The 113188-nt window shown below is 43.6% G+C and overlaps 2 protein-coding genes across 4 annotated transcripts; both read left to right on the forward strand.

Annotated features, from left to right (window-relative positions):
• The first annotated feature begins 44007 nt into the window (after positions 1-44007).
• Positions 44008-82511, forward strand: AGR3 (anterior gradient 3, protein disulphide isomerase family member). 3 transcript variants are annotated; one of them, XM_083578948.1, is made up of 8 exons: positions 44008-44162; positions 73705-73840; positions 74616-74679; positions 76280-76332; positions 77268-77344; positions 77454-77517; positions 79012-79095; positions 80939-82511. In XM_083578948.1, exons 2-8 carry the CDS (start codon positions 73738-73740, stop codon positions 80986-80988), a joined length of 495 nt encoding a protein of 164 aa, XP_083435074.1. In that variant the 5' UTR covers positions 44008-44162; positions 73705-73737; the 3' UTR covers positions 80989-82511. The 3 variants fall into 3 exon arrangements, with proteins under 3 accessions (XP_083435074.1, XP_083435075.1, XP_083435076.1); XM_083578949.1 differs by lacking the exon at positions 44008-44162 and adding an exon at positions 71528-71626; XM_083578950.1 differs by lacking the exons at positions 44008-44162; positions 73705-73840; positions 74616-74679; positions 76280-76332 and adding an exon at positions 76743-76976.
• Positions 82512-99952: 17441 nt separating this feature from the next.
• Positions 99953-110682, forward strand: AGR2 (anterior gradient 2, protein disulphide isomerase family member). Its single transcript, XM_083578940.1, has 8 exons — positions 99953-100024; positions 103455-103598; positions 105223-105286; positions 105487-105539; positions 106576-106649; positions 107444-107507; positions 109528-109611; positions 110371-110682. The coding sequence occupies exons 2-8, from the start codon at positions 103463-103465 to the stop codon at positions 110418-110420; spliced, it is 525 nt and encodes a 174-aa protein (XP_083435066.1). The 5' UTR covers positions 99953-100024; positions 103455-103462; the 3' UTR covers positions 110421-110682.
• The last annotated feature ends 2506 nt before the right edge of the window (positions 110683-113188 follow it).

A 113188-nucleotide genomic window follows, 5' to 3' on the forward strand; every position in this document is an offset into this window, starting at 1 on the left:
CTGGGAATCCCAGTTGTGCAGGGTGGCCCAGGAGGAGGAAAACCTAAACCTGTGCAATTTCCAGTATCATTTAAGAAGCACTTTCAGAAGTTGTGCTAAATGCACAGACATGTGGGTTGAGGCTGGGGGGCTGGGAGGAACAGGGGCGTTGTTGCCTGGGCTGGTCCCATTACCACGTCCACACATTGGCTTCTTGCATGGAGGGTTTCTTTGAACACCTCAGCTGTAGCAAATTATTACCACAATATATAAAATGACACCCTAAATTATGACATCCCTAATAAAGAAACCCATCATCCGTCAGTGTCTGAAACTGTATGACTTGCCCACCAGCCGTTAGCAGTTTTCACAGGGAGTTTCATAGCTTATGGAGCCCCTTCTTGCAAAAGCATTCCATAGATTCATTCCTTGGAGACAAAAAGGATAATGACTCGCAAAGTGTCATTTCAAACTCGGCTTTATTTATTCTTGTTGTCAATTACATGAGTGGAAATAATCTGTCGTGCCGACAATGATTTTTTCGAGATGTGTCATGTGTTTATGGTTTAAATATGTTGAACGTCACATGAAAGTTGACAAAGTTATGGCTCAAGGGGGGAGCACTGTCAAACGTCCTCCGATTCAGAGGCGGCTGTTGTCATCAAACTGATTGTTTCTGTTTGATTCCAGCGTGTGGGGCCCTGAGTTTTCATATCATGACTTTTGAGAGACAAGGAGCTGTTTCCGAGAAATGAATCTGGTTGCAGGCAACAGCGCATATGCGCTCACAGCTGCCTCACCTAGAAGAAACTAAACCCAGTAGAGTTCTCTGAGAGAGACAAAGCCGTGCAGACCAATCCCTTCCTCAAGGCAGGATCTGCAATGCAGGATGCAGCAATGAGACTCCATTCATACAATAAACAGTGGAAGTTGAAAGTGCTTTGCAGGTGTGGATCCAAAATGGTGCAAGGACCCCTGTTATGTACTGAGTTGAATAGGATCCAAACTGCTGCATTCTGAATCCTATTGTTCTAGGACCAATCAGACTGCTGCAGTTTGGATCCTATTCAACTCAGTACATAACACCCCTCCCCTCTAAGTTCCAGTCCTGCCCGGGAGGTCGCATTCATAGTCCTCGAGGTACGCCGGTGGCCTACGTGTGCGTTGCGGCCTGGGGTGTTCCCTGGTCCGGGGTTCAGGTTCTGGCTCATGTTCCAAGGATGCTGGCTGTGATGGGCCTGTCTGGTCTGGTGCAACCGGCTCGCTCAGTCGTGGTTCTGGTTCCGGTGTCCTTTTGGCTTCACGGGTCCTCTCTGCATTTACTGATTCTGCCTCTCCTGCTGGCCCCTCCTGCTCTATGGGCCTCACTGCCCCTCTGTTCCCTTGGGACTCCTCTGACCTTTCCTCCTCCTGGTTTTCTCCTGGGAATCGTCGCCGTATCTGGTCGCAGTGGCGGCGCCAGCATTGCCCCCCATCCGTTAGCACCTCGTACGACACGGGACCAGTGACCCTGGTGACTGTGGCGGGTACCCATGCTGGGCCTGCCCCAAAATTCTTTGCGTACACTGGGTCCTGGGCCTCGAAGGTCCGGGGGTTCCTGCCTTCCCCCACCACTACCTCATCCTGAGCTCTATCGGGGTGAAGGCGGTCCAATCTGATTGCAAGGCGCCGACCCATTAGTAGTTCAGCGGGGCTCCGGCCCGTCGTTGAGCTGGGGGTGCTGTGTTGTGCTAGGAGGAATGTGGCAAGGCGGTACTCCCAATCCCCTTGCGTCATGCGGCGAAGGGTGTCCTTGGTGGTCCGCACCATGCGTTCTGCTTGGCCATTGGTGGCAGGGTGGAATGGCGCCGAACGGATGTGGCGGATGGCGTTCTGCGCTGTGAAGGTTTGGAATTCTCCTGACGTAAATGCAGTCCCGTTGTCTGAGACGAGAGTGTCAGGGAGCCCGTGGGTTGCAAACAGCCTGCGTAGTACCCGGATGGCTGCGGACGTAGAAGTGGACGGTACCAGTGCGACTTCCAGCCATTTGGTGTAGGAGTCCACCACTATGAAGAATGTTTTCCCCTGAAAGGGGCCAGCGAAGTCCACATGCAGGCGTGACCATGGTGCTCGGGCGGACTCCCAGGACTGGACTGGGGCCCTTGGGGGATCTGGGCGGGATTCTTGGCAGGCCTGGCAGTGTTTGACCCAGGCCTCTATCTCTCCGTCGATCCCCGGCCACCACACATAACTCCTGGCAAGGGCCTTCATTCTTACTACCCCTGGGTGTGTCTCGTGTAGGGCTGTGAGGACCCTTTTGCGGAGGGGCTGGGGAACAACGACCCTGCTTCCCCATAACAGGCACCCCTTGTGGGCTGACAGTTCATGTTTGCGGGTTGTGTAGCCGGCGAATTCTGGCCCGGGGCTGCTGCTGGGCCATCCCCTCCACACCCAGTCCAGGACGCGGGAGATGACCCTATCTTTCTTGGAATGGTGTGCAACTTCTTGTGCCTGAATGGGGCGGTCGGGAAGCAGCTCCAGGCTCATAACCTCTTGTGCAGGTGCTGGGTCGGGGCCTGTTTCCGGTAGTGGTAGCCTGCTGAGGGCGTCCGCATGGCCCATCGCCTTCCCAGGGCGGTGAATCAGTGCATACTGGTAGCTGGCAAGGAAAATTGACCACCTGAGGACACGAGGAGACAGCACTTGGGGGGTCTGCTTTTCGGAGGCAAACAAGCCAAGCAAGGGCTTGTGGTCAGTCACCACGGTGAAGGGCCGCCCGTACAAGAAATCATGGAATTTTTTTACTCCCTTCACGATTGCCAGACCCTCCTTGTCGATTTGCGAGTAGTTCCGCTCGGTTGCGTTGAGTGTCTGGGAAAAGTATGCCACCGGTACCTCTCTTCCATCCGGGAGTTGGTGTCCCAGGACAGCGCCAATGCCATAGGGTGAGGCGTCGCATGCTAGCACCACCGGCAGCCTCTCGTCGAAGTGTGCCAAGACCGAGTTTGAGACAAGCAAGTCCTTGACTGCCTGGAATGCGGCCTCCTGGCGCTGGCCCCACACCCAAGGGGCCCGCTTGTCCAGGAGTCTGTGTAGGGGCTCCGCTACCGCCGCCTTGTGGGGAAGGAAGGAATGGTAAAAGTTCAATAGTCCCAAGAAGGCCTGAAGTTCATTCTTGTTCTTGGGCGCTGGGGCATCACAAATGGCCCGTACCTTGTCCCCAGTCGGGTGGACCCCTTCTGCGTCCACCATAAATCCCAGAAAGTCCACCTGAGGCACTCCTAGTAGACATTTTTCCCGCTTCACCTTGAGACCCGCCGTCTGGAAACGGTGCAGAACGGTGCGGAGGCGGTCCTCAAACTCCTCTGGTGTGGGCCCGGCAATCAACACATCATCGAAGAAGGGGGTGACGCCAGGAATCCCTTTAAGGAGAGAGTCCATTAGATTCTGGAATATGCCTGGTGCCACGCTGACACCGAATTGCAGCCGCTTTACCCTGAACGCTCCTCTGTGCGTCACAATCGTCTGTGCCTCTGCTGTGGCCTCATCTACTGGCAGTTGTTGATATGCTTGGGCCAAGTCCAGCTTGCCAAAAATTTTTGACCCAGCCAGGGTGGCAAGGACATGGCTGACCACTGGCACTGGGTATGCATGGGCCGTGAGGGCCTTGTTTATGGTACATTTGTAGTCTGCGCAGATGCGGACCGAACCATTAGGCTTGACGGGTGTGACGATTGGGGTTTCCCAGGGGGCATTAGGCACCGGCTCCAGCACGCCTTGCTCCACGAGTCGGTCCAATTCCTCGTCTATACGGGGTTTCAGGGCGAACGGGACCCGGCGGGCCTTGAGCCTGACCGGTCGTACTGCGGGGTCAAGCTGTAGAGCAATGGGGGGGCCCGTATACTGTCCCAATTTCCCATCGAAAACCCCCGGAAATTCCTTGCATATGGCGTCCACGTCCACTTGTAAGCTCGTGTGGTTCACCCCAGTGACAGCTAGCCCCAGTGGTCCAAACCATGCCAATCCCAGTAAGCTAATGTAGGGGCCCTTGACCACAAGCAAGTCCAGTTGCCGCATCCGCCCTCGGTATTGCACCCTGAAGGTCCCCACCCCCATTGTGGGGACCTTACGTTTCTGGAAGTCCCGGAGGGTGAATGGGGCCGGCCTGAGCTTGGGACCCCCAGTAGGACACAGTTTCCTTAAGGTCCTTGCCGAGATTATGGATAGAGTTGAACCCGTGTCAAGCTCCATGCGGCATGGGGCCCCCTCTATCTGTACCTCTACATAAATTTTCTCTACGTTGGGGTGGGGCAACTGGTATACCTGGAAGTCCGTGAGCTCCGTCGAGTTGCCTTGGTGCGTTGGGCCCCGGGACCTGGGGCTCTTGGATTGGTCATCTGATGCCTGGCGTCGGGTGGGCCGAGCCCGACACACCCGGGCGATGTGTCCCAATTTTCTGCACTGCCTGCACTCTGCGTTGCGGAAACGGCAGGTCCTCCTCTCGTGACTTTCTCCACAGCTTGCGCAGTTCCCTCCTTCTCGTCGAGGCAGCTGTGGTATGTGGGCTGCTTGAGTGCGCTGCTGTACTCGGTGCACCTCCTCCCTGTTGGATCCTGAGTCGTCGGTGAGGTCTTCATGGTGGACCCTCGGTTGGGACGGCTGGCTCGGCCGTGCCTCTTGCGTCGACCTCTCGGCAGCTTCCGTTGCCAGGGCCTCCTCCAGAGCGACCTGGAACGTTAGGTCCTTCTTAGCGTAGAGGCGTCGTTGCAGCTTCTCATCCTTCAGGCCACCGACGAGGCGGTCCCGAAGCATGTTCTCCAGCTCTGAGAAGTTGCAGAACCGGGCGGCTTGGCGGAGAGAGGTCACAAACCCAGTTATGGTTTCCCCAGGGGCTTGCCGCTTTGCGTAGAAGGCATTTCGACGAGCCACCACTGAGGGCTGTGGCGAAAAGTGCCCCTTCAGCTGTTCCATTATTGTTTTGTATGGAACAGTAGCAACGTCTTCAGGCGCAAGGAGAGCCCGGGCGATTTCAAATGTCTCCTCTCCGCAGACGCTGAAGAATATTGCCCTCTTCTTGGCGTCTTCTTCATCGGTGACCCCTTTGGCTTCTAGGAGGAAGGTGAAACGGGAGGCGTACGCTTCCCAGTCTCCAGATGCTGGGTTGAACGGCGAGAAGCTGCTGTCGGTTGCCATTCTGAGTTCCTTGTGTCCCGGAGCTGAAGCCTGGATACACGGTGCGAGGCAGCGGTGCGGCAGGTGGCGGTGCTGCGGTGCTGTGTGTGGCAGTCAGCTCAGCGGGATCCCATCCTCGTCGCCAGTGAAATATACTCAGAGTCGCAAGGTGATTTCATGCTCTTTATTCAGCTCATAGTGGTGAGGAGGAATGAATGAAAGTCCCCTCAAGGTATCTGCTTTATATACATTATTTACACAATGGGCTGCACATGATTGGCTAATTCCGGAATTCTACTGTAAGCCAATCAGGTTGTGGATTCACTTCTATCTGGAGCATGATTGGGTGGTTCCTGCCAACCAATCATATTGCTGCATTGTTCTAGGACCAATCTGACTGCTGCATTCTGAATCCTATTGTTCTAGGACCAATCAGACTGCTGCAGTTTGGATCCTATTCAACTCAGTACATAACAACCCCAGACCCTCTAAGTGCCTCTGTTTTCCAGAAACAGTCCTGAATTTACAGAAGCTGTTCAGGTTTCTGATTTGATCCCAGAATGTCCCACTTTTCCTTAGGACGTCCCTATTTTCTTCAGAGAAATGCTGGAGTGTAAGGAGTTATGCAACGCCCGAGACAAGTAGATAAGTAACTCTACAACCTTTAGAAGACATCTGAAGGCAGCCCTGGATAGCAAAGTTTTTTAATGTTTGATTTTTTTTAAATATGTCGGAAGACACACGGAGTGGTTAGGACAACCCTGTCAGATGGACAGATTATTAATAAGAATAAGAATATTGACATCCCTATTTTCATCAGAGAAATGTTGGAGGGTATGCAACAGCAGCGGTAGGCAACATCCCGCCCCGAACCTTCCTATGGAGGTAATCTGTCAGAGGTTGGAAGCCAGTACTGGGTGGCGACAAAGCCCATAAAGGTAAAGGGACCCCTGACCATTAGGTCCAGTCGCAGACGACTCTGGGGTTGCGGCGCTCATCTCGGTTTATTGACCGAGGGAGCTGGCTTACAGCTTCCAGGTCATGTGGCCAGCATGACTAAGCCACTTCTGGTGAACCAGAGCACCGCACGGAAAAGTCGTTTATCTTTCCACTGGAGCGGTACCCATTTATTTACTTGCACTTTGATGTGCTTTCGAACTGCTAGGTTGGCAAGAGCAGGGACCAAGCAACGGGAGCTCACCCCGTCGAGGGGATTCGAACCGCCAACCTTCTGATCGGCAAGTTCTAGGCTCTATGGTTTAACCCACAGCACCACCTGCATCCCTGACAGAGCCCATAGTGTTCTGAATTAACTGCCCTGCTTCAGTTTTCACCATGGCCACAGATTAGCAACAGTATCCAGCTAAACAGATCTGTTAGCACCAGGATTTCCACTTGTGCCATGTAAATTCCCTTCACTCTCTTCTCCCTGTGCATTTGCTATGCCCTCACCAAAGTTGCTCCAGAAGGTTGGGAGGAAACTTCAGAACAAATTTAGGAGGGCATGGAAGGTGCAAGGGGAGAGGAGGAGGGGAAGTTCTTTTGTACAGCCCAACAGTCTTGCCCTATTGGATCTTTTTAGCTGGATACCACTCTCAGATTCTGAATCCTGTGCAGGTCTTCTCAGACATAAGTCCCACTGTATTTGATGGGATTGCTGTCAAACAAGTATACAGATTTCATTTTTCTAGTTGCAACTGATGAATCCAGGTACTGGTCTGGAAAGCAAGTGACAGCAATTCCTTTTTTTACTTATGTGGGACATGCGCGTGCACACACAAAAATATGCACACCTATACCCATGGAAGAAGCTACAAGTTTGTTCTTAGACTGCAGAGGAGCATATTTTCCACAAGTCCCACAACTAGGCAAAAAGAGGGGAAATCATCAAAGAAACCATGGTTAAGAAAGGGTGCTGGGTTCACCTGCAATGTTAAGCCGTAGTTAAAATAGACCCAAGGTTCATAAGCTAAAAACAAACCATGACCTTAATGTCACTGTGACCTGGTTCACATGTGACATTAAGTCAAACTATGGCTTAGCACAAATGCACAGGTGATGTGGAAATCTGGAGAGCAGAAAGTAAGGAAACTGAAACTGAGAGAAACCTAAATTTGCCCATTGCTATTCACCACTCATGTGCCCTTTTTGATGTAAAAGTCAGAATTCCTGGCTTGCTTTATGCGTGAACAGAATGGACACATGTATAAACAAACAATCGTGACTTCCTTAAACTTAGGCCCTTTAGTTGCTCCATATACTGTACCTAGTTTGCCCTCTGTTTGACTGAACAAGTCCTGCTGCTGATACATTAGGAATAATCCTAGTGAAACCGACACTTTTGCAAAGTGTTTGCTTTTTTTTCATATTTAGTCTCCTGTGGTTTTTAGCAAACTGGCCAACTTCAGTAGCAGTTGACTCAGAGGATTATCGCTGCTGTAAACCATTTTCCATGGAGATTTATAATATTTTAATTATGTTTAATACAGGGATTTCTAACACAGCTGGAGCAGGATTGCAAGCACACCACGAATCAGTATGAGCTGGCAGCTAAGATGTGACTTTCAGCCAGGGAGATTTTTATCAACGGTCCAGTCCCTTCCTCATTAAGAAGGATCATATTATAAATACCTCCTATATTTACATGCACATGCCATTTTAAGCACAGATGATTCACATTTTATAACATCCAGGAGCCAGCATAACATGTGCTACTGTGGACTTTTTAGAAAAAATATTTGCACTGCCTCTTAAAAATGCAACAAGAAAAGAATGGTGATGCATATTTTCCAGCGGACTGCATGCGTAGAATGTGAGCTAATTTGAATGAGCCACCTACAGAAGTCTAGATGCCCTAATCGGAGTCACGCTGTCACCTCTTCTCCTGGGGGCTGACAGATCTGCTAACCTGCAGAGCTACAACAGCTGGCATTTGATACACAAGGTACTGGTACCTGGATACTTTCCAGTCAGAATAATTCAGCATCACTTGAATCATAAAGCTGTCCTATGATGGAAGCAGAAGACATCATTCAATCTGGGGATGATCCAGCCTCAGTTGAGCATTTGATTTCCCCAGAGGAAGGCAGCCCCTATGTATTATAGGGGTGGAATCCCACTCCTGTTGTCTGTCTCCCCTCTGAGTGCTGAAAGGAAAAACCGCTCTCTGCTGCAAGACCCATTTGCACCTGGCCTAGGGGGCGGGGCCCAGACTCACCTTGAACAGCTAAAAGCCTCCTGGGAGGCCGGAGGAACATTGCTGGAACAACTCATGGGTTGGGGCAACTGGCTAAAATGTTTTAAACGGTTCTAATTTTGGTTCCTCTGTTTCCTTTTTGGTTGGGTTGGTATTGGTTAAATGGTTAGTTGGGGTTGGCAGTTATTTTAATTTGGGTATAACTGGAAACTGTTATTATTATTGACTGTTTGTTGCTTATATAGGGTATTTTGTTTTTTAATGTTTGATGTTTTGTTGTGTTTTTATATATGTTGTAAGCTACCCAGAGTGGCTGGGGAAACCCAGCCAGATGGGCGGGATATAAATTATATTATTATTATTATTATTATTATTATTATTATTATTATTATTATTAAAGCCAGCATGGCTTAAAAGCTGCTGGTTCTCAAGGTTATGATTTTAAAAACAAACAAACAAGAGGATACTTTTTTCACATGACTACTTCCATCACAATACTTGAATTTTCCTTTCTTTCTTTTTCTATCCACCAAACTATGTGAAACTGTGATACCTCGACACTTATGACTGCTTTGCTAAAATGTGTATTCCGCTCTTAAGTAATCAGATATGGATCAATACCATTGGGATATTTACTAATTATTCTCCTTAGACCTCCTGTCAACTTGGATCATATGGCAGACCATGGGGGGTGGGGTGGGAATCATTTGATATTCATTGTTTGGTCCCTTTTAAAAAGAAGGAAGCTAAAGAATCTAAGTTCCAAGCCATTTGAAAAAGATTTCACACAAGGAGTTATAGCTTGTTCTCACTTTCCTGCTTGTGATAGTTCCAGTCTTAGCTCCTGTGCCATATCCTTGACTACAGCTTTGTTTATGTTGGTTTACTTCTTTTATAGATGTTACACCTGCTCATACATCTCTTTTTAAGCACTGCTTTGTTCCAGAGACAGTGTCTGGCATATTGTTGCCCTGGAGCAAGAATGGGATATCTGTGACCCTCCACCTGTTGTTGAACTCCAGCAACCATCAGCCCCAGCAAGTATAGCCAGTGGTCAGGGATAATGGGAGCTGTAGTCCAGTAACTCTTGGAGGGCACCAGGTTCCCTAGTCCTGTCCTGCTTGGATCATTCCCTCCATACCTCTCAGTAACTTTTAGGGATGTAAGAAGACTTTTGCACAGTCCACGATTTCCACTGCTTTGTGTGGGAAATTGCAGACAAACGTAATGATGCATGAAAGCTAGTTGGTGCATGAAGGAGTTAAAACCAGAGAGTTCTGTTCCTAGACTCAGCTAGGTCACATTCCCTTTTATCTGGGAGAAAATGATGTCAATTGTGGGACAGGCAAAGGCTGGGCTTGGCTGAAAGGAGTTTTGGTGATTTCTGCAAAGCCCCTTGGAAGTGCTTCTCAAGGGCCGACTATCAGCTGTTTGTCAGCTCTTGCGAGATGCTTTTGTCAGCTCTTGTGAAATGCTGCACACATTTTTTTTATTTCATTGTCATGTCGGGCAATTGGCAGGTGGACAGCCACACCCCCTTGGCTCATGGATGTGGGTCAGATCCATTTCCCCACCTCTGTTTTATATTATGGTAGAAGATCTAAACAGCAGATTCTTGTCTGTTCTCCTCTTCCAGTTATAGAATTCCTTTCCTGGACGCCTACATATAGTATTCTCCAAAGAAGACAAACTGCACAATAGCTGTGCTCGTTCACTAGGTGGCGGTGGGGACGGAGGGGTGGGAAAACCATGCAGGGGTCGTAAAACAAAGATCAAAAGATGTTAAGCTTTATTGTTTGATCTTTTGAGGTCTGTGCCAAAGACTACAAGCTCTAAAAGCTGTTCAATTGCCTCTTTTTGGAGGTTATCTCCAATTTATCTATTCTTTCCATGTTATTGGATCTTTGAGAATTCAGAATTAATGAATTCAATAGCCAAAACCCAGCTTTGGAGCCCACTCTTAATGCAAACATTTAGGCAAACATTGGATATGGCAGGTTGAATGCTGCGGGTAAAATTCAACCAAGAATGTCTCATATTTCACAACTCCCAGTGGATCATGTTCTATTTTGGAGAGAGGAAATACGCGAGCCTATATAAAACACGTACAGAGAAGCCGTTTATGAACAAACACAAAGGCTTCAGTTCAAGGTTGAATTGCAAGTTAGACTTTTTGTTTCGCATGCTTGCATGGAAGGCCTTTCTGTATGGGGAAACTTATGGAAATTGCTCATAGGCTGCAAACTGTGATAAGCAGGTATGTGTGCTTTGATTCATGCACTTGCCTCTTAGCAAAGCAGCCACAGGGAGCCACTAGCTCTCCCATCCATCTCTGTCCTTACCTCCTCTTTAGGCACCCAGAAAGCTGTTGTCCCCATTATGCTTTCCTTCTTCTGGCATAAAATGACAAGATGTAACATGGCTGTGAGCACCAGCAGCACCTTATCTGAATGGCAGGATGAGGAAAGCAATAGGATGAGTGATTTCAAGGCAGAGTTGCCTGTACAGTGGTACCTCGGGTTACATACGCTTCAGGTTACATATGCTTCAGGTTACAGACTCCGCCAACCCAGAAATAGTGCTTCAGGTTAAGAACTTTGCTTCAGGATGAGAACAGAAATTGTGCTCCGGCTGCATGGCGGCAGCAGGAGGCCCCATTAGCTAAAGTGGTGCTTCAGGTTAAGAACAGTTTCAGGTTAAGTATGGACCTCCGGAACGAATTAAGTACTTAATCCGAGGTACCACTGTAGTTGCTTTGAGGACTGGCAACTATTACAGGTATTGAAAGGCTTCATTATGCACAATGCCTCAAATACGTGGATCAGGGCACATGCCAGGAAAATAACTCCAGCTGCAGCGTACACCTACAAAATGGAAATAGAAATATCCTTACACATATATTTCCAAACTTTAGAAATCTCAGTCAGATAAGCATCCCAACTAGAAGATCAATGCCCATAAAAATAACTGATTAATGGGACGTTTTTTGCTCCTGTTAATGGAGGCTGGATGTATTTACTTCACGGTGACCACAGACGTGGAAAAACCAATGGCCAAACACATAACAAGTATGCCGTGTAATTGTAAATCCCAGCCAAATGCTGTGATGATAAAGTTGGGTATGGTTGCGATTAATTTCAAAGACAGAAACAGGAGAAGACTTGTCCAAGATGATACAAAGGAGGATAATTAAATGTTAAGGGAAGCAGAGAACAATTTAGGTGATTTCCCCCTCAGATAAAATACTTTGACTGAAAAAAAAGTTTTTGGGGGGCATGTTATTGCAGTCTCATCATTTTCATCATGTAAAACTAGAATGAGAACACTTGTTACAGGAAACAATTCCTGATGACCTAGAAGCAACCAAACATACAATCGAAATTACGAGATCTAAGAACAAATGTCCTTTTCATTCCTGCTGCAAAAAATGTGTCGAATTAAAAATATTTCTGTTTTCATCCTGCTGTTAGGCTGGCAGCCCTGAATTCACTGGTTGAAATTATATTTTTACCTGTTTTCTAATGCTTTTTTATTTATTTTAAGGAAGCTATTATTGGGTCCCTCACCCCACCCTGGGCTTCTTCGGGGAGAAGGCAGAGATATAAACTGAATCAACAACAACAACAAAAAGTAATGCTTTACGTGCAATCATGTACATATCTAGTGATAAATGTTTCATTTATGTATTTATTTATTCAACTTCTAAGTCACCCTTCATTAATTAAGATCCCAGGGCAGTTTACATACAACAGATGAAGTCAGTGGGACTTTCACCCAGGTAAGCATTGATAGGACTGCAGCTTAAATCTGATGGACTTTATTAACAGACAACTGTAGTCATTTTGTGGGATCCATACATAGTCATACCTAGAGCAGACACATTTGGAATCAGTGAAAGTCAAGCTAGTTATGACTATCTTTGAAGGTTTGGCATCATTATAAGGAAGATTGTTAGACACCTTTGATTAACTTTTAGATAGACAAGTGGGGTGTAAATGCCTTTATTGCATTGTAAATCTCTTTCAGATACCTCATCAGAAGTGATCAATAAATGAAATAAATAATTGTGCAAAAATCTACCGGTATTTACAAAAAATAGATGCCAAAAATGTTGTAAAGCGCATGAGAATGATTGGATTTCAAACAGAACAGAATTTATCTGCTCAGAAAAATAGAATTATGTGTGAGCAGAATTTATCTGCAAATTCTACCATCCCTCACTTATAGCTAGACTGGCTGGGACTGATAGGAACAGCTGTACAATGTCTGGAGGAGTGCAAGTTACCCATCCCTGATCTAAGGGAAACTCCCTACATCAGCTTCATTTTACATTCCCTCTTGATGCTGTCCGAAATTTATTTATTTATTTACCAAAATTTATATTTCACTTGCAGGTAGGAAAACCTCAAAGCTGTTTACAAGAATCCAAAATGCAATGTTAAAATTCTCAATGAAGAAACAGTTAAAAACAGGTACTTAAAAGCATTCAAAAGATGATAAAAATGAACAGATAAAAAAACACACATGCATCTTCTGCGTGTCTGGATAGGCTTGCATAAACAAAATTGTTTTAAGCAGGAGCTGCTAGGTGCGAACACACCTACCTGATGTCACTAGGCAGGAAGTTCCAAAATGTAGGTGCTGCCACACTAAAAAAAGAAGATTTCTTACAAGTACTATGTGGCACCTTTAACAGTGCAGCTCATAGTGGTTAATTGGGCATATTTGAGGGGAAGTGATCCCACAAGTAAACTGATCCCAGGCTGTTTGGGGCTTTAAAATGGATTAGTTTTAATTTGTGCATGGTACTTAATGTTTTAGGAATGATTATGATCTTTGGTGTGTTACCTCTACCACTGAAAAAATAGCTCCAGTATGACTGGTCCAGATTCTAGAGCAGGATTTATGTCCAAGAATACTACACAGATCAGACAGTGGCTTCAGCTTCATATTCTAGATTTGTGTTATGGAAAAGACAAACCCTTGTATGTCACCGTTGACAAGAGAGAGGCTGACATGGTTGACTTTATGAAAATGCGGTTTCTTTTTAAACAGACCTTCCATGGTTGCCCCATCCCAATAGTTCTGGGGTAGTTTTGGCAATGTTTGATTTATGTTTTGGCTAGAATGTCTGTGTTTTCAATGCTGGATTTTATGGTTTCATTGTTACCAATAGCAGTCATTTTCCATGGTTAAGAATACGACCATGGCTGTGGTCTTTTGCACAAATTGTTAGAATTCCTGCTCCATGATTGCAGTAATGGGATTTTTGTCTATCACATGACAGTATATGTTTTGATTCCACAGAGTGGGAAGTGACGAAGACAGGATGTTTGTGTTACTGTGTTCCGTGAAGTGGGACTATTGTCCTTTGTTCTTTTCCTCTTTGCTGTCTGATGCTAGAGAGAGAGGGAGCCATGTTGTAGTGCTCTGTGTGTGTTTATATGTAAATAAAGTAGATTAGCCAAAATGCTGAGTTGCTGAGGTCTGTTACGCTTGATGCGCAAACTCTGCAGGTCCCTAAGTGCGTCAGTGCCGGTTGGCATTGGTCGCTGTGATGTTCAGGCTGAAGAAAGCTTTTGAAGCTCCCAAATGATTGACCAGGAGGGAGAGAACATGCCAGTCGGGCATGTGTCTCTACCAGGGTCCTACTCGAGTGTGGGATTTGCTCCTGACACAAATACCTAGGCAGTGGTGCCAACTCTAGGGGACCAAAGGGACTTCACCTCCCCTCAAAATTTGTTTTAATGGGGCCAGGTCCCCTGAATCTTCAGACGACCCTGCATATGTTGTGCACACAAGATGTCATGTGCACAATGCATGACGCAGGTCCAGTGGGCAGTTCCTCCAGAGTTCTTGGCCTCCTGCATCATGTGCAGGTTGTGTGTGCAACATTACACATGCATGACGAGCCACAGGCCCTCCAATCTTCGGGGCAACCCAGTGCCTCTGTCCTTAGGAGTAAGGAGAACCTGCTGGATCAGGCCATTGGTTCATCTATTACAGCATTCTGTTCTCACAGTGGCCAAGCAAGCAGGACCTGAGCAGACCACTATGCCCTCCTGCAGTTTCCAGCAACTGGTGTTCAAAAGCACCACTGCCTCTGATTATGGAGGCACAATGTACCCATCTTAGCAAGTAGCCATTGATAGCTTAAAGACAGTGATACATCCTTCCAAGTAAACATGTGCATGGGACTGGCCTATAAACATTTCATCCACATGCCAGGGTAATTCAGCAAGATTGCACAAGTAATCTTAGAGGATGTGGGGGGAGGGGGAATTCTAATGCAATTGCGCAAAGGTAACAGCAAATCAGTTGTGACCCATTCCAGGAGTGTGTTTGAGAGAGCTTTTTCTTCTCCAGCTTACAATGACAGGCTTTTGTTGGCTTCTAGTAAGCAAACATTTCATTCGGGATGCATTAAGTCATCTGTGGGTAAAGGCTGCATTGTTATGCCACCCATTTCATGTTTGAACAGTTAAGCTTGAATCCTGGGCCCAGTTTGCTTAGGTAACCATGACTCGAGGAAGAACAGAAATCTCTGGCCCTGGTGTTTAGCTGCTGTCTGTCATGGCACTGCCTCCCTGCTCCTGCTGACTCATGCCGTGTATGTTCAACAAACACTTAGAAACATCTGGCAAGATGGCAAAATGCAGGCAAGGCAGGTTGTGTTTGTTTTGGACTTGAATGGGGTAGATTTCACAGTCCACCCACTCACGTCCTGCCTGCCATCTTGCCAGCTTTTCATTTCAATGCAGAACCCCACGGTAGAACATTCAAAACTGATTTGACTATGAAGGTAATTTTGATCTGTTTTAGTGTTTTAACTTTGGCATGTTTTAAAGTATGGCTGTAATTTTTCTTGATTTTCTTGTTTCATCTCTTTGTTAACTGCTTTCAATGTGCTTTTTTATTATTACGATCAAGTGGTGCATACATTTTATTAAGTAAATAAAAAGGAATGCATCACCTTCTCCCATTGCTGGTAGCCAGCAGTAAGCTCCCAGCTAGGACATCATGGAGTGGGTCCAAAGGCCCAGCAACTCTGCTGATGAAGAAGGGTGCTGAAGAAATTTAATAAATAATAGTAATACAATCCTGTAAGTTAACCCCATCAGATATAGTTCAGAGGTTGTAACACATGTGCCCACAGATGCCTTTCTTAGCACCCAAAGAATCTTCTCTTCCCCACCATCTACCCACTGAAATTAGGGTCAAAGGAAGCACGCTATTGTAGCAAGCAGACTAGGTTGCAATATGGGCTTGGTTGTTGTGGTTGTGGTTGTGTGTGTGTGTGTGTGTGTGTGTGTGTGTGTACATGAACTCAAGGGCCCAAAAAGATTTGCAATCCCTGTTCTAGGGGAACAGTGAACAAGTTTTTACCCTCTTCTATGTGGCAAGTATCTGCTGTCTTCTATTGTGTTCTTCAAAACCTATAAGTGAAAATCTTTTTTCAGTCAACTCTGTGCTACTTTCCCCCCTTCCACAGGGCATTCAGATGCCCTACTTTAAACTTGCAAAATGAGCCTGTTTCTATAAAGTCTGCTCAGAACAGGCTTCAGAAGCCTTGCAGCACTAAATGCAGGAAATCCCAAGGATAGAGTCACATGACTTTTCTGAACAAAATAGAAAAGTGACGTGGCCTTGTCTTAAGAAGAAAGGAACAAGAACGGTACCATTCTGTTCAGGGCCTGGGGTGAGGGAGATGACAGAATCGGATTGAAACCAGAGTAGCTATTGGAATTGAAGCCAACACAATTAAGAACAATTAGGAGAGAAAAGTGGATTTAAAAGAAAATGATCACATGGATATAATTTGACAATACCATTCAACTAGTAAACAAGGGAATAGCTTAATGAAAAGAGGAAATTGCAAGAGTGGTGAATTTTAAAATGTGAAAGGGCCATACAAGACATGAACACAATTTAATAGCATTTTTTAAAAATGCAAATAGCAGATGAAGGGAGATCCAGAGAACAACCTGGGGACGACCAGGGCAGCAGAAGTGGTAAGGGGGAGGTGGCAAAGTTGAGTGGCAAAGCTTAAATCTTTCTCTCTTTGCCATGATTCCAACAGAAAAAGCTTTTCATACTATTTGCATCAAAACCCTAATTAAACATAAGGTCAAGGGCGGGGGCGAAAGGAGACACATGCCTCCTTCTCGCCCCCAGCATGTTTAATCGGGGTTTAACCTAATTAAACATGTGGCTGGTGGGGAGAAAAGGAGATGCACATACCAATGCGTCTCCTTCTTCTCCGCTCCGCACCAGGCCACCAACCTTTTTGACCTCTCCTGATCACTCTGGGTTGACCCAATCCAACCTGGGGATAACTGGGGTTGCCTCTGTTTGATCCAGCTGAATTAGATCCAGCCAGATTGACCTGAATTGGCCTGATTTGCTTTAGGATCCAGGATTCAGCTTGATCCGATGCACAGCCCTAGTATACAAGGGACATGCAGTGGTATAGTATACAGTAATGTGTGTTAGTTCACTTATTTCAACATTTAGTAATTTACCTTTGCTGCTTTCCACACACCCACACCTTCTGCTGAATTTGTGCTCCAGTGCCCTGTGCTGATCACACAGCTAGAACCAAAAAGACAATCAAACTTGACGGAGGGATTTGCCAAACAATCTGTCTGACTTTATGAAGCACAATATAATTGCGGTCATTGTCCGTTTCCCCATATTTTTGGCTGTTCTGTCACTAATTAAGGTCAGATTTAGGTTAATTTTGCTGCATGCTTTGACTCCCTGGGTCTTTCTATCTCTTTCTACCTCTGTTCATTCTATCAAGCAATAGGTGTTTCTAGGGGTAGGTAGATTTCAGGCTTAATTTGTTGGTGGCGCGTTGGGACGTGGGTGGCGCTGTGAGTAAAAGCCTCAGTGCCTAGGACTTGCCGATCGAAAGGTCGGCGGTTCGAATCCCCGCGGCGGGGTGCGCTCCCGTTGCTTGGTCCCAGCGCCTGCCAACCTAGCAGTTCGAAAGCACCCCCGGGTGCAAATAGATAAATAGGGACCGCTTACTAGCAGGAAGGTAAACGGCATTTCCGTGTGCTGCGCTGGCTCGCCAGATGCAGCTTTGTCACGCTGGCCACGTGACCCGGAAGTGTCTCCGGACAGCGCTGGCCCCTGGCCTCTTAAGTGAGATGGGCGCACAACCCTAGAGTCGGACACGACTGGCCCGTACGCGCAGGGGTACTTTACCTTTACCTTATTAATATACAGTTCTTTTTCTAAAAACATGTTTAGGGGTGCTCTCATTTTCCTACTCATATTGAAGTACTGCCCCTCAATGAGGCCAAACTTAGATTCACAAAATGTTTAGGGGTATGCATACCCGTAGAAAAAAAGCACTGGTAATAAATCACAGCATCCATTCAGGTTTCTTTTTTAGTAGATCGAAAAACCCATTTCTCTACATTTCATTGAGGTTTGGTTTTGTTGTTTTACCCCACCTCATTTATTCTTTAAAATGTATGTCTTTTCATGCCGTGACATTCTTATGTTTGCAATCACTTTTGAGTTATTCCGTTTTTAATATGATGCATTACGTAATTGCTAATTTATATGGAGATGGAATTTCCCATTAGTTTCATTTCTGCTCTCTCTGTTTGTTGGATTCACAATGTTTGCTAGCGGATATAAAGTTCCAGCATCACTTACAAAGGATTACACAAGGCTATTGTATTGCAATGCAATTTTCGGCAAGACTCCACATGCTGTCTTGCCAAGTGTGTGCCTTTGTAATAAAATAGATACATTTGTGACTTTCTGGAAGTGTTTCATACATGCATCTTAAGATGAGATGCTTAACATTGTCCTTCTTCACTTTTCAGATCCACACACAAAAAGAACTGAATAGGCACTAGGTTACCAGAAAATTAAGGCTCAAATATTCAGGCAACTTACTCTGGACCAGATCTGTTTATTTTTAAAGTCCTAAAACGCAAGTAAGGTACATTGTTGACTGCAGCCAGTTTAACAATTATCCCCATTAAATGGTAACTTGCAGACTTGGTTATCCTTGGGACAGGGATTTAGGAGATCTGTTTCAGCTCCATGGAAGCCAGTTGGTAGTTTGAGTTCATTCATTAGCAATCATCTTTAGTTCTTGTTGCAGTCTATCTCACATGAAATGTAAAGTGTTGAGGAAACCATCTTTACTAATAATACATAGCACATAGAAAATTAGCCCATTTTGGAGCCACAATCTGTAGATAAGACAAGTGGTATATCCCTTATTTCCTGTGCAAAATGATATAAGCATCTACTCAGAAGTAAGCCCCACTGAGTTCAACAAGACTTACTCTCAAGGGAGGAAATATTCCAATGTTACTCATAATTCCAACTCCACACACCTGAGAGTATTGGTCCATCACTACCTCTGATATGTATAATGACATCGTCCGAATCTAGCAACAACTATTCACATTTATAGCTACAAGAGATCACCAATATTTCTTCACAGGTGGGTGGGTGGCGGTGGGTGGGAGGGAAATCAAAGAATGTTTAAGTAGTTACTATGAACATTCAAGAAGGGAGCAAAAAAGCTTGTGCTAGGCAAGGTCACGAAATATTTAGAACAGTTCCATTGTTTCTAAAGCATTTCTGGCAAGGAAGAGATATGAATGATTCCTTTTTATATATAAAACACACACACACAACTTCCCTCTCCAGGCAACTTTTGAGTCAGCACTCAGCAATCATGAAACAAATAATTCAAAACTGACATCAGAGGCAGCTTCAGAGCTTAATGTCAGCAGATGACAGTGAAAGGAAAGGCAGACATCAGAGATGGTTCTCATCAAACGAGTTTTTGGATCTATCTTGGGTTGTTTAAATATAGGCCTGCTGAATTAGTCATCTTGCTCTTTGACTTATCTTTTATTCTACTATGGGAAGAATTTATTCTCCTTGATATTTTCCTGTTTTGATTTTAACAGCAGTTTTGGGGTGACAGGAACAAGGTGCCATCATCCTGACAGCAGCAAAGTCTTTCCTGTCTGGAACATTAAGAAGTTTCAAAACCAGTCAACTGACTCGCACCTAGAAAGTGCTACTTGAAAGTCTACAGGGCCTAGGTGAGACTTGTGTGGTTTAACCAACAGATTTGCATCCCAAGTTCCTTTAGCACTCTGCGCATTGGCACCGCCAGTGGCCATGAGCTAGATGACCCATACCTTCTGCACCAAACAGATCAGCGGTGACATCACAGCAGGCCAGCCATTCATTGCCAGATGACTCACAGCTTGTGGCCTCTGAAGTGCTAATTTTTACCCTGCACCATTCTGAATCACCAAGGCATGCACTAAAAATGTCAAAGGGAGAGGGAGGAAGAGAGACAGAGAGAGAGGAGAGAGATAGAGGCAGGGAGATGAACTATGGTGTGCAGTTTTCTTTCAAAAGCACAATTTTAAATCTGACATTGTAATATGTGAAACTTTTAATGGGCCAGAGATAAATGACTAGATAAAAGGTAATGCCTTACAAAAACATTATTTCATTTTAAAAAACCCCCGATATCCCTGCCAAAATTCACTGCAGCTAGTTTTTCCACAATATGTCAAAAAGTATCAGACAATCAGGCGTCGGTATGATTAATATCACCCCTCTTTCTTTTTCTCCTCCAATTGACCTCTGGGAGCTCTGGCCTGCGATGAATAAGCTTGCCATTCCAGCATGTTAACGGAAATGTTTGTAAACATATGACATCCTTTTCTCCATTAGCTTGTCTCCAGTCAGAAATCTTGACCTATTATATCAGAATGATTAGTGTGAGTAATCGCTGAATACTGCTCTCCTGTTTCGATTTAACCCCTCTGCAAACCTAAGTGGGGAAACAAAATTAGCGCTGGGTTGCAGATGGGAGCTAAGAACTTAAGTGATATTTTTGCGCATCAAAACTTTGGAGGAATCGCTCAAGATCAATCCACTATGGCAGCTGAGCTCTGGATTGGATCTAGATGTCACAAGGAAAATAAGAAGGAGTCCCTTCTTAAGGGAAATGAAGAGCAAAAGGTAAATCTGCTCGGTAGAATATGTGAGTAGGTAGAAAGGGATACTGAACTGTTCTCCTTCCCAATGATTTGTCCCTGAAACTATTTCCTGGTCATTTAAAATGTTTTTTTGTTGTATTTCTCCCTATCCAGATTCTTAAACTAGAAGTAAAAATCAGCTGGGGTTGGTGAAGCAGATCAAACAGCCGCTGCAGGTGGGACTAAGTACTGTTCTCTTCCATAACCCTTCTCCCCGTAAACTAACTAATGTGGGGCTGGGATCATGCGTTTGGGAAGATAAAGTCTAGTTCTACGTCCGGACTGAGATAACATTGCACAGTCGTACCTCGGTTCCCAAACGCCTTGGAAGTCGAACGTTCTGGCTCCCAAACGATCAAAAACTGGGAGCGTGTGTTCCGGTTTTTGAACGTTCTTTTGGAAGCTGAACCAAGGGGGCTTCCATGGCTTCTGATTGGCTGCAGCCAATCAGAAGCCATGCTTTGGAAGTCGAACGTTTCTGAAGTTGAACGGACTCCCGGAATGGATTCTGTTTGACTTCCAAGATATGACAATATAACAAACCCAATGTTGATCAATTTTGGTGGGAAATGTTTGTTATTGTTAGGGTTCACTTATGATGAACTATTCCAGGCATAGGCAAAATCGGCCCTCCAGATGTTTTGGGACTACAACTCCCATCATCCCTAGCTAACAGGACCGGTGGTCAGGGATGATGGGAACTGTAGTCCCAAAACATCTGGAGGGCCGAGTTTGCCTATGCCTGAACTATTCTATGCTCCATTGGAAGCTTCAGTTATTCTTCCATTGTCATTGGCCTCAAATTCCCATCATCCCTTGCAAACATAAGCAGAAAGAGGCTGCAATCAGGGCAATCCACAGTTCCTCAGTGGGAGAGAGTTTCTGTTCTTTCCCCATATCTGTTGTTGGTCCTCTTTGCCTCTCTTCACCCCCAAATGGTGTAGATTCCTTACATGTGTTCCAAGGGTAGGCACACAAAGGGCTGGTATTTTGCATAGGCACAAAGTCAACATGTGCAAAAAATCTCTCACAGAGCTACAGCTTTCAGGGTGGTTTAACAGTCAATCCCTCTTCTTGGGGAACTCTGGAAACTGCTACTCTGTGAGGGAATAGGGATCTCCTAAAAGGTTCACAGAACCTTTAACAAACTACAGCACCCAGGATTCTTTGGGAGCAGCCATGACTGTTAAAGTGTCAGGAAAGTCCTCTAAATGCATGACATAGATATGACGCTAATGACAAAATCTGAGAAGGCCCCAAGCAACTCAGAATGTATTCCGTTCTCTCATGTTAACATTGCTGCCAGAATCTGGCTCCTAACTCAATTAAATGCAGTTATCATTAGCCTCATTATCTTACCCAATGTTAAATGTTCCACATGTTTGGTTCAAAAGAAGGTGATATAATAGGAGCAGACAACGATGGGCAAGTTCTCTTTTGCCTCAGGAGGAACTAAAAGTATTTTTCTCTCTCTTTTTCCCCCATTCTTATTTCTGTCCTTACGTGGTGTTATTTCACTTCCTTTGTGGTTGCATTGCAATAGATCTATGACGGCAATCCTTGGTAAGGGATACGTACAATTCAGCTTCAGATTTATCAGTAAAAAGGGAAGAGCAAAATCACATTTACCAGAAAAACAATTTAGAAGGCTTCATGAAACTTCCTCCTTTTGCTTTCTCTCATTCTCCCCCTTTTAAAGGGTCTAATTAGGGTGAATAATAGTTCCTTGTCTTGTATTTCAGCTGGGAAGATTAAATTAGTTGCCCCGAAGGCAATATGTTCTATTCCAAATTGGGGGGGCAGCAAAAAAATTGAATGGAACCATCTCGCTCCTAATCCTTCCTTCACCAGAAGTCAAAAATCTGTGTTTTATAGTTTCTTCCCACAGAGACAAAAATAAATGCCAATTTGAAGTGGAGAACATAAGCAAAGTATCAGCCTCCCCAAAAATTATGCCTTAAATCTTTCTTTTTTTAAAAAAAAATAGTTATAGCTGAGTAAATCAAGAAGAATGCATTTCAAACTCTCTCCCAAAGCTAAGTAGGGGCCAGTGGCTTGAACAAAAGAACATATTGTCATGAAAAAGCCTCACCACCAAGTTCTTTTTCCTCACAAACTTATTAGAGATGAAAGAATGTTAAAGGGCATCTATAGTTCAAGCCACAGAACAGTTGGAGCCACTCCTAGTAGCCTTGACCATTTCATTCATTTATTTAACATTGATATCTCGCCTTCCTATAAAAAAATATACATCCAAGGTGGCTAAGGAATATATATTTTTTACATCAAATATATCAAATTAATCATTTAAAAGAAATAAAAAATTATTAAAGCAAGGTCACAAAGTAGTCTAAGAGCAGCTGCCGAAGCAATCTGAAAGTCATCACACATCATGCCTGTCAGGGAACTGCCATCAGCTCAGAGGTGAGAGGTGGAAGGGCAGTTGGATTACAGGGAGCCTCCAAAGATCGTGAGAAGCAGCACTTCCTGCACGGAGGAGGGAAGCCCCGCCTCTAGTGGAGAAGAGATGCAGGGCTCGGAGGATGCAAGAGAGAGCCAGAGCACCGTGCATGAGCAAAGCGGGGGGGGGGAGGCAGGTCCCCCTTTGCCCACGCCCTCTCTGCGCAGTCGGTTTATGCGCAGAGAGGGGAGGCGTCGGATGGGGGTCAAGAGACTACTCTGCTGGGGAAAGTTTAAGGACCGCCCACTCTCAGATTCTGCTAGTGACTGAGCAAGACATGGAATCGAGACGTTCTGCACTGTAAATGTTTTTGCATCGATAATAAAGCCTTTTGAAAAGACCAGCGGGGGTCTTGCCTGTTCGCTCTTGAGCAACCATGCCGGTAGACATAGCAATGCCAATCAGAGGTAAAGGTAAAGGTAAAGGTAAAGGTAAAGGTAAAGGTAAAGGTAAAGGACCTGTTTGTCAGCATGACTAAACTGCTTCTGGTGCAATGGGACACCCTGATGAAAACCAGAGCGCATGGAAATGCCGTTTACCTTCCCGTCGCAGCAGTATCTATTTATTTACTTGCACTGGCATGTTTTCAAACTGCTAGGTTGGCAGGAGCTGGGACAGAGCAATGGGAGCTCACCCCATTGTGGGGATTCAAACCGCCTACCTTCTGATCGGCAAGCCCAAGAGGCGCAGTGGTTTAGACCACAGCGCCACCCACATCAGAACATATTAATGGCACCAGTTCCAGTTCAATGGGAGGGATGCATAGGATCCCCTTATCCTGTAATAAGCTGGGTCTAGGTCAGGGTAGGAAGCCGAATCTGACTGACAAGCAATATGCTTATCTGCCACTATGGGGCCGAGTTCGGCAGGGTTTGATGCTCTTCACCCCTTGCTTTCATTGTAAGACTATCCACATCCACTGCAATCCCTCCACAGATTAGCATGTACAATTTATATTTGTTGTGTGCTGACAAGAGCTGGCAGTAGCAACTAGAGACTGGAGGAGGGGGCAGGGGGCAATTTGATTCAATTCACATTTAACTGAGAACCTGCTGAATTTGCATTATTTGAAAGGATAAGCAAACAGCCACCAAATTCGCCCTCCTCCAGATGTTGCCATGCAGTCCTCCAATGAATGTATTAATGAAAGTAATGTACAAAAGGGCATTACATGAGGGGGTGAAATTGCTTGCAAAAGAAGTCAAAGCTGCGTCCAAAAATCCTTCTGTTAGTAGAAAGTCTTACTAAACTGCTTACGAATTTTCAGGAGAGATGTTTTTATTTTAAGTTTCAAATCACTGCAGAAATGTGGAGAACTGCACTGAAGATTGGAAGTATGAGAAATTGATAGAAACTGAAATGGAAAGATTCAGAGTAGCAAGTGATTCAAGTCATGCACCTTTTCTACAGAGACCTCATAAATATTGTGTTGTGCTCTCCCTGGCCTGTTCAGTTGCATCGCCCTTGATCTTCTTTGCATTTGTCCCCATTTGAATTCAATCCACATGACCCTGGGTGACTCAGTTCTCAAATAGAAGCTACAGACTCAAGCTATTTTCTTTCTTTTCTTTTTTAAAGTGGCCAACATTTTAACTTTGTTAATGTTTGGTGTTCTCACTTTGGGGTTCAAACTTCCAATGGCTGCTTGCATGAGTGTAAATTTCAGCCAACAGATTCACCTAATTTCTTTTGACACCACAGGGATGTCGGTAGGTTTGCAAGCTCTTTATGTAGAAACCGAATGGACAATGGTCTAAACAACCTAAACAAACACATCTGCAAAGTGAACGTTTTGCAATTATTCCTCTTTTTTTCTTAAAAAGAAAAATTGTGAAATGTGTTTGATGTGTTCATGTTACAAAGACCAGACTGCAAACTTTTGCCATCCTCTTTGTAAAAAAAAGAGAAAAGAATGTAAACTGACCTTTTCTATTGCATTTGTGAAAGCCAGGAGCTTTTACAAAAACAATTAGAAATGCTAAGATGATTTAATGATTTTTATTTGCACTTTTAAAAGAAAATGTGTAGGAGTTGGTGCCCTTTTCCATTATTTTGCAAAGAAGGAGAAAGCTAAGTATCTACAAGGAAATATGTTCCAATAGGTTAATTTAGCTAAAAGAAATATTTGCTGTTTATTTGCAGGCAGTGTTATTGGCCTTGTTGAGCTGTAACATACATGTTGTTGTTGTTGTTGTTTAGTCGTTTAGTCGTGTCCGACTCTTCGTGACCCCATGGACCAGAGCACGCCAGGCACTTCTGTCTTCCACTGCCTCCCGCAGTCTGCTCAAACTCATGCTGGTAGCCTCAAGAACACTATCCAACCATCTCGTCCTCGGTCGTCCCCTTCTCCTTGTGCCCTCCATCTTTCCCAACATCAGGTCTTTTCCAGGGAGTCTTTTCTTCTCATGAGGTGGCCAAAGTATTGGAGCCTCAGCTTCACGATCAGTCCTTCCAGTGAGCACTCAGGGCTGATTTCCTTAAGAATGGAGAGGTTTGATCTTCTTGCAGTCCATGGGACTCTCAAGAGTCTCCTCCAGCACCATAATTCAAGAGCATCAATTCTTCGGCGATCAGCCTTCTTTATGGTCCAGCTTTCACTTCCATACATCACTACTGGGAAAACCATAGCTTTTACTATACGGACCTTTGTTGGCAAGGTGATGTCTCTACTTTTTAAGATGCTGTCTAAACTTAGACAGCAAACTTAGACAGCAACATACATAAGTTCCTAAAATACTACTTTTTAAACATCCCACTTTTACCTTCCATTAAGTGCTTATATGTAAATGTAATCTTACTCGTTAATGAAAACAGCAACAAGCAAGGCCAAGTCACTAGTCAAATCTACACCACACATTTAAAACACATGGCTTCCCCCCAAGAATATTGGGAACTGTAGATTACCCCCTCACAGAGCTACAGTTCCCAGCACCCTTAACAAAATACAGTTCTAAGGATGTTTTGTGGGAAGCTATATGTGTTAAGTATATGGAATGGATGTGACCGTACATAATTTTACTAATCAGAACACAACATTTTACAAAATGCTATTTTCATAATCTAAACCAATGTAGAGACACTGAAGGTCAGAGCAAACCTAAGTAGGGCCAGGAAGAGTAGCGTCTCAGACCTTGCCAGATTATGCAGGTCAAAGTTAAGGCAGAGAAAGATCAACTAGCACAGGAGGCCATCAAAGACCAGATTCCTTTTAAGTTCCTAGTAATGGTACCAGGCTTGACTTCCTTGGATAGCTCCAGTATCTCCAGGCAATTTGTTTCATACACACTCATAAAGGAGTGATATAGATGTTTCACTCAGTGCCTTTGATCTGTTTCCAGAATCACCTGTGGTTTCAGTTTTCACCAGATGGAGGGAATATGGGTACACACCAGGTGTGAGGAAACTTTGGCTCAGAGGTTGCTGAACTTATCTGGAAAAAATCTCCTCTTGTATGTAAATCTCCTTGAGACTGGTTTAGAAAGTGTTTAATAATAATAAAAAAGTAATAGTCAGGGATTTATATCAGTGGGAACTCGCCAGAACTCAGTTCCGGCACCTCTCGGGTGGACGCCATTTTCATTCTAAGAGAACGAAGGAGGTGTTCATGGTGAGTTCCGGCACCACTTTTTCTAGAAAAATAGCACTGGTAATAATAGTAATAACAACTCCCGTTAGCCCCAGCAAACACCTGCAATGGCCAGGGATGATAGGACTGTAGTTCAGCAACATCTGGAGGGGCGAAGGTTCCCCACACCTGGTATACATAAAAGTTCAGGGCATTTGTCATTGAACACTTATCCCCATTGTCAACATGGAGTTTTTGTGGGTGTGCTGAGATCTGACTCCTCCCATACTCCATTCTCTGCTTTCACTTTTGGACTGCCTATTGGACCACTGTATTTTGCCTGTTGTGCTATGAGGAAGCTCATACCCCTCAACTGTTCCAATTTGAGCGGGACATTCAGGAATGACAGAAGCCATCCCAGCTTCTGATTGGATCCTAGGATGTCCCATTTTGGTTCCTGCGAGAGTGTAGCCCCCAAAGACACCCATTTTTTGGGGGGACATGATCTCGCAAGAGTCACCCAGCTCCTGCAAGAGCACAACTCCAAAAGAAGAGTGTCCCAATTTTCCTCTGCGACAGTTTGGAAGCTTCCTATATGAAAAGGCTTTGCTCTATAGTTATATCTGATTCCTGTGGGAATGTGTCATGTTCTATTTCACAGTAGAAACAATGACCCTTAAGGAATGCTCGTTTCCCTTGGAAAATGTAATATGCTAAAATGCTAAACAAATAAAATGTTGCCGTTTTAGCCAGCACAACTAAATATCTCAGTTTTAGCAACACTTTTGATATGGCCTGTAACATGAAACAAAGCAGTCCACAACAAAACAATAGGATTCAGATGGTAGAATTTCATCCAAGAATGCAGTTGTACATACAATAACTAAACGATACTTGAGATTCTACTCCTAAGTAACTATGCATGAAACTTTCTTTGTAGGCTGCAGAAAGGCAGACAAGATTTTTAATTCAGGAAAGTCCCAGTCACATTAATGCACTTCCTTTTTTTTTCCAGATCAAGAGTTTAAAGGATTCTCAGTGCTGACGTGTGTTGCCATCAGCCATGATGTTGCAGCAAAGGTTCAGGTCCCCACTCAGCAGAGGGGCCTCCAATTGCCAGGGCATCAAAAAATTTCAAGCAAGTGAGGTTGAAAAAGTAAATAAAGCAGGGCCAGCCCTGTCATTAGGCACATTGAGGTGGGTGTTTTAGACAATTGATTGTTGTATTTTTACTGTCAGGGGGCAGGAAGATATGTTTGTGGGATCTACTACCTCTGGTTGGCCTTGTCTTGCATGTGGGGTTGGGGTGGGGAAGGGGTTGCTAATTTATTTCCATTTCAGGCACCAAAATGTCTTGGGCCAGCCCTGAAGGGGGCCCTGTGGGGCCACTAAATCCAGAGACTAAAATTATTTAACGGCACCAACTCAGGCCACTTCTGTGTTGTACATTTAGAGTGCTCTTTTACCATTTTAACTGTCATGGCTTCCCTCAGAAAAATCCTGGGAATTGTCGTTTTATGGATGCTGAGAGTTGTTAGGAGACCCCACTATTCCCCTATAGAGCTACAATACCCAGGGAGATTTAATAGTCAATGCTTCTCCCCAGGGAACTCTGAGAATGGTAGCTCTGTGAGGTGGCGCTGTGGTCTAAACCACAGAGCCTAGGCTTGCTAATCAGAAGGTTGGAGGTTCGAATCCCTGCGACGGGGTGAGCTCCCGTTGCTTGGTCCCTGCTCCTGCCAACCTAGCAGTTCAAAAGCATGTCAAAGTGCAAGTAGATAAATAGGTACCGCTCCAGCAGGAAGGTAAACAACATTTCCGTGCGCAGCTCTGGTTTGCCAGAAGTGGCTTTATCATGCTGGCCACATGACCCTGAAGCTGTACACTGGCTCCCTCGGCCAATAAAGCGAGATGAGCGCCGCAACCTCAGAGTCGTCCACGACTGGACCTAACAGTCAGAGGTCCCTCTACCTTTTTTAAAAAAACCTTAAGAAACTACAGCTCCCATGATTCTTTGGGGGAAGCTACGGCTGCTAAAGTGGTATAATACTGCTTTAAATGCATAGAGCAGACATGGCCTGATACTGAATGGATTCTACCTAGATGCTGACATTTCTAAGGAGACGCCAGTGTCTGGGCTTTCCCTTAGAAATGGGATAGTTTGAAAGTGTAAAGCAAGGTCTGTGTTTCAGTCCATGCCAGACAGTGACATTTACTAAAAGAAAAGGAGACATGTTTGACCGTGATGCACCTTCATTAGAACAAATGTCTATAAACCTCAGTAGCCAGACTGCAATGAAATGCTCTCATTAGCGCATACTACAGCCTATCATTAAATTGCTTTAATCCTTTCTTACAGCAAAGCAACTAACACCACTTACGTTTAAGGTCTTCTGCTCTCGTGATACATCAGAGGGTAATTTGCGTGCAGTAAATAAACCAGATGGAAATGCTAATTCCAATTACATATTTCCCTGTCAGATACCGAGTTGGCTGCATATTTTTCTAACATAGACAGCTAAAGGAGGATTTGATTGTCTAATATGCAAGATTCTGAAAACTTCAGACTCTCTATTAGGAGCAGCCGGCTATACGGTTAAAAGGATAGGTAATAAACATAAGCAAGCAATAGTTATGCTAATTAATGAAATGGGTGGCTTTTAGAGCTCTGCCTACTTCTTCATTTCCTCTTCCCCACTGTTGACCAGCACCAGCGTTATATTATGGATCAGGAATGCCTGGCTTTTAATTCAGCACAGTGAGTAATACTGGCAAGCTCATCTTGACAAATCCCTACAGCAAAAGGGCAAAATGGATCCCAGAGGAAAAATGTCAGCATGGGAAACATCTCTTAGGCCCATGAGTCAATGTGACAGGGTCACAGGAGCAAGGCCACAATAAAGCAGGAAAGCCAGAAACTGCTTTAGGCTGTAATCCTATACCCTCTTACCTGGGAGTAAGCCCTACTGGACTCAGTAGGATTTACTTCTGATTACAACCAAATAGGATTGCATAGTGGGGGCAGGGGACAGCTAGAGAGGGAGAGTCCGTGATCAAAGAATGAAGCAAAAAGAGGATGCTAGGCAGTCCAAAGAGAGGATGCTACCTGAGATGCTGCACAAAGGAAGGAGGAGTTTAGAGGAGCAATGTAATTTATTTTGTATAAAGCTAGTAAGCCGAGTCCCATGGAAAAGAGAACTAAATCTCCAAGGGGGTTTAAAAGTGGGTGGGAGCTAAGGCGGACAATTATGCACTGCCGAAAAAAGATGATACCATGAAAAGAATAATACTGATTTCCATATGTTAGTATATATGCATCGCTGCCAATTTTTTTGGGGGGATGCTGCAGTTTAAACAGAAATATAATCAAACTCACCATCATGGGGAACAAGAGCATGAATGCTTGCTTAGTCTGCTGTCCAGGTGCTAATCTGTTCACGATCACAGTTTGCTCTCCTTTATAGGATTCTTTATTCATAAACTAGACTTGGAGCAGCAAAAGTTTGAAAGGAAGTACCCACCCTTAGAGTAGGCATTGGGACCCGGTGGACTTCCTGATGTTGGACTCCAACATGGCCCCAGTGGTCTGGGATGAAGGGAACAGTAATCCAGCACATCTGGACAGCCATAGGTTCCTCACCCCTGCCTTAGATGCAAAGGGGGGAGCCACGGCCCATTGCTTAAGATGCTAATGATGAATAAAAAAAGGGACTGAGATTGCAATCCTAAACATTTTCACTCAATAGAAGTCCTGTTGTACTCATTGAGGTCTTGCTCGTTGGGCCCTTGGGTGCCTGATCACCCACAAAATTCCCCATGAAGGGGCTGGGCACCCACAAATTTTAGTGCCAGGGCCATGCACGCTGCATGGCACCCACAGCCCTGGGTACCCACGGTTGTGGGGCCAAGTTGGCACTCCTGCTCCCTATAGTGTGTTTTAAGATTGCGTGTTAAGTTTTCAGCAACGTTAAGTTTCTGTCTTCAGAAAAGGAGGCCCTTGTGATGATGAGGGGATTACCGTATTTTTCGCTCTATAGGACGCACTTTTTCCCCTTCAAAAATGAAGGGGAAATGTGTGTGCGTCCTATGGAGCGAAGACGCCATAGCCCCGCGACCCTCCCCTGGCTGGAGAGGTAACGCGCGGCTATGGCAAGAGCCTCTATAGCCGCGCGTCACCTCTCCAGCCAGGAGAGCGCGCGTGGGGCTAAAGCAGCCCCCCGCGACCCTCTCCCGGCTGGAGAGGCGACGCGCTGCTATGGCAGGAGCCTCCATAGCCGCGCACCACCTCTCCAGCCAGGAGCGTGCGCGTGGGGCTAAAGAAGCCCGGCTTACTCTCTCCCAGCTGGAGAAGAGACGCGTGACTATGGCAGCAGCCTCTCCGCTGTGCCTTTCCGCTGCTCCCTGACCTGCTCTTTGGGGCTGGTGGTGGGTTTCCCCCGCCAGCCCCAAAGAGCAGGTTGAAAGGAACCTGAAGCCTGGAGAGCGAGAGGGGTCAGTGCGCACCGACCCCTCTCGCTCTCCAGGCTTCCAATGTAGCCGCCTGAACGCACCTTAAACGGAACCTTGTTTTAGAGCGGGAAAACAAGAGGGGGAAAATTCTCCCACTCTCTGTGCAGCGCCTCCTGCCGCTTCGCTGAAGGGGCGCTGTGCAGAGAGCGGAATATTTTTTTTCACTTGTTCTCCCCCCTCTAAAACAAGGTGCGTCCTATTGTCCGGTGCGTCCTATGGTGCGAAAAATACGGTAATAGCAGTCGAGAAAAAGGAAGAGGAAAAGTCGCAGCTGAGGATAATGGAGCATATCAAATAATGTTTTTCCCCCTGCCTGAATGAGCACTGGGGTCTGAGGAAATAAACCCAAGGCATCTTGAAGAAGTTAGTGCATCAAAGAATTGCCCGTCTAACGGTTGTATACTGCCCTAGCAGATGAACAGAGGCCTATCTATAAGAAGAAAAGTAATTAAGGGACTTGCAGGCCTTCTCCTTCTCCACACTCCCCCCCCCTTTTTGGATGGCATTCCAGCAGATAAGAATAAAACGACTTTTTAAGTTACCCTAATGGGAAATGGAGCATTTACTAGCTACTATTGTCGTTATATAAAGATCAAATCATGCTAGAACAATTCAGTTTCCTTTGACAGAGCAACTGGTTGGGAACACGCAATGTGGGTTGAGGTGATGCTATCAGTTCATGCCTTGCCAGAATTTAGAGGTCTCTTAGCAAGACTAGAGCTACCCAAGGACCAATCCAGCTTTATTTCAGCCTAGCATAGACTCCAGACAGTCTGGAGCCCAGGCCCAAATGAATTTGTGAGAAGCAAAAACAAAGGAAAACCCGGGTTGCTTGAAGACTTTGTGGGTGATTCTAGGGCTTGTGATACAATTGATAAAGGAGGTCATTGATGTCTGGTTGATTCCATAGACACCCAGGAAACAAGAGGCATTTAGTAGGACTGCATGAAGGCAATAATGGATAAATCCTTCATTTATGTGAAGTGGATGAATGACCCAGGAGCTGCAGCGGGTTTTAATAATTGACACCTGTAGAACATCCGGTCTAATCTGTTTGCAGAAGGAGCAGCTTGCCCAGTGGGGTGGGGTCACAGCAGTAGCCCCATGCAATAGTGGCTGGTAGGGTAGAAGTCACAGAGACCAACAGTAGGTGGAGCCAGAGCCAATAACAGGCAGAGTCATCATACATGCGGGCTGACTGTGGACAGATTGAGGTTGGTGGGGCAGTGAAACCATTTACCCTAACAGACCAGCTCAGCTCCCAATAGCTTCCTGGCAGTGGCATTGCTGCTGCTGCTTACCTAGAGGGGGAGTAGCAAGGTACAGTTTTTTCCCCCTAAAAAAATAAATATGTTTAGGGGTACAGGGGTACTCTCATTTTGACTTAAGAAAATCACCATTTTATAGTTCAAATTGGGAAAAACAAATACAATAAAAAATGGACAGGACAGAGAAGACTTATTCCAAAAGGTGGCTTTAATTTTTTTTTTTTTAAAAAGGAATCCCAGAGGGGAAAAAACAAATCAGACCAAAATTTGTGGTTCTGCCAAAAAAAAAAAATGAAAAGAAAAAATGAAAAGAAAAAAAGGAATGAACTGATTATCAAGGACCAATTTGTTTTTTATTTATTTTATTTTATTTATTTATTCATTTATTTATTTTTTATAAAAATATCCAGAAAAGAAGGGGAATTTAGATCCTTCCACAAAAGCCTTCCTGTATCCAAAAATAAATGGTAAAACAGAGGGGGATGACAACCAGACATTGACAGATACTTCAACGAGAGGGAGGTTCTCGCTTAGCTATGGCACTGCTACTGGTCTGCTGTTCTGAATAGCTTATTTCTTCTCCTCTCTGCCAAAAACTAAAGAAAAGAAAAAAAGACTATTGGAAGACCATAGCCCTAAATCACATTACTTTTGGGAGCAGAATACGGGTGTTCACTTAAACACAATGTACGATTATTTTATGTTGCTAAAGGCATGAGCACATTTCTTGGGAAATGAAAGTACTCTGAGGCAGAGATGCAGTGCAGGTGGTCCACTATTCCTCAGCCAGGTTGGCAACCTCAAAAACAAAAAACGGTTGTAAAGGAAGTGTTTCGCAAGAACCAGTCTAGAAGCTTCAAAGGTTTGGCAGTCATAGTGATGTTTTACATGCTCCCAGGAAACTGCAACCTTCTAACAGACTGCTAAACGTTGCACAATGAAGCAAAGCAAATAATGAAAACTATTTGTAAATAATTAGTTTCTAGTAAGTTTAATCAACGGAATTATAGTTATTTACTTATAAATATATATATTTTAAGTGTATCCCACCTTTCTTTTAAAAAACAGTCTAAGGTGGCTCACAACATGTAGGAAAAGCAATGGGTGAAGTCTAATTAGAATACAATTGCACTCACAGGAGGATTTTGATCCAGTGGACACTTCCACCTATGGAAGAGTGGGGGGGGGGGTGATTCTTGGTGTTTTGTCCTCCCCCCTGCAATCCCCCTTCATGGCGACTTCCACCTGGTTCTAGAGGGTCCATCAATTCTCTGGGCCAGTTTCAAAGACTACTGGGGGCTGCATGTGGTAGACAAAAATCACCCTAATCTTCCATTAATTGAGGGAACTTTTGGATCAAAAAACCACAAACCTTCTCTAAGCACCACATGGATTGCACTCAACAGTACAAATCAAGTTAAATTAATGCTTTAACAAAACCAATTAGAACAGCAAAAAGCGAATGGTGAGGTAATGCCTAGACTATGGTCCACAAGGAAATCTCTATGAGCATTAAGGAAAAGATTGTTTATGTGACTGAGTTGTTTTCATGGTCGCTGTTTGAAAGCCCAGACAAGAATGTTCAGTCCAAACCACTCACTTTGTTTCTGTGGATTTGTGGACCTTCAAACAATAACCCAGCAAGAACTGCCAGACTCAACTGTCAAACAAAAACTCAAAAATCTGGACCATTTGTCTCTTCAAGCCTCGTACAGCAATATTTGGACTACTGCAATATTGGAGGAAAATACCCACAGTATACGCCTATTGCAAGGGAAGAAGAAACCACAAACATTCAGTGCCACATGGTGGAACTTTATTTAATGTGCCAATACATCAGATGTGCAGAAATGCATGTCAGTTACGGGCAAGAGACTTGGGATTGCATTAAGATTTCTCTCCTACCCTATACGTGGACCTTGTCCTTCTTACTTCTCCTCTTTTTTTCTTTTCCCTGAAATGTCTATGTTGTGATCTGACCATGGCAACTTCCACCTGGTTCCTAAAGATCCACCAACTCTCCAATACAATTTTTAGGGACCACTGTGTTGGGAAGGTCTTGAGGTTTGTTTGGGTTTTGTTTTTGTATATGCTGTTCTTTTTTGTTCGTATGTTCTTATATATTTAAAAGCATAATAAAAAATATTTTTTGGAAAAGTCCAGCAGAGCAGCGATAAGTAAACAAAATAACCAGCAACAACATACATGGAGCAGCAAGCAACAGTTGATCTATATGTCTTTTTAAAAGACCTATCTTCTTGTCAAGGCTTTCCCTGACTCATGAGATCAGATTCTGTTTTTATTTGTATGAATTCCCTGAGTTCCTGTTTTTAATATGCTTTTATAGAACCATTTTACTGGTTGTATGTTGTATTTTTCTAATAATGTTTCTTTTTATGTTGTATACCACTTGGAGACTTTTTAAATATTATGTGGCTTTTAAATAAATAAGTACCACTCAGCATTACAGTCATGCTCAGTCTTGCAGCTTACTCAAAGAATGTTCTTCAGCATTCGGTGAAAGGCCAACGGAGTAGAGGGGCATAAGCCTCTCTCATTGGGTGGTTCCAGGGACCAGGTGCAACTGTCTGTAGTTGTGACAGACAAACAGGATGGATGGAACATGTAAGACTGCCTCCACAGATGACCTAGCAAGTAGATAGGTTCCTACTGGGAAAGGTTGTCCTCAAGATAAAAAAAAGGCAAAGGTAAAGGACCCCTGGACGGTTAAGTCCAGTCAAAGGTGACTATGGGGTTGTGGTGCTCATCTCACCTTCAGGCCAAGGGAGCCAGTGTTTGTCCACAGACAGCTTTCATGTGGCCAGCATCACTTAACTGCTTCTGGCGCAATGGAACACTGTGACAGAAACCAGAGAGCACTGAAATGCCGTTTACCTTCCCTCCACAGTGGTACCTATTTATCTTGTGCTGGCGTGCTTTCGAACTGCGAGGTAGGCAGTAGCTGGGACAGAGCAACAGGAGCTCACTCCGTCGCAGAGATTTGAACCGCCAACCTTCCGATTGGCAACCCCAAGAGGTTCAGTGGTTTAGACCACAGTGCCACCCGTGTACCTCAAGATAACCTGGTTCCAACCAGGTAGACTTTAAAAGTCATAATCAGTCATTGGAATTAGTCCTGGAAACAAATAATCAATGGGCTATAGGTAACCCATGTAGAGAGTGTTACAGGATATTATTAAACAAACATTTATATATTATATGTTGATTTGTGTGGTGATTATCTTAATCAGTGACTCTGATGAAGAAGCACAGTTATCAGTTTTGTGGATAATACAAAACTGGGAGAGATTTCCAACATTTTTGAGGATATAGCCTAAAAATTGTCTTCGTGATCCGGACAGCTAGGCAAATGTCCACAGTTTTGTATTAACCACACCTAATCTAGTGTTCCCCTTCATGGATCATTGCCTTGCCGTGGCGAAGGGGCTTGAATAACTCAGAGAAGCTATGAGCTATGCCGTGCAGGGCCACCCAAGATGGACAGGTCATCGTGGAGAGTTTTGACCAAACGTGATCCACCTGGAGCAGGAACCGGCAAGCCACTCCAGTATCCCTGCCAAGAAAACCCCATGGACAAAGGCAACAGGCATATAAAAGTTATGATGCTGGAAGATGAGCCCCTCAGGTCGGAAGGCATCCAACATGCTACTGAGGAAGAGTGGAGGACAAATACAAGTAGATTCAGAGCTGATGAAGCAGCTGGGCCAAAGCCGAAAGGACGCTCAGTTGCGGATATGCCTGGAAGCGAAAGGAAAGTCCAATGCTGTAAAGAAAAATATTGCATAGGAACCTGGAATGTAAGAACCATGAACCTTGGCAAGTTGGATGTGGTCAAAAATGAGATGGCAAGAATAAATATTGACATCCTGGGCATCAGTGAACTAAAATGGACCAGAATGGGCGAATTCAGTTCTGATGACCATCATATCTACTACTGTGGGCAAGAATTCCGTAAAAGAAATGGAGTGGCCCTCATAGTCAACAAAAGAGTGGCGAAAGCTGTACTGGGATGCAGTCTCAAAAATGATAGAATGATCTCGATACAAATCCAAGGCAGACCTTTTAACATCACAGTAATCCAAGTTTATGCACCAACCACTGGTTCTGAAGAAACTGAAATTGACCCGTTCTATGAAGACTTATAACACCTTATAGAAATGACACCAAAGAAGGATGTTCTTCTCATTATAGGAGATTGGAATGCTAAAGTAGGGAGTCAAGAGATAAAAGGAACAACTGGCAAGTTTGGCCTTGGAGTTCAAAACGAAGCAGGGCAAAGGCTAATAGAGTTCTGCCAAGAGAACAAGCTGGTCATCACAAACACTCTTTTCCAACAACACAAGAGACGACTCTACACATGGACATCACCAGATGGGCAGCATTGAAATCAGATTGATTATATTCTCTGCAGCCAAAGATGGAGAAGCTCTATACAGTCAGCAAAAACAAGACCTGGAGCGGACTGTGGCTCAGATCATCAGCTTCTTATAGCAAAATTCAAGCTTAAACTGAAGAAAGTAGGAAAAACCACTGGGCCGGTAAGATACAATCTAAGTCAAATCCCTTATGAATACACAGTGGAAGTGAGGAACAGGTTTACGGATTTAGATTTGGTGGACAGAGTGTCTGAAGAACTATGGATGGAGGCTCATAACATTATACAGGAGGCAGCAACTAAAACCATCCCAATGAAAAGGAAATGCAAGAAAGCAAAGTGGCTGTCCAACAAGGCCTTACAAATAGCGGGGAAGAGAAGGCAAGCAAAATGCGAGGGAGATAGTGAAAGATACAGGAAATTGAATGCAGATTTCCAAAAAATAGCAAGGAGAGACAAGAAGGTCTTCTTAAACGAGCAATGCAAAGAAATATAGGAAAACAATAGAATGGGAAAAACCAGAGATCTGTTCAAGAAAATTGGAGATATTAAAGGAACATTTCGTACAAAGATTACCATAATAAAAGGCAAAAGTGGAAAGGACCTAACAGAAGCAGAAGACATCAAGAAGAGGTGGCAAGAATACACAGAGGAATTATACCAGAAAGATATGGATGTCTCGTACACCCCAGGTAGTGTGGTTGCTGACCTTGAGCCAGACATCCTGGAGAGTGAAGTCAAATGGGCCTTAGAAAGCACTGCTAACAACAAGGCCAGTGGAAGTGATGATATTCCAGCTGAACTAATTAAAATTTTAAACGATGATGCTGTTAAGGTGCTACACTCAATATGCCAGCAAATTTGGAAAACTCAGCAGTGGCCAGAGGATTGGAGAAGATCAGTCTACACCCCAATCCCAAAGAAGGGCAGTGCCAAAGAATGCTCCAACTACCGCACAATTGCACTCATTTCACACGCTAGCAAGGTTATGCTTAAAATTCTACAAGGCAGGCTTAAGCAGTATGTGGACCGAGAACTCCCAGAAGTGCAAGCTGGATTTCGAAGGGGCAGAGGAACCAGAGACCAAATTGCAAACATGTGCTGGATTATGGAGAAAGCTAGAGAGTTCCAGAAAGACATCTACTTCTGCTTCATTGACTATGCAAAAGCCTTTGACTGTGTTGACCATGGCAAACTATGGCAAGTTCTTAAAGAAATGGGAGTGCCTGATCACCTCATCTGTCTCCTGAGAAATCTCTGTGTGGGACAAGAAGCTACAGTTAGAACTGGATATGGAACAACTGATTGGTTCAAAATTGGGAAAGGAGTACAGCAAGGCTGTATATTGTCTCCCTGCTTATTTAACTTATATGCAGAATTCATCATGAGAAAGGCTGGGCTGGATGAATACCAAGCTGGAATTAAGATTGCCAGAAGAAATACCAACAACCTCAGATATGCAGATGACACAACCTTGATGGCAGAAAGTGAGGAGGAATTAAAGAACCTTTTAATGAGGGTGAAAGAGGAGAGCGCAAAATATGGTCTGAAGCTCAACATCAAAAAAACTAAGATCATGGCCACTGGTCCCATCACTTCCTGGCAAATAGAAGGGGAAGAAATGGAGGTAGTGAGAGATTTTACTTTCTTGGGCTCCATGATCACTGCAAATGGTGACAGCAGTCACGAAATTAAAAGACGCCTGCTCCTTGGGAGAAAGGTGATGGCAAACCTAGACAGCATCTTAAAAAGCAGAGACATCACCTTGCCAACAAAGGTCCGTATAGTGAAAGCCATGGTTTTCCCAGTAGTGATGTATGGAAGTGAGAGCTGGACCATAAAGAAGGCTGATCGCCGAAGAATTGATGCTTTTGAATTATGGTGCTGGAGGAGACTCTTGAGAGTCCCATGGACTGCAAGAAGATCAAACCTCTCCATTCTGAAGGAAATCAGCCCTGAGTGCTCACTGGAAGGTCAGATCATGAAGCTGAGGCTCCAATACTTTGGCCACCTCATGAGAAGAGAAGACTCCCTGGAAAAGACCCTGATGTTGGGAAAGATGGAGGGCACAAGGAGAAGGGGACGACAGAGGACGAGATGGTGGGACAGTGTTCTCGAAGCTACCAGCATGAGTTTGACCAAACTGCGGGAGGCAGTGGAAGACAGGAGTGCCTGGTGTGCTCTGGTCCATGGGGTCACGAAGAGTCGGACACGACTAAACGACTAAACAACAAATCTAGTGTTTCACCTAGATTATCTGCATTACAAATAAAAATATATAAATAACAAGTAGAACTGAAATGGAACTTTTCCTGCCCTGCTTCTTTGGATGGTAGCTGTTGGAACATGCCATCTTGGATGGTTTCAAGAAAAGAATTGATCAAGCATCTGCCAGAGTGCCTATGCATTCCTGATGGCAACACCTTTGATAGGAATGCCAGTTTGGAATACGTGCTGGACCTGAATGTGCTCCATGTTCTCAGTATTCCTTTTCAGAGTTACGGTTCTTGTTCATATCTCTGTCACCGGCTCTTTGTAATAAACAACAGCTTAGTTTACAGAAAATGCTTCATAAAACATGCTTTTCTACAGAAACCTATTCATGTTAATCCACCACAAAAAAGCATTTGATATATAACGCTGAACCACTTGGGAGATTAGACCATCATCAGATCATCCCATATATTATATAAAAATCTGCAGTGCATTTTCTAGCTAATTAACAAGGCAAGTCTTCAGTGCTGAAATCACATCTTCCTTTAATAAGCATAGTGAGCACACTTTTTATAAAATAAGATACATAGGTTTTAGGTTGTTCTTAGGTTCTGAAGCCAAATCCGAGAAGCCTTAGGAAAGACTTGATTTTTTTTGTGAGTAAATGCCAAGTATTTTTGGCTTAGTTTGGGAATTTAACAGCTGAATCATCATAATTCAGCAAGGGGTTATGATGATATTATCAAGCTTGCATAGAAAATGATAGCCTAATTTATTAAAGAGGTCTTCATTTAAATGTAAATTAAAAGCAGTTTAATATGCTTTGTTATGTGTATTTTGTAGTTCCAAATGCATATGCACCCTTTTATTCTAATTTAGTGAAGAATGTAAAACATTTTTGAGCATGTCTGGCTAGGATTTATCAAACTGACTTCTAAAAATGTATTCCTGTACTATGTAATTGTAATTCAATTGTTGATTGAAGAAATCAAATCACCTGATGTTTCGTTTGCCCCTCACTACCTGTATAGCATAACCTGCACATCTTATTCTCATTCCTTTCCTTTATGGAAATTTAATTTGTGTGTGTGTGTAGTTTTGCTAACGTTGCTCTGTAAACAATGTGCATATTGATGGTGATATAATATAAGTAGCACAAGGGCAAAGTGACAAAGCACATTACTTTAATATAGTGACTGAAATGATCAAATAAAAATTCGCTGCAGCTGAGTCCAGCGTAGTTTCTCTCTTAGGCAGTTCTCTGGCAAGCCGTCCACTGAGGATATGCAGCTGTGGTCCTTCCATTGCTCAGGGACAGAAGAGTAACCCTTTCCCTGCCTGTTGTCAAAAGTGGACATTTTGCACAGCATTACAATGACTCAGTAGGAAAACCACATTGCGCAGGCTGGGAGATGCTAAAAGCCCCAGTTATGTTCAGAAGGGCAGTAAATACCAGACTTGCTTAAAACGCCATAAATTTGCCATACATGCAAATGAGTCTCTATGGGCATCTCTACCAGTGCTGTTAATCTGATTGTGTTTTGTGATGCTGCGAAAGTGGGTATCATTTAGAAAAAGCAAGAGCCAACTTGGCAACAGAAACCCTGGAATTAATAATAATAATAATTTGTTATTTATACTTCATCCATCTGGCTGGGTTTGGAGGCTTCCAACAAAATATTAAAAATACAATAAAACATCAGGCATTAAAAACTTCCCTAAACAGGGCTGCCTTCAGATGTCTTCTAAAAGTCAGATAGTTGTTTATTTCCTTGACATCTGATAGGAGGGCGTTCCACAGGGCGGGCGCCACTACCGAGAAGGCCCTCTGCCTGGTTCCTTGTAACTCTTCTTGCAGTGAGGGAACCACCAGAAGGCCCTCGGAGCTAGACCTCAGTGTCCAGGCTGAAAGACATGATCCACACAAACTGATGTGGAATTATGGAGAACTAGAATTAAGATTTGAAAAATACAAAGCTGAGAGAACCAAAACTGACAGGTCCATCCATTCCTAGTCCTGTGTGACATCACATAAAGGGCAGGTAAAGACATGGCTGTAGAAAGATAGATTGAACTGCCTCTTCCTTCCTCAACTGGTTAAGGTGATGAACTCTGTGCAAGCCAAAATCAGTAGTGTGATTTTTTTAATATTTGCAATGAAGAACTGGTCTTAACACTTTTATTGCAGGGCTCTGAATATCAGTGCTACATAGTTTTAGCAGTGCCAGTTTGTTAACTTCCATGGATTCCATTCCTTGTTCAAAACAGGATCTAGCAAGATAACCCATCTGGGCAATGTAAATATTTTGCAAAGTTTATTGCACTGTGTAACAGGGGCAGTTGACTCAAAGTTACATCACATCCTTAGTGCTGGTTTAAAAGCCTATTGTCTTATAGGCTTAAACCTCTCAATAGATGAATAGATAGAGGTGTGCCTCAGATTTGCATTGAAATGTGAATTCTTACAGAGACTTTTCTGCTGTTTGTTAACATAAGCAAGTAAGACAACAGAAATACATTAAAAGAGTTTTCGAACGGAAAGACAATGCTTTGGGAACTCCAGAACCTATACCAGGAAAAGCTCTCCACAATTAGCATTTGTGAGAAGGGGTGATGGAGGAAAATGTTTATGTTCCTTCAAATAAGTATGTGTTTTCATTCAGCAATCCATAGCTTTTTCACAGCAACTCATGAATGCCAACAAATTCAGAGAACATGGAGCTCATGCAAAACGAGCAGAGAATTCCTGACAGGAACAGGCCAAAGGGCAGATTTTACAGGAGGGAATTGCAATGGCCGTATTAACAGTAATGGTGGTTTAACAGCTCGAGATGTCTTAGGTAACTCAGAAAATGGCTGTAACCCAACAACTTCTGGCTGACCTGGTATAGCCCATTCACTAACAGCAGCCATAAAGAATGTTAGACTCTCTTTTCAGATTCTAATTTCAGTCATGCACATGGAACCCTATTCCACTAAAGTCAGCAAAGAATCCCCAGAGCTACACAACAATAAAATGAAATGGAATTAGGCATATCTCTGGTTTGGCATCTTCTGTCTGCTTGAATTGCCAAATAGTTTGTAAGTAGAACTACTGCCAAGGAAAACATGGACACGTGCATCAACAGTAAATGAAATCTAAGCATCATCCATCATTCTGCAAGCCAAATCCTAGTGGCTCCCAAAAGTGAACAGATCTGTTGTTTCCACTGGATATGATAAAGCATAGATGCTGCCTTTCGGAGCATCATGACCGATGGCTGAATCTGAGAGTGATGTCTGGGGAATGAAAACACACTATAAATGCCTTTATTTTTGTTTGAAGGAGATTGGAGGGAAGCAACTGTGCTTGTGGGGCAAGGTTTACGTTCTTTGAATAGTTGAAACAATACCAACAAACGAGAAAATGGTATCTACAGGGATATGGTTCTGAGCAGGATTGCCAAGAATGATCCCAATACTCAAATGCAGACACATAGACAGTGCACAATTTTTCAGAGAATCATGTTCCTCAAGACCATGAGCTGTAAGAATCACCTGCATCCTTTTTGTTTGAATCGGTTAACAGGAGACCATTCCTGCATAGTCACTCAGTAAGCTGGTCATCTGAATTGTCTTGCCAATTGATGTGGAGAATATTCCCTTGTTCTCTGTGGCAGGATTTTTCCTTACTATACAGATAAACAACTTACCAAACCTCTTGGCCAGCAGTTGTGTTGGTAGAGCATTCCTGGCTGATACATTTCCAATGCTACTTATAGAACTTTAAAAAAACCAAAAAACACCATTTCCCCCCAAGTTGGACATTAGGAAAACTATACATTTTGAATCTGATCCTTCCATAATGAAGTCAATTTCTACTAAGTCCCACTGAATTCATTCAGGCCTGCTCTCAAGGAAATATGCATAGAATTTCAGATTTAGGTTGCAAACCTACACCCATTTATTTGGGAGTAAACCCTATGGAACTCAAAAGTAAGCGTGTATAGGAGTGCACTGCCATGCTATAACTCCTATAGCCATTTGTTTGAAAGGAGGCATGGTTGAAGCCTTCAGGACTCCCAACTGGATGCATATAGGATCGAGCTGCTGAAAAATACCATTAGATGTAAAAAGAATGTGAAGTAGAACTTTATTCACTTAATTCGATAGTGCTTTGTTCTTCCCCTGTAACGTCTAGGGTTCAGGACCTGTTTCAACCAGTTTGTTAGATTTGGCATTATGGTTTTGTCCTTGTTTCCCCAAAGTTGTGCAGTGCAGATCTTGGCAGAGCTGAAGAGAAAATAAGGAAGATCTAATGTGGTGACGTGTTGGGTTAGGACCTGGGACATCAGGTTTCAAATCCCTGCTCAGCCATGAAACTCACTAGGTGACCTTGGGTAAGTCACAAGCTTTACTTACCTCACAGGGTTGCTGCGAGAGGAAAATGGGGAGGAAGAGAACCACACACACCAGCTTGAGCTCCTTGAAGGAAAGGTGGGATATAAATGCAATAAAGAGATACTAAATGAAACCATACAGCAATTTAACAATTAAATCTACTTTCTAGCCGAAATGTAGGCCTCACACTTCAGTTACCAGCTATGAGAAAATGCTCAACCCAAATGTGGGTTTCATTTGAAAATGGTCTCTGTCAACCCGTTATTTCACTCCTTTTTGTTATTAAAACAAAAACAAACAAAAAAAGAGCAGGGTAGTGGTTTCACAGTGCTCCTAATATTTACAATACAGATGCAATTGTCTTTATTAGCTATTGAGTTTTCCTTAACAAATTAACATCTGAAAGATAGCATAATTCCCTTCAGAGGGTCTGTTGTGGGGAAAACAACCCCCTACAAACGGCTGAATTCCTCACACTCACTGCAGTCATAATCGTTTGATGTAAGGTACAGATTGCCTTTGTGTTTCCCTAAATGGAATTAATGTCTGGAGGATTCAGTAGTGCCTCATTAACAGGCAAAATGACTGAGCGCAAATGACTTCCAGCTAATGACTTTGGTAATATTAACAGTGTGCCAGGGAAATATATACCCTAAATGGCTGAGCTATTCCTTTTGGCTTCAGCTTCATATCTGAAAGGCTAATACTGTGTGAGCGAGCATAATTGCAGAGCATTTTCTTATTATCTCTGCCTAAATCTCTGTGTGGGCTAAACAGAGAGGCAAAATTCTAATGCTATTTCCTGTCCCTGGAGAAAGAAGCTGTAAATATACTGTGGAGATTTTTTTTTACAAAGGAGACATTATATGTTTAAGCATGGTAACTGGCCTGCAGCATGAAGCTACCGCTTTCCTATAGAGCAGGGGTGGAGAACATTTTTGTCAGGGGCCACATTCCCTCAGAAGTCATCCGTCAGGGGCCACATGCCAACAGGCAATGGTGAGTAGAGCCAAATATTTGTTTCTTTGTTTCATAAGATTTATCTGTCACTTGTTTGCAGCATACAAAGATGTTCTCAATTAGTCTGATTAAAGACCACCCTTCTTCAATTTTCATCATGGGTATCACAGATTCACAGTTCAATACAGGTCTACTCAGAAGTAACTCCCACTGGGTTTGATGGTGTTACTCTCAAATAAGTAGGCAGAGGAGTTTAATTTTATTTTTTAGTCCAACAGACCAATACAGATCCTGGTCAGGAAAGCAAGTGAAAGTAATTCCTCTCTGACTTCATTGTGTTAGATACATACACATGGCAGTATTTTACTAAGTTGTTTTCAGACAGGTGGGCGTGGATGGGTGAACTTCTTTTCCCCAAGTCATACAACCAGAGAAAAAGTTTTTTAAACTTATTTATTCTTATCAACTATTTTTTTAGTAAAGGGGCTTCCCTGCAGATAAGCCAGAAACTCAAAAGCAAGCCTGACATGGTCCATAAAGACATTATTCTAAATATAAATTAATGTCGTGGTTTTGTCAATTAAGTGGAAAACAAGGCCTCATAATGTTTTCATTCTTCATAACTTCCTAAATTCTGCACCCCAACAATGTACATTTTAAATAGAAATCACAGAGGGGTCAGTGTCTACGCATTTCTTAATCCCCAGAAATTTAAAGACTACCCTTGCCCCCATCTTTCTGAAATTCAGTAGGCACCATCCCTATAGAAGAGACAACAATGCCTGCAAATTTTATCTAATTATACCAAAATGGTTATACACTCCCTCCACCCCTGGCCATTTCTCCATGTAAGTCAATGGGGAAATTTTGGAAACCTCTGATTTTCCAAAGCAAGGTTCTGATTCAGCCCTGAGGCAAAACAAGTTGTGCCTGAAGCATTCTGTCAGACTGATCTGCTTTCCAAAATGGGGTCTCAAACTGAATCATCTATGGTGCGCCCCCATTTTGGAGAGGAAAGGACAGGAAAGTCTATGGATAAATGTATGCTGCAGTACAAACTGAAGGGCGACAGGATAGGAATTTGAACTTCTGCTTACAATCCCTGCTAAAGCTGTTTGTCCTAAGTTTCCTCAGGTTAAAAAAGAAATGAGGATGTGAAAGGAGATAAGCTAACTGTAAGCAATAAAAGTGCCGGGTCTAGAGAGACAGGTTCTGATCTGCAGGTCACAAGGAGATGCTTTGAAATCCTTAGATCACCGATGAATTCTTTCAGTGCTGCTTGATCAACAAGCATGTTATGAATGGCCTCAGGCCACAAAACAAAAAGAGCAGTAGCCCTTTTTAACTTGTTAAAATGTGGTCGGCAGGGTTTGCAGTGTGGGAAACATTCATTTCGAATATGAATTGTGAAAGGAGGAAGTTATAGAGGGGAAAGGGCTAAACACTCCCTCCTCTTGTCTCCTCTTCAAATTGTCCCTCCCAAGAGCTTCAGTATGCTCAGCCACAATATAAGATGGTGCATGTTGCCCTTACCAACATTGTGAGACATCCTAGGAATAGTGCTTACTTGGGCTTGGCTTCCTCTGGAACAGAGAGATCATTAGCCATTTCTGTAATATTTGAGTTTATTTACAAGGTGGGAACAGCCTAGTACTCCCTACCAAGCAGCACATCTGCTGTCCCACATCAGAACCCCAGAAAGACATCCCAAATGTTGACCAAAGCCATATCCCCCTCCATCTCTTTTCCAATATTACTCAAACTGCTTCCATTCTTTTAGCCTTTTTGCACCAGCTTTCCCCAATCTGGTTCCCCTCAGATGTTGAAGGACTCCATATCCCATCACTCCCAGACAACTGAAAAGGATGGCCTGCCTGTGGACTTCTCAGTACATCTAACTGGCCTCAGCTGAAGAAAGATAGGTGGACTAGATCATGCGTAGGCAAACTAAGGCCCGGGGGCCAGATCCAGCCCAATCACCTTCTAAATCTGGTCCGTGGGTGGTCCGGGAATCAGCGTGTTTTTACATGAGTAGAATGTGTGCTTTTATTTAAAATGCATCTCTGGGTTATTTGTGGGGCATAGGAATTCATTCATTTCCCCCCTGCAAAATATAGTCGAGCCCCCCACAAGGTCTGAGGGACAGTGAACCGGCCCCCTGCTGAAAAAGTTTGCTGACCCCTGGACTAGATTAACCCTGAGACTAAATATCAAATGGGTAGTTAAAATTACCTCTGATAATCTAACTATCCCTTTTATCAGCGATAGGAACTCTGTTGATGTAGTTGGACTACAGCTTCCATCATCCTCGACCATTGCACATGCAGATGGGATTTGGAGACCAACATCATCAGGGGAAGCATAAATTCCCCATTCCTGCCTCAACTCTACAGGATTTATTTCCTGCTAAGTGGCTCAAAGGAATGGCTAGCATGTAAACATGGGCATAAACTCATGACAGTGGGCTAGAAAGTCAACCCCAATTGGCCACATGAGGGAAGTAGATGGATTGTGAGATATCAATTGCTTTTATTAAGAATATACCAGTACTTGCTCCAATGAACTTGCTTGGATGTTGAGGTCCTCTTCAGGGCCCTCTACCATGGATAGTGACCAGAAATAGGGTGTCACCACTGAAAAGACCCTATATTTTGAATATTCTCCTAAGAGAGGATCTCCTTTATCATTTTGATGCTAGGAGAAGAGTCCAACACAGCTTTTAAAATGCTGTTTATTCTTGATAACTCTGGTTTATCTGTTTTTTTAAAATCTAATTTTGCTATTTTAAAGTTATCATTGTCGATTCTGATTGCACTTGGTTGCTTCAGTGCATTATGAGTGGTTAGCCACACTGGGAAACTTTTGGACTGAAAGGCATAAAAAGAATATATTAAATAAACAAGAAGCAGCAAATTTCTCTCTTGACAACCACATTTGTGGGGAAACATTGTTAATTTGGGTATTTTAAATTCAGAAGAAACAATGTGATGCCAAATTGGATAAAAAGAAGGATTTAAGAATAATATTCACTTGAAGCTCATTTTGTGGAAGAATTGCAGATCTGAGGCATTAATGTCATTCACAGGGAGATAGATTCACTACAGAATGTGTCAATATCAGTTTCTCTCTAGTTATCATTTTCCCAATCTTAAAAGGCTTCATGCAAATTAAATAGCATTTAAGTGTGAATTTCTCGTAACACACACATTTTTGCATGCTCTTTTTTGATATGCACATTTTTGCAAAGCAATTTCCCTATAATGCATTTTTTTAAAGTCATTTCCACAAATATATGCATTTTTCTGCACACTACACTAGCACATGCATTTTCATGCACATTGCTTTGCTGGAGAACTGCATTGCAAAATTCAGAGCGGTGTGAATTTTAAAGGGTGGTTGTGTTTCGGTTCACATCTTGTTTTGAAAATTGCAAATCAGATAAATCTGCCTTTAAATGCTAAATGAATCAGATTTCTTTCTCATCCCTAACTAAAGAAGTTGGTAAGTTACCACCTTCTTTAGTTGCAATAGCGTATCAGAAATCTAACAAAATGTCCCTTGCATGTACTCCAGTTGCCAATCTGCCAATGGACTCATACAAGTGGTCCACATTCAAAGTATCTTTTAAGTAGTCATGTTGGCCTGCAGTAATCTTAAACTCAGCTTGCTCAGTTGTAATAAATTTCTAGAAAATGTTAAATAGAGCATCTGGCCACTAGCCTATGCATGCGAATGAATTCCATCTAGGGCTACCAGAACATCCGCTAATCAACATGCCCTTTTCCTAATGGCTTATTTGTACACACAAAAACTGGTCTTAATGTCTAATGGCCCAAGAAACCAGAAGCTTATTAGCAAAATTAACTAGAGTGCAGAGAGTTTGCTATGTTTGCGTGAGAGATAGTGGCTTCGACGTGATCTCAACAGGAGATGTGTTTTGCTGAACTGCAGATCTGCTCTGAGTTCAGCCTGGGGGGGGGGGAGAACATACAGAATTCCCTGCAATATCCAGATGCTACTTCAGTGATTGAAGCGAGGGAGAATTCATACTGTAGTCCACCATTTGGAAAAGACTGATATCTATCCCAAAACTGGACAAAGAGACTTTTATCTGCACCGACAAAAGACCTCTTTGAAGCTCTACCATTCAGTCAGGCAGCATTTTGTGTCTGGTCAACTTTCTGTTTGGAACCATGAAGACTGGATAACTACACAGACATATGGGTGGTCTCAGAACATCTGGATGAGAGCCAAACACATGCCCTAACTTAAAAAGTCAGTCACTCCAATTTTGAAGAATAAAATGGGAGTCCAGGATCATCAATGGAAGCCATTGATTAACCCCCAACTTACGAGATGCCACACGTATATATAATAACTTATACAAACATGCAAACAAGTAAAAAGGCAGATCAGCTTTATTGTTTAAAACATTTCTACACCACTCTTCACCACTGATTCCAGGGTGCTTCACAGCAGTACATGTGCATTTCTAATTAAAAAAATCAACACATTGAAATATGCACAAATTACCTCAGAACAGCAATAAACAGGCCAATTTCTACTAAAAGCTAACCACAAATGCCTAGACAAACAAACAAGACCATAGCAAACAGTGAAAGCTTATTGATGTCTATGCTTGCCTGATTTCAGAAGGAAAATGATTCTATAAATGGCACCACAACAGAAAAGGCCCTCTCCATAGCTGACACACAAAAAATCTCAGCAGACTGTGACAAAACCAAGAGGAATGCACCTAACAATCTCAACATGCAAGAAATTCTAGCTATGTGGGATATGTAAAAGGTAATGGAAAATGACCCCTGGATGGTTGAGTCCAGTCAAAGGCAATTATGGGGTGCAGTGCTCATCTCACTTTCAGGCTGAGGGAGCTGGCATTTGTCCACAGACAGCTTTCTAGGTCATGTGGCCACCATGACTAAACCCCTTCTGGCACAACGAAACACCGTGATGGAAGCCAGAGTGCAGAGAAACACCGTTTACCTTCCCGCTGCAGCTGTACCTATTTATCTACTAGCACTAGTGTGCTTTTGACTAATAATAATAATTTATTATTTATACCCCACCCATTGGCTGGGTTTCCCCATCCACTCTGGGTGGCTTCCAACAGAATATTAACTGCTAGGTTGGCAGAAGCAACACACACATACACATCAACGGCCTCGGTCCTGTATACCTGAAGGAGTGTCTCCACCCCCACCATTCAGCCCGGCCACTGAGGTCCAGTGCCGAGGGCCTTCTGGTGGTTCCCTCCGTGCGAGAAGTGAGGTTACAGGGAACCAGGCAGGTGGCCTTCTCGGTAGAGGCACCCGACATGTGGAATGCCCTCCCAGCAGATGTCAAGGCAATAAGCAACTATTACTTTTAAAAGACATATGAAGGCAGCCCTGTTTAGGGAAGTTTTTAATGTTTAATGCTGTATTGTGTTTTTAATATTTGGTTGGGAGCCACCCAGAGTGGCTGGGGAAACCCAGCTAGATGGGCAGGGTATAAATAATAAATTATTGTTATTGCTATTGTTATACATACATACTAGGGTGGACAACTATCTGTGGATGATATTGCAGATTCATTTCTGGGCCATGAAAGGGCCACCCAACCACTGAGTGTAGCTCACATAAACAACTTGTTCTGCATGCACCATATTCCCAAGATAGCTGCACCCATCTAAAAGCAAGGCTAGGCAAGACAGTTGTCAGCCTCCTGGAAGCTTTCTTTTACAGAATTGCAGCTGGAGGGAGAGTGTGATTCAAATTTGGTGGAGTGCAACTCTTCTCTTTCCCCCCTGCAGGAGGGCAAGCAATTGAGAGCAGACAATTTTGACACACATGAGAGGAGGGAGAGAGAGAGAAAGAGAACCAATGGAAATGTGTTAAGCACTCTTTCCACTCTTAACAGCAGAAACACATTTCTGTATTCTGTGATTGTGACAGCATTTGGGGAACTGCTGCTGTCACAGAAACACTGGTGGGAGCAGCCCACCTTTCCCCCCCCAACTATCTCCTGGTGAATCCTGAACACCAAATGCCAGTTTGTTATGCCTGCGTTGCCAGAAATCAAAACTTACAGCACTACAACCACCTTCCTCTGCTGGCACTAGACAGAATCACAAATGCAGATGCTGTGAACTGCATGTAGTTACATTTCTCACGGATGCCTCACACCTGCTTGTGGAGATACCCCAAAAACTTCCCTTAGGCCATATCTCATTTTTACCAGCATCATGAAAATAGAGCCCGACTTCTAGATCTGAGCTGGCTAGATCAAAATGTTAGATCTAAGGTGCCCATAGAGTTGATAAGAGTGAAAGACCAAAACCTATACTAATGCACCACCGATTTGTACAGAACTGGAGAAGTTTGAAAATGGAACGCATGGTAGGGACAAGAATCGTCCCCGGCACCCACTGTTTCTACCTCTGACTTGCATATATTGACTGTTCTGTGCACACAATATAACTCGTGTATGCAGCAGCGTAGTGCATGCAGTGAACAGAGTTTGCGTGTTGTGCAGCTTTTGCATTTGGGGCACTTAAGAGCATTCAGTGCATGGAGAACAAGCTACAGACCAGGGGCAGGGGTGGAGCACATGGCAGTGTGAGCTGGGCAAAACTGGGCAGAGCAACAAAAATAAATTTTATCTTTGTGCAATAGGGTTGTTACTTATGCAGAGTCTCAAGCAGCCTTCTAGCTATGGTCCAGTCAGGGAAGCAAGGGGCATCCTCAGGTTTCAAGGACAAATTTCTGCTTGGGAGAAGTGCTCAAGAAGGCTGCAAAGCAGGGTTAGAGAGGGGCATGGCTGGAGAGGGTGTCTGGTCTGGGTGGAGTCCCCAAGGCAGCGGCAGAGGAACACTCTCCGGCACCCGGGGCGGGGCAGCCCATATGGAGTGCGCATGTGTGGCATCCTGTACGGTCGCCGTGCAAGAGGCAGTCCGTACAGACGCCTGTATGGATGGCGTGCAAGAGCAGCAGCCTGTATGGTTGCCGTGCGAGAGGCAGCCCATATGGACAGTGCACAAGAGTGGCAGCCCGTACAGACGCCATGCGAGCAGCGCCCATATGGACTGTGCGCACCCTCGGCCTCTCCACAGCTGGGGGAAAGCAGAGGCCATCTTGTCAAACCCCCCCCCCCCGAGTGGCACCCGGGGCGCCCTCTCCGCCCCCCACTTCATACACCCCTGCCCCAAGGGCCTGGAGGGCCACATTTGAATACTGGGCCTAAGGTCTCCCATGTAGACATGTGGGCATGATAACCCATGTGCTCCCTGTACACTGTTGGAAGACTGTGAGATAAGAATCATAGAGTTGGAAGGGACAACGAGGGCCATCTAGTCCAGCTGCCTGGAATGCCGGAATCTTTTGCCCAATGTGGACCTTGAACCTACAACCTTGAGATTAAGGGTCTCATGCTTTACTGTCTGAGCCATCTGATTCAACCAATGTTGCATGCAAACGTCTGTATCAGCAACCTCTTTGGAGAACAAGCTTTGAAAAATATTCTACAGATTATTATTTTTACCCCTTCTAATCAGCTAATTACCCCGGAAAGTTTATGCAATTAATCATGTGTCTGCAGAACAGACAAATAAACGTTTTTACAGGGGGAACTAGCATTTTATTGCCTATTAAGTTGTTTGCCCTTCTCTAGGAGAGCATCCTTTTTATTGAGGTGTGTGCATATCTGTGTGTTTGCACTGAAATCCACTGGCAATTACACAGACATAAATAACGAATTGCATTGTTTAATGTTGTTTAAGAGTTATTAAACAGATCACATGCTCATAAAGGACTCATTTAGATTTCTTAGTAATTAGTATAATGGTTGCACTTTATGGGAACATTCCCACCCCCTCGCCTGCATAAATTTGAGCTTTATTCCTCCCCCCCCCCCGTAATCTTGCTTTTAACCAAAAAGAGAGAGTAAAGAAAAGAGAAGAAACTCAACGAGCAAAACTCTCATTTGGTGCCCTCTATTGATCAAATCATGAACAGCACTATCTGTCCCAAACTAAAAGGCATTTTTCAGGTACATAACTGCCTTCTTGCATTTCTATCAGGGAAGGAAAAAGCTGATTCAGAGTGAGCGAGTGCCACTAATATAACAGAAAAATGCAAAAACTGAGGTTTGCAGTGTATAAAGGGTCCTAGCAAGTCTCCAAAATTCATGAAGAAAGCTGTACACTGAGCAAATGTCAACATACATACTGAAATTGGTCTAAATGTTTTAGCTTTGTCCCTGTCCTGCAAGAAACCACAGGCATTATAATTCTTGGGAAGGTGGCATTCTTAAGAAATTATACTCTGCTCCCAAACTTTGTCCTTTTAGCTCCTGAAGAATCATAAGCATTTTGCAGATGTTTAAGGGAAATGTATGTTAGCTTAAAGAATGGAGTCAGCACATGCAGGCTCCCCTCAAAAGTTATCGTCTCTGCCAAACCTGTCTGCATGGAGAAGGAAGGTCTGACCAAGAACTCCTTGCGACCCAGAACCCTGATAAAACAGGGTTTCTGATCATGGGGAAGATCCGAAGTCGGTTCACCTGAATCCAAAAACTACAACTAGGCTAGCTGATCTATTCATCGATGCACACTGCAGCAGATGGGCATTTAAAATGATCTCCCATACAGAGATGCTCATCTCTAATCTGCTAGTCCCAACTGGATTTAGATTCAGAATGTCTATAACCTCCAGACAATGCTTACCTAGTAATGAGTCCCATGGCAAATGAACAGCAACGACAAAGATTAATAAAGTTTCTTGTGAATGAGTTCCCAAAAAACAATCACTTGGCAATCCATTTTAGGGCACCTTATGATACCACATTTCTAGAAGTGTTTGCTTTCAATTACAAATTTGTAGAGGGAAGTTAACCAGTCCAACATACAGTCCAATTATCCTGCAGAACTTTAGATGCATTTAAGTTTCATTTTACATTAAGCAGGCTGAAAGCTATGAACGAGTGTTAAACTGCTATGGATTGCTGTATAGTCACTGAATTAACTTCCTTCCTTCTGTGGAAAGCACATTCACCATACACAACAAACCACTCCCATGAGATCAAATCCATGTGCCCTGACAGCTGCTAGCCAAATGTTATGTTAAAACTAGTTTTGTTCTAGGGCAATGCTATTATTCCTTATTCACTAGCGGGGGCTGATGGGAGTTGCAGTCCAATACATCTAGGGGCCGTCCGTTTGTCAAGGGATGGGCTAGACCAATATTGCTGTTGCCAACCAGGTCATTCCTTTCAGCCATTACTTCACTTTGAAAGCTTGATTTTGTGAGAGACCGGTGTTGCTTACAGGAAGGAAAGTGCCAAATGGGAGTGTCAAAGCAAGACAGAACTTGAACCCCTGAGGGAGGCAACAGGTCTGCTGTCACCATGGCAATGGAAATACCAATTAGATATGAAGAAAGCAATGCTTTGGGGATGAAGCTTAGATTTTTTATTTATGGTGGACATAAATATTGGGTTTGTTCATGAATACTGTTGTGGAATATTGAAATTCATGAATATTCCAGAATGGTGGTAGCTAGAGAATACTAGATTTGCATATGCTTTTCCTAGAGGTATAAGATACTAGAACAATTACTAGCAAACCTAAAGGATAACAATTTGGAATCCAGACTAAGCAAATTGTGCTTATATTCCCCCAAATCAATGAGACATAAGTAATGGTTATCTTGTCCCACTGGATTTAATGGGAATCCAGTTCAATTTAGTCTGGATCCAACCCAATATGTGCAAATTAAGGGTTTAGATTCAGATGTAGTCATGGTAAGAATAGACCCACTGAAATAAATGGGAAAAGTTAGTCATGTCTTGGGCCCCATTAATTGCTGTGGAATCTAAGTACAATTGAATAGAGCTTTTGGAATGTATGATGACATAGACATTGTACTGACAAGATGCTTCACACCTTACAAGCTACTGCAGTTTCACCCCATGCTGCTGAATGTGCATGTAAAAATAGAGGGGGAGACATCTTGAAATACACAGTGGAAAAACACAATGGAGATACTGCTTGTTGCAGTTCTCTGGCATGCAGGCATCATATATATAATCATAGAATTATAGAGTTGGAAGGGTCATCTAGTCCCTGCAACACAGGAATCACAACTAAAGAAACTTCTGTTTGAAAACCGCCAGGGGTGGACAGTCCACCACCCTCCGAGGGATTCCGTTCCATTGTCAAACAGCTTTTACCATCAGAAAGTTATTTAGTCGACATCTGAATCCACTGGTTCAGGTCCTACCATCTGGAGACACAGAAAACAGGCTTGCTCCATCACCTATGTGACGGCCCTTTAGATATCTTGTAGATGGCTATCACAGCACCTCTCAGTCTTCTTTAAGCTAAACAAACCCAACTCCCTCAACTGTTCCTCATAAGGCTTGGTTTCCAGAGCCTTTATATCCATCACTGCATGGCGATAAGCACGTCCCCTCACACGTGATGTGTTTACCACCACAAATACTGGATAAACACCAGTGACACTTGTGTGGAGCCGTTCTCTCTTATATGTAAGGACCATTTCATGTGTGCAACCTGACCAATTACTTTTTCCATCTTTCTAGTGGAAAGAGCTTATATGGAGAAACCTCTGCATGCAATGGGCTGCTCCTCTCCAGCAGCTAACAGTCAAGTCACTGATGGATATACCATTTTCTTGACCATCTGCCTGATCTTCCATGCTAATATGCAGGGCATAAAAAACTAGCCTCAACTGGTAGGAGAATCTCAGATGCTGAAATTTGCACGTGTGCTTTGTTTTGGAGCATTTCGAAAGCTGGTGGCAAACCAACACACTCTCCATCAATGGCATAAATATTTGGCTATCCTGTCCAATCTAGGTCTCCATATGCAGAGCAGCAATTGCTATCAGTATACAGACCCTTTCATAATAGCTACATGTAACTTAAAGCAGGAGTGGGAACCTTTTTTATGTTAAGGGTCACATAAGACGGGGTAGAAATTCATTCTGGAATTCAATGCAAACCTATCTAATTTGCACTTTCTGAAACTGAATCAAAACACAGCTATCCAATGAAATTCGCACTTCTCTGAATTTTGTGGTGCAGTTCTTCAATCAAGTAATATGTACAAAAATTGTATGTTGGGGAAAGGGTCATAAAAATGCACATATTGCTGCATTATAAAAATGTATTCTATTAGGGAAATCTGCTTGCCCAAATGTGTATATCTGGCAAATGTTCACACCCCCCCAAAAAAAATCCTATTAGAAATTTTTTTGTCATAAAACGTTGATTGTTTTTCACAAGGACCTTTTGAAAAAATAACTCACAAACTGATGCAGAAATGTGGAGAACAGAACTTAAAAGTGGAAAAATGAGAAATGGAGAGAAAAACAGAAATTGACGTATTTGCCCATTCCTAGGGTCACATACCCCAGAGGAAATATCTTGGGGACTCTGTGTGTGTCCCTCCCTCCCTCTGTTTCCTCATGCTTTCTGCTACAAACCTTTCCATGTGGCAATGAGGCACGGATAGAACTTTTCTCCCTGAAGCCTTGTTGACATAGGAGATTGGGGGGGGGGACACAACTGCAGTGCAAAATAAGGGTTAATCACTCTCCTCCACAGCTGCGATCCCCCCACCCAAACTTGCCCTCCCCACATGGCAACTGGGTTTATAGGAGCCTAATAATCCTGCAGAGGAGTAATCAACAGCCACTAAAAACATATGATAGACACTTAAATATTACATTTCACATATAGTCCCACACCCCAGCTGGAAATTTATGGCAAAAAAAGAGAGGACTGCACAAAACCAGAATGGTTGCAACCAAACTTTTGATGCTTCTTAAAGAACACATGAAAAGATTGTATCATTTGTGTTAACCATTAATGTAAACCTGCTGCATAAGCATCTCTGGATATGTCATTTGTGACTAATTACCGTTGGCCCCACCCATTTTATGGAGCCAGCTGCAGAGATGTGCTCATATTCTCCAGAAGAAAAGCCAGAACATTTTAATTTTGGCAGATGCTGTACCATCACAAAGGTTCCCCAGGAGGGGAAAATATTTAAAATGGTCCCACAGTTGAGTTCTATGTTCTCTTAAAACTATTATACAGCATTAAATAAAAATAAAAATCTAATAGCAGCTCTTGTTAGAAATCTTTTCATTATGCTGATTATTCTAACTCTTATCTGGAACACGTTTAAAGACGCTCACTACAAAAATACAGTATCTAACAGTAAATTTAAGTTCTCTTCCTCCTTTCTGAACCATCAACTACCGTCACTGGGCTGATCATTGGAAAACACCTCTTAACAAAAGAAGAACTGAATCTGAAAAGACTTCAAAAGGAGAGAGGTCCTCTGAAAGCTGAAACCACTCTGAAATGCATTTATATACTTAATTAACTGGCAATGTTTATGTGCCATCTCATGACATAAAGCATTCACTTTAATGCCCCAAGCAACATGTTCAAAGACCATGTCAGCGCAAAAGCCTGAAAATAACCTTCAGATCGCCTAATTTGCAGTTACAGCTAAAGGACTGGGTTTTGTCGAGGGATGGGGGGGGGGGAGAATTTTGATTCAGTTCACATTTAAAGGTGAACCTACCTGACCTGCACTTTCTGAAACTATACCAAAACCACAGTTCTTATTCAACATTCACACATCTCTGAAGTTTGCAAAGGAATGGAATAAGCCAACCAGGGAGCACTCTACAATTAAGTCTACAGCAAAAGTCACATGAACCAGATTAACTGTGTTCTGCCTATTCCTACTGCAACTCTTGCATGAAAAATAAACGTTCATGTCAATGGGTATAGAAACCAGCCTGTCTATTACATATTAGATTTGCTGTTTTATAATATGGGCTTCAGTTGTCAAAGAATTCGTGAGGTTAATCGGTGATCCTTCCCTCACACCAGAAGAATTTTGACTTACTGTATTATAGAAGCATCCTTCCCCAACATAGAGCCTTTCAGATGCTGTTGAACTTCAACTCCCATCAGCCTCAGCCAAGTTGGTTGTTGGTCAATGGGAGTGGTAGTCCAACAACATCAGGGGAGCACCAAGGTGGGAAAAGGGTTAAAAAACTGGTATTAGCTGTCATTTCTGCCTTATACACAAGGTGGCTAAGTGAGCGTTGTATTATCCAGGTTCTTCCCCACAGTAACCTGTTGCAGGCTTAATCCACAAAGTAAAATATGAAAATAATTACAGACAGGAATCCTCTTGTGTGTTTTGGATATAAAATACATTGCTTTGTCTGAATCAGTCATTCTCTCATATCCAAATATTTTAGTTGAATATTTGGCTTGTGCAAGAATAAACGTTGTGTTCATGGCTTATAGCCTTTTTATTTTAAATCTTCTTGCATTGTCATACATTTGTCTAGATGTATACATGCAGAAATACATGCAGAAACATCGGTCATTAAACTATCCCATGAACATGTCTACATACCGTCCAACAATTCTCTGATGGCTTGTCCTATTCCATAATAATAATAATTTTATTATTTATACCCTGTCCACCTGACTGGGTTGCCCCAGCACTCTGAGTGGCTTCCAACATATATAAAAACATAATAATACAAACATTTTAAAAAAATGTCCCCATACAGGGCTGCCTTCAGATGTCTTCTAAAGGTTGTACAGTATAGTTACTTATCTCCTCGGTACAGGGGTCACATAACTCCACACCCTCCAACATTTCTCCAGTGAAGTGAGACATTCCAGGATCAAATCAGAAACTGGAATGGCTTCTGTAAATCCAGGATTGTCCCTGGAAAATAGGGACACTTGGAAGATTTGTGACTATGGGTTCCAAACATTAAGAATCTGACAATACAACCATTGTTCTCTTTAGGTCAGCTTGGTATTTTACTTTTTTAAAATAGCATCTTTGTCCTTTAATAAGCTGCTACCATGTTATCATCAATACCATTCTTAGAAACACTGATCAGAACCAGTGTTTGTCATTTACTCCATTCTGATTACAGAGCAACAGGGGTAAATGGGAACTAGGGCCTTATTAACTTCAGGAGGCTTGATAGAATAAACCACCCAGACCACGATGGGCAGTCTGTAATGACAGACCAGATAGCAAGCAGTTACAGAAGAAAATTTATTAGAAACTTTATTAGAAACTTCAAGAGCATCACTCAAATAGCTCGGCTGTGATTGGCTCAGGGAGGTTTGCTCCTTAGCAGGGTGCAGCTGGCTCAGTCAAGAGTTCTTGGGTCTCTGAAGTGGTTTCCTGAAGCTTGGAGAAGCTGGAAGCAGCTGCTGACTATAAGAGACCAGGTAAGGTGGGGGAGACAGCAAATAAGGGCACCTGCCAGACTGGAGACCCCTTAAGATACTTATTTGAGGTTTGCAGTGCAATCTACTCATGTCTACTGAGAAGTAAGACCACTGGGCTCAATGGAGCTCACTCCCAGGTAATATACACTAGTGGCCAAAATTGTGGTAAGCTTTTGGGGAAAGTGTATTTCTGAGGTCTGATGGCTCATAACACCTGATTGGTTCTCTAAACACTCGTGCTCATTGGCTAGATCCAAAAGAAGGAAAACTACTGCATATCAACCTAAGCAAGTTGTGCTTCCTTTTTCTGGTTATTTGGCTATAACGTTTGATATAATACAGATAATTGAACAAACTTTGTTGCATTACATTCTTCATTAAAGTATCTTTCCATTGATATATCATTATATATCAATTATGGCATTACTCCCCAAAAAGTGGTGTTATAAGCCATCAAACCTCAGAAATACACTTTTTCCAAAAAGGTTTTCACAGTTTTGGCCACTAGTATACCTCCCATTCAAGGGAAGATGCCAGAAGGTTCTTTAGATGGTAGTGTTTGAGGCAGCAGTTTGCTAGTGCTGCAAAAGCTGAAAATGAAATCTCTATTCAAACACTAGCTAGGATAGGAAACAAAGAGAAGAAATGAAAGACAACTTCCTAGAGATGTTAGTATCCTATGGAGAATAAAATCTATAGGCAACTGTACTGTAAAAACATTTCCCCATCAGGACAGCAACAGAGTGCCAGAATCCCTAAAAGCAACTTTCCTAGTATATATATATCTCCAGACCATCCTTTGTTCTGCAGAGTGTTTTTTCTTAAGAGCTGGTAGAAATGTTTGGTTTAGCAGATGGAAACCATTAGTTTCAGGCTATGAAATAATGCTGGTTATTTGAACTGCAGCCGAGCAGGTGTATCCTCCTGCTTTGATTCTAAGCAGTGTCATAGGTATAGAGGTTCAATGAAATTAATTTGTTTTCAATAATGGGGATTAATTCAAAAATATCCGCAGCATTGGCTAGCCCAGTCAACACACGTGAAAAACATTTCCCATTCTTCCGAAACCATTTCAAGAGGGATCTGGTTTTATTTGACTGCTCTGCGTCCCTTGTCAACCTATTGTTTTAGCACTTCCTAAGTATCTCCTGCTAAATCTCGGTTCCCTCCTTGATGCTTTGACATCTAAGCCTTTTGCGATCAGCAGTAATGAAAGAGGATTGTTTGCAATCAACTCTTCTTCTTTCTCTCTCTTTGCTATCATACACTTCCCAAAATGCATACACAGATCTGACTTCCCCAACAGAAACATCTGTGGTATATTTCCTGTAATCGTGTGGTTGAAACCAGTTGCCTTATTAACGTGCAGATATTCTATGGAACAGAAAGATGGCAATTAACCGGAAGAATCTTTCTGTATGTTGTGCTGCCAAGATTAAGACGAAAGAGATCATCTGACAGTGGTGGAATAACCTAACATGTTTGGTGGAACTGATGAAATGGGTTGCCTCAGCTAATTAGATGTGGAAGGTATGAAGCAAAGACTGAACGCCTTCTATTTATTTAAAGACCTTGTGTCTATTATTTGTTTTGTGTATGGTTGAGCAACCCCATAGTATATTATCATGGTCTACTGCATTCACAAACAAGATAAAAAGGAGATTTAAACTTAATCGCATTAACATCAGGGTTGAAGTGCACAGAGGGGGAGGGGCATGCACTTAATTCCCACCCCCAGTATCTGTGCATGAAAGGCTCACCTCAGATGTTCACACATTGAGTATGAAGATCTGAAGCAGGTTTCTAAGAGAGCCCAACAGAACACTGTTAAGAGCATGGGTAGGCAAACTAAGGCCCGGGTCCCGGATCCGGCCCAATTGCCTTCTCAATCCAGCCCGTGGACGGTCCGGGAATCAGCGTGTTTTTACATGAGTAGAATGTGTCCTTTTATTTAAAATGCATCTCTGGGTTATTTGTGGGGCCTGTCTGGTGTTTTTACATGAGTAGAATGTGTGCTTTTACAGAGTGAGTCCTTTAAAAGAGGGCCCATGGATACAGAGTACACATGTTCCAAGGGGCCTCTTTTAAAAGACTCACCCTGTCTTTAAAATGCATCTCTGGGTTATTTGTGGGGCATAGGAATTCGTTCATTCCCCCCCCCCAAAAAAAATATAGTCCACCCCCCCACAAGATCTGAGGGACAGTGGACCAGCCCCCGGCTGAAAAAGTTTGCTGACCCCTGGTTAAGAGCCTCGTCACAGTTGGGAATCCTGATAATACACCCTCCAACATTTCTCCAATGAAAATAGGGACATCCTATTCCATAATAATAATAATAATTTTATTGTTTATACCCCGCCCATGTAACTGGGCTGCCCCAGCCACTCTGGGTGGTTTCCAACATTTATTATGTTTTTATATAACATTAAACATTTCAAAAGCTTCCCTATATAGGGCTGCCTTCAGATGCCTTCTAAAGGTTGTTCAGTTACTAATCTCCTTGGCTCAAGGACTGCATAACTCCATACCCTTCAACATTCCTCTGGTGAAAATAGGGATGTCCTAAGGAAAAGTGGGACATTCTAGGATCAAATCAGAAACCGGGACAGCTTCTGTAAATCTGAGACTGTCCCTGGAAAGTAGGGACACTTGGAGGGTCTGTGAAATGCACGATTCCTGATCTCACAGGTGTTTTTACCTACAGTCAGCTGAACACATGCAGAAGGTGCTTTCAAATCTTTGTGCTCAGTGTGTGATGGTTTAAGAGGACCCTGCACAGGGACCTTGATGGTGCGGAGTTGCATATGCACCCCTGCCCCTCTACATACTTTTATTCCTCACATGTTCAGGCAAACACCTGAAGACTATTATGACTATTATGTCACATGAACTACTTCCTCTTAGCATGTTCCCAAAGTTAGTTAAATGAGTAAAGAATCTGGATTGGGAAGCTTCATTTCGAACGCATGTGCATTTACTGAACGATACCATGAAACTGAGAGGTGCTTGTGGTTCCATCACACTGTATAATGGATAAGGCATGGTAGAACCGCATACAGTGGAACCTCGGGTTACATATGCTTCAGTTTACATACGCTTCAGGTTACAGACTCTGCTAACCCAGAAATAGTGCTTCAGGTTAAGAACTTTGCTTCAGGATAAGAACAGAAATCATGCTCCGGTGGCGCGGCGGCAGCAGGAGGCCCCATTAGCTAAAGTGGTGCTTCAGGTTAAGAACAGTTTCAGGTTAAGAACAGACCTCCGGAACGAATTAAGTACTTAACCCGAGGTACCACTGTACTGCTAACTGTTACGAGGTTGAATTTGACTTCATTATTTTTGCTGTCCCCATTTTTTAATGGTGAAGATGGCCAATGGCGAGAAGGGTGGGGGAGACTTTGACTGGAAATATAACAAAACAGGAAATGGTTATTTCAAGTCCAAGGTAGGAATAGATATTCACAGCACATGTGATGTTTCTATCAATACTCTGCCCTTCCGGCTTGAGAAACCTTCAAAAAGGTCAGAGTACTAAAAAAAAAGTGCTTGTCTACATGTCAGCCATCAGCAATTAATTCAAACAACTGCCGCTTCTTGTTCACAAAGCTATTACATTCTGAGAGATAGTTACTGGGGTGTATTCTTCTTCCTTGCAAGATATGAAATAGCATTTTTAAAGAGCATTGGGCCATGAATGTCTCTTGAAAATATATTTTAAGTATTTCGTTATTATGTTGTTCCTGCCACTGCTAAAAATACACAACAACATGACCTTTATATTGCAGCAAGCATGCCTTGAAATTTGGCTCTGAATTGTCTTTCTAAACAATATCATGGTTAGTTCAGATGAAATGTTTGGTTTAGGAAGCTGTTGCCTACAGCCCACTGTGAAATTTCTTGTGACCTCTGCATGCCTTATGTAGACCCAGGAAGATGATAGCGACCTCATTGCTTATTGAATCAGAAAGAATGGCCAGCGACAGAAAGGAGGGGCTCATGAGGTGAAAGTTCTCAGCCAACCTCACAAATTACTATGACTTAAAAGCAATGGCAAATGGCAACAGAATTGGAGCTCACAAATAAATGACCAGGAAGCATAGGAAACAACTCCTAAGGGCCGAGGTCCCTTTGGGCCTCCCATCAAATATTTGAGCCCCCCCCCAAGTCGATGGGCATTGCCATTCAAATGTGCCCCCTGGCACCCCTGGCAGGAAGTGAAGTAAGGTAGAGCTAGGTCAATATTCTCAACTGGACCCTTTTCAGGGAGCTCTGTTGTGGGGTGAATGGTGAAAAGATAAGCCGTGTAATATGCATTATAGATAATACAATTTTAAAGTAAGTGCAAAGTGTGGTGAAATGGTTAGAGCTTTGAACTAGGACCATGGAGAATGAGGTTCAAATCCCCATTCAACCTAACCAAACTAGTTATAATGATAAAATGTGATTGTGGTGGGGTGATGCATGTATACATTATTGCGGGTAGACCTTGTTCCAAATTGTCATGGAGGCCACGGTGGTACAGAGTGTCTATGCCTAGCTGCAGCTGTTCCTGGACCACTTGACTACAGTGACCCATGCTCTAATATTCTCTTGAATGGACTCCTGAAATTGATTTTTAAAAATCCTCATGGCGAGATAAAAAAAAAGCACCACATACCAGGGGAAAACACCACGGGCCCACAAATTTGTTCCCAACAGTAAAATCATGCTGCTCTATTAACCATAAAAATATATAGCTATGGCTATCAAATTGACCAATGTGACTGAAAAGTATTCTGCCGTTTGTGAGGACATGCATCCCACTTCAGGGATGAGAACCTCTACATGATGTTGGACTACAGTTGCCCTCATCCTTGACCATTGGCTGTGCTATCTGAGAGTGATGGAAGTTGGGAATCCAAAACATCTTGAGCACTGCAGGTTCCCCATCCCTGAAGTGAAGGTACCAGACCCACCTCTGTGGGAGGGAATTCTACAACTTAGGGGCTGCCCCAGAGAAGGCCATCTCCTGGGCCACCACCCTCTTAACATCTGAGGGTGGTGGGGCTACCAGGAGGCCTTCTTGTGCTTACCTTAATACGTGAGAGGCTCTGTGGGGAAGAATGCAATCTTTCAGACATTTGGAGCCCAAGGGCTTTAAACACTGTTGCTGAGTACTTTAATATAGAACACTGCCAGCACCATATTCCCCTTTTCCCATCAGTTCAAACAACAACACTAGAGATATAAAATAGGCAAACTTTTAAGAAAGAGGTCAAAAATATCCAGAGGAGAGAAATCTGCCTTACAGATCCTGGCTCTCTACAACTTTTCTGTCTGGTTCTCAGCTTCCATTGTATAATCATTTAAAAACTCGAGGTACAGTGTTATCAATACAGGAAAACGTCAATTTAAAAAGGCAACGAAAGCAAATCTTCCAGCAGATGCCTGGCTGACTCATTTAGCAGCTGCCCCAAAGTTCTCCAATCTGTTTCTGGAAAGCATTCTCATTTCTGAAGTCTTTACTGGGACCTTTAAATGCAGGGGAAATTAAGTGACTTTTCATTTCTCGTGGCATTCTGAGTATTTCATTTGTGAACATTCAGCAGCTTCATAGCACAGCCTAATTTCCTGGCTCTTGACCTTAAAAATCTGGTTTGGCTTTTCCTCCATCACCTGCAAATTATTTTATACATAAATATCATAAAAAACCCACCCATAAAAACTACATTTCCATATTTGAACGAGCCTCAGGTTTTTTTACAAGGCTTTTTTCCTTAAGTTATTTGAGTCAAATTAGTGCCACTCCTTCAACTACAAGAAGCCTTGAGGAGGAAAGCTATGGAATGCATGGATCATACTGATATCATGAAGATCATTCTGCTGCAAAAACAGACATTTGATTGCATTTATTCTGAACACGTCTACTGCTCCAGAAATAGATCCGAGTCCCTGACTAATTTTGTTTTTTTTTTACTTCCTGGAAAATTACAAGAAAACCAAACACAAAATTGTTTGTGGTTTGCAACCCAGTAAAGGATTCTAAAATTATAATAATGAGTCGAAGATGCATCTGTGTGTGCAAATTCTAGGCAATGATTCACCCTATCGGACAGAGTCATCGTCTCTTTGTGTCATTTGTATATCATGGATGGGGACCCCCTGGTCTTCCAAATGTTGGACTCCCCAAATCCTATTAACCCCAGCTAGCAAGGCCAGTGGTTAGGGAAGATAGGAGTTGTAGTCCAACAACTGGAGGGCGAAAGGATTTGTATTCTGGCTTATATTAATTCACAAATTATCATAGTTGCAGCTTGGGGCTGGTATTTTTAACTGTGTATCTAATCTTCCCCCTTCATGGATCACTGCCTTGTCATAGTGAAGGGGCTTGAATGACTCCAAGAAGCTTTGAGTTATGCCGTGCAGGGCCACCCAAGATGGACAGGTCATAGCCGAGAGTTTAGACTAAATGTGGAGAAGGAAATGGCAAACCACTCCAGTATTTTGCCAAGAAAACTCCATGGACATAAAAAAGGAGAAGCTTTGAGAAGAAAGTGAGGATTTCCAAGGCATGCTGTGGTTCATGGGGTCACGGAGAGTCGAACATGACTAAGATGACTAAACAACACACAACCAATCTTCCCATTACACTTTCCAAGCTTCTTCACTATCTCCATCTCCAGTTCCTCTAACCCCTACATCACAGGACACCTTGCAGACAGGAATGGACCTGGATAGCTCAGTTGGTTAGAGCCTGGTGCTGATAGCACCAAGGTTGCAAGTTCAATCCCCCTATGGGGCAGAAGCATATTCCTGCATTGCAGGCAGTTGTACTAGATGATCTCTTCCAACTCTATGATTCTATGACCTGAGAGAATGGTGCACTGTTAGGGCTCAGGTTGAGAAGAGCCATGCACATGGAAGCCAGGATTCATGCATGAGAGCCAAGGTGCTTCTAGATTGTTGCTTCTTTGACGTGGGAGGCAATCACATACCGGCGCCATTACACTGGATTGGAAGGTCTTGCGCAACAATCCCGCTTCCCCAAAGACAGTCATCTAACTTCCCTGCAAACAAACCTGAATGCTCAATTAACAGGTCATCTAGAAGCAACCTCAGAGCAATAAACCAAATGAAGTGTCCCAGGAACAAGTGGGAACTAGAAACGAGACTTGGTGGGATGAAGCCACAGGCAACACCCAAAGATGTCCAGAAAATCATCTGCGCTCAAGAAGAGCTTGTAACTGAAGTAAGGCTTAGCTTTCCAGGAGGCTCCCATTCATGGCCAGCCTGGAGGAGCTGGGCCACTCCTGAACTTGGAGATACTCGCAACTGCGATCTGTAGTTCTGCCATCCATTCACCACATGTTGGATTTCATGTTGTGTTAGCATTCTGTGATGTTAGCTATTCCTGATCTTCCCTCTTTGTGTCATCTGCAAATCAGTGTTAGATACTGAGATATGAAAGCTAGGAGCTAAATGGCACCTTAATCCTAGGTTATGGGCACAACAGCGGAATGTCTAGACGTCCTTTTTAATAACAAGAATACAAAGCTGAAAATGAATGAACTGCAGGCTAAAATCTTATGTTCATTTTTCCCATGGTCTAGTCCTCATCTGAAGACTGCAAAAAACAAAGCCATGCTTTCTCTGCCCACCCATCTAATATTCTTAAGAGGGTCTCTTCTCCAGTCTTCAGAGAGTAGCAGGAAGTGGGGAGGCAGAAAAAGGTCCTCGTTTCCTTTCGCTGTGCAGTTTTAATCTGAAAACCAGAGCTCAGAAACTGCTCACGCTAATGGACTTCCTTGTTGCAAAATGCACCAACAACAATGGGAGTTTCAAATGCTGCTGCCAATTTAGTAAGGATTTCCTCCACCCCTTGATCTAGCACCAATTTTTAAAAGGTATTAAAGAGGACTGGAAACTGCAGCATTACATTTGAAACCTCCCTTTAGTCTGATAGGGAACCACCGATAAGCACTCTTGAGTATTTTCCAACAAGCTATGAATCCATGTGATGCTCATCTAGCCCACACTGAATCCGTTCTGCTTACCAAAATGTAATGGGGAACTTTGTCAAATGCTTTGCTCGAATCCAACTTTTAAAGCAACATGTATGATCAGCCTTATGGTTCAACCAGAGCATAAATACCAGAATCTTTCTTGGACTGGTTTCTGATGTTAATGATATGAGCAAATACAGGAAACAACAGTGGGCTTCCTTTCCTGTGTTCATGCTAGATGGTTAAAATAATAATAATCAGAAAATACTTCCTTGCAGTCCAGAACTCTCAAACTCTTCTGAGTACCCAACAAGTCCATTTCCTCCAAGCTGCATTTAAATGATTATTAAAACAATGAATCAAACAGTGCCATTTTAAAAAATGCACAATAAGAATATTTGCAATCATATTTTTTTGCAGCTCTCCAAAAACACTGTTGGAATTATTTCAATATTTGCATGGTGCTTTTGTTCCAGCAGATGGCGCTTGCAGCATAAATAATGAATTCATCTACTTTCACTGCCCCGCATTGAAGCTAAACAATAAAATAATTTAATCTTGCCATAGTTGTTCAGGAAAGTTATCTAGTTTAGCAGTGTGGAAGAGACGCTTCATTCTAAATACTCCCAACAGTTGCAATCAGAGATGGAAAGACTAGCACAACAACATTGGCTCTAAAAAGGCTTCTTCTAGCAAAATATTGGCATCTCTGCTGTGGTTAACATAGATAAAATGCATTTCAACTTCTTCAGACTGGGAAAGCGGTGGCAAGATGGGGCCCTCATGCGTGGGGTTGTCTGGGGCCAGTGCTGCAGGAAACTGCCTCCCATACGCAATCACAGTCCATGGTATCATCTCTCAAATATGGACAATCAGCTATTCAATCTTAAATTCTATGGGTTTTGCTCTAAGAACTGCAAGAGGAAATATTGCTTCCCTCTGTGAGGGAGCCTTCCCAGACCCGCTGAAAGAGGCGGTTATTAAACCGCTTCTTAAAAAACCATCTTTAGATGCGGCCACGATGGCCAACTATCGCCCAGTCTCAAATCTTCCATTCTTGGGCAAGGTGATTGAGCGAGCGGTTGCCGAACAACTCCAGGCACGCCTGGAAGAAGCGGACCATTTGGATCCCTTCCAGTCGGGATTCAGGCCTCATCATGGGACTGAAACTGCCTTGGTCGCACTGGTTGATGATCTCCGGCGGGCTAGGGACAAAGGTGAGAGCTGTTTCCTAGTTCTGCTGGATCTCTCAGCGGCGTTTGATACCATCGACCATAACATCCTTCTGGACCGTCTTGAGGGGCTGGGAGCTGGGGGCACTGTCATACAGTGGTTCCGCTCCTTCCTCCTGGGCCGTGTTCAGAAGGTGGTGGGGGGGGATGAGTGTTCAGACCCCTGGGCTCTCACTTGTGGGGTGCCTCAGGGTTGTGTCCTCTCCCCCATGCTTTTCAACATTTACATGCAGCCACTGGGAGAGATCATCAGGAGGTTTGGGCTGGGTGTTCATCAGTATGCAGATGATACCCAGCTCTACCTCTCTTTTAAATCAGAACCAGTGAAGGCGGTGAAGGTCCTGTGTGAGTGTCTGGAGGCGGTTGGAGGATGGATGGCGGCTAACAGATTGAGGTTGAATCCTGACAAGATAGAAGTACTGTTTTTGGGGGACAGGAGGCGGGCAGATGTGGAGGATTCCCTGGTCCTGAATGGGGTAACTGTGCCCCTAAAGGACCAGGTGCGCAGCCTGGGAGTCATTTTGGACTCACAGCTGTCCATGGAGGCACAGGTCAAATCTGTGTCCAGGGCAGCTGTTTACCAGCTCCATCTGGTACGTAGGCTGAGACCCTATCTGCCTGCGGACTGTCTCCCCAGAGTGGTGCATGCTCTGGTTATCTCCCGCTTGGACTACTGCAATGCGCTCTACGTGGGGCTACCTTTGAAGGTGACTCAGAAACTACAACTAATCCAGAATGCGGCAGCTAGACTGGTGACTGGGGGCGGCCGCCGAGACCATATAACACTGGTCTTGAAAGACCTACATTGGCTCCCAATACGTTTCTGAGCACAATTCAAAGTGTTGGTGCTGACCTTTAAAGCCCTAAACGGCCTTGGTCCAGTATACCTGAAGGAGCGTCTCCACCCCCATCGTTCTGCCCGGACGCTGAGGTCCAGCGCCGAGGGCCTTCTGGTGGTTCCCTCATTGCGAGAAGCAAAGCTACAGGGAACCAGGCAGAGGGCCTTCTCGGTAGTGGCGCCCGCCCTGTGGAACTCCCTTCCAGCAGATGTCAAAGCGATAAACAACTACCTGACATTCAGAAGACATCTTAAGGCAGCCCTGTCCAGGGAAGTTTTTAACGTGTGATATTTTAGTATATTTTTGGTTTCTATGGAAGCCGCCATGAGTGGCTGGGGAGGCCCAGCCAGATGGGTGGGGTATAAATAATAAATTATTATTATTATTATTATTAATTATTATTATTATTATGCAGGAGTTCATGCAGTGTTAAGATTCTATTATTCATCTTTATCTGCCTGAAAGAACCCTTTTAATGAGCTCTTCTGATCCTGATGTCAAGACTGAGCTGTGAGCTGTCTGAAGGGAGCCAGGAGCTCCGAGGCCAGCAAATACTGGACAGAAGAATGCATAAAGAGGGCAAGCCAGGGGTCAGGATAGAGAAGCAAGTCAGATTCACAAGCGCCAGCTGATGCAGAATGTGGCAGCCAGATTACTGGCCAGCTTTTGTTAAAAGATCTGAACCAGCTGCCCATCCACTGCTAAGCGAAGTTCAAGGTCGTCATACTCATTTTCAAAGCCCTGAACAATGTGGGTCCAGGGTACCTTAGGATCGCCTAAGCCCTTACATCTAAGATCAGCCACTAAGATAATCTGGAGCAGCATCAGTTGTTGTCTCCAGTGTTGGCAAGTCTCATCTGTCAACAAGAAACCTTGCTCTTAGCCGCATTGGTCCAGTCCTGTGGAATGCTCTGCTAATACAGATTCAGTGAGTGCCTTCTGTTTCAACCTTTAAATACCTGCTGAAAACTTTCTTATGCCACCAGGTTTATGCAGGCGATTAAGAAATAATGATTAGTTGATGGTCTATCATTTTAAATTTTTGTGTGCTTTTAGTATATATAATTTTGGAAACCACTCTGATATATTTTTTTAAAAAAAATGATACAGCAGTATATAAATATTTCATGAATAAATAAAATAGATGACGAATCAGGAGGGAGGCGTAAGCCAGAAGTCAGGACCGTAGAATCAGAACTGTAGAGGTGGAAGGGACCCCAAGGGACATCTAGACCAACCCCCTGCAATGCAGGAATCTCAACTAATTCATCCAGGACAGATGGCCATCCAACCTCTGCACAAAAACCTCCAAGGAAGGAGAGTCCACAGCCTCCTGGAGGGAGCCATTCCATTGTCAAACAGCTCTTACTGTCTGAAAGCTTTTCCTGATGTTTAGTCGGGATATCCTTTCTTGTAACTTGAAGCCATTGGTTTGAATTCTACCCTCTGCAGGAGAAAACAAGCTGGGTTCCCCTTCCATGTGACAGCCCTTGGCTACAGGGCTACAGCCCATGTGACAAGCCTTCTCTGCAGTGGCTCCCTGTCTGTGGAATGCTCTCCCCAGGGAAGTTCGCCTGGCACCTTCATTACACACCTTTAGGCACCAGGCAAAAAGGTTCCTTTTTAACCAGGCCTTTGGTTGATCCAATTTACATCCGATGCCCTTTTCAAATGTGTTTTTTTGTGGAGTAGGGGTGTTATTGGTTTGCTGTTTTTATTTTTATTGGGTATTTTGTGGTTTTATATCTTGATTTTATTCTGTGAACCGCCCTGAGACCCCGGGTATAGGGCGGTATATAAATTTAAATAATAAAGCAAAACAAAATAAAAATACAGTCATACCTCGGGTTAAATGTACTTCAGGTTGAGCGTTTACAGGTTATGCTCTGCGGCGACCCAGAAGTAACGGAACATGATACTTCTGGGTTTCGCTGCTCGCGCATGCGCAGACGCTCAAGATGACGTCACGCGCATGCGCGGAAGCGGCAAATCGTGACCCGCACACGTGCAGACGCGGGTTGCTTCAGGATGCAAATGGGGCTCTGGAACGGATCTTGTTCGCACCCAGAGGTACCACTGTAATGGAAGATGGCTATCATATTTCCTTTCAGTCTCCTCTTTCCAGGCTAAACATACCTAGCTCTTTCAACTGCTCCTCAGAAGGCTCGGTTAGCAGCAATAACTAACTACACATCAGTGCTCAGGAACACAAGAATTCACAATGGTCAGCTGGAACAGGAAGGCTTCTTATACTCCTTCCTGTCCAGGAAGAGCCAATAGGCAGCTAGGTAGGCGGAGTCAGTCTACTTCTGTGGCAAAGCTGGCACCTGTAATTCAAAAGTTCACCACCTGGGAGAGCTGCCCACATATCCAGGATTTCCTGACACCTGATCGGTGACCCAATTGTCAGTGGATTCCAAGCAACAAAAAGGGGCAAAGATAACATAGGTGTGTAACCAAAGTAAACAACCCTCTGTTGAAAGCACAATGAAGTCAGCAGAACTGCATTGGAAAACACATTTAAAACTCTCGTCCTCCTTACTCATCCATAGCTCAATCATTATTCTGTGAAAGGTGAGGACTTTGGGTTTCCCCCCCCCCCTTCTCGGTTAAACCTTTTTTTTTTTACCTTGATTTCTTAATTACATTTTTTCTGCACAAAGGCTAACTGTTGTATCTTCCTATTAGTTTCATCCCTAATCTCAGAGTCCTAGTGAACTCAGCCATTCATTGGAAACAATAGCACCTCCAGTTCCAACTTTCATTGCTGGTTTCTTATTTCACTGAACTGGAGCCAGGCTGTAGCCATTTGGGAGGAAAAGCCACAGATGCACACAAAAACGCTACTTTTCCTCCGTTCCAATGCAATGACACCTGATACAAGCAAAGATGGGGAGAGAAATCTGAGCATTCAATATGCCAGGATGAGAACTTGCAGAGAAGTTTAGGGAAAGGAGGGAGGGAGGGAGGGATGGGACAGGGCCAGGCATTGCTATCCCTTTTTCAAGGAACTATACTGCTGTAAAATCTGGATGAAGGGACCAGGCAGGTCAGCTGTTCTCAGATCTATAAATCACACCCACTTTAAAACATTTGCTTCCTTGGCAAGGAACTTTCGCCGGCGCAACTGATCAGCTCCGGTGAGCAAAAAAACAGAGTTTTTAACATCTTTTAATTGCAAATTTACCTTAAACAAAAGAAGCAAATAAACTGGGGCAGGAAGAAGTTACACACGGTCTACCCATTTTCTGTGAAATATTCACTAAGGGGCATCTCTTGGCTGCAATACCTGTATTTGAAGTAGATTTCACAGTGTTGTAAAAACTTGCTGACAATGGGATTGTGTTTATCCAGGGTGGGATCAAAGGTTTCCAATAGCAGCAGTTATGACTTATATTAAGGAAGAAGGCGGGAGATTTTCCCAATGAGAAAAATGTTTCATTTTTAAAAGAAAATTATATTTTAATAAAGTTTAGCGGCTAGTGATTTGTGTGTCTTTGAAGAATCTTGTCTGCCATGGTTGGCGTGAGCTTTGTCTTTGCAAATTGGAAATGGTTTCTCAACAATATCTTATTAATTTCTTTAATTAATAAGAAATTTCTTTAATTTCTTATTTAAACAGGTGTGCTTAGTGCTTGCTGTTACTAACCTCTGCATCTGACAGCGATAATATTGATTGTTTAAGGTCTCCTTTTATCTGTAATAATTTACTATGTAGAGAATTTGGAGCTAACCTTTTCGTCCCCAGGAGAGATTTCTTGGCTGAGAACAAATGGAAGAAAAGCCATTCCATACAACTGATGTCAATGGCACAATCCTATGCATGTCTACTCAGAAGTATGTCCAATTAAGCTCAATAGAACTTACTCCCAGTTAAGAGTGTATAGGATTACAGCTTAATGCTGCAATCCTATACCAATTTGTCTGGGAATAAATGCTTTGGAGACTTACTTCGGAGTAAATATGTATAAATTGCATCGGTTCTCTTAAATGAAGTCTTTTGCTGTGAAGGTAAAATACTTATACCATGAAATCCTAATTTGTCTACAAAAGCAATTACTTTTACAATTTCAGAATATCTGGAGAATGAAGCAGCCACAGCACAATCTTGTGACAACTTCTCAGTAGACATTTACGACTACGATCTGTTGTGACCCTTTCAAAGTGCATTTGAGAAAATTTGCCAATATTAGCAGAATTCAGGTTGCAATTTTAGGTCCACCTTTCCCTGGGTAAGCCCCACTGAACTCAAGGGAGACCAACTTCTGAGATTACAAGATTGTGCCACGACCAGCCATGTTTACAAATGGCCCATTTTGTCCGGGTCTTGTTAAAAAAGAAAAGAACGAACAGCGGAGATTAGTTGCTCAATGAAATTTGCAATTGTTTCTTTACGGAACCATATATGGAACTGCATAATTTAACATGAAATGGGCTGGTGCAATGAAAGGAAACATTCCTTTGAATATTCAACAAGAAGGTCAACCAAGTCCCTATGGGTTTATTAATTATGTTGTTGTTGTTGTTAACACTGCCTAGTATTGGGCAAGCCTAGCATTGAATTTCTGGTTAGATGTGGGAGAAAATTGAATTCAAATCACAGCTATCATCAGAAGCTTTGTGGCATTTTTGGTGCCTAGCATCATAGAATTGTGGAGTTGGAGGGGACCACAAGGATCATCTAGTCCAACCCTCTACAATGCAAGAATACTTTGGCCCAACATGGGGCTCAAACCCACAGCCCCGAGATTAAGAGTCTCACATTCTACTGACTGAGCCAAACCGAGCCATTTCAGTTCCGTTAGACATTTCATGTTCCATAAAACAAGGGTGAGGGGGTTGCATTAAATTACTACTTTTTTAAAAATGCAAAATTACCCTTCGAAAATTCAAACATTTCTCTATAAAATGAGATTTTTGAATATCAGACAAGTATACATTTCCTGGTCACCATCTGCTCATAAGAGACAGAGGGACTGTTCTTAGTGATATTGTGTTAATGGGCAAAAAATAAAATGAGCCTGAAATCACTATTAATCATTCAGCGTAATCTGCCTGTCTTTTTTCATTAATACGCGGTTTTGGTTTCAGTAGTTTGTTAAAGGAAATTCATATCTCTTTCTTAGAATAAAAAAAGTATCTTATCAGAACACATACAAGCACAGCTTCTCAGGAAGATACCAGGTTAAAACATTGACTTTCTCTTCCATTTATCAAGGTCTATCTTGAAGAGGGTTGAAAGAAGACAAAGATGCACTCAGCGCTGGGCTTATCTTTCATGCTAATTGCTGTTTCCTCCAATTTTGCAATGGCAATCAAAAAGGAAAAAAGAGTTCCCCAGACACTCTCCAGAGGTACTGTAGTGTCACTCTGTTCTTTGGATTCCTGCACGATCTTGATTACTTTTTAAAGTTCATTCAAAACAAGTAGGTGTTTAACGAGGTATGGAAATTTTTAAAGACAAGGAAATTATTATTATTTAAATAACCACTGGATCAGGAAGGTGGTTTGAAAGATGAACATCATTGCTTGCTGGTTCTAGCCTGAAAGTATCACATCATCCAGACTCTAACCTAATAATAATAATAATGATGATGATGATGATGATGATGATGATGATGATGTATTACTTATACCCCACCCATCTGGCTGGGTTTCCCCAGCCACTCTGGGCGGCTCCCAACAGAATATTAAAAACATGATAAAACATCAAACATTAAAAACTTCCCGAAACAGGGCTCCCTTCAGATGTTTTCTAAAAGTCAGGTAGTTGTTTATTTCCTTGACATCTGGTGGGAGGGCGTTCCACAGGGTGGGTGCCACCACTGAGAAGGCCCTAGAAGAATGTGGCTTCTCCTTGAATATGGTGGTGGGCTGGTTTTTCAAATGGTGTGAAAACACTGTCCCACAAGCTCTCACTTAAATATATGTGCGCCTGGTATGTGCCAAAATTGTCATGAGAAAAGTGGTGCCTAATAACAGAGAGGATAATGTACAAACTACTGATCAGCCTCTATAAAAAGACGGAAAGGGTGGACATTTGCAATTTTCATTGTTGGCTTAGATTACTTTGAAAAATATATTGGATGACTGAATGGACAGTGATCTACCTTGAATCTGTTGTTCCAGGATGGGGAGATGATATAACTTGGGTACAGACTTATGAAGAAGGGCTCTACCAGGCAAAACAAAGGTAAGATTCCATCCCTAAAGCTGTTTAGGAGAAGGAATTTTGCTCTAACAAAACATCCCTTCCAGGCTGACAGTGTAAGGACTATGCATATACAGTAGTATCTTGGGTTAAGTACTTAATTTGTTCTGGAGGTCGGTTCTTAACCTGAAACTGTTCTTAACCTGAAGCACCACTTTAGCTAATGGGGCCTCCCGCTGCCACTGTGCCACCAGAGCACGATTTCTGTTCTCATCCTGAAGCAAAGTTCTTAACCCGAGGTACTATTTCTTGGTTAGCAGAGTCTGTAACCTGAAGTGTCTGTAACCCGATGTACCACTGTATCTCCGACAACTCAAGGATGGGGAAGCAGTTTCCATTCAGTGGAAGCTGATTCTCCCTCCCAGTGCTGCACTCTGAAGCAGCCACATGCTGCTCCTTTCAATTTCCAAAAGCAGCAGCAAGGGAAAACTTGCTCTGTGTGGCTCCTTTCCATTTCCATCCGGGGTGGAAAGGAGCAACGTGGGGAGACTTGCAAAGCTTAGGGCTGGCAACACCCTTTGAGCTGTGCTTCCCAAGCTTGGGAACCCAGCACAAGGGATTTTGGCTGGTGGGCGGGATAATCCACCTGTCAACAGTGCGGCATCATGATGACATTGTGTGAATGACAGGTGGGTTGCCCCGCCCATGTTTCAAAGTTGGCCCATGGGGTGGGGTCACAGTCAAAAAGGCTCCCTACCCTTGCTTGTTAGGTGTGGTGCCATGAGTAAAATTTTCCCCAGTTATCTAATGGATCTTACAGGTTGATAGAGGAGAAAGTAATCTTTCACATAATACATTTCCAAATTGTTATGGGCTTTATGTATGAGGTAGGAATCTTGAGATGAAATATGGAAGAAGGTATCAGACATTCAAATATGGTTCTTATAGTTGCTCTGCAGGTTTCATGTTTCACCCGCGCCTGTCAGGAAGGGGAATCCTACAGGGGATGGGGTAAACAAACCTGCACTGCTTACTGTATTTTTCGCTCTATAAGATGCACTTTTCCCCCTCCAAAAATTAAGGGGAAATGTCTCTGCAACCTATGGAGTGAATGCAGGCTCCTTGGCTTCAGCGATAGCAATGCGAAGCCTCCGAAGCGCAAAGGGAGCGGTCCCTCCACGCTCCGGAGGTGGCTATCCCTGAAGCCTTTGGAGCACAGCGGGACTTCGCGCTGCGCTCCAAAGGCTTCGGGTTCCTTTTGCTGAAGCCGGGAGAGCAAGACTCTCCTGGCTTCAGCAGAGAGGGAGAGCTGCGCAGCGCCCCTTCAGCGAAGCGGGAGGAGAAATGGAAGGGGCTCTTTTTCTCCTGCCGCTTCGCTGAAGGGGGGCTGAGCAGAGAGGGGGAGATTTTTTTTCTTGTTCTCCCCCTCTAAAACAAGGTGCGTCCTATGGTCGGGTATGTCCTATAGAGCGAAAAATATGATACTTTTCTTGTCCCTTTGCAGAGGATTTCTCTGAGCCTGTTGAATGTACTTTGTGATTGTTACTTAATTCATTGCCACAACATTTGCCCATCATCCCATTTATGATAGAAAAATGTATCTGCATTTAACCTAATATGTTTTTTTCTCCCCTTGGAAAAGTAATAAGCCACTGATGGTCATTCACCATTTGGAAGATTGTCCGTATTGTCAAGGTAAATCACGCATGTTTGATTTGAAGCGACAATTTCTTGTATCTCTCTGCAAACATAAATGATTCTACTGTGTGATGTACTTCAGGTGGCTGCTTGCATATTCCCTGCAAAAAGGAAACAGGATACACATTTGACTCTAATTTAAGGTTACCAGATTTTTTTCAATGAATCCGGGGACATTTTTCAACTTCACTAGGAATGATAGGATTTTGTATCGGGACTGATTTGTAAATCAGAGGACTGTCCCCAGGAAATGGGGACATCTGGTAACCGTACTCTAATTCAAATAGAAATACAATGTCCCTTACCTTGGTGGAAAAGACTTTGACTGGGGTGCCAGTTCTGTCTTCTGTTGTGAAGAGGAAGATGGGGTCATGGAAGATATGACCACAATGGATGGTTCTATTTTGTATTGTTCTATGTCGTAGTCTCGTTGTAGAGCAACAACATGCAGAGTTCAGAGGAGCTGGGAGGCCAGCCAACCAGAAGAGTCTCTGAGGTGTACTTGCCTGGAGGTCAGGCAAGTCAGCATCCAAAATCAGGTCCAGTCCTAGGATTGGGCAAACAGCAATCTATGTGGTCAGATGGTCCAGGGGTCAGGGAATCTGATGATCATGGGGTCAAGATGAGCAGGAAGCATCAAGGTAGGACCAGGAGCTACAAGAGTTGTTGCCAGCATCTGACTGCTGCTGTAATCTCTGCTTGAGAAGGCTGGAGCCAGCTGGTTCTCATCAGTGCCTTCTTCTCCTCTGTGTCCTTGAAGGCTGATCAGCTGCAGGTGGAGTGACTCTGCCTTCTCCCCTTTCAGGCTGCTGTTCAACAGGCACAACTGACTCCTGGCCCACAACACTCTAATAAAGAGGAATGCTTGCCTTCTCTCTTTGCATTTGTTGTATTTTGCACTTGGAATGACGAACTTCCTTTGCCCTCTCCAGCACTAAAGAAGGTTTTCGTGGACAACCAAGAAATTCAAGAGATGTGCCAGAACAACTTCATCATGCTCAATCTGATGGTGCGCACATGTAATGCACAGATTAAACTTATTGTTTGTAGTTACAATGCTTGATTTAGTGCTAAAGGTTAAGATGGTGTGCATTCTTTTCTTTTTTTTCCCCTGCCAGCATGAAACAACAGACAAGAACATGTCACCTGATGGACAATATGTGCCTCGAATCATGTTTGTAGGTATGTGTTGGATGTGACTATGACCCTAAAATGGAACCTCATCTCAATGAAGCATGAGGCTTTCCAGCAGCTGGTTGACACTGCAGGAGAGTCCATGGGTGGTGAAGGGAAAGTGAAAGTCGCCTGCTCCTAGCAGTAATGTAAACTTAAAATAAATACATGCCTAACATTGCAGCAGCAGATCTCTACAATACATTGCAAAGGTGGTCAACTACAGAATGCACATTTAACACAACAAAGTTAACAAAAAAAAAAGATTATCTGAAAGATTTCAAAAGAAAACATAAAGGGATACAAAATACTCATCTTAAAGAGCATAATTAACAAGAGAATACAGTAGTATCATAAGCATAGTACATATCTGCTGTTGTTGCTGCCAATCTTGCCAATGTGGTTTGTTTAACAACAACAACAATTATTTTATTTATACCCCGCCCATCTGACTGGGTTTCCCTAGCCACTCTGGGTGGCTCCTAACAGAATATTAATAATAATAATTTAAAAAGTGATAAAGCATCAAACATTAAAAACTTCCCTAAACAGGGCTGCCTTCAGAAGTCTTCTAAAAGTCAGATAGCTATTTATTTCTTTGACATCTCATGGGAGGGCGTTCCACAGGGCAGGCGCCACTACCGAGAAGGCCCTCTGCAATAAACAGGGTAGTGATACAATGACTACTGCAATCAACACAAGATAATATCACCAAGACAACTATCTGTAAACAAACACTAAACATTCATAAAAATGGCAAAGGTAGTTTCTTTCCCAAACAAGTTTTATCTTAAACAATACCAAACACATTAAATAAAGAGTCCACTTGTGATATACCAGTGGTTCAGTGCTCAGACGTTCCGGTAATCCGATGTTTCGTCGCTAAAGAGCTTAGTCATTGAGCTTTGTAGTAAATAATATACAAAAGAAGACAGTATGTAAATGACTTAAAGCAGGTAAATCTGTCTCCATCTGCATGTTGCCATTGGGAGGAGCATAGAAAGAGGACGCTGTCCTTAAATATGTTAAACCTCCTGATGGTTGGTGGCAGGTGGCAGCGGTGGAAGCTCAGGCTTGATGACCTGGGTCTTCAACTAAGAGACAGCCTTCCCACATCCCAACCGTCCATCACTGTTGTGCAATGGGTTGGTTCACACTTAATGCTAAACTATTGTTCAGTGCTATAAGAACAAGATTTTACACACATGCTCTCTCATCCCTCTGCTTCCGTCTCCTTCAAGTGCTGTACTAATTAATTAGTAATGTCCAGGTGTTCAGAAAGCCATAGTTTGCCATTACATCCAAACCAGCAAACTATGGTTTGTCCTTGCCCTGAGAACCATAACCGGAATCAGACTCTAGACTGAGCCATATTAAAATTAATTTCATTACAGACAACTGAGTCACATCCCTCAAAAATCTTAATTCCTACCTCTTAGCATGAAATAAGAGTAAGATGCTGTTATATCAGGGATGACTACGATATTTTGTTTGCTTTTCCAGATCCTTCTCTCACGGTAAGGGCTGATATCACTGGAAGATACTCTAATCGACTCTATACTTATGAGCCTCAAGACCTGCCAGTCTGTGAGTTGATCCCTCAAAACAAGCTTATGTTTGTGCTGCCCATACAGGGAGTGCTCAGGTGAACCCCGCCAGGAGATTACAAAATACCCAGAGTGAGAAGCAGGTCTGCACTTTCTGCTTACTGCTGTGCCAAAAATTTACCTCCTGCACTTTAAAAAAACTAAAAAACAACAACCCTCTATTAATTAATGAGAAAAGAAATGGCTTTCAAAAATTATCAAAGTGGGAAGAAAATGTTACAGAAACTCTCACAGGTTGGGTGCAGGTTTTTTTGTCTTGCTCGCCTTACTTTTGAAGAAACCAAGGGGTGTTTATGTGTGAAATATACTCGGAGTCGAGAGTGGATTTCATGCTCTTTATTCAGCTCATAGTGGTGAGGAGGAATGGAAGTTCCCCCAGAATGTCTGCTTTATATACATTATTTACACAATGGGCCCCACGTGATTGGCTAATTCCAGGATTTTCCTGTAGGCCAATCAGGTTGCGGATTCACTTCCACCTGGAGCTGGATTGGGTGGCTCCTGTGGACCAATCAGACTGCTGCATTCTGAATCCTATCGTTGTAGGACCAACAATGAGGTTCCTTTTTTCACCTTACATATCAGCCCAGCAGTGGTCTGCACTCCGCAGCCTTCCTAGACATGTGTATTTCCATTAAAGCAATAAATTCTAGAATTTTGAGGACAGCTGACAGCACAGCACTAATGCCTGTATGCTTTACTGGCCCCGTGCCCTGATGTCTGCATGTTTAGTGCAGCATCCAAAAGGGGAGCTTTTATATACTTACACGCACAGGTTGCCGTTTCAGATGTGCTGAGCATATGGACATTGGCTGGGGGGGGGCGCAGTGCACTGCTATCCTTGTGCTGGTGGCATATATATACAGTAGAACCTCTACTTACGACCGCCTCTACTTGGGTCCAATCCAAGTTGTGACTGCGGCAAACCCAGAAGTAAATGCTGGTTTTGCCGCGATTTGCACACGTGCAGAAGCAGCCATTTGCACAAGCGTAGAAGTGGCTGCCGCCGTCTGCACATGCGCAGAAGTGTGCTGCCACCGAATGCACCTGCACACAATGGCGCTTCTACCAGCGACCCAGATCAACTTACGGATGGACCTCCGGAACTGATTACGTCTGTAAGTAGAGGTTCCACTGTATATATATTTGAACTGCTAGGTTGGCAGAAGCTGGGACAGAGCAACGGGAGCTCACCCCGTCAAGCAGATTCCAACCGCTGACCTTCCGATCTGAGAGAGGGGTTTTTTTTCAAGAAAAATAGGCACCAGTATGCACCATGCCTCCACCTTCCCCTCTGCCTCCATTGCTTGTCCCCTCCACCCACTCAATCCCTCCCCCTGCACCTTTGCCGCTGCCACTTCCCACAGCTACAGGCATGGCCTCTCGGAGCCACACAGTTGCTGAAGAGCCTTCCAAGGAAAGCTCCTGACAATTGTGAAAAGGTCGCACCACCATTTTAGTATTGTGTGTCAGCCAAGATCCAGATATGGGGAGCCAAGCACACATCTCCCCTTCCCCGCACTGGCCCCTTCTGCTGCCTTCATACTTATATAGAGCTGGGGACAGGGAGAACAAACAGAGGTCTGTTGGGCCCAGGCGGAGATTAATTGGTATGTGGCTGTATTGCACCTGCACTTGACTGGATGGAGCTCAAAGCATTTCTGGGTTCTTTTGTTTTGCTCTCCATGTGCAAGAAGATCCCAGCTGTTGCTTCCAAAGGTCAGGTGGGTGGGGAAAACAGCAAGATTTTTGGTAGTTTCTTTTCTCTATTTTTAACCGTGACCATCATTCACGTCACTATCTTTTTCTCTCCTTTTTTTCAGTAATAGAGAACATGAAGAAAGCATTGCGTCTTGTTCAGACTGAACTATAAGTGCAGCAGTGAGATCATCGCACCCCAGGGAAGCAATGTGAATCAAGAAATGTCTATCTGACCCATCTCTCTTTTCCCTCTCTGGAATTTTATTCCCAACCTGCCGTTATCCCATTCCAGGCCTATCTTGCCTCTTCCAAGGGTGGTAGTAGTAGTAGTTGTAGGCCCCATCTGCAGTATCATGCCACTTTAAATAGTCATGGCTTCCCCCAAAGAATCCTGGGAAATGTAGTCTGTTAAGGGTGCTGAGAGTTGCTATTCCCCCTACAAAGCTATAGTTCCCAGAGTGGCTTAACAGTATCCCTCTTTCCACAGAATTCTAGGAATCGTAGCTCTTTGAGGGGGGGATAGGTGGCCTCCTAACAACTGCTAGCAAAGTTAATCAACTACAGTTCCCAGGATTCTTTGGGGGAAGCCATGACTGTTCAAAGGGGCATGATGATGCTTTCAAAGTATGGAGCAGTTGTGGCCATGGATGCAGTATCAAACCTCAGTTAGTGAGAATGAAGGCACAGTTTTACCTCAGGATCCTTCCCTTCCTGGAACTTCATATCACAATACTCCACCCCCACAGAGTCTCATTCCACAGTTCGAGAATCTGCAGTTGGAGGAAAGCATACATAGCAATGCTTATATTTGTGAAAATAAGATACAAAGTATGTTAGGATGGGGAAAACTGCTTTGCAGAAATGTGTATAGTAGGGGAAATTATGCACAAGCATGCATCTGTTAGGATCAATTAGCATGAAAATGCTGGTGAATTTTATATATGTGGAAGTGTGGAGAACTGAATTTAAGATTACAGAAGATCGGAGAAATGGAAATTGACAGATTCACCCGTCCTGAAAGCCACTAGCTGGCAATGTCATATAATGCCCATGCAAACATATCAGCACAAATAGTTTTCCCATAGCCTTCAACCTAGGGTGTAAAATGCTCTGTTTCAGCGCATCCCAACCATACAAGATGCACAGATGAGCATCAGTCCATGCTGGATTAATAGAAACTAGTGCAGACCAGTGCAGGCTCTGCAATCTAAATAGCTAGGAGCTGCTTCTAGCATAGGCGTGCTGGAGATGAAAAGGTATTTCTCTTTTCCAGTGATGCTTCTTGTATTCCTGGTTACCTGGATGAGAATCTCCTGCTGCATTTCTTGTGTCCATTAATTTACAGTAGTTAGCGCCCAGTCTTTATAACGCTGTGTAGAAATAGGCTTTTGTGCAGAGTTATCTTGAAGATGTCATTGCAATCTGCATTTGCTAAGATAGTGTGAGCGAAAGATCAATTTCTTACAACGCAGTCCTAGGAAAGTTTATTCAGAAATCATTTCCACATATTTCAGTGGTATTGACTTCTTAATAGGTGGCTTAAGAGCACAGCCTTAGTTGTTCTGCAAAGGAATTGGTTGTGTTATCTGCACAAATAATTGGTTGTGTTATCTGCACAAATTACTCCAAATTATTTGAATTTTGTATGGAAACCCCCCCAAAATAAAATAATAAACTGCTGACGAATCTTTCAGACCTTTCTGTGGTGTCGGTTTGTTTAATGATTTCTGCCTCTCGTTTCCAACTACAGTTCAAAGCACCTTTCATCAAATCTGAAACTGCAAAGCTTGGGGGTGTGGCAGACAAGGGAGGGGGCACTGGGCATGCTGTGACCCACCTGAAAGTGACCCAAGGCTGTTTGAGAAACACTGGCACAGAGGATGTGCAGTCCCCATCAGTGCCACAGGTGGGCACTGTACTCACATGGATGTTTCTCCAAGCAGAAATCACAAGCTCTCTGCTCCAGACCTTTTAAGCACAACTGTTCTACTTGTTAAACCACATTCCCACTCCGAAGCCCTTCCATCTACTCTTATTCAGTAACATCTAAATCCTTTTCTCCGCTTCCGCATCACCACCTAGTTGTTCTGTGACCAAGTGGCCATTCTAAACCTCTCCGTTCGCCCTCAAGCACCAACAGTGACTGCATCCATCTAAAGCAGACGATGGGGCTCTTATGAAGGTATCTTCTCAATTCTGCGTTCTGAAGCACACAGTGGGAGCCAGAGAAACAAGAGTAAGGAAAGAAGCAGACATGTCAACAGCACAGGTCAATGTGAATATAATGGGGAAAGGCAACATCTCCTGGGACGTAAACAAGACAGGCAGGGCACCTACTCAGAGGGTGCTTAAGCAGCAGTGTGTTTCTTTGGAGAGTCTCATCTTCCTAGAATAGATGCGACAAATCAAGAGAAATGTTTTTCTTCTTTTTCAAACTGCATCCACACAGAGAGGCCATCTCAATCACTCATCACTCTGGCTCATTGCACCCGCCGCCCCTTTGTCCTGTGATGTGGGAAGAGAGTTCCTATTGTTCTTTGATCACATTTAAAGTTTGTCCCTTGTAGACTGACTTGATGGCACTTCTACCCTCTTGTGGAATTTCTGTAGAATAAGAATTAGAATTATCAACTGAAGCTTGGAACAAAAGGTGGGTTAACTATGGCATCCTCCCGTTCTCTTCTGTGCCTCCGTTCTGCCCTGCCCCATAACCATTAGTCAGGATCCCACAGCCACTCACTGGCCTGTTTTATTGAGGGGGGGCACGCATCTCATCCATTTATATTTTTTTCTAAAGTGTTTTTGTACTTTTGCGAAACTTCTTCCATGCCTGTTAAACATTGATGGTGCTATTTTGCGTATAATTTTATTAAGTTTTCTGTTTTACTGTTTAAAATGCGCATTTTACGTCCTTAAGATATCAATGACTTCCCTTCTTCTCTTTCCATGGTTCATTTTACATATCATAAATCCCTGCATATTTTACAAAAACTATACCATTCAGTATTCCATGATTGCATCCATCAAAACTTGTTTACACTGTTGAATTTACCTTAATACTGCCAGTGTTTTCCTGATGGTGCTGTCTTGGCTTGTGGCCTGAATATCAGGTATGGAGGTGACAAGCGGGACTTGTTGCAACAAAATGCAGCAGCGTGGAACATTCCTAATCCTAGAACCACAGAACTGTAGCATTGGAAGGGACCATGATGATCATCTAGTCCAATGCAGGAATTTTTTGCCCGATGTGGGGCTCAAACCCACGACCCCGAGATTAAGAATCTCCTGCTCTACCAATTCAGCTGCCCTATTCAGAGTCCCAGCCAACCACCCAGGTTCTCTTTCAAGAGCCTCTCTTTCATTCCCCCTTCCTCCTGGTTTCCCATTCGCCCACCCAACAATCAGCTGGGCATGCTTACAGCATGCATAGCGCCCTCAACAAACTACAGTTCCCAAGATTCTCCATGACTGTTAAAATGGTATAAGAGTGCTGTTAAGGTGCAGTGCAGTTGTGACCTAAAGGAAACACATAAGAAGAAGAGTTTGGATTTGATATCCCACTTTATCACTATCCTATGGAGTCTCAAAGCAGCTAACATTCTCCTTTCCCTTCCTCCCCCACAACAAACACTCTGTGAGGTGAGTGGGGCTGAGAGACTTCAAAGAAGTGTGACTGGCCCAAGGTCACCCAGCAGCTGCATGTGGAGGAGCGGAGACGCGAACCCGGTTCCCCAGATTACGAGACTACCGCTCTTAACCACTACACCACACTGGCTCATCGTCATAAAGACTCTTTTTCTGTGCATTCTAAAAATGCATGTGGAGTCTCCAGCAGTACAATAGGCTGCCTGCTTCAGACAGGTTCCTTCCATGAGTTGTAAGGTAGTAGGAATGGCAATGGGGGGGGGAGGGCAGAGTTTGCATGCTAGTCCCTGTTCCACCCACCGCATGCTTCCTTTACACTTTCTCTGTAACTCCTGCAGAGGGCTGTTGTAAATGCCTACAAAAGGACATGCCCCTCCGCTGTGCTGAGTTTTCCTTCCACGACACAGCTAAGAACTTGTTTCAGACTGAAAATGATGTGTGCAGAATGGGGTGTGGGATAAGCCTTGATATGATTCCCAAGCAAATTTGCGCGCACCGCGTTCTTTCCTCCTCTTATCGGCAGCCAGTAATCTGAACAGGAAGCAAACAAACTCCTCCAGCTTCAGAACTGCACACGGACGGGGATGCAGAAAGCCGAAAACTGACGGAACAGGTCCTTAGCTTGTATCCGTCTCCTACCAGGAGGGTGGTGGCTCCCCTCAGCAGATGGCAGGTCCATAAATATATGGGGCTGAACATTTCACTCTGTACAAATATTTGCTGTTGGCTGTAACAAAAGAGGGAGAAAATGTTTGCCATGGAGACCAAAGGCTTTGGAACACCTCAGCATTTAGGTGACAGAAAAAGCATGAACTGGATGAATGAGCTCTGGGGCTGATTTACGTTTCATTGTTTTATGTGTTACACCTCCTTGTAAGCTGCTAAAAAGGGCCTGTGGAGAGGAAAATTCCAAATGCTGATGTGTCTTAACCTGAGGACCAGTCAGATCCAGAAACACAGCCCTCCTTTATTTGGTTGTAGCAAGTCACTGTGTTCCTTCAGACATAAATCCTGAACGCTAACTCTGACTGCCTACATACAATACAATTAAAGCACATTTCTCCCCTCTCCCCAAGAATCCTGAGGAATCTAGTTTACTCCTCAGACACCTACAATTCCTAGCACTCTTAAGTTCCCAGGATTCTTGAGATGAGGGCTTTAACTGTATCTTGTGTACACCGTCTCTATTTAAAATCCTTCAAGCCCAATCCTAGCTCTGTTTACTTGGTGGGGGGTAGTTGGGTTGCCCCCCACCCCCGTGTAAATAGGACTTTAGCCTGGGACAATCATCATAACAGAAGACTTACAGCAGATGACTTAGGGATTCTGAATGTTGCTTTTCTCCAAGGAGGTTCAGGGGGAGATGAAACTTCTATCCCACATGATTACATAAATATCTGTAATTCCCAAGTAATTCCACTTTAGACATCATGCTATTTATAGGCCAGGGCTCAAAGAGTTATGTTAACTTTGCCCCTGAGCATTTGGAAATGCCCAACAGGATCTGTAATTATTATTATTATTATTATTATTATTATTATTATTATTATTATTATTATTATTTTGCAGATCAGAGACACATGCACACCCACAGAGTCACATATTGCAAACTGCTTCCATAAAATTCCTTCAAATGAGGTTTGCCAACAGCATGGAGAGTTCATTTTCAAGAAACACAAGCCCACATTTCCTTTGAGCTAGCCCAGCCAGTTGTACAGCTGTTTGAATCCTGCCATAGGATTATTTGCAAGGGGGCATATGTCCTACATTATAGAGGACAGTCCTCTGTTTGAGAGAGCTGTCCGTGATTGGTTGAAAGAAAGGAGAGCAGAGGCCTTGAAGCTGTCCGTCAACCCTTACCACCCAGTAAGCACACAAGTCACTTGGTCCCTAATATGATGAGATGCATTGCATCTCTATTTAAATCACAGTAATTATTTCCAAATTTTCACATACCAGATTTATGTAAATCCTTTTCTCTTCTTTTTGGAGAGACATAACTGGCCTTCCTAAGTATTACAGCAGTAGGTTCATAAGCCTGTTTAGGAATGGGAAAATCTATGTATTTTAAAGGTAAAGGTACCCCTGCCCGTATGGGCCAGTTGTGACCGACTCTAGGGTTGCGCGCTCATCTCGCTCTAGAGGCCGGGAGCCAGCGCCATCCGAAGACACTTCCGGGTCACGTGGCCAGCATGACGAAGCTGCAACTGGCGAACCGGCACCAGTGCCGCACACGGAAACGCTGTTTACCTTCCCGCTATAAAGCGGTACCTATTTATCTACTTGCACTTTGACGTGCTTTCGAACTGCTAGGTGGGCAGGAGCTGGGACCGAACGACGGGAGCTCACCCCGCCGCGGGGATTCGAACCGCCGACCTTATGGTCAGCAAGTCCTAGGCACTGAGGTTTTACCCACAGCGCCACCCGCGTCTATGTATTTTACTGCATTTTAAAACTTTGAGGCCCAGTACACTACCAGCTTAAAACAAGTGGCTTTCTTTTAGGAAAACTACAAGTGGAGCCTCACCCAGACCTTGCAGGTGAGTACAGACAGGAAGCCTGGTGAATGATGCCCTTGCTTCGGTGGTGGTGAGAAGCATGGATGGACTGGAAAAGCTGCTTCTCTTTGTCCATCCTCAGCAGCAAGGCAAGCAAGGAAGGGAAGATGGGGACACAAAGAGAGGTGGCTGGCAGGGTCAGTAGACTGGTGAGAAGCTCCAGCCAGGTTCTACTTCTCCGCTTGACAGCAATATAAGGCAGTAAAGGGACTCTGAATCTCCTGGACCTTGTGCAAAATGTCCAGGCTTGCAAACGTCTTCCAGACTTGGAAGCAGATTTTTTTTTTCAAGAAGATAACTCCAGAGTGAGCTCTAACTTGTGATTTATTTGGTGATGGTGGTTATTATTATTATTTATGTACCGCCCTATACAGGGATGCGGGTGGTGCTGTGGGTTAAACCACAGAGCCTAGGACTTGCCGATCAGAAGGTCGGCGGTTCGAATCCCCGTGACGGGGTGAGCTCCTGTTGTTTGGTCCCTGCTCCTGCCAACCTAGCAGTTCGAAAGCACCTCAAAGTGCAAGTAGATAAATAGGTACTGCTCCGGCGGGAAGGTAAACGGTGTTTCCATGTGCTGCTCTGGTTTGCCAGAAGCGGCTTAGTCATGCTGGCCACATGACCCGGAAGCTGCATGCTGGCTCCCTTGGCCAATAAAGCGAGATGAGCGCCACAACCCCTGAGTCGGCCACTACTGCACCTAATGGTCAGGAGTCCCTTTACCTTTACCTTTACTGCCCTATACCCGGAGGTCTCAGGGCGGTTCACAGAACAAAATCAAAATATAGATTAGATTTCCAGAAGAGACTTGTACAGTGTGTGAAAGCTCAAATATAAGGCGGAAATTAACTGGAAACACCAGGGAAGTGGAGTAAATGGCAGCCTTAGAATGAAGAATGAGAACCAATCTTCTCTTGGTCTGAGAATGGTATGTTCTAGGGGCTTCATTTCTCACGCCTCTTCTAGGTAAATCCAATATAATGGTTAATTAAACTCCTTTCTTTTCCAGCAAGGCTTGACTGTAACTGCTGTTTGTGTTTCCTTTCCCTCACTCAAGGCTGCTTTTCTTTTCTTAAGGTGTAGTTTGTGTTGTGCCCCCCCTTTTTTTAGTATTTTATTGATATGTGGGCTGTGTTTTTTTTGTGGAGGACGTTTATTGTTTTACTGGTGCTTTTTTATTATTATTTATTTATAAATGCATCGCCCCTAGTCAATTTCATTTTGGAGGTGAAAATCCGGGGACTAGTGTGCATAAAGCTAATTCAACAAAAGGAAATCTCCAGGATGTGTGCTCCTCTAAGAATGAATCAGCAAGCGGGCTGAGTGCATAAATGACCTCACAGCATGCTCTACCAAAGCATGAAAATACAAAGGCATTATCAACACCATTGCAAAATAAAGAATTCACATAGGTGCAAACTGGGGGCAATTGCATGCTACAAAAGTCCTTGAAAGAGTGTTATGAGACAAGTAACGGCCCCCTTATAACTCAATGAAGAAGCCAAGCCTGCTCCAAAGGGTGGGGGGGGGACCCAGAACAGATTTAGGAAGCACACATGGGGACGAGAGGGGGGGAGTCTCATTGCATAAAGGAAGCCATCCTGTTTATGCAAGATGCCACTTAAGTACAATCCATGGTTTGCAGGGTTGTGCTGGGGGAATGTGAACCACACTTCGCTTTTCCTGTGCCTATAAAGCACTGGTGCAATAAGTTTTCTACTTTTTGTGTGTGTCAGGCAGCACACGAACCAACCCCCACGGCAGGATGAGACAAGGAAAAGTTCTTACCGTCTGCTTTTTATTCAACGTTTACAGAGAGAGGCTTGGGAATGCAGCCTCTTGGAATAATGGTGTTGTCCCAAGTGGCGCTTCACCCCCTTTTCTCCCACTTCTTCATTCATCACCTTCTCCCATATGGGTGGCACTGAGGGCCCTTTGCTTCTGAGCACTTTGCTCTCCTACTTTCAACGCTCGCCGGGTTCTGGGAGAGGGGGGAATCTGGAAGGCTTTCTAACGACACTGTTTCTGTCAGCTGTTGCCCTCCTGTTGCTTCTTCTTCCTTCTCCTCCTCCTCTCCCATTATTTCCCAGCTTTCCCCCTCATCTTCCTCTGAGCTGTGACCTCCCTCAAACCCCTGTTGTAATTTTGAACTGTCTTCCTCTTCTCTGGAAGGGTCAGGCTGGGGATGCGGGTCTCCACCATTGCTCCTCTGCCCAGTGCCTGACACTGTGCTTTCTAAGCAGAGGTCCAAGCAGTTTTCCTTCCTCCCTCTGGCGGTCATTTGAGGAAGGGTGTGGAGCGGTGGCGCCCTTGATAACATCCTAGATGCCCAGACTGGCTGCAAACATACACTATGGCAATTTCCCACATAAATTTTGCATTTCTATATTGACAGTAAAGAGCAGTAGCACATTTGGAGGAACATGGGCATATGCCTTAAATCATGCCCTCAAACCATTTGACCATTGAGCTCAATACTGCCTACACTGGCTGGCAGCAGCTCTCCAAGGTTTCAGACAGGACTTCCAGGAATACCTGGAGATGCCGGGGATTAAACCCAGAACCTTCTGCAAGCACAGCAGATGCTCCACATGGAGCTATAGTCCTTTCCAAAAATCTGTTTATCTAATTGTTGTGGTTTCAAACTGTTGAATTTCAAGCTGAATTTAAGTCAGTGGCTTGTCATGCCCTGAGGGGGGCAAATGACCTGTGAAAATGGTTAGATTCTATTAGCTTAGTCCTGTCGACTTTCATTTTTAGAATTCAATTATAAATTGATTATGCTTAAGAATGTACAACACCGCGCCCTCTGAGATCTTGAGCTCATTTGTCAAACCAGTCTTGCTGCAGTTTTAACCTACATTGCCAGACCATTCTTGATGTTGCCTTTTTAAAAGTTTTTTTATCTCTTCTGGTACTGCTTGGAAAAGAGCGAGGCACCATCAGGGTGCACAATAAATGCTTTCTAAATCTCTGTGGGCAACAGATGAAGCATATGGAGACTCTGAGGAAGAATATGGTCACTTGTTCAACTTGCAGATCCACAATTTAACCCACTAATGCATAAGGCTGGCCCTACCATTGGACAGTTGTTATAGGTGGTGGATGCTGGGTGTGTGTGTGGGGGGGGGGAATAGTCCTGGCTCTCTTTGATGGATGAAGAACTTGAGCTTACAGCACCAGTTCTGCCCATGTCTTTAATTTTCAGATTAGATCAGTACATAAAGCATATCCCAGGTTACAAGAATGCACAGCTACGTGAGAGGTTAAATGCATGGATAAGCATAAGCTAAGATGTTGATCCAGCAAGCAACACACACTCGCTGCACCTTCCTTTCAAAGAGTGGGCAGGCACACCTTTAGCACGACAAGCGGCTGGAGTCCTGAGATTGGGTGAGCCATTTAGCAAATCTTCAGGTGGACTGGACTTGTGCTGGTGCCGGCATCTCCATGGTGAGAGATAATAGCTGGATCAGCATCTCACTTTCTGCTAGCCACCTCCTGGTGGTGATAGGGGGCTCCTGAGTGAGGGAGAGGGAGAAGGATAGAAGAATCCTCTGTTAACCCACTTGGATCATCACCTGGGTCCAGGTCTCTATCGCTCAAGCCACTGGGCCCTTTTGTTCATGTCTATGACCACATAACAAAAGAAAGTGATAGGGTCCTTTCCCAGGTTCAGAAAACCTCTTGTGTCCCAGAATTAATGACCTGCAACCTGGTGGGACCCTCTAAGCTTCTCCCATTCCTCCTCTGACTATGTCCTCCACAGCGCCTCCTAGCGACTCAGGTCAGGAGCAGCAGCAGCCTTCTAGCTGAGCCCCACAGTCATTCCCTTCTGTTCTGTACCTCAGAGGGCAGACAGGTGTCTTCTTGCAGGTTCAGCTGGGGACACCGTCTCATCTACTGTGTTTAAAAGTCAGCTGTCAGTCCAGGTCACATCGAGACTCTCAGCTTTTTTGCAGGAGGGAATTACAGCAGGCTGCAGCACATAACGCTGCATTCTCGCGCTGCAGCGTATCCATGGAGTCGGAACAGGTGCTTTTAGAAACCTCAGCCCCTTGCTGTTTATCACACGGCAGCCTAACCGAGGTCATTGTCTGCAGTCAACAGAGATTCCAAATGTATGAGTATTCAGAGCCACCCTGCACAGGAGGAAATGCTCTCGGTTCCTTCGCCTATGAAAATTGAGTGCAGATACCATGCCAAATGAGATGATGGTGCCCAAGAGTGAAAATGATGAATGTTTTCAGACAAATATTCATTTATTTGCAAATGTTGAACCCCACCCTTCAATAATGCCATTTAGAGGACGGCAAATATAGACAACTTCAAGGGACGTAATTCAAGTCTTCTAAAACACTATTTGTGGCCTCCAAATCTGGATCAGGCCAATATGCAGCGCAGTTCTAAATCTCATTCAGTTTAGCAGGAAGGCCATGATGTTGTTGCGTAACAACAAGTGGCTCAAGTGAGGATTCAATCTCAATACAGAATTGTAGAGTTGGGAGGGACCACAAGCATCATCAACTCCAACCCCTGCAATGTGGGAATCTTTCACTCAAGGTGGGGCTAGAACTCACAACCCAGAGATTAAGAGTCTTATGCTCTCTACCAGCTAAACTATCCCAGCTGCCTAATTGATCAGATTGCCTTGGGTGATTTCCCCATAATTTCATGTGAATAACCTAGATGGTATAAAAAAATAAACAAAAAACAGATTTTTGTTATGGCTCTTCTTACTGGAAGAAAATAACTGGAAGTCAAATTGTCCCACGAGAGCACCCCCACCGCTCCACTGACCAGTGCGGTGTAGTGGTTAAGAGTGGTAGACTTGTAATCTGGTGAACCGGGTTCATGTCTCCGCTCCTCCACATGCAGCTGCTGGGTGACCTTGGGCCAGTCACACTTCCTTGAAGTCTCTCAGCCCCACTCACCTCACAGAGTGTTTGTTGTGGGGGAGGAAGGGAAAGGAGAATGTTAGCCGCTTTGAGACTCCTTCGGGTAGTGATAAAGTGGGATATCAAATCCAAACACTTCTCTTCTTCTCTTCTTCAGGGTGCACCAAGCACGACTTGCCCAGAAGGAAAGGATTGCAGCTTAAAAGCTCTTTTTGCACTAGGCTTGTTTGGGGCTTCCAGCTTTCTTCCGCCTTCAGTTATTCCCTTTGCTAGTCTTCAGCTGCGTATATTTGAAATAATGTATGTTAAATGTGCATCTTATGCAGGTTTTAAAGGACGCGGGTAGCGCTTTGGTCTAAACCACTGAGCCTATTGGGCTTGCCAATCAGAAGGTTGGCAGTTCGAATCCCCATGATGATGTGAGATCCTGTTGCTCTGTCCCAGCACCTGCCAACCTAGCAGTCCGAAAGCACACCAGTGCAAGTAGATAAATATGTACCGCTGCTATGGGAAGGTAAATGGCTTTTCCGGGCACTCTGGTTTCCATCACGGTGTCCTGTTGCATCAGAAGTGGTTTATTCATGCTGGCCACATGACCCGGAAACACCGGGCTCCCTCGGCCTGAAAGTGAGATAAGTGCCACAACCCCATAGTTGCCTTTGACTGGACTTAACCATCCAGGGGTCCTTTGCCTTTACCTATGCAGGTTTACTGTACATGTATGCATCCATGTGAGAGATTTATGGACTTCTCTTCATCACTTGATCCCAGGATGGTTTACAATAATAAAATAAAATGCATAAAATGCATAAAACTGTAAAACCAACAATAAACAGCCATAACTCGCAAATCCCAGAGCAGCAGAACACAGAGTAACTCTTGAGGAATAATCTCATGTGATCTGCAACATGGCGGAAGCATTCTGTTATTTTTGTTCAGGGGCATCCCTGGTCCTTGCTGATTTCATATTAAAAAAGCGGTTTCTGGGTAAATAGAGCAGCAAAGTATTTCTATTCCAAGTTCTTATATGCAGACTAATCAGTAACCACCCTGCTCTGAGAGGGCTTTGAAACAGTAACAAACTGGTTTGCTATCGCTTAATGAAATATTTGCAAGCTGAACTAAGCATGCTTGGCACTTGTTGTTATCTGACTCCCCTTGTCCAGCTTCCAATACTACACACTAAAGATGGCAAAGATACAACATTGATTTCACCATAGTTGAAACATCAGACGTGAAATAAGTACAATTCTGCCAATCAGTTTTGTAAGCAAGCAATAAGCAGGAACTGAGTGCAACAAAGTTCCTGGAAACTTGCACCAGGATCTTGTTCATATGCCTGCACCATTGTACAGACATTTTTCAGGGTTATATATTTTTTCCACTAATTTAATAAGTTTTTCTGCCTTGTGGATGTGGAAAAGGAAGTCAAAGTTGTTCTCAGAGATCAGGATACCTAACGAAATGATGTTGCCCAATGAAATGATGGTGTCTATCTTTATAAGCACACCATACATTTAAAGCACAACAATACCACTTGAAACAATCATGGCTTTCCCCAGAGAATCCTGGGAAATGTAGTCTGTTAAGAGGGCTGAGAATTGTTAGGAGACCCTTATTCCCCTCACAGAGCTACAATTCCCAGGGTGGTTTCACAGTCCATCCCTCTTTACAGGGAGCTCTGGTAGCGCTAAACCTTGCCAACATGGTCATCCCCATCCCCATCCCTTTGCTCACCAACTCTGCCTACTCACTCACCAAAAAATCCTCACCAAAATCCCAACTACACCTTGGTTACCCTCCATCCACCTTCAGACTACACCAACCCCCTCACAGCTTGCAAAAAACCCCACCCTAGATCTTGTAAAACAGACACACACACAAACAGACAAACAAACAAACAAACAAACAAACACACACTATACTCCACAAACCCCTTAAACCTTCTCTTTCTACCCCATGCCACCACTGCAGCCAAGCAAGATGAAGAGTCAACCTGGCAGAAGGAGTTCCACAGGAAGAAGGCCAGAGAAGACCTTGGGTCTGCTGCCATCTTATCCAGGCTGACGATCCCGAGAGGTGTCGGCGACGGCAGTGGATAACCAGGCTGAATAGACACCACTTTAAGCTGCCTTCCTTCTTCCTGAGCTGTCAGACCCTCCAAGTGTCCCTGTTTTCCAGGGACATCCGTTATTTAGAGAAGCCATCCCGGTTTCTGATCTGATCCCAGAATGCCCCACTTTTCCGTAGGATGTCCCTATTTACATTGGAGAAATGTTGGAGGATGTGGTATTATGAGACCCCACACCCAAGCCATCTGAAGGCAATCCTGTATAGGGAAGGGGTTTTTTTTTATAAAAAAAAGTTTAATGTTTTGTTATGTTTTTATATATACTGGAAGCTGCCCAGAGTGGCTGGGGCAACCCAGTAAGATGTGTGGGGTACAAATAGTGAAATTATCAATATGGAATGGGATGCCCCTATTTTCATTGGAGAATTGTTGGAGGGTATGCGCTGTTCTCCCTGCCACGCCCACTCTTCATCCTAATCAATGCCAGCAGAAGCAGCAGATTCCCAGGCTGACAAGAATGGGAAAAGGCAGCCAGCAGCAGTGCCAGCTGGCCTAGAGATCAGTGGCCTGACACAGCAGACCTGGGGCTCAGGGCCACTTTCAAAGATCACTGATCCTGAAAAGAAGCACAGGCTAACATATAGACCATGCATTAAAAAAACACTTATGCCTCTCTAAGAGTCAGCAACACTCTTCACCCTATTCCCTGTGAAGGGAATAGGGGTCTTTTAACAACTCTCAGGACCCTTAAACTACAGTTCCTATTATTCAGGGAGGGGACACTAAGGTAGAACGGTGCTTTAAATGTATGGTGCAGATGAGGCCCAAGCCTCAAAAATCCTCAGGTAGAAATAACATTCTGTCAAGCCTTGGAGTGATGACTAGGCCTTAATACCTTAACAAAGCACTGTGGTTGTTTGTTTTCAGGGATGGGACACTCAGCAAGGCTAGTGCAGCGTCATAGCTCAGCCCAGCAGGATTTGCCCTAGAAGTTAGGTACACATCATCCCGTGACATTTCCGGTCTGGGTGAAGCAGACTTGACACATTCTTGCATGTTTCTAGAAACCTGCAGCGAAGTCCAAGCACTCCCTAGAGCTTTTGCTGTTGTGGCACAGGCCAGTATTTGCATTTGCAATGGTGAATGTTGCATTGAAAGGAAGGAAGAAGTCGATGCAGTCCTTAGATGACCTCTGATTCTGAACATAAGGAGTAAAGAACAACACAAAAATGTTGCACGGACCCAAGGAATGCCTCAGTTTCTTCCACACTATAGCACAGAAGCCATTTTCACATTCACTGAATGCATGGAAGGGAGAGCTTAGGGTCACACTCATTGACACTGCTCAACTCAACCAAAGACTCAAGCTGATTGTGCTTAAGAATTATTGGAGGGGGAGTTTAAGTACATAGTGCCCCTAAAGGAGGATTTATATTTAAATGTGTTCGCTTCACTAAACATGTATCTGGGCAACTTGGAGGATCCGTCTTTTTCTGCATGTAGTGCCATCCTACTTATCTTTTTCCACCACCCCACCCTATCTTAAGCTAGCGGGTGCCACTTCTTAAAGAATGAGCAGCTGTTGCATTTATGAGCCAAGGAAGAAGCAAGGAAAGAAGAATGCATCCAGCGAAGCAAGGTGAACACCCTTTTTTACCAGGATAATGATGACTGGACTTTGTAGCCTGTTACAGTCTCCACCTTAGGAAACATATTTGCTATGGCATGAGAGACGGTGAGATCTGCCGCTGGGCCTTAAGTACACGTGTCTTTACAACTTTTTGGTACGGCACACCAACCAGGTAAAGGTTAGGTGGACTTTTCTAGTTCTAATCAATCAATGCTTGTAAGGCAATTGCTAACTACAAAGAGTCTTATGCGGTGCATTAAAGACTGGTTAAAGACTGGTTGCGGCATAAGCTTTTGTGAACAAGAGCTGACATACTGTCCTAAGTATGTGCATTTTTAGTATTAATCAATATTCCCTGGAAGGCTTACAAACAAAGGGTAAAATACAATGCAGTCGTACCTTGGTTTTCAAACAGCTTAGTTCAAGAACAACTTGGAACTTGAATGTCGCAAACCCAGAAGTAGCTGTTCCGATCTGCGAACTTTGCCCAGAAGCCAAATGTCTGGCATGGCTTCCGCAGCTTCCGAACGTTTCAAAAGTTGAACGGACTTCCGGAACGCATTCTGTTCAGAAACCAAGGTACAACTGTATAGGATGAATAAAATCATCATCAACAAAACAATAAAAGGCAGCAAAAAAAGTATGTCAATTATAGCAGAGATAGCATGAAACAGCCAAGAAATGGTGGTGGTGGTTGTCGCAGGCCTACTGTGACTGCCCTTTCCATTTTGCAGACTCTGGACCCCACTGTTTACAAAATTTGCTTCCCCACCCATACACTTCTGTAGCCTTCTGTATACATCCACCAAGGATAAATGCTTCATTCATTTCACAAAGTGAGAACACTGGGCACTGCCTCCCACTGAGTCAGACCATTGGTCCATTTAGCACAGTAATGTCTATACTGGCTGGCAGTGCCTCTCCAGGGCTTTGCAGAGGGGCTATTCCCAGTCCTGTTTGGCAATGCCAAGAATTCAATCAGGAAGCATTTGCATTAGAAACAGGTGCTCTATAGCTGTGTAAACGCCGCTTCCCCATAGTTAGCAAAACTCATGAGAAGAGAAGACTCCCTGGAAAAGACCCTGATGTTGGGAAAGATGGAGGGCACAAGGAGAAGGGGACGACAGAGGACGAGATGGTTGGACAGTGTTCTCAAAGCTACCAGCATGAGTTTGACCAAACTGCAGGAGGCAGTGGAAGACAGGAGTGCCTGGCGTGCTCGGGTTCATGGGGTCACGAAGAGTCGGACACGACTAAACGACTAAACAACAACAACAAACCAATGACTGCATGCTTGTAGCAGGCAGTATGGCTCACTTTAGTCCATGGAAACATACGCTACAATTATTATGTTGATCTTGAAGGGCCCACAAAGTGTGTGTGTGTTTGTGTGTGTGTGTGTGTGTGTGTGTGCGCGCGCGTGTGTGTGTGTGTTACAGAGGGTTTACCTGCACTATCAGGCTTTTATTACTGTGATATCAAAACCTGTACAGATTTTGTTTTTTGTTCCATTTTTGTACAGGTATTTCCCAAAGATTATTTCAAACATCAATTAAACATGGTAGTTATATGTGGATCGGGGGAGGGACCATAAACTATGGAGTCAAATGCCTGTGAAATGTATAGAGCGCAGTTCTACAACAATTAAACTTTGGCTGGATTTTCACAGAATATGCCTTTTGCATTTCACAGGCATTTTACCCACTGGCGGAGGAAGACAAGTGCGGGGGGAGTGCACCGCCCCCGGCAGCGTGATCCCCAGGGTGCCATCGTGCTGGAGCATGAAGCTCTGCCACTGATTTTACCCCACAGTTTATAATGTTTTTCCCTACAGCTGCATCTGCTGATGATAACACTTCTTGCATCTAGTGAAGTGGCCTCTAATCCACAACATCTTATGCCATTATATATTCATACATCTTTAAGGTGTCATAAAACTCTGTCATTTTTTACATCAGGAGAACACTGGTAGCTGTTAAGGCTTAATGAGGGCAGCAAATATCTGGAACAATCTGTGCCAAACTTGGTGTTGTCAGGTGATGCTTTAACAGCTCTCGTGGCTTCCTCTTCCCTTTCTAGCACAATTCAAGGTGCTGGGTATTGATCTAGAAAGCTTTAAAATGGCTTGGGCTGTACTATTTTTGAGAGTGCATTACGCTCTCTGCTCAATTACAGCCTTGAGAGATGGCAACTCAGAAAGGGGTCACTTGCAGTCCGTGATCTTCCGGCTCTTAGAAGCTTCCCCACAATCAGAAAACCTAGCAATGTAGAAGCCCTGATCCACAGAAGGATGGTCAATTAGTTTATTTGAGCCCACCTTGCTAAGAATCTCCCTTCTATGGGAGAATTCAAATGATTTCTGTATAAATTAGTAACCAAAAATATCATAAGAAGGATACAAAAAGATGTTGGAAATTGTAAGACAATACTAAAGGTAAAGGTAAAGGGATCCCTGACAATTAAGTCCAGTCGCGAACGACTCTGGGATTGCGGCTCTCATCTCACTTTAAAGGTTGAGGGAGCCAGAGTTTGTCCACCTCCACAGACAGTTTTTCTGGGTCATGTGGCCAGCATGACTGAGCTGCTTCTGGTGAAACCAAAGCAGCACATGGAAACCTTGTTTACATTCCTGCCAGAGCGGTACCTATTTATCTACTTGCACTGCGTGCTTTCCAACTGCTAGGTTGGCAGGAGCAGGGACTGAACAACGGGAGCTCACCCCGTACATTATACTAACAGTATAATGTAATAATTGTTACTACAACTGGAAAATAGAATCAGCACACACATTGGGGGGGGGGGGTGATAGGAAATCTTATGTAACTGAGTAAGAATGTTTGGTGAAATGAATTGTTTAGGAATGAAGTGATTTTTACTTGTATTTTTTGTTATACAATTCATAAGAATGTTTTGTTATCTACTAAATTCAATAAAACTTTATATATATATATAAAAGAATCTCCCTTCAGACCTTCCTACTCAATGCAGTCCCTGGCATGTGCACACTTCAGTACTCACACACAGACTCCTAGAACGCCTGCAAAATTAAGGGTATGCACTTGTGAAATACAATGTTCACCGCATCAAATTGCATGCATGGTAGTATTGATAAGCCTCCCTTATATAGAAATTCACTTAGCAATCTGTTTGGTTCAGCATCTATTCCTTTCGTTGCTAGGAAACAGCTACTATTCCAAGAAGAACACCAGGTGGGATTCAACAGTGCACTAATTTGAGTGCTCCATCAATGCAGGCAGTGGCAGGTGGGATGACCTCCCCTTTCCTTCCTCTGCCTGCTGTCCTGGGGGTTCTCCTGACTCTCCAGAGTAGATTTGGGGGAGATGGGGCGCCCAGGTGAGGGGAGAGGGAGGCAAGCCCATTGAGCTAGCAGGAGTCTCAGCACCGGCTTCCACTAGTGTACTGGCTTAGTTGAATCCAGCCCAATAAAATCCTTTCACACTGAAGGCAGAGGGTCTGGGCAGCTCCCTCCTTAAATGATGAGATTCATATTTTCAGCATGGTTTCCAACACTGGAGTGATGTAAAAGGCACTTTAAAGCAATGGTGGGGGACCAGTGACCTTGCTGTTAGGCTACAAGTCCTATAGGCGATGGGAATTGTGGGCCAACACCAGTGGTGTAGCGTGGGTTGTCAGCACCCGGGGCAAGGCAAGTAATTTGCGCCCCCTAACCCGTGGATTTGCGCCCCCTAACCCGTGGATTTGCGCCCCCTAACCCGTGGATTTGCGCCCCCTAACCCTAACCCCCAGATGTTGCGCCCAGTGCGGCCGGCCCCCCCTGCACCCCCCACGCTATGCCACTGGCCAACACCGCACCCTGCTTTGGAAGATGAACTGTCAGGTTCCATTTTCATTTGGCATTTCCCTTGGGTTCTTTGATCTGGATCAGTGCCCTGTACTCAGTAAAATGACCATCTAATTCACACTTAAATTCATATCCAATTTCATCTTCTCAAAGGAATTGCAGACCTGTGCTTTAGAACGAAGCTTCTGTCCAATCACAGAAAGCCAGATCAGCCTTCAGGCAAATCAGAAGCCTTGATTTATGCTTACCTGGATTTGGCTTATTGCCCACATCAGAAAATATATTTTCCCAAACTCCCATATACACCTATAAATTTTACTTTTCTAAAACTAATGATACACTGTACGCTGATGGCATTTATTTGTTCCAGAAATTACTTGCAAACGTCTTGTCTTTTATTTATTTTCTTTAAAAAAGTAAAATAAAATAGAGGTTTCCCCCTGCATCAGAAGTATTCAAATGCCACAGCTTGTGGGTGGGGATGAGGTGTGCCCAGGTACATAAATAGGCATACCATACCTTCCTTGTTCACACTGAAACTTGGAACACTTTAGCAGTTTCTCAAAGGAGGAGGAGGGCAGAGCAGGTAAGATGATCAGCTCTGGGCTTAGCAAAGCACCTGTTCAGAGTCCTCTGAGCTTGTGAGTCAGGTTACTTATTGATGGGCAAGTAACAAAGAACAGGCTGGGAAGACTGGAGCAGTGAAAGGGCAGTGAAAGGGCTGTGCAGCAGTTCTAACTAAGAACAGCAGTTAGAGTGTTTTGCTGTTTCTTCCACTAACAATCTGATGACCACAAGTGTGTGTGTGTGTGTGTGTGTGTGTAGCTTCACAAACCTTTGTGATTTTATTTTGCTTTTTGAAGAAGCAACTTTTGTCAGTCATTGCTTTCCTACTGGATCTGCTAACAGCTCTGATCCCCACCCCTTTGTTTGATTTCCTGCTTGGCAGGTGCAAGCACTTTCTAATGCATGGGTAGGCAAACTAAGGCCCGGGGGCCTGATCTGGCCCAATCGCCTTCTAAATTCGGCCCGTGGACGGTCCAGGAATCAGCGTGCTTTTACATGAGTAGAAAGTGTCCTTTTATTTAAAATGCATCTCTGGGTTATTTGTGGGGCCTGCCTGGTGTTTTTACATGAGTACAATGTGTGCTTTTATTTATAATGTATCTCTGGGTGATTTGTGGGGCATAGGAATTTGTTCATTCCCCCCCCCCAAAAAAAGTCTGGCCCCCCACAAGGTCTGAGGGACAGTGGACCGGCCCCCTGCTGAAAAAGTTTGCTGACCCCTGTTCTAATGCCTTTGTCAAAGCTCTGTTTTCTTCTATGGTGCTATGGTTTCTGTGTACTACATTTACCAGTCTTGAATCTTCTCAGCTGTCTATCTTCTGCTGCTTGGAAGGATTGTGCCCCACACTGTCCTACTTCTTCTATTTCCTGCCCAGTTGTGTTTCTTCCCGCTTCCCTGATGCTGACACAGTGCCCATTGACATCAGCTGTGCCGTAAAAAGGGACTCCACTAGATGCATATTGGCCTATTTAAATGCCCCTGTGGTTTCAAAGGATGACAAGATGTCCTTACTGCCTGTTTTCTTAAAAAGCCAAATACTCCTCCAAAAACTTGCCTATTTTAATTTCTCCCATGAAGACATAAGGACGTCTGTCACTTTAATAAAACAATCCTGTGCATATTTATTCCACAAAGTAAGTCCTAACATGTTGCATGGCATTTACTGTCATGTAAGTGTGTACAGGATTGCAGTCCTTTTTTAAAAAAAAAACCACAGATCCAAAACCTGAAAATCAGCCCCATTTGATATCATCCAAACTTCCTTCCAAGTTAATATGCTTAGGATTGAAGCTTAGGATTGAAGCTTCAGAATGCGCATTTTGGCCACCATTGTTTCCTGATTGTTGTAGAAAATCTGAGAAGAAAATACGGAAGATGAGTAACATGCTTGAAAATTGTATTTCCTGATTTTGAGCATAGTAGACAATCCTGATCACATCAGCCCCGCTTGATCTTCAAAGCAGGGACTTGATTATCTCAAATGGTACCGTTATTATTCCATCCTCAGCCAAATTTGATGGCAGCAGACCTACTCTCTGCAAGGCTGCCCCAGTGACCTGGGGACAATCTAGAGAGCCAAATGGGGTGTGCAGTTGAGACCCCTCTCTGCTACTTACCCACAGCCCCTCATCCCAGAACTTTTTCTCCCAGCCCTGTGTGCATCTCCAGGATCAAAGCTCACCTGGGTGGAGAGCATGTGGAGGGACATGCTGCACGGATTATTGGTGGAGAGGAGGGTTCAGCACCATCACTACTTCTTCTTAAGTTGGACATCTGCTCGTGTGTGTGTGTGTGTGTGTGTGTGTGTGTGTGTGTGTTTGGAAAGTCATGCCTTTAAATAGAACTTCTGCTGTTCCCTGCAGTTGGGGTCTAAACTGAGATACTGATCAAAACTCCAGAGCCGGTCCTGTCATTAGGCAGAGTGAGGTGAAATACTCAGTTGGAATGGAGGACCCAGCTCTGTGCATCATGCAGCTAAACTAACCAGTCTTTGTGTAAGATTAAACAGTAACAGCCCATGCTTCAATATGCCACCACTGTTGAATTGGTCCTGAGACCTGCAGAAAACCCTTTGCTTCTCTCAAATTTGCAGTCTGCCACCTTGAGTGAGAATTGTCAGGTCTTAGCATCAACTGTCCGTCCCCCGTAGCGATGGGTGCTATTTTTAAAAGTCAGGATTTTGAAACCAACAGATCTATAATTGGACTAAAATGAGGTTAATCAGATTCATTCAGAATTGTGTTCGTTGTCAAGACAGGGAGCATTGGAGATGCTAGCAGAATTAGCATCTTGAGATGTGTTCATTCGAAAACGTACTGCGTGACTTTTAATTGGCTTAGAAAACTTTAAGGCTGCAGTGCTCGATATATAGACTTACAACAGAGCAAGTCCAACAGAACACAGTGGGGCTTACTTCTGAGTAAACATGGATAAGATCAGGCTGTACATTTGGGGGTGGGGAATGCATCATATGTGAAGACACACAGCACAATCTTAACACGTAGACTCATAGAATTGTAGAGATGGGAGGGATCCTGAGGGTCATTTAGTCCAACCCCCTGCAATGCTTACTCTGAAATAAGTACCCCTGTGCTCAGTGGGTCTTACACAAGGGTAACTGTGCATAAGACTGCAGCTTTGGGGTGTGTTAATTGGACACTGGCTGTCAGAGCATAGCCAACATGGCAAGCCTAGGGATTTGAAACTACTTTGATTTCATTGTCTCCTAAATATTTCCCTGTTGTCACCACACTGAGAAAAGTGTTTCGCTCCTCACAACCCAAGGCAAGTGCCTTGTAAATACTTTGATTTGCTTTGCATGGCTCCATTTCCTTCAAGTCCACGCTAAACACCAAATTAGTGGCTGGGAAATAAAGGTTAGTTTTTAATTCAAAGTAACAACTTTGAATATCACAGTAGAGTTACATTAAGCTCTGTTTGTCTTCATGATGTAGCCATCAATGGAAAGTTTTGTTATAAGGATGGGGAAGAAATTGGAAGGAGTTTGCTTTTTAAGTAAGTCTACCTAATTCACACTTTCTAAAACAGTAAGCAATGAAACACAGTCATCCTTCAAAATTCACACTTCTCTGAATGTTGCAATGCAATTCACCAGCCAAGGAATGTGCACAAATATGCATATACCAAGGTAAATGGTACATAAAACTGCATATAGTTTCCCATCCCTGCTTGAGCACAGAAGGACTTACTTCTATGCATACTATACACTGAGCCCCAAGCCGAGTTTCTCATGCATGTTGTATGTAGCACTTAACATTCGGTTTCTCCTTTTTTTTTACTGTGACCAAGCTGGAACTAGAGTAATTCCATTCCACTGCTTGTAACTTAGCCATCAAGATTGATTGCATGCCTCTATTGTTCCATACCTAATAGTCTCCTGTTCTGTAATGCAGCTGAATAAATCCTTAATGCTTTTTTCTCCCCCTAGCTTCAACCATGGAGAAGAGCCTCATATCGGTGTTGCTTTTGCTCGTCGCCGTCTCGTACATTTCGGCGAAAGACACTACTGTGAAAAGTGAAAAGAAGGATGTAAAAGAAACCCGTCCCAAACTGCCCCAGACTCTCTCCAGAGGTAAAGGAACGCTAGCTGAGTGCAGTGGGAAGACAGGGTGTTGTTGTTTTTAAACCCTTTCTCAAAATACTAGAACCCAGGACCATCCAATGAAGCAAAATAATGGGAGATCCAGAACAGAACCAAGTGGGTTGTGTAGCAATTAGAGTGTTAGACTAGGACATGCGAAACCAGGATTCCAATTCCAATTCACTCATGAAGCTCACTGGGTGGCCTCTCTGAGTCTAACCTATCTCACAGGGTTGTTCTGATGGATCCTGCCCTTTGAAAACTTACAAAACTCAACAATCCGACATATGACATATGTCTACTTGGAAGTGAGTTTCACTGAGTTCAGTGAGGCTGACCCCTTATAGGTTGTTATAAGATTGTAGTGTAAGAGGGTCTTTTCTCAATAAGGAGGGGTGCACATTATTTAAATAAGGAAGCCTCAGGGGACATTCTTCCAACAGTTGGTAATTATCTAAATTTCGCATTGAACTTGAAATGAGTGCTAGTTCAGATTAATGCCAGCATTTGAAGAAATCATTGCAATTAATCAATGGGTCTGGGGAAAAAATAGCGTATTTATGTAAATCTAATGCACCATCGAATCTAATGCGCACCTCAATTTTCAAAACCCAAAAAAAGTATTTGCTGGCGAATGTAAATGCGCCACCAAATCTAAGTTGCGCCCTAATTTTTGCAACGTAATTTGGCCGAGAAAGGTGCATATTACATTTGAGAAAATACAGTAACCCCTAAAAATATGGTGTTGGCAGGAGGTATATGGGCTAACTGGCATAAGGTTATATAGATGGAAATTAGAGATTTGTTTTATTTTATTTTATTTGCTGTATTATGTTTCTATGCCACTTTTCATTCGAATGTATCCCAAAGCAGCTTACAAACAATAAATAATAATGGCATGACAGAACATAATAGGACATCACAAACACAGCATAAATCATACAGAATAATTAGCAAATCATCAGGGAAACAATTACAATCTATAAAATACTGTTAACAAAACAACAACTAAAAAACAAGCCAAACATCACAATGTAAGCAAAAGTCATATTATATGATTAACAACTACAGCATTTATAATCTATAAAATAATATCAACGTTAACAAAATAGCATCGAAGACTCATAATCTTTCACTCTGTTCAGCTCATTAAAATACACATACACATCATGTGCATGGCTGCAACTCCCTTCTGAAGGTTCCTTGGACTGGAATTGAGGCAGCACAGATTAAACCAACCAACCCCTGGTGGCAAACAGAAAGTCTCTCTCCCCTCACAATTCTTCCCCTGGAAATAGCTCCCTTATCAGGGCTTCTAGGGCTGGAGGGTAGGGCAAGGCAGGTGGGAAAAGCCATTGCCTGATGACCAGCACTAAGCCTCACTTAGAGTTGCCTTTGTTCAGGACTCAGTTCATTTGCCATATGTCCTCTTTTTCCAGGACACGTATGTAAAATGTGTGCTGTCATAGCAATCCATAGTTAAAAGTAGAAGTCGGCAAATGGGCCCTCTTCCTTGCTCTTCAAAATACGGCAACCCTATAACTGGTTATGGGATTAATGCCTCCTCAATCATAATATGCTTTAAAACTAAATTCTATTCATCATTTCCTTTCAGGCTGGGGGGATCAGCTTATCTGGACTCAGACTTATGAAGAAGCTCTCCATAAAGCCAGGACAAAGTAAGTTCCCCTATCTCCACATGGTTTTCACTATGGTGTGTGAAGGTCTCCTCCTTCCACTCTAAGAAATGAGAAATGTTTCAATAACTTTTTCCAGGACCTTAAATCTTAAGTCATTGAGATTTTTGTCTATCATGAGTTTTGCTCTTTTTATCGCCTGCTACCGTGAGATTCTAAAATGGACCTTTTCTTCTTTTCAGCAACAAACCTATAATGATCATCCACCACTTAGAAGACTGCCCTCACAGTCAAGGTACCATTCTTTCCAACAGACACGTAATTTTTTGGTCTACATCCAAGCAAATACAATTGCTACCGATAACAACAACAACAACAAACCGGCTCTTTTTACACTGAAAGCGCAATCTATATTTTTATCCTGTACTTAATAACTGGGGAGGTTTAGATGTATGGAAGGCAGAAATTTCTATTTACATTCCCCCCCCCCCAGAAATGATCACAGTCAGAAACAGAGATTCACAAATTTATTCATAATGATAGCCTGTCCACACATCGTGTGAATGCCCAAACTCCATGCATTCATTGACAGTTGTGAATATGTTTTCTGTTCACTTAAGAGACTGGCTTTCAGGCAGGCCTTAGATCCAGCACTTCTCTCCTTAGAAATTGTTCAGTGGTACCTTGGGTTACAGACTTTTCAGGTTACAGACTCCGCTAACCCAGAAATAGTACCTCGGGTTAAGAACTTTGCTTCAGGATGAGAACAGAAATTGTGTGCTGGCGGCATGGTGGCAGCAGGAGGCCCCATTAGCTAAAGTGGTGCTTCAAGTTAAGAACAATTTCAGGTTAAGAATGGACCTCCAGAACGAATTAAGTTCTTAACCAGAAGTACCACTGTATAATTCAAACTAGAGTGGCATAGCATGAGTAAGTCAATAAGTGCAGTTTCCTGTCTTAAGCTGCAATCCTGTGTCTACTCAGAAGTAAGACCCCCTGAATTCAGTGAGGCTTACTCCCTGGTAAGTGGAGTTTGGATTTCAGCCTCAGGCTTCTTGTGAATTCCTTTGCTAAGCAAAAGAATCCAGGTTTCAAAAACCCAAAACATTGATTGCGATAACCTTGACCTCCTTTCATTCCCAGACCTGTTTCTAAACTTTTGAGTCTTTAGCTTATCTCTTTCATTTTACAGTGATTTGTATTAGGCCTTCAGGCCTTAAGCGTTCATGAATTTTTATTTGATCTGTACTGACAATAGATACATAATGTTCTTTCTATGTTTCAGATTCTTTCTTTTTTTCTAATAGTGAGTAATTCTTCTCCCATTCTAGCACTGAAGAAGGTATTTGCTGAACACAAAGAGATACAGAAATTGGCTGAGAAGTTTGTTCTCCTCAATCTTGTTGTAAGTTTTCTTTGACACTTGACCAAGTGCTCTGTTTTGTAATAAAGCAATTATTCTCTCGGCCAAGTTTCAAGTTGATCTACCGGTATTTAATTCTACCTAGAGCTGGTTCACATAGGGCATCTTTCCAAAATGGAAGCAATCTGTATAAGGGTGGTTGCTGTTTTGAGAAAAATAGGCAAGTGTTTAGATTGCCATGATTATTGGAAAAGTAATATATAGATAGGGTTGCCATATTTTGTGAAGTAAAAATCCAGAGACAAACAGTTGTTGAGCTTTTTGGGGGGGAGGGGGATCGCCCAAAAAGTTGTTGGCCTATTTTTGGGCAGACACTTCCTGGTTCTGTTTGCAAAAACCTGGAAGCTTTGTCAATTTCCATCCCCCTTGGATGGAAATTTCGCCATTGGAATCCTGGACATGTCAGGGGGAAAGTGGACACATGGCAACCCTAGTATAGAGCAGCTTCCCAACAAAATGGATACCTGTGCATATAACTCTTTAATATACATTTTTCTTATGTGGATATTATCTCCATATAGGGAAAAATACTGTGTGTGAAATGCAGTGGGTGGATGTGCTGGCTAAAATAATTATAATGCTCATCAAATCCTCATTGTGGTCCAATTCTGTTATATTATACATTATGGGATGGCTGTCACATCATCATCTATTCCACCTAAACTTTCATTACATTGAAGTAACTGGCAATGTTTAATAGATATTTTGACTCTTCTCTGTGTGATCTAAATGGCTTGCATCACAGGCATTTGTATTTTCTTTTTCTTTTCTTTAAGTATGAAACCACAGACAAACATCTTTCACCAGATGGCCAGTATGTTCCCAGAATCCTGTTTGTAGGTGAGTAGTTAAGGGGTCAAAGAGTTCTGGGTTTTTTTGGGGGGGGGACCATGCCAACCTGAATACAGTGGTACCTCTGGTTACACACGCTTCTGGTTACAAGCTCCGCTAACCCAGAAGTAGTTGCTCCTGGTTGCGAACTTTGCCCCAGGATGCAGTGGGAAGTGTCATTAGCGAAAGCATGCCTCAGAATAAAAACGGTTTCAGCTTAAGAACGGACCTCCGGAATGAATTATGTTTGTAACCAGAGGTACCACTGTAGCTGAGATGAGTTAATATTTACTGTGGAACGAAAGTTTGATTTATCTCCAGGTTGCATCCCCAATATGGGGGAAACAGGGTTTTGCAAGCATTCCAACTGGAGAATGTGGCTGTTGCTAGCGAAACCTGAATCTCCTGTACCACTGGTTTTATTGGTGGTTTTGCTCAAAGACCTATAGGATGGGTCCCATAAAACCGCTCTTAACATGCAATACACTTGCCACATGTCCACCCAGTTTTTGTAATTTAAAGTAGCTTTCCCCTCTCCTGTTTTTAAAGAGGGGATTGATAAAGGGCCAAAAAAAAGTAGTTGTGTAAAATGAAACGTTTCACATTTGCATCTGCAACAATAACCTGCCCAAAATTTCTTTCCAATATACTTGCTTATCTGCAAACAATGGAGTATATGCTCCACTCTTTTTATTAAATTGGCTAAGGGGTGGATTTTTTACATAGGCTCCAAGGAGTTAATGAATGACACTGATCTTAAGAAGATTCCCCCTCAGGCTGATGCTGCTCATTGCTTTAACATCTACAGCTTACATTTTACTTGGTTATTATTTAGGATGGGGGTGGAGAAATCACCAAGTCCCATTTCTGCCCACCAGCTGTTCAGTGGAAGCAGCTGAGAAGGAAAGCTTTGTTGGTGTATAAAGCCTTGCTATGGACTTGTGGGGAATTTAGATTTCCCTAAATGCCTGGGTGCCAGATTCTCTCCATAATTCCTGGATGTAGAATTAAACTTTGCCAGACACGGGAACCCCCTGGATTTAGTTATGCTAACAAGCCAAGCTAGCTTGGCAGAGCGAGCTGAATGGGCCATTAGTGGAGGAGAAAGACTAGGGATAGCCCATCAAGCAAACCATCAAAGGGCAAAAATACCAGGCAAGGGGGAGTGGAGCCCCTTCTCGGCTGGGTGCTAGTGGGCAAAGGCCAGGTTTTGGGTTTCAACTCGGAACAGAGGCGCTGAGTTCTGCCCAACATTGTGGGGCCCCATTGTGCACATGTGTGAGTGACATCATGCGCATTGTGGCACAGGGCCCTATTAGGGCCACCACAGCTGCCACAAGGCCCTGCAAGGCCTGCTGCCACTGCAAGGCCAGGCTCCTCAAGATGGAGGAGGGATTCAGCCCCGTCCCAACAAACTTTGGGCGTTGGGGAAGGGGCTGAAGACATCTCAGCCCTGTGGAGTTGACACCGATGTCACTGAATGATGTAGGCTGGGGGAAGTCCTTGGACTCGGTTAGCAGCATGGAGGAGGAGGAGTAGAGCTGGAGAAGACAGACTGGAACGAAGGGACACCAAGGATGGCTTTTTGCTGTCTTTTGAATCCAATGCTGCGCTCAAGAGAGGAGCCAGACCTTCAATCCCTCCATCTAGGGGCAGGATGTTTATATGTGTAAATAAAACCATATGTCATAAGGACATCATAGTTTCAGCTGTGTCTTGTTGTCCCAAAAGGGAACACAGACTTTGGTAAGCATGCCATATACCCCAGGAATCTCACGCTAATTGTGGAGATTCGAGTGGACTGTAACAGCACGCAATGACAGCTCCTTCCTACAGAAGCAGGGAAACATTTCTCAGTGTTTCCCCTGCAGATATGCAAAAAAGTGACTATGCATAATTCCATACTGGAGAATTATAGACAACATTCATGTGGTTAAGCATCTTTTGCATGGGGACAGTAGAAGCCATTTTCATTGAGGGTTTTTTGACGGCTGCAGATGGAAAGTTAATGTGATCATTGTTTCTCCAGATCCGTCACTGACAGTTAGAGCAGATATTACTGGAAGATATTCCAACCGCCTCTATGCTTACGAGCCTTCAGACATTGCATTACGTAAGTATTTCCTAGCAGAGCTTTTTGCATAGATTTGGAACAAAGGAAGGTCTGAAGTTCTGCTTTGGAGCTCCCTCCAGTTGCATAATAGCATTGCAAAATGTGCATGAAATAGTAATAAATGCTGGTGAATTTTCATGATGACTTCTTTTTTTTAAAAAATCACAAACTGATGTGGAAATGTAGACAACTGAATTTAAGACTGGGAAAATGTGGAATTGAGAGAAAACTAAATGGATAGATTTCACCCTCCTAAAGTCTGAATAAATATGCATAGCAACACATAGAAAATGACTGATGCCATTTATGTAAATGGTTTAGAGTCTGCCGTTTTCAATATGGATTCCATGTGAATGTCACCTGAAACCAGTAATCCATCCACATGAATGGTCCAACATGGTGCAATTTGTTTTCATGCCACTGCCAAAATATTCCCAGAGCAAGTTCTGGACCCGAGATGACCCACATGGTGGGGTTCTATGTACAATAATGGCTCACCGCATGGAAACCTCAGCATGAAAAGCATCATTAAATCCATTTAAATCCATGTTATCCAATTTAACTGAGTTGTCAATGATGTGTGGACCATTAACAGTATGCACTGCTTCTGCTATTGTAAATGCTGGGAAATTAAAGTGAGATTTGGTTTATTGCAATTTGCATAATTTAGAAAGTTCAAACTGATGTGCATTACATGCTAGATTACTTTTTGTACAACTCCCCCCGCCTCCCTGATTTATGATCTGTTTGTTTTTCTAGTGTATGCAAATATGCAGAAAGCTCTGAAGTTGTTGAAGACTGAATTGTAAAAAAAGAAAACAGACACACTCTCAGGTCTTCCACCTCTATCGCAGCATATGAAGAAATAGTTCTCACCGAAGAGAATGCGTAGGCTGCCCTTGGATATGCATATCAACAACTCACCGTATGCATAACTTCCAGGAGGATAACTGTGTTATAAATACTCATTTGTAACTGTGTGGTATTATGTATTGATTGCTTTTATAAAATAAGACTAAAAACACTGTATGCTCTTTTCTATAAATCAAGATTAAAAAGAAAAACACTTTATGGAGTTTGCACTTTTGTAATCTGTCTTATTTTGCAATCTTGTACAGAAGCATCTATAATATTTCCAATGAGAAAGACAGTGTGGTGTAGTGGTTAAGAGCGGTAGACTCGTAATCTGGTGAACCGGGTTCGCTTCCCTGCTCCTCCACATGCAGCTGCTGGGTGACCTTGGGCCAGTCACACTTCTCTGAAGTCTCTCTGCCCAACTCACCTCACAGAGTGTTTGTTGTGGGGGAGGAAGGGAAAGGAGAATGTTAGCTGCTTTGAGACTCCTTAGGGTAGTGATAAAGCGGGATATCAAATCCAAACTCTTCTTCTTCTTCAATGACACAAATAACACAGCAAACAAATTTTCAAGAACCTAATTCCATGCAGACCATCAGTCCCCGATATCTGCAGACAGGGCTGGAAAAGTCTCCTCTCCATTCCTGGGAAGTTGCTGTCAGTCAGTGCAGACCAGGGCTGAGGAAACTCTGCACCCCCCCCCCCAGATGTTGTTTCATTCCAACACCCATCATCCCTGAGCATTGGCCACACTTGCTGGGGCTACTGGAGTCCAGCGACATATCATGGGCCACTGAGCTAGATGCACCAATGTTTTGATTCAATGCAAGGCAGCTTCCAATGTCAGCAAATGGACGGCAGACTTCAAACTGCCCAACAGCAATGTGAATGACTGCCAGTTGTATTTGTGTGACTGGTGTCCATTCCTGACTGCAGAAGAACAAGCAAACTGCTTGGTCTGCTTATTTTCATTTTTGGTCAGAATTCTCTGACATCCCTACCTACGTGGGGATGCCTTATTTGTTTATGAACTTCAGTTAATGTTAGCCATAGCTTACAGGTATGAACCTGGACCTTCTCTATTACCATCACCATCCAAAAGCCATGAGTGAAGAGCAGCTCTTCCAGGCTTTAATGCAGGGAGAGGGGGACAAACATAATAAACCGAGCTTTGTCTGCCATACGCCTCAGCTGGTGATCGTGAATTCATGTGGGTTTCTGTCTCTTAATACTAGTCAGTGGTGATCACCACAGCCAATCACAATCACAAACAAACAATCACACCCTAGGCCAACCCCAGCCTCTCTCACCACCAAAGGAACACAAGTGAACAACACAAGCACGCTGACACCAAACTCTACATACATTAAGCATAATAGAAACACCGCTACCCGACCCCACCCCCATCCATCTCCCCTCCCTCCACCCCCCTTTCTTTTTTTCTTTCTTTTTTCTTCTCTCCCTAATGCCTCATCAAATGAAACGGATTTGTAAAAATGTTACATGGAAGAAAAAAAATACGAGGCATTACACTTACACTGTAAAACAAGAAAACCCTTAATAAAATATTTTTTTAAAAAAATACTAGTCAGTGATGGCGGTGCCCTCTGGTGGACAGGTGTGGGTGCTGCCACCATTACTGTTCCTCTCTATGCTGCTGGTGGAGAAAGAGAAATCATGGGGTTTGTGAAGCAAACAGCAGAAAACTTTGAAGGTCAATATTTGATTTGGTGTGTCAGTGAGGATCCTAGCTGGGTGTGTCAGTTACATCCTTATAAGTCCCAGCATAGCTGGTGCAAAAATTTTTTTTAAAAAAAATGGCACAAAGGTTTGGCTCAGTTTTGAAGCAATACCAGGCTCTGGAGATCACAGTTAGCATCCCTCAACTCCAATGGAGAGTGGCTCCCCAGCTGTGTTTTCTAGGCCCACACCTCTCTTGCCAGGTGGAACTCTATACACAGGAACACAGGTAGTTGCCTTTTACTAAGTCAGCTCACTGGTTCGCCTTCTTCAACTATCATCTATACCAAGGTTTAAGACAGGGGTCTTTTCTGGCCCTACCTGAGAAAATTATTGTTGAAACATGCAAAGGGAAGCTAAATGTTGGATTTGCAGTGTGCCAAACTTATATCCCCTCCTCAGCAAGGGTTAAAGATATGGAGAAACTGTTAATCGATTCTGTTTGGAAATGAGTAAATGTGTAAAATCTTTCCTAGCATTAATTCAGTGGAAAATTATACAGCTTTTGCAATACCTGAGAAATGAATTATATTTAAGGAAACCTGATGGAGAAACTTTCAGTGGCGTCTCACTATTTTCTGTCATTTGTGAAATTTCTCTCCCTGTGTGTTTTCTTTTTCTAATGCTTTACCAAGCCAATATTTGGGTTTATTTATTTATTTTAAAATAGAATCAACAAGACCCTTGCCCACCACATAAAAATGCCGGCCTCAAGATGCAAATATTGAAAAAGAAGATTCCCTTTTCCCAAAACGCTGATGATTTGCTAAAGGGTTTTTGCAATGAGTCAAGGGCTCAGATGAGACACAAAAACAGCCACACTCCATTCTTCAGTGATTCCTTCTGGCACGTTAAAGCAGGGCCAGGGAACCTACAGTCCTCTGCATGTTATTGGACTACTACTCCCATCACTCCTGACTATTGGCCATGCCAGCTGGGGCTGATGGGAACTAGTGTCCAACTGCATTTGGAGGATCACAAT

Source organism: Podarcis filfolensis (genome assembly GCF_964270895.1).
Source record: "Podarcis filfolensis genome assembly, chromosome: 12".
Taxonomy (NCBI): domain Eukaryota; kingdom Metazoa; phylum Chordata; class Lepidosauria; order Squamata; family Lacertidae; genus Podarcis; species Podarcis filfolensis.

Coding starts and splice junctions, on each gene's coding strand:
- AGR3 (XM_083578948.1), top strand. CDS start 73,738: ATGCACTCAGCGCTGGGCTTATCTTTCATGCTAATTGCTGTTTCCTCC. Junction 74,680..76,279: donor CTCTACCAGGCAAAACAAAG/GTAAGATTCCAT, acceptor CCCTTGGAAAAG/TAATAAGCCACTGATGGTCA. Junction 76,333..77,267: donor AGATTGTCCGTATTGTCAAG/GTAAATCACGCA, acceptor TGCCCTCTCCAG/CACTAAAGAAGGTTTTCGTG.
- AGR2 (XM_083578940.1), top strand. CDS start 103,463: ATGGAGAAGAGCCTCATATCGGTGTTGCTTTTGCTCGTCGCCGTCTCG. Junction 103,599..105,222: donor GCCCCAGACTCTCTCCAGAG/GTAAAGGAACGC, acceptor ATTTCCTTTCAG/GCTGGGGGGATCAGCTTATC. Junction 106,650..107,443: donor TTGTTCTCCTCAATCTTGTT/GTAAGTTTTCTT, acceptor CTTTTCTTTAAG/TATGAAACCACAGACAAACA.